Below are 144,179 nucleotides of genomic sequence, written 5' to 3' on the forward strand. Positions count from 1 at the left end.
CGTGTGGCCGGCGAAGTGGGTGGGCGTTGTGACGAGTTGCTTCAGTCCGAGGTTGGCGAGGTTATTGATCAGGGTTGGGGAGTTGTTGTCGTTGTTGTTCTCAAGGTGAAAGTTCAGGTCTCTGAGGAGGATGTAGTCGGTGGAGGTCAGGGCATGCGTGCTGATCAAGTCGGCGATGGAGTCGCTGAACTGGGGTTGGGTCCGGGGGGTCGATAGACGAGGGTGCTTCTGAGGGTGGAGTTAGGGTCTGTGTGGATCTGGAAATGCATGTTTTCGGTGGTGCTGAGTGCGTTGTCGGTGCTAGTCGAGACCCTGATGATGTTCTTGTGGACGATGGCGATTCCTCCTCCGACTCCATTGGGGGGTCTCTGTGGGTGATCTTGTAGGCGTCTGGGATGGCTATGCAATGTCGGATGAGTCGTTAAACCAGGTCTCTGTAAGGAAGGCTATGTCTGGGCATGTTGTGTCGAGCAGGTCCCAGAGCTTGACGGCATGCTTGCGTGCGGAGCAGGAGTTCAGTAGTATGCAGCGGAGGTGGTTAGGGTCTTTCTTGGCAGGTGGTTCGTCGGCTCTGAGGCTGGTGTAGCTGCAGTTCCGGCAGGTGAAGGGTGTGTGTGTGTGTGTTTTGCGGTGGCCTTGAAGCAGGTGGGGCTCCGTCCGGAGTTGAGAGCGTGCAGAGTGCTGGCGTCATAGTGGCAGCGGTCGTCGTGGCGAGTCCGGGGGGCAGGGGTTCTGGCGCTGGGCGCAATCCAGGCGCGGAAGGGCACAGACGGGCTTCCCTTAGGTGCACCTTAGGCGCGCCAGCGGCACAGCCGCGCAGCGGCTGGAATATATGGGGAGGTGGGAGGGAGGAGCAGCTGGGAGGCGGGAGACCGGGCAGAAAATGGGCAGTGGGCAGTCAGGTGGCGGGCCGCAGGGCACGCAGCGGCGAGGGTGGTGAGGGACAACAAAGGTAACAGAAGGAAAAAGGAGCACAGAAACGAGGGAAAAACGAGTGGCACAGAGGGTATGTCCAACCTTTCAATTACACAGCACCCTGCCCTATGGGCTATCCAGGGCCTACCCAACATAGAGGTGACTTACATGTAATAAAAGGGGAGTTTAAGGCTTGCAAAGGAGGCTTAAATGCCAAGTCAACATGGCAGTGGAACATTGCATTCAGGCTACAATGGCAGGCCTGGGACAGGTTTTGGAGGAGTGGCAGAATAAGTACTGCAGGCCCACTGGTAGCATTTCATTTAAAGCCTCGAGGTATATGGTATACCACTAAACAAGGAGCGTAAATGTAAATTAAATATGCAAATTAGGTATATGCCAATCACACCATGTTTAAGGGAGTGAGCACAAGTACTTTAGCACTGGTTAGCAGTGATAAAGTACATAGAATCGTAAAGCTAACAAGAGCAACAATCCAGCCAATATTGTAGGTAAGTAGGCAAAAGGTTTGGGAGATATCACCCTAAGGCTGACAGGTCCAACAATCTCTTTCTGTAATTTCTCCCACACTACTTCAGAGTGGGTGTTTGCTGACTGAACATTCCAATGTTTTAGCCGTATTTGGCGCACAAGCCTTTACCCATGTTGTGCGGTGGACTCCTTTCACCACCCATCAGGCTTAGCCATCCACTCTTCACCTGTCCAAAACATTGATGACCTAGATATTTTGCCCCTTATGTTACATATTCATGTTTGATCTTGCAACAATCCCTATTACAAAATACCTTAATATATTATCAAAATGCACCCATTGTTGGCCTCTGACTGATTCCTCTTCCCCCACTCCAGAATTGGTGGGCCACACAAGAAAGGGTCAGTATCACACTGACAGGCTAGTGGCTTTATAGGTTGTGGAGCCCAGTTATGTCAGTACCATCCTTTGCAACCAAAGATCAATGTCTAACTCTACCCATTTCCCTTCTAAATTACCATGTCTTCTAGGATAGTCCCATCATGTATACCCCATTTTTACATACATTGTCCCAACCACAAGGCAATAACGCTTCTAAACAGGTGACCCTTTACCTAGTAGCTTGCTCCTGTCTTATCAACACCAGGCTGTCAGTACTCGGTCACAATCCCTACACCTGATGCCCATAAAACATGTCCCCAGGCACTCCAGAGTTATTCTATATAAGAGTCACTACCTTTTTCATCCTTGGCCAACAGCCAGCTGTGCATGATCACACTTGTTTGGAAAGGCATCGATGATTGTTTTCAAAACATTTATGATTGTATTCATAACACCCATGATTGTTATTAAAACATATCAATTCTAGAAAAAACCCTGGAGTGCCCACTTTAGTATAAAAGACCCTCACTCCCCTGCCAAATTAGAGGAGAATTCCATCCAAGCTGAGACAGAGGTCCCGCATGCCGAATCTCTGGCACGCAGTGGTCTGACATCCCTTGCGGGCTGTCATCCTCGAAGCAGAGGCGGGGTCCTTCATTCCCAACCATCAGGTGAGGGCGCTGGTTCTTCCCTGAGGGTTTCTTGGCGATAGATACACATAGCTACACACACATACACCTACAAATCCAGGTTAGGCTATGTACGTTTTAGCAAAATTACTTAGGACTCGCACTTTAGGAATATGCAAGTGCTACTGTTTATTTTTCTGAGCTGCTTATGTTCATCTTATTAGCACTATGGTAGACATGTATCTACTATTTACTATATTGGTACTACGAATCTTTTTCGTATGCTTCTGTCTCCTAATTGTCACAGCACATATGTTTTACACAAGGCTGTCACTGGACTGTGCATTTTGGATAACCCGGCTGTCACTGGACTTATTAAAAAATTCTAATCCCCATCCCATGTATTTTCTGAGAGAAAGCAAGCACACGTTTCTGAGCGAAACATATTGTATTGTTTTCCATGATCCATGAGAAATAAGGGTTGTCATGTTCAGTGATTGTCAGAGACCTACACCACTGTAGAATACAGGGGGGGGGGTGGTAGTGGCACTTTAGAGTTAGCTGGTCTAATGGCTCACATATCCTGCAGGGGTGTCCGGAAGTGGCTGGGACACCAAGCCCTCAGTTTAGGTTATCCAAAATGCACAGGTCCTGGGACACTCCTAGGAAATTTACGACTTGGCGCCACCAATGCTGGTTTGGTTCTTATATTAACAGTTAAAATCTGAGTAGTTCAGTTGTGCTTTCTCAGAAAGCCCTACTCACAATTTTCTGAGATGTCTGAAGTGAGAAGGGAGATCAGCCTTAGCTGAGCAGATATACTCTGTGTATTGGCTTAAGGTTTAGCAAGCTTGTAAGGATAAAAGGTTCCCCACATTGTGGAAAACCCTAAGCTCTTAAATATTATCTTCTCTTTCAAAATGACTAACCCCCCCCCCCCCCCCGAGTAGCTCAGGGGAAGAAGAATTTGCAAATGCTCTTAACATCACAGAGAAATGCAGACATGAACTTACTATAAAACTGTTAGAACATGGCGTACCAGAAACAGGTGGCGGTGTTACCTTCATGATTGAGGCACACAAGGTGTTTGGATCAGAGGTATTCTATTCTTGGGTTCAGTTCTCACCTGCAGATCCGATGGCTAAAGTGTTCCACACATACATTGTAATTGAACCACCTGAAGAGTACATCCCATCCGAAGACATTGAAGTCCCGTTAACGTACCAGCAGCATAAAAACTGGTCTAAAGGCACGCTCCCACACACAACATCTGTCATGAGACTCGGTCCGCTCAGCATAGAAGGAGCAACATTGCAAATCTTAGAGACATACACTCCACATTCTGAGATAGATACACGACCAGTGGATGAGGTCTGTACAATATACAAAGACATAGTCAGGCTATACAGACACATTGTCCAGTTCGTCATGTGAACATTAACAGTCCAACCTGCGAGACATACTCCAGCCAGTCCACATCACGCAATACCCACAATTAACCTGCAGACACTAAAATCAGAGATAGGGACAATACCTCCCAAACTGGAGCAAATTCCATTCTGGATAGCACAAAAAAATATCTAGCTGGAAGCAGTGTTTCCCCATACCGGTCCGCAGGAAAAACACAGAATGCTAACCTTTTGCTTGCCCATGGGGATGGTTCCCTCAGTCGAGGATTGTACCACCTGGGGAACAATCTTTGCTGCTGTTTACTTCAGATTACATGGTATCTCTTCCTTAGCAGTTGTTCGTGAAGTAGTTAAAAACAGATACAGAACGAGTACAAGGCAGGACCTGCCCTGGACTTGGGAATTAAACTGATGGGTATTTTTGCCAAAGTCTCTACAATCATGCTGAGTAACATACAGGGGGAGGCAGCATCAATGGCAGTACATAGCTGCCTAAGAGAAACAGCTCCAATCAATAGGGAGCAAGAATTATCAAAAATTATTGAAGAAACCTATGCTGTATGAGGTACAGATAATTTGGGAACCAAAGCAGGGAAGCCATAAATGGCGGGTAGTCCCGGCAAGGACAACTTGAAGCAAGTACCCCCATCTTCTATTAGAAGTGGGATAAGAAATAATCTAAAAATAACAATTCAGAAAAGAATTCACGATCAAGGGGTGGGTCTCCCCAATGGGAGTCCTCTGAAAAAAGGTATAACCTTAGGAATCATGATACCATTAGTACACCTAATTGTTATCAGGACACTGATACACGTTCCTTTCGTTCCTTCCAGGGTTCATCAAAAAACTCGGAGCGGGTCGGGCGATCAGAACAAAAGACTGAAGATCGACCAAAGAAAAAAAAGGAAACACATCGCACTTCAGATTATAATATCAAAAAGGAAGAGCAACCTAAAGCAAAACCTCAATTCAAAAAGAAGAAAGTAGCTGGCTTAAAAACTAGACATGCCCAGGGTACTGAGAACTCAGCTTCTGAACGGGGAATGGACTCTGACAATGCTAGACATTGCGGCAGAAATAACAATAGCTTGCCAGAACCTGAAGAATTTTTTGGTGACAGCAGTTATGAATGAACATATCACGGTCCCGCATGCGATATTACACTACAAATAGAGGGGGACATCTCAAGAAAGGTTAAAGGTCTCTTTTGGGAGAGCTTAACACATGGATATGACATACTGTTAGCAAAAAGAGATCATTTGCCTGAATTTGTGATGGAGTGCCAAAAGGTGAAAGCAGATTTAGATTAAGACGCTCTGTCTTAGACAAAGTCTGCCCTAACCAAATACAGTCCACCTAGAGTGTGTGTGATTTCTTGCTACTCTATTGATACAATGATGTGGTAAGTACAATCACATATTCAATATAAACCAACATTTATTAACAAAATATAAACCAAATAAAGCAATGTGTTCATTCCATCCAACCTTGTTCAATGCTTCTTTTTATTCAAAGACATAATACGTGGAAGATCACACATTTCGTTGTGCGTTGTATCAAGCTCAAAAGTAACAGTTCCCAATGCATTTCGGGTGCTTCATACACACTTCTTCAGGGGAAATCTTCAACAAACATGTATATCATGAATCAACAACAGTTATTCATAAAGTTTTTCAGCCTCTATTTAACCGGGAAGAACAAACAATTACAGAAACATACAGTTAAATGTTGCGAAGAAAACCTATCACAATGTTCATTATCTATATCTGAATAATAATGGAATGCTAGTGTAGTGTGTCTGACAGAACAAGATTGGAAGTACACCCAGAACCTATGTTAAAAGAGAAACAACTTCACCTAATATTTCATAGAACCAGAAGAGCAGCCAGTGCATTAGTGAAGATGAAATCGCAACATGCAAATTAGAAGTGCGTGAATAAGTGTTATCTCGTTAAAAACTAAAATCAGAGTCAAATGTACCTTGTCACTCTCAACTGTGACTCATATGTAAATGTTCAGTCTCATATGTCGGGTAAAAAATCTGAAATAAAAAAGCCTAAGTATGAGAATCTAAATGAAACAATAAACTAAAAGGGAAGAGTCCTGTCAATCAAACCAAGGCTCACCTGCCAAATTGAAGACGTCTCATATGGCAAACTAAATAGCAATTCACTATCTTGCATCGGAAAACGGAAAATCTCTGGTCTGCTCTGTCAAAAAAATAATAATAATGCTGGGCTGTGCTACAATTCAACTCGTAGTCAAGTGCCACCCCTATCCCCTATCACCACTGTGATTCAGGTTCGTGCATCTCTCCTGAGAAAATCTGTAGTTTATGAGAACAGAGAATATTAAAAAAATTCCTGTCCCTTCTCTGTATCAAACAAAACAATATAAAAAGATGGCATTTTATTTAGAATTAAGTAAAAGAAACTACGGGTGATACGCCTAGTGGTGCACAAAATGACCTAATGCTAATCAAGACTCATGGAAAAGTAAATGGAGAATCCTCTGATCCCTGCCTCCGATGTAAACCTCGTTCAACGCCTCCTTAGCGTTGTATTCCCTATAAAATAAAGTCCCGCCACAACGTTGGCGTGTGATGTCGAAGTAAACTGAACATAAAGAAAGGACTCGCATACAAAATGAAACAGGCCGAGTACGGTGGCCATATTGGAGATTTAGTATCTTTACCGTGTGCAAATAGAAACCGTCCCACGAGTAGTAAGCTGGGCTTTAAGATATACTTATGTGCGAACTCTAAATGATTCAGCGAGTAACATAAAGTAATCTTAGAGCAACAACCTCACCTGACAGACACAGGCCAATTGTAATACACAGGATGTTATTTACATGATCCGTTGCCCTTCTTCACTCCATTATGTAGGAAAGACAGAGAGAGCATTGAGAACAAGAATAACTAAACAGAAGAGCAGGATAAGAACACGCACACTCAGTTGCCCGTTAGCTTGCCATTGGATTGAAACACATGTCTCTATAGCCCAACTCCGTTTCACCATTCTAAAGGTAGTGAAACATCGCAATGATAGAGACATGGCAGAGGTTATCACTCAGAGGGAAAAGTTCTGGATTAAACACTTGAATACCTTAACTCTTAATGGTCTCAACGATATATTAGAATTAGCGTGTTTTTTGTAAATTGACTTTGTGTACTGTACTAGCACTATCTATATTTTGATTCATGTTGGTCTATCACAAGCACACTTGGAGTTCTAATATATTTTTTGCTCACAACTTATTTGTTGACAGTAGTAAATGAGATTTTTAAGAATGGGAGTACACATAGGCATGTTTCATAATGTTTAGATTTCACTTTTTAATTTGATTGTACATTTGTCTGGTAACTGTACTTTGTAAATATGCGCATACATGCACAGTAGGGATGGTTCTGTCATGATTATCTGAATATTTAAACATTTGTCTAGTCAATAAGATAATATGTCAGCATCAGCTTGTTAGACATTATTTACAACTGGAATTTGTTAGAATTACAATACTGCACTATTGTTCATGGCGTATATCACTAGTTTAACCTTGTAAACGATACACACATCAAGAGTTTAAACTAAATTCAATCTTGTTCTGTCAGACACACTACACTAGGATTCCATTATTATTCAGATATAGATAATGAACATTGTGATAGGATTTCTTTGCAACATTTAACTGTATGTTTCTATAATTTTTTGCTCTTCCCGATTAAATAGAGGCTGAAAAACTTTATGAAAAACTGTTGTTGATTCATGATATACAAGTTTGTTGCAGATTTTCCCTGAAGAAGGGTGTATGAAACACCCAAAATGAATTGGGAACTGTTACTTTTGAGTTTGATACAACGTACAACGCAATTTGTGATCTTCCACATATTGTGTCTTTGAATAAAAAGAAGCATTGAACAACGTTGGATGGAATGAACACATTGCTTTATTTGGTTTATAGTTTGTTAATAAATATTGGTTGATATTGATTATGTGATTGTATTTATCACATCATTGTATTAATAGAGTAGCAAGAATTCACACACACTCTAGATTGAGTGTATTTGGGTAGTGCAGACTTTACAGAGCATCTAAGTCAAAATCTTCTTTCTGAATCAAAGGTGAGGTAGTACCACGTCAAAGTCAGCACACCGATTTAGATTAATGTTGAATATTTTGTTTCATTAGACCAACAGAGTGCACTACGGCTGTTATAGATCACAAAAGGTGAAAGCATCATTTTGCCTACTTTCTCTGACCTCATTCCAGAATCTTTAAAACATTCATACTCACAGGAGTGGGTGCTAGCGCTAGCTCTGGCATTAGACTGCAACCATGTAGGGTGGGACGTGGAGTCTACCCACCACAAAATCCTATTAAAATCTACTCCAAATCCACAGAGACAGTAAGTACCCTGTTAAAAATTATGCAAAGAACCAGGTCAAAGAAATCTTAGACCAACTTGAATACCAGGGTGTAATTGAAACTTGCACCTACCCGATGAAGAATCCTCTGTTTCAAGTAATGAAACCCAACAACACAAATCATCTAGTTTTAGATTACCGACATTTAAACACATGCAGGCGAACATTTGCGGTTCAAAATGCACCCAGTGCTGCATTAATAAATAGCATTATGTGGAAAAACAACATTATATATCTCAAATGGATTCTTCTGCCAGAACATTGCTCCAGAAAGCAGAGTTAAAAACAATTGATAAATATAAAATTAAGTAGGCAATCCCGTCAGCTAGTTAGAGGTCCACTTGTCTCCTTTTTTTCATGCATGCCCATAAGAAAGATGCCAAAGAGAAGCATACCAAATACTTTGAAGTGATTTAATAAGGTACAATGCTACACGACAAGACCTAAAATGATGAGCTTTACAAATTGGAACAATAAAATTCTGCCTTTCCTGATGATAGAACCCACAGAAAAATAGAACATGAAGATCACTTTGGGGTGAATGGCTATCAAACGGACACAATGAGAGTTCTGAGTGTTTATGTATCTTGCCAGGGTAACCTAACCTCAATGGGATAAAGTTAAGACGGAATCTCAGTAAAATACATTTATGGGGTGGGATAGTAACCTCCGCCAGATAGAGATAACCTCCCTTGTGCACAGATGGAATTAATTCATATACAAAGGCTGACCTGGATTGGAAATTTCTTTCCCTCCTCTGATAGCAAGCCCCTGATATATAGGTGTCAATCAGTCTACATCTCGATATGGTCATACAGGTAGGTGGGTCCTTAAAAAGTTGGTTCAAGACAATATCTGTCAATTCCCTCTCTACATATTGCAACCATCTGATACTGGTGAAGTTCCCTGAATTTAAGATGTTACTTATAGTATTATTATTATTATTAAGAATATTTTTAAAGCGCCTGGTTACACTAAGGCCAGTGTGTCCCCGCGCTATGATGCGACTAGCAACAGTTAAACCCAACAAATCCCTCTCTTTGTATCCTCACAGAGGACTCCCACCCCCCCTCTACCCTGAGGGGAAGAGGTACATTTTCAGTTGTTTCCGAAACACCAATTCTGAGGTCTCCAATCGCAAACTAGATGGGAGTCTATTCCAGTGTTGGGCTGCCTGAACACGGAAAGATCGCCCACCCATTCGAGCTCTTCTAATCTTGGGAACCTTAACCAGCCCTACACCACTGGATCTCAGTTGGAGCGAAGGAGTATAGGGGATCAACAGGTCAAGAAGGTAAGTGGGCCCTTTCCCTTGGATAATGCGATGGCTGATCGACAGGGTTTTAAACAACACCCGTTCCTTGATCGGTAGCCAGTGCAATGATTCTAGGGATTTCTTGGGTGATGCTCTTTTGGGCAGCATCAAGACCAGAAGGGCGGCTGCGTTTTGTATATGATGTAGCAGAGTTACACACCTAATGTTAGCTCCCAGATACAGGGCATTCCCATAGTCCAGCCTAGATGTAATGAGAGCATGGACCAGGGTTTTCCTAGCTGTCGTGGGAAGTAGATCAAGTGTCTTCCTCATGCTCTTCAAGATGCCAAAACACAAGCCGCCACTCGCCTTGTGTGGTACTCAGAGGACATTTTACTATCTAACCAGATTCCCAAGTTTCTGACTTGTGCGCTGGGAGTGGGTTGCAGCCCCAACACCTGCGGCCAACACGTCCATGTCCACGCTAAAGGTGCTTTCCCCACAATCAGCACCTACGTCTTGCTTCCGTTTAGTTTCAAACAATTATCAGCCATCCAGGCAGCTACTTCTTATAAACAAGCCGAAAAGTTACTGGCTGCTGTCTCATCTGATTGTACAAGAGACACGACAAGTTGGGTGTCATCGGCGTAAGACACAACTTGCACCCCAAATCTCTCAATGATCTCTGCTACTGGTGCCACGTAGAGATTAAAGAGGGTGGGGCTCAAGCTGGACCCTTGAGGCACTCCCTGTTTCAGCCTGATGTTTTCCGACTGATATGGCCCCTGACCTTCTTGAAAACTGCGATTCTGGAGGAATGACTCCAGCCACTCCAAGGCTTTACCTGCCACCCCCCCACCCCCCATTTTTCAGACACTGCAGCAAGGTGTGATGTGCTACAGTGTCAAAGGCAGCACTTAAATCCAAAAGGATAAGTGCTGCTGTCTGACCTTCGTCCACCAACTTACGTATGATCTCAGTTGATAGGAGCAAGGCTGATTCAGTAGAATAGGACGCCCGAAAGCCCGATTGGGTGGGGTGTAGCAGTTTATGAGTCTCAATATTGTCTGGCAGTTGTATATTGACGACTTTCCCCGCGATTTTAGCAAAGTAGGGGAGAAGGGAGATAGGACGCAAGTTATCAAGATGCTCTGCGCTGATATTAGGTTTTTTTTTAAGGGGGAGCACCACAGCCTCTTTCCAAGCTTTCGGAACCATGCCTGAGCCAAAAGAAAGTTCTAACAGATGGCGTATGTGGGGTTCCAGGGTCTCTACACTTTTCCTAAGTATTTTAGCAGGCGCAGGATCATTAGGGGAGCCCGATTTAATTTTAGCCGCTATTTTAATTAGGGCATCCTGAGGGGGAATGCTAAAGGATATGAGTGTCTCATTCCCTTTGTGTTTTATAGTGGCCTCTTCTGTCCTACTCCCCACTCTGGCTTCTGCCGGAAAGGAGGAATAGATTTTCTCCACTTTGTCTGCAAAAAACTGCGCTACACGATCACAGGATTCCACTGACCCCTCCACAGGTGCGGCGGAGCAGGATAAGGAGGAGATTTCTTTAAAAACAGAGAACAGCTCTGTAACTGAATTATCAGCTCACTCGATTCTGTCCCTGTAATAGGAAGTACGGTGTTTCCTTATTAGTGCATGATAGCTTTTAAGCTTAATTTTATAGTCCCTTCTAACTGTAACGGAAAAGCCTTTCCTCCAGCGTCTCTCGAGGTGCTTGCAAGCCGCCTTCTCCTTCATAAGTTCGGGCCCAAACCAAGGTACAGAATTAGTTTCCCTCAAGGGACCTTTATTTGACCAAGTGGTCATGTTATCTAGTGCCTGTGTAATGCGACTGTCAAGAGCGTTACACGTCGACTCAATCTCCCGACCATCCAGGGGCCCACCCTGACCAAGGATATTAATAAACTTGTCCAAGGAGAAGCCTGCCCATCTCCTATGATTATTTTTGCCATCCTGTATGTTGATGACTGTTGAGTCGTAATCGCACTCGAGATTGAATAATGTAGTTGTATGTTTATTTGTGTGGGTGGTGCTATCGAAGTACAGCCCACTGTGCTCTGGGCGTTTAATGATTCAAAAAGCGCCAATTCCCTCTGGAATGACGTCCCTTCAATGCACACAATAGTCAATTGTTCATCTCATTCATTGAATAAAGTTTCTTCAAAAGTGTATTAAATGCTTGATTCTGTTTTATTTTATTTTTCTTTGATGCGCGTTATTCCTCCATGAAGCTTTCAAAGCATTCATTGGGATTGTGCCCAATGCATTTCGGGCATGTGCCCTTCATCAGGGGACTTTATAGTCCTGTCAAATCATACAAGAGTGACATAGGTTCAATTAACTAGCAAGGCACTATAGTACTAATTACATGTCTTCACTTCATTGTCGTAATTAAATTAACATGCACAAGGGGGATTAGGAGGGCAGTATTTCAAGTAACCTGCATTCTCTACATCACCTGTGGATTCTTTTAACTGCTGGTGTCAAGTCGATTATAACTCGAGTGTTTAACCGTGTTTTATAATAATCACGAGTGCTTACATGCAGTTGGGGTGTGATGTATCTTCACGTGTGTTAGCAAATAAACAACCAGTCTGAAAGACGTTATTATTTTGTGCATTACTGGTGCCGTTAACAAGATGCATTCTTTGTGCAGTGATTAACCCTTTAGTGAGTAACAGGGCTAAGTGTGGCATGCTATTGTCACCCCGAGTGTTCAATAAGAAATCTGACCTGTGGCGTTCGCTTGGTATAACGCGTGTTTCTGCTAATCTCAATCGGTTTTCAATCTGAGTTTGAAACATTAATAACAGCGTTAGTTTATGTTTGTGTTCCATAGCTGGCGTGCTCGGTTAACCAAATATATTTTAAATGATGGCTTACCGTTCTGTGCGTTGCGTGCAAGCGTGTTCGTTTTCAAGTTCCGAGCGTGGTGTTTATCAGTGTGCGTGTGATTCCCTCTATATTACTGGAGGGGATTGGTGCCTACTGGGTCATGTGACTGATGTCAACGAGAACCTATTCCTGGTAGGAAGTTGCTAAGCAACGTGAACACGGGTTCGATGCGTTTTTTAGAAAACGGCAGTGTTGTCTAACTTTATTCTTCTGGCGTGTCTAACACCCATATGTATCCATGTGCGGGTTACATCTACTTTAGGTTGGTTACTGAAACGGATTTCCATGCAGGTGAAGATGCTAATGGTAATACAAACGTGAAATACATTTACATAACGGTATAAATGAACGAGTAAAAATAAAATAAAAATTAAAAAAATAAAATTAAAAAACAAAGTACTGTACTTAATATCTGATTTCATATATGGCTAGATAGCAATGTTTGACAGTTATATTTCAACGGTGATAACAGTATAAAGGTAACAGCTGTATTCCAGCTGCTCATTGAGTCCCTTAGGCTGTACCCTGGATAAGTGATGTATCCAATGTAATTCACGTCTTAACAGATGTTGTGTGTTGTCTCTTCCAGGTAATGTGGTCACCATTTCCAGGATACAAAACCTTAGTTGGCTGGGATTGTGGTTAAGTTCATTAAAGTGTGCCGAGACTGTTGACTTGACTGCTTTCAAATGTATGTTGTTTTTGTGCTCAACGAGTCTTGTTTTGATCTTTCTTGCTGTTTGCCCCACATATGAGAGGCCACATGGGCATTTCAACATATATATTAGCCTTTCCTCCAGCGTCTCTCGAGGGGCTTGCAAGCCGCCTTCTCCTTCATAAGTTCGGGCCCAAACCAAGGTGCAGAACTAGTTTGCCTCAAGGGACCTTTATTTGACCAAGGGGCCGTGTTATCTACTGCCTGTGTAATGAGTCTGTCGAGAGCGTTACACGATAACTCAATCTCCCGACCATCCGGGGCCCACCCTGACCGAGGATATTAATAAACTTGTCCAAGGAGAAGCCTGCCCATCTCCTATGATTATTTTTGCCATCCGCCTTGACCCATACCTTCACCAGCTGTGCCTCTATCTTAAAAGAAGTCTGAAAGTGATCCGACTAGACCATAGGTACTGGGGGATCAATTATCAGCGACTCCCAGTTAGAGAAAATCGGGTCGAGTAAGTGGCCATGACAATGGGTGGGTAATTCTGACTTGAGGGTCATTTGCAGCGCTGTAAGCTCATTACGTAGCTCAAGCGCCTCTGTGTTGGCGGGATCATCAAAATGGAAATTTAAATCCCCCCAAGAGTATCAGTTTATCATATCTTATAGCCGGTTGTACCAGGCAGTCAATCAGCCTCTCCGCAAACCTAGTCCCTAAGCCTGGAGGCCTGTAAATTAGGAACCCTTTTAGGACCTTTTATTCTGGGTAAGTGGGACAGTCCCATATATAGTCCAGTCCCCATACGCCCGCTCCATATAGGGCTGGACTATACATTCTAATAATAATAATGATAAGAAGAAGAAGAGAGATTTATAGAGCGCCTGGTTATACCCACTGGTGTGTCCCCGCACTATGGTGAGAGGCAGCCCCAAAGTGCTTGAGAACGATAGCAGAGGTTAAGAATGCCCTAAGTCTACACAAAAAAAAGTGAGTTTTCAAATCCTTCCTGAACTTGGTTTCCGCTGCCTCCAGCCTAAGACTCACTGGCAGTTTGTTCCAGTTTTGAGGGGCCAGGCGGCGGAATGATCTGCCACCCATCCTGGGCTTCAATATCTTAGGGACAGTAATCAGACCCGATCCACGAGATCTCAGTTGCCTAGTGGGCACATAATGAGAGACCAAGTCTGCCAAATATGCAGGGCCCTTACCTTGGGAAATGCTCACCCTATCTCTAACAGGAAGCCAATGAAGAGACACCAGAGCCTTCTTCATAGACGCCCTTCTAGGTAACATAAGAACCAGCCTAGCCGCGGCATTCTGCACACATTGGAGCCTATTTAGACACGCCCCGTTTCACCCAGGTACAGTAAATTGCCGTAGTCCAGGCGGGAAGTTACAAGTGCGTGCACCATAGACTTACTGACAGGTACCGGCAGCAGGTCCAAGGTCTTACGAAGGTTTTTTAGGACCCCAAAACAGGTACCTGCCACCCATCTAGATTGATACTCGAAAGAGAGCTTAGGATCCAACCACATGCCCAGGTTCTTCACCTGATTACTCGGTATGGGAGTGGGACCCAAGGTCTGGGGCCACCACGTCGACGACCAAGCTGATGGGGTGCAGCCTACAATCAGCACATCAGTCTTGTTGCCGTTCAGCTTCAGGCAGTTATTAGACACCCAAGATGCCAGTTCCTGTCAACATGCCATGAAGTTGACGGCTGCTGATTCCAAATCCTGCGTAAGGGACACCATCAGTTGTGTGTCGTCAGCGTAAGACACTTCCCTGATCCCAAATCTCTCAGCGATGTTAGCAAGGGGGGCCACATAAAGCTCAAAAGGGTCGGACTCAAGGCCGAGCCTTGGGGCACCCCTTGAAGTAGCTTGATGCTCTTAGAGTAGCAGGAGCCCTGTCTCACCTGGAAGCTGCGCTCTACCAGGAAAGAACCCAGCCACTTCAAGGCAAGACCAGAGACACCACTCGCCTTTAGACACTGTAGCAAGGTGTGATGAGCCACAGTGTCAAACACTACCAACTTGGTGATCAGGGTGGTCCTAGGTTTATCAGGATATACTTACCTCACGTTCAATGAAGGTGAGATAGTCTCAATTGGACACCAATCACATTTGTACACAAATGCTGAAATGCGATTTGCGGCAACAGAAAAAATATTGACCACAGTAAAGACTGCTGTAGTAAAAGAAAGAGCACTAGCACAAGGAAAACGCATAATCGCCATTACCACGGTACCAACTTTAGAAGCTGTTACCAAAGCGAGCATTGCAAATGCAAAAGTGATACATCCACGATGGATAGAATGGGCTAATTCTCTCACTACAACAGATGTAGATTACAGATACGATTCTACATTAAGAACACACACGTTCCTGCAGTACTAACAAGAATATCCTCTGCCGAATGAAATCTTGTCTTTGGAGAAACATGAATACATCATTTAGACTGATGAATCTGCTCAGCCTGCCATAGAAAGTAAACAGCAATATAGCGCTGCATATGCTATAGTGAAAGGACATATGTGGGATGGTAAGTTCCATCCCAGCAATTTGACTACACAATCTTTAGGAGAATGTACAGCGCAGTTGGCAGAGCTGAAAGACCTGATATTGGCACTACAGTACACACGTATCGGGAATTCCCCACACTGAAAGTGTGCAATTCGTTCTACTATGTGAAGTCTTACAATGAAAATCTTCATTACTGGGGCCAGAACGGGTTTAGAGATTCCAAGGGTTGCACAGCTAAACACAAATTGTTATGGGAACAAGTGGCAAAGCTGAAAGCATGCCTGCCAGGAGCTCAAGTTAATCACACCTTGAGTCACCAGCGTGTTGGCATTCACGTTGAAGGGAATTCACTGACTGATGAAACCACCAAGGCGACAGTGCGAACTGCTGCCGTTGCTGCAATCACTTGTTCTAGCATGAGGACAGGCAGAGACATACTGATAGCTATTAATGCCTCAAAGAAAGGCTCTGCCATTCCAAATGGCTTTCCACTCAAATATTCCTATAAATTAGATGTGCAAAACACACCGTATACTCAAATTTGAGGAGTGGGGGGGTAGAGGTATACCAGAAAATACACCCTACAGAGGGAGGGAATGAATGCCGCCTACCGAACAAAATAAGTAGAGCGCAAAATGTCTCTGGATAACTGTCAAATGTCTCAAGTGGGAATTGAAGCCAGTGTTGGAACTAACACCTGAAATTAGTGAATAATAGCAAAAACGAGTATACTCAATACAAAAATATATTTTATTCAAGTTTCAGTGTTAAATAAAGATTTTAGAGACTTTTTATAATATTTTAACTAAATGGTAGAACATATCAAATGACGTGATCATCAACATTTTCTTTTTAAACTTGCACCCACAAGAACAGTGATGAGATTCATAGTAAGTCCCCCAATCTAGATGAATCGCAGCAAGGGAACATCTAAAAAGTCATCCTATCAATTGTGCAAACGACATTCTTTCAAAAAGTCAGTCATTCCATACTCGCATCGATAGAGTTATACCAAACATGGATCGCAGATTAGGTTTGATTCTCGCTGCACACAAGGGTCTGGGCTCTGCATGTGCAGGAGTCACTGCTACAGTTTTGTTACTGAAGGGGGCGGTTCAGGTGGCCAAGTTTGTCTAAACAAACAAAGGCTTATGTCTTAAAGTGTGACATCTGTCAGCAGATGAAAGATTCCACCATAGATTGGCCACCACAAACACCATTACTCATCTCAGACAGACCTCTCGCATGTGTCTGTTAGGATCACTGCAGCTCCTTAAATTCAGACGGGGTCATAAGTACATCTGTGGATAGATGCTCTAGATTTCTAGGGGCTTGGCCTCAGGGTTAGGCTGACACTCAAACTGTTATAAAGGATTTGCGAGTCTTCATTGGGACATACGCAATTGGCAAGTTACATTCTGACCATGGCCCTGTGTTTAGCTCTCTGGCTTACAAGGGAGCCATGGAAAGTATGGGTGTGGCCTTGTGGTACTCCTCTCCCTACCAACCTGAGGGAAATTTGGTGGTGGAGAGGAAAAACTGGGATCTAAAGCAATTCTTAACAGCAAGGGTGATAGATGCCGGCCGTAGTTAGGTCAATCACCTATATGAGGTCCAGAGGGCACTGAATAATATGCCCAAAAAAGCCTTGGTAGGAGATACCCCCTATGAGATCCTGTTTGGGGCAAGAATGTGGGTACCTGACCCCGATTGTCCCAGTACAGTGGCAGGCGTAAAACAATTTGAATTGAATGATTGTTGGGGTGCCGCTTGCATAGGAGAATTGGACTCTGTGCTGCTGTTTTGCTTGTGGAGTGCTGCCGGGAACCTGCCCAGGGAGAAGAGTGTTTGTGACTAGGAGGACGGGACTGCGAGGCCCAACAGGCTGTGCGTGCAACATCAAGCACACCTGCCGCCTCTTCCCGTGTCTCCGCCTCCCGCCCAGCGCTTTCTAAAACTCCTCGCGGCCCCCGCTCCGCGGGTGCCGCTCACATAGGAGAATTGGACTCTGTGCTGCCGTTTTGCTTGTGGAGTGCTGCCGGGAACCTGCCCAGGGAGAAGAGTGTTTGTGACCAGGAGGACGGGACTGCGAGGCCCAACAGGCTGTGCGTGCAACATCAGGCACACCTGCCGCCTCTTCCCGTGTCTCCGCCTCCCGCCCAGCGCTTTCTAAAACTCCTCGCGGCCCCCGCTCCGCGGGAGCCGCTCGCATAGGAGAATTGGACTCTGTGCTGCCGTTTTGCTTGTGGAGTGCTGCTGGGTACCTGCCCAGGGAGAAGAGTGTTTGTGACCAGGAGGACGGGACTGCGAGGCCCAACAGGCTGTGCGTGCAACATCAAGCACACCTGCCGCCTCTTCACGTGTCTCCGCCCCCTCTTCCACAGCCTGTACAAGACCTGGTTTCACAACGCGTTAGCGGGACGCGTGTGCGGGACATCACCCGGGACAAAGCCCAGACTAAGGGCGGACCCTCTGAGACCCTCCGAGAACCGAGGAGACCGGACTGGACATATAACCCTGGTATTTATTCTGTGACTCTTTGCTTTTAATTAGTTGTGTCTTCGTGCTCTTGGAAAACATCGTTGTGGTTTAATAATTGTAGCTGGCATGTCTGAAAAACAGGGAGCATTGTTAAACAAAACTCTTGATGATTACTTCACCAAAGCTTCCCCAGACATGCCTTTGGAAACAGTCCTGGCAGAGCGTCGTGCCGAGCGCCGCCGCTCTGTGGAAAGTTTAAAAAATCGGCGCTTGTCGCCATTATCCATACCTCCCGTGAACACCAGTGTAAATTCCCAGCTAGCTGACGTCATTGTCCACACAATGGACAGTCAATACGTGGTATCAGTAGTTAGCACCCCCTGTATAACTAACTCTCCCCAACTGGACACGATTGGCCTTGATGTCATTACACACACAAGCACCCCTAATGCTCTAAGACCGCCCACTCCTATACCATCAAAAGTCGTGTGCAGTAGAGCAAAGAAACCCTCGTTAGTTTCAAGGGTACATGGGACACCTCCATGCAAAAAACGACGAAAAGGGGGGGTTCAAGCGCAATCAAAATTAAGTCACTCAGATTTTGGGAAAAAGGCTAAAGGTCCTGCAGTCAGCACTGTTACTACACCTGTTGACAACGAAGGGCCTATCACCATTGCTTCTCCGCCATCTACTGCTGTGGCCATAGACACGGAGGACATTATGGAAGTCTCTGTGCAGTCTAAGGCGCCTATTATAGCTTGTGATTCTGCTACTTTAGATTCTATAGAAAACTTAATCAAAACTACTCTGCATCGATCTTGGAGAGGTTGCTTGAAGTAGAATCAAGACTAAGCTCACTTGAACGTGCACTGGGAAATAAGGGCGAATTGGTTTCAAAAACATCAAACCTAATAACGCACAAAACATCTAGCGTGACCAAGCCCGGCCCAGTTGCCCCAGCTCCATCAGCTAGTTCTACACCGTTGGTGAACCCCTCTAATTTGGTGCCTAAAGGGAACATTACAACAACTGTTCAATTAATCCCACCCCCAAAAAACCCACAAAACAAATCTGCTTCTAAGCCAGCTACTGTCACAACTAAACCATCTAATGAAGTAGCTAGCATTCCGAATGGAAACCAACCGACGGAAGTGAGGGAACAAAAGCCAGGATGGGGAAGGCCCAAACCGATTCCAAATCCAGAATTACCACCAGAGGCAGTGCCCTTTGTGGTAGTTCTAACAGGGGTTCCGGTGTTACCAACTAGTAAGAGGGAGGGCTTTGCACAATTAAAAAATAAGATCATGCACTGGCTAAGTCTATACAGGCCAATAGCACCTCATATAAATGGAGAAATTGTCCATGTCCGACGCCTCCAATGGTTGGGAAGCAGACCAAAAAATATTGAGGGAGACGTGGTGGTTGTAAATTTCAGGGATCCCAATGCAGTACAATTTGTACTAAATTGGCCCCCGGGAATTACAAATAACTGCATAATACCAAGACCATTGACATATTTCTACCCTAGGTCCGTGGTTATTCCCTCCCAGCAACAACTAGCCTCTCATGTAACATCCCAAATCACATCTTGTGCCTATCCATCAGTTATGCAGAGGGCTGGTAATACACAACAAATGATGCAACCACTTACTAGACCTAATCCCATGGAGCCCTTTTTTCCCCTAAATCCTCTACCTGCACCTGAAACTTTTGGTTGGAATTGTGTCCCGTATAGGCAAAACAAACCCAACAGAAGAATGGACCACCTAAAGCCCTTCACCCCCTTAGAAACCATTAACAGATTTGACATTTTCAGCGGTCTAGATGACTGTGATTGATGCCAACAGTCTAAGGGGTTGGATGGAAACGAATTGTTGAATGTTAAATTGTTGGGGGGGGGAATAGGGAGTGAACCCTGTTTTCAAAGAGCTGGTGTTACCACTAACGAAACTACACTTTTGGAGGATGTAACCGTATTACCTGTGTTGGTCCCTATAATCGGGGACAGTCCAACAATAAGGGGAAGTGTTATACTCCAAAATGATTCGATGTTATTAGAATCTGAAGTAACTAGCCAAGAATGCCATATCATAGTGCCTGAGGTGGTGGGAGATGTACCGACGCAAAAAACTCAGGAACCATGGCAACCTATAAAACTGGTTTCCTGGAATATAGCTGGGGTTTCAAAAAACCTAAGGGACCCGGAATGGTCAAGCTTTATTGATACCTTTGATTTCTGCATGATGCAAGAGACCTGGTCAGTTGAAACTATTCACAGGCTAGGTTATAAATCTTATGGTATCAGTGCGATTCCCTCCAGGAGTGGAAGACCCTCGGGAGGGTTGTTGATTTGGGTAAAGGTTAATCTAAAAGTGAATATAGAAGTGGTGGATACCAACTCCCCTGACATACTGATCTTGAAAATTAATGTTTTCAAAGGGAAAAAACTTTATTTGGTGAACGTTTACAACAGACCAACACCTATTGCAAAGGAATCTTCTTTACTAACCCATCTAGATCTCCTATTGGGTAACTTGGACACTAGAGAGAACTATGTGATCATGGCAGGGGATTTTAATTGTAATTTTGAGCCCGTTGTGGGGTTCAGTGACATCTTCTTAGAAGAAGATGAGGCAAATGGTATCCCTGTTTTAGATAATATTAAAACAGTTAAATGCTGCCCCTTGGCCCTCCAAATGAACAGACTATGTGCCGAACATTGCACTAGAGCGTGCAATGGACGGTTTACCATCAGATGTTAAGAAAAAGCCTACCTTCTATAGAGGGAACTATAGAAGTAACATAGATTTCATTATTGCCTCAGTGCCATCTTGGGAATTCCTTCTTGACATGGAGGTAATAGAAAGATTAGAAAGCGATCATTTCCCTCTAGTCCTCCAGATCAAGGACTCCTTATTAGGAGATTCAGCTTCCCCTTTGACTGGAGAAGTAACCAACTGTGACCAAAATGAGATACATATTAGCAATAATAGACGTTCCCTCAAATGGCCACTAATACTGGATAATGGTGAAATTATAGTAGAAATCTATAAGCTTTTTGCTAGCATCTTTGGAGGATATTTAAATGACACCCCAAAGTAGGGGAGTGGTGGTCTTTTCATGAAATTACACCAACATTTTTTTGATGCCTTAAAACCCCTAGTCACTAAGATGCCGAAGAAAGGGCAGCAGAAAACACAAAATCTGCCCCATAGTAAACCCTGGTATAACAAGGACTGCAGGGAGTCCAAGAGGGCACTTTTAACCGCGATAAAATCGAAAGTTCGATTAGACATTTTGTCAGCCAGGAATAATTATAAACTGGTCCAAAAAACATGTAAAATGGCATGGGAGGAAGCAAAATGGGCAGATCTGCTGCACGCAGCAAAAACCAGAGATAATATAGCCTTCTGGAGGCTGATAGCGAATGGGAACCATCAAGGCAGAGTGGTCAAGGACGTCTACTTAGACGAACAGACATGGGTAAACCATTTTTCTAACCTCTATAAGGAATATGAGGCACCCATCTTAGATAGAACTCCAAGTAACGCTATTCCAGGGGATACCCTGGATTTTACTCTAGGTGAGAGAGAACTGGCAATAATCCAGATTAAGTCTGGTAAAGCCCCTGGGTTAGACAAGATTCCGGGAGACTTGTACAAGCATGAATCAAAAATTTGGGCTCCATACATTAACCATCTGTGTAACGAGTTATCCCGGAGTCTAGACTTCCCAGAGAGTTGGAAGGGGGCTGAATAGTTTTAATATATAAGAAAGGTGACAGGATGGACCCCTCAAACTATCGCCCAATAAGCCTTATGGATATTCTACAAAAAATCTATTCAAAACATATCCTATTTCGAGTTAATGATTGGTTGGAGGAAAAGGCAATTTGTCTAGATATCAAGCGGGATTCAGATCCAAAGTTAGTACCATTGATCAAATCTTCCGCTTTTGCTGCCTTTATTGGAAGCACATTAAGATCAAAAAGGGACAACTATATGTCGCGTTCGTCGACTTAAGGGCGGCGTTCGATTTAGTCCCACGTAATTTATTGTGGGAAACATTAAGCCTAGTAGGGATGCCACCCACCCTGATAACGCAAATAAAAGAACTCCATAGAGGCAACTTTGCCAGAGTACGATGGGGCCCTAAAGGTGAATTAACTCCAAAAATCCCAATCGAACGCGGTGTGCGCCAGGGGTGTGTACTGGCCCCCACATTGTTTTCGCTATTTGTGAATGACATCCCTACATACTTGGAGGGATGTAAAAATGACTCTCCTAAGTTGAATGGCGAAAAAGTTACTTCCCTATTGTTTGCGGACGATACTATTTTAATCTCCCAGACAAAAAAAGGTCTCCAAGCTCTTTTAAACTCCTTTAATGATTATTGCATTAAGAAAGGATTGGAAATAAATGGGAAAAAGACAAAATGTATGGTCCTAAATCCAACCAAGACTGACAAGGGCTGCTTAACTTTGAATGGACTAAAATTGGAATCTGTTCCACACTTTGGATATCTAGGTGTAACCCTGGATTCTAATTTTACCTGGAAAGCCCAACTGGAAAAATGCAAGATGATGTTTAACCAGAACACAAAACCCATTCTTAGAGAGCAGGGCCAAAGTACAAGTAAGGCCGTGTCTCCTGCAGTTGAACTTTTTAAATTTAAGGTCCAACCTGCAGTGCTATACGGCTCAGAAATTCGGGGCCCAGGGTCTAAAGATACCTTTAGGGTCTTGGACAATAACTTCTTGCGAAGTCTGGTCAGAGTCCCTAGAAGTACTCCGCTGGTCCCACTCCAGCTCGACCTAAATTTCCGTAGAACGGACCACCATATCATTCTACGTCCTTTATTGTTATGGATTAGGTTGTGGCGTGTACCCGAGCTGAAAGTATATAAGGATGGGTTAATAGAAATCATGGAGCTTGACATCTTTAAGGTGATACCCTGGTTTAAACATATTAAATTCTGGCTTACCCTACTAGGTTTGTCGCATTACTGGGAACATCCTGATTCACTTCCGTCCCAATCAAAAACTATGGTAAAAAAGTGCTTTTGGTCGTACATTATGGATATGATCAAAAACACTTCTTCTAGTGGGTCACTCGTAACAAGGTTTCTTACCTTTAAAGATGATCCATTCTTCGAGACCTTTCTTGATGAAATAGAACCACCCTTAGCAAAGACCCTATTTCTGAAATTCAGATACGGAAATCTTCAGATTGGTTCAACACTAGCTCGATGGTCTGGTGGTGCAAACTCGGAGAATTATGTAGAAGATGAACTGTGTACCATATGTGGATGTAATCAAAAAGAAAATGAATCACATATCCTCTTCTTCTGCCCAGCATATGTCCAGGCTAGAAAAAGATGGATCAAACCTATATGTTTAACATTAGGTGTAAGATCATGTTCCCAGGCCTTAAGGATTCTTTTGTCTAATACTAGTCAACCTATTGTATTTAGTGTAAGCAGATTTTTGCACAGTATCTTTTTCCAGAGAAGAAAGTTGGGTTATAAACTGTAAAATGTTGTTATGTCAAAACTACCGCTTAGTACTAATTGAGGGTTAATTAATGAAATTCTATCCTTGCTGCCTATAAGTGTTCTCACCAAGTATTATGTATGTTTTAAATATCTTGACTCAACTGCACGCAACTTTATAATCGACATGAAAATCGAATGTATTTATATAGCATGTTGTGCATTTTAAAAGGAATGTTTTATTGTATTAATGTATTTGTTCTTTTATGGTATTCATGCCGAAATAAAGATTGAAATGAATGAATGAATGAATGATTGTTTGGCTGTTTTACAGGAACTCAATGAATTCCGGGCATTTCAAAGTAATGTCCAAGTAAAACGTACCACCACTAGGGAAGTGAAACCGGTTCCGGCAAGACCTGTCTGGGTCCCAAACATTAGGGACATGGTCAGAGAAAAGGATCATGGACAAGAAGGAGTTTGGGCCATACTACAGAACACCTGTACCTGTCCTGGCAGTTCAAGGAATAAGAACAATACTTCTTCTGCCTCTTGCCGGCAAGAAAGAAAAAAGATTCCTCTTCATTGATCTGATCACACCACACTATGTGGCCGATTCTCAACAGCAGGCCATGTGGAATCCTGAGTAGCCGCTGATCTCCTCTCGCTACTATACGGGAAGTTCATATGGAAAGACTAATAACTTTTCAAGACTCCACTGTGCAAAATGAACGAGTATTAAATAACAGAGTACGAATTACACCTATTGAAATTGAACAACATCCAAATGAAAGTGAAATGCAAATTGCAATTCGGCCCAACAATGAACTTTACATCAACGTGCCTTCACAAGAAGCAACTGCCAGTTCAACAAACACTGTTGAGCTCCCAAAGATAGATCGAACTCCATCTGGCTACTTCATCAACTTTGATGAGTTTTCTTCAGATCCAAGTGAATCTGAGCAAATGCCACCCATCTCTAAAAAAAGAAAAACTTTGACAATTCAATCTCTGGCTAAAAAAGACTTACTTTATATCACCCTGGCTGCATCTTTGGTTTTGATTAGGGATCTTGTTTTTGTTAATTTGGATTGGTATAGTAACAGTCTTTTTCCTATTACTGAATAGACATTACATCCTACAATCGGTCTGCAGTACAACCTGTGAACTTGGTCCTGAAACTACATATGTCATCACACCGTGAACAAAGAGACGTGGCCCTAGTGAACATTTCAGCAATATCAGTACCGGATAGTATAGTTTGGGATAGAGTTTCATATGATGTATTTGGGCCTACTGAATAATTGAAAATTCTACACGTGTTCAACATTTCTATGAAGGACTTCATTACCCTGAGTACAGTCTCTGATGATTGGGACATTGAGACTGTAAGTACCATGCTTTCAGATTTAGAACAATCTGCTGCATCTTCTAACAGGGAATTGTATGAAGACATACCTGACTACGATAGCATGTTTTGTTACCAGCATTATGGTCAACACTTTTTGCACAGAGCTCGTGTTCCACAGTTGTAAACACTTACCATCAATGGGAACATTGCCCGACATCACCTAAAGGTAGTTCTGCCACATTCGCACAGACATTTGCATACTTTTCAGGGTTCAATACATCAGACCCAACGTCATACTATTATAAGTTAGTACAGACTAATGCAACGGTGAAGAAAATGATGCTGACAAACACCAAGCTCATATACGCAGCACCTTTCATCTCCCAACTGTCTATACAAGTTTTTGACTGTTGGAAGGACACAATAGACACAAAACCCATCTGGGGGACGAAAGATTGGCAGGTTCAGGGAACTGAGGCTTTATTTAGAGCTTGCTTCATATGCTACAAAATAATATTCCTGAACAGAACAGTGCAACAAACTACCTGTTACAGCTTTGCAAAAATAAAAGACCTAAAAACACCATGCATCCCCTTACGAACACCTATTGAAGGTCTGTTAAATGGCACACTGATAAGTGAGGAGATGCTGGGTGAAATGGTACAGAATGACACATACAATTCCTCAACTCCCAATTGGAAGGGATGGTTGGTTTGGCCTATTGACACAAATAGGTGTCAAGCAAGATTCAAGTGAACCACCAGATAGTTAAGTATCAATAGGCCCGACCCACTCTATGTACACACAGAAGACCCAGGGGTTAGTGACTTCATAGAGTGATGGGAGGTGGTACCTAAAGTGGCTAAAAAACTCCACACTACAACAGGTGAAGCAACACTTGTCCCTTCTAGCAGACAACAGGGATTTTAGAGATTTTTTGTTAGGTCATAAGAAACCGCGTAAGGAATGCTTCTTATATGCCGTCTACAATGAACTGTGGAAAGTGTCCTAATAGGATGCTTCTGCGAGATTACGTGAAATTGATAGAAAAGGCCCTGGCTGTGGTGGAAAATGGTATGACACTTTTTCTTCATGCATTTATTCATTAGGCAACGTTATGTCCTCGGCAATTGACATAATGGACCAAGATTTGTCTATTATACCACATGGGCAATCTCAATTGCGCTCCATTATGTTTTAAAGCCAGATGCTGCAATCAGTGCGCTCAAGCCACATGCCATGTAAATACATTAATAGCAAGTTTGTTTTCGGCTTACAATCTGACCAACAGACAGTTGACTACGGCATGCAAAGATGCAAAGTACACCATGCTGCTCATTGAAAAATTGGCAAAATTACCTTTCACTCTAGCAGAGTCGCCATCTACAGAATGCTTAACTCATGGCTATGTCACACTGCCAATCACCGCATTTCAGTTCCAATACTGCCTTAGATACATCCAAGCAGGCAGATGTGAAGCATTGGGTGAAGGGTTCATGCAGGAAAGCTGGGAGTTACTGTATAGATATAGGTGCAGAAATAAAGGACAAGGACGTTTTCTTAAGTTGTAAAGACTGCGGGAAGGCTTTAGGTGGGTCTTTGGTGGGCAAAGAAGTGTCTCTTTATGGAATGTGTAATGCGTTAAAGATAAACTTATCTCGCGACTTGAAAGGATCCCCAGCTGCTGTGATTCATCCGTTTTTTTAATTGCTTTTGAATGGAAGATACTTAGTGCTGAATGATCAAGGCTGTTGTGGAATGGTGCCGGACATCGCATATCTAGTCACAGTAAACTTCAGGGTTGTTTGATGTAAGCAAGTATTGTTTCGCCCGGCTTGTACAGTAAGGGAGGCACCACTGTGACCTTCAATGAATGTTTCCAGTATACTGTTTGATTCGCTGAGTAGACCTCCATTCCCAACCATTAGGTGATGGGGCTGGTTCTTCCCTGGGGATTATTGACTACAGATATACATTGCTATACATTCATACACCTACAAATCTAAGTTAGGCTAGGTAAATGTTAGCAAAATTACTTAGGGTGCGCATTTTAGGACTATGCAAGTGCTACTGTTTTATCTGAGCTGCTTTTGTTCTTCTTATTAGCAGTATGGTAGAAATGTATCTACTATTTACTATATTGTTACTAGCAAGGTCTCAAATGCTTTTGTCTCCTAATCGGCACAGCACATATGTTTTAACCCCTTCCCTGCTCATGACGAGCTCAGCTCGTCATGCAGTACACTGGTCGTGTGCTTATGACGAGCTGAGCTCGTCATAAACACACCCATTGCTGTTTGTGTCCAGCACAGGAGAAAAATCTCCCTAGCAGCCAAGGTGTTAAATTAGGCTGTCGCTGGACCAATAAATACTTATTGAAAAATCCTAATCTCCATCTTGTGTATTTTCTGAGAGAAAGCAAGCATGAGTGTCTGAGTGAAACGTACAGGGTTGCCATGTTCAGTGGTTGCCAGAGACTAATTACACCACTGTATAATACAGGAGGGTGGTAATGGCACTGTACATCTAGCTGGCCTAACAGCTGACATATCCTGTGGGGGGTCCGGAAGCGGTTGGGACACAAAGCCCTCAGTTTAGGTCATCCAAAATGTGCAGGTCCTAGAGGACTCCTCGGAACTACACAACAGAATCATCAGCTAAATGTGCCCTAAACTCCTCATTTCACCTCACCCATTCTAACTCTTATGCTCTAATTGTGTTTTCTGATTCACATCTAACTGTATGAACAAGCTCATGATCATTTCGATAATTTCTCACAACAAAAGCAGGCATAAATCAAAAATACCCTTGTCAGGTTTTCAATGGTCACCGGCACAGCAGGCCATATCACCAGTTTCATTATATCCTTTTGTGCTTTCCTTGGCACCTGCCTCCCTAAGCAATAACTTAAAAACCTCAAAGTATTCCCCTTTCCATATACACTCCTCAGTACTCATTATCAAATGCACCCTCAGTGGCTTGTTCCTCCACATGCAGGGCAATCTGGCTAGCTGGTGATACAAACTAAAGTACTGTTTCAAAGTGAACAAAAAACTTCACAAAATATTCATTTGACTTAATGAAACTGTTGATTGATCAAGCAAGAGAATATTTGGACAAAGTAATGATTGTGATTAGTGAAATTAAGAAACAAATAGATGAGTTGATAATGGAAGAATCAGCAAAAGAACAACCATGAGATTCTTACAGGAACATTAGACAAATTCCAAGAGGAACAGGAAAAGATCCAGGCTAAAGCCAGGAAATACATATTAATTAGGATATATGACACTTTGGAAATGCCACTGAAGGAAAATGAACAGAATTAGTATGTCTGGTAATGGTATCAGACAAAAGACCAGTGAGTAATGGAAGCAATGAAGATACGGAGGAGGCATGCATATCTGAGGCACCTGTAATTAGAAGATCTTTTTTAGACAAAGTATGAAAAATTAAACTTGTACAGAAGAATTCGAGTAACAGAATCAAATTAGACCTAAGGGAATAAAAGAGTGTAGGGTGATCTAAATGAAAATTAGGAAAGTGGAAAAAGAGGTATGGTGGTGAACCACTAGGCAAGGCACGAAAAGAAACCTTGTTCTACATTGTATCAAACTTAACTGCTAGATATTTAAGAGAGGCCTTTGTTCAATACTTTCAATTCAGACTACCATTCTGCCCAGAATCACACATGGACAGTTTTTACTTTAAGAGAAATCGGTTCAGGTTTGTATGAATATTGAAGTTGCTGGAGTTTTTTTTAAATAAAACCTAAGACCTAGTTTGGTTAGCAGAATATCAGGTAGGACCATAATACTGTTAGGCAACGTTTGGACACACATACAGTAATGAACCTGAGGAAAGAAGTGGTAGGAATAGAACAGCTGGCAATAGAACTTAAAATTGATGCGGCGTGGTCTCGGCGCCGGACTAAGATGGCCGCCTGTCTCCATCTGCGATGTACTAGGAGCTTTTTACGGACCATAAGTGCATTATTTTGCACTGTTCTCATGCGGTTTTCAATACTCCCACAATCGGAAGATGCAGTGAATGCAGTAATGATTTCTGCGGTTTGATGCGTGCCGCGCTTCATGCCGATTCCCGTGACCAGCAAGCTCTCCTCAGTAATGCGGCTGTCATCTTCTATGCCGCATCATCGCATCTGGGTCTCTCCACAGAGATTAAACAACTTAGACGGACTCTATGTTTTATAAAGGTAAACGTCTACTTATTACTGAAGGCATGTTTCTCTGCTGTGAGTTCCTGGAAATATAGCTTTCTTTTCTTCACTTTCAAGTGCTCACTCTTCACACCATGCTTGCTCAGCATATTTATTCCAGAACACCAGGTGGTACTGCCAGTTGGCATCGCTATGGGACATATACCGCTGTGCACTTATATTGGAATAAAATGTATCTTTACAAAGTGGCTTTAGGTATGGAATGTTCCTTTTTCTAGATGTCACATATCTCCTTCTGGAATGTTCTTCCTTACAGCCCTTCTGATTGAATGCCTCTAGCTCCAATTATGAGCCTCTGTATTATCAACTGCTTTCTACTGTCTGCACTGCTTTTGTAAATGTAATGCATCTGTTTTATTCTGGAGTGGTGTTTCATTCTAGAGTGGTGTCATTACCCCAGTCTACATCGGAATAGTTGCTTCTTCTGTGACATTTTCGGTCGACCCAGCAAATTTGTATGGTATGTATGTATGTATGTATGTATTGGCATACTTGTATAGCGCAATGTTTGTCACCCAACGGGTATCCTGGCGCTTTAGACTTTTGTAATCCATACACGGTGTTTCCAGCTACTGCAAAGTGGAAATTGCCTGCGCACTCCTTATTTTGTACTGAGTTATCCACAATTAAACTGTTTAAACTTGTGTGTGTGCTGTTTGGTCTAAGGCAGCCAGCCTATTGAAAGAACAACATCTGGTGGGATCCCCACTAGTATACCAAACGCACTACTATTTTAACGTATAACAATTGAAAACACTGTAATCCGTGCTTGAATTAGAGTATCTGAAATTCAATCCTATACTGAGAAAAACAAATTGACCTGTGTACACATTTTTTGTAAAGATATCAAATCATTTTATATATTCGTATTTTTTTAATATGATTCACAGTTGATAATGAATACAATGTTAGTTCATACAGAAAACAAAAACTGGGACATTTCTGTGAAAACTAATTAACACTGTCGCAATAAAACAAAATAGCCCAATGCATTTCGGGAAGATTCCCTTCTTCAGGGACACTGTGAAAAAGATAGAGATGAAGACATGTTAACAATCCGTATTCTGAGATTACCGATAATATTCATTTACAAGATGCTACACATAAACTAAAATATATGTAATGGAATTTACTCCAAGTACAGTTCACAATACAATAAAAAATTCACAACTGGGATTACAACTTGAAATATCATGATGGACTTATAAGTAGGTCAAGCCAAACCTCAGTGAATAACCAATGGATAGAGACCACCACCAAATAGGATTAATATCACAGAACAGTCGTGTGTGAATTAAAACTCTAGTTATAAGTATTTGTGTGATTGTACAAGTTAAGGTCCCAATTACCAAGGGTCACACTTACTTGCTTGTGAGAAAAGTTAAATCTCACATGGAAAAAAGATGTCCTGGTTAGTGTGTGTAAAACCACAGTCACAGACAGGTACAACCTGAAGAAATATAAGTACCTCTGATTAGGATAAAAAAACTCCTTTAGTGATGTATTGCATCCTAAACTTCTGTTCAGTCATAGTCGATATTGTGGTGTATTAGAGGGCTCTTGCTACACAATAATCACTGATACTGTCACAATATGTCATAATAATGTAAATGAATCGTCACTATGTTCCCAAACTAGGAAAGAAATTACTCTGTGTGTATACTATTCACAAAGTGACTGTAACGTGAGTCAGCCAATCTTACTCGGGCAGCGTGACAAAAGGGGAGATACTGGTAACTCAACTCACCCAAATACTGAGTGATGACTTCTATATTGATACTGCTGAGGTCACACCCGACCTTTGAAACGCCAGTCCATAGAAGATACTCGGGTGAGAGTCTTTGACAACGCTCTAAAAATAGAGAGCCACAGTCACTCGCTACAATGATATTCTGAAAACAGGTGGTGAAATGCTATGTCCACGCAGTGTTTGCACTCACCAATAGACGACCGTCAAGCCGACGAACAGCTACTGTCAAAGAACCGAAGAAACATGAACCCGTATGAATTCCACGCTCTGAAATAAAGAGACGCAGTGAATAGCTAAAATATATTGCTCAGAAATGACTAATAGCCCTGAACCTCCCAGCGGAGAGAGTACTCACCGATAATCATCCTTGACAATCCTAGCCTGCTACGTTCAACCAGCGAGATGAATACATGAAACGCCAGATCGACTTAAATCCGCGCGGGCTCCCGGTCGTCTTAATCGAAAGTAAAAGAGGACTGCATAGTGGCGCCATGTCAGAATAGTTTAGACAGCGTAAATGAATTCTTAAATCTCAAGGTGTTCTGTGTGTATACAGAACGCCGAAGAGGAGTGCATAGAGCTTATGTTGCCTGAAAGAATAAATGTCGTGGTGCTAAAAAAGTGTCACATAATTCTGATGGCAAAGACGGGAAAAAAACTGTGTACTGCTCACTCTCTAATATTCTGGTGAAAACGAGCTGATAGGTGCAACCTAAAGAACCTGACAAGAACGTCGCTCGCAAACATGAAATGTGGAAGTGGATGCCAGAGGACTACTTGAATGGCATGCTTAGTATGTGTAAATGTATGTGCTATTTGAAAATGGAAGCGTATAAAGCTTGTGTGCCAGCATGATTGAAAAATGTGGTGCAGACTGATATCAAATATTGCTCACTAACAGATGAATAGTAAAAATAGATTGTCTAAATTCTAAGACCTACAGATGTTCTGTAAGTGTACCAAGCTCCAGCACGGAGCGTATAGAGCTTGTGTGGCCAGCATGATCGAAAAATGTGGTGCAGACTAGTATCAACCATTGCTCACTAACCAGTTCTTATCATGAAAACGGGCTGTTAGGTGAAAATGAAGAACCTGTTGAGGACATGATCCACATGCTATTACTATGAAAAAAGGGGTGCTAGAGGACTACTTGGGTGGGATGCCTCGCTGGTACCTATAGTTGTTAATAAAGGATAGAATCAGACATGAACAATGAACAAGATGTAAAGAATGGAACAAAAGGAGAAACATGTAGAATGTCATACCTGGATGACAGAAGTACAGCAAAAACATTTTTGGGAGGACCGCAACCTGAAGGCTAAGAAGAAAATGTTTGTGATAAAATACTAGTGACACCCAGTGCTATGGTTGAATGTTGACCTAAAAATAACCCCATGTACAAAAAATGAGCATAACAAAGAATAAAATATCATTTCGTTCATAGAAAACATTGTAACTCAATTCTGTCATTGAGCCCATCAGGTACCAAAGTTTGCAAAAATTTAATCCACCAAGCTTCTCTTTGTGCTAGGCGTGTCAAGTGATCAAACCCTGGTTGGACTGTGACTACTTCTAGAATAGTGAACCGCAGTTGCGCAATGTTGTGTTGATTTTCCAACCAATGTGTTGTGAAATGGGATTTTGCTAGCTTGGTGCGAAATGTACTTTTGTGTTCCGTGATTCGAATTTTAATCTTCCTCGATGTTTTGCCAACATAGAGGGAACCACAAGGGCATTTGATGGTGAAAATGACATTTGTACTGTTACAGTCCCCATTGTATTTCAGTGTGATAGCTTTGCCTGTGTGCGGGTGGTGTATTATATTGCCTACCATTACATTATTGCAATGCACACAATTGTAGCATTTACTCATACCTCGATATTGTTCTTCTGCGATTATCTTCTTTGATGAGAGAATATCCTTGATGTTTCTACTGCGTGTATATGCAAATAGAGGTTCTTCATCAAATAAACCTTTGAAATCAGGCTCTTGTTTCAGTAGCTCCCATCTTGATTTTATTATTTTTTTGATCGCTTGTGATTTGGATGAATATTTAGAGACAAAAACATGTCGATTGGACTTTTCTTTTGACTTGGAAGACAGGAAAGTGTTGCAATCTTTGGATTCAGTCTTACTTAGTGCTGTTGCTAAAATCTCTGGTGGGTAACCACGCTCATCAAATATCATCTGTTGTTCTCCGAGAGCTATTTGTAGATTGTCACTGTTTGAAGTGATTAGTTTAACCCTCAACATCTGTGAATAAGGAAGGTTTCTTATCAGAGACGGAGGATGAAAACTTATATATAAAAGCAAGTTGTTTCTGTCTGTCGGTTTTGTGTATACTAGAGTCTCCAAATTATTGTTCTGTTGTCTTATCAGTACATCCAAGTAATGAATTTTTTCTTTGTTAATCTCATGTGTGAATTTGATTCTTTCATGTTTATGGTTCAGATCTTCAATTGCTTGTTCCAATACACTTTCTGAGTTCTTCCATACTAAAAAAAGGGCCAGGGAGGAGGCAGACCACCAGAAGTCTCAAAAAAACAAGGACGGCCAAAAGACAAGGAAAAGGAAGCAAAGGACAAGGAAGCCAAGGAACGCGAAGCGGAGGCCCGGAGTTTGAGGAGCAAAGGCAAACCCTCGTGATAAATATTTCATCTAAACAACTGTCACGTTCACAAGAGCTTGTTTTAAACAGAGGCACCTCTTTTGTTCCAACTTACCAACCACACCAATCAACTTGAATTAGAAGTCTCTGTGTTCCGGTTTCTGCGGAACTTGAGGCTGAAACATTTCTTTACAAATGTGGTACCGTCTTTGGATACAACTGCACTAGATGTTGAGCTAGATGACTTTGAGCTTAGGAAATTCAAAACTAAAAGTACCTTCATGCCACCAGTATCTTATAAAATTATAGATACCTTTGAGTCACTGGTACGTCATGACTTGTCTGAACTCAATCTACGATCACGGGTCAAACCCAATATAAGAAAGGATGAAATGGACATCTTAACAAGATTACAAATGGATGAACATATAACCATACAAATGGCAGATAAGGGTGGAGCAGTTGTCATCATGGACACAAGCTTCTATGTCAACAAAGTCAATGAACATCTTGAAGACATTACAACGTACATCAAACTGGATGAAGATCCAACCAACAACTTTGCATAGATCTTGAATCAGATTTTGGAAAAAGCAGAAAACATGTCGTGGATTACATCAACACTATGGAATTTCTTAACCAATCAGTATCCGAGAAGACCTAAACTTTACATGCTGCCAAAGGTACATAAAAATCTCAACAATCCGCCTTTCCGGCCGATTGTGTCTGGCTGCGATTCGATCTTTGCACCAGCTGGGCAACTTATAGACCATTTTTTACAAAAATGTGTCCAGTCTTGGCGAAGCTACGTGAAGGATACTACTCACTTCCTAAATTTATTGCAACAAGTACAAAAGGACTATAATCCAGATTGGCTAATGTGCACTATCGATGTCACCTCTTTATATACATCCATTCCTCTCAAAGAAGGAGTAGAGGCTTGTGAATGGGCTTTACTACAATTACCAGAACTATCGGTCAACAAAGTTTTCCTGCTGGAATTACTGATTTTTTGCCTTCAACATAGTTATCTGACATGGCAGGACAATTTTTATTTACAAGTCAGTGGACCTTCCATGGGCTTCTCCGGAGCCCCGGCGTACGCCAACACATTCATGGCGCAGTTTGAAGATAATCATATTTTCAGCAATGATCTTTGGTCCAACAATCTAGTGTTCCACACTAGGTTCATTGACGACCTTTTTTTTGTATGGAAGAACTCAGAAAGTCTATTGGAACAAGCAATTGAAGATCTGAACCATAAACATGAAAGAATCAAATTCACACGTGAGATTAACAAAGAAAAAATTCATTACTTGGATGTACTGATAAGACAACAGAACAATAATTTGGAGACTCTAGTATACACAAAACCGACAGACCGAAACAACTTGCTTTTATATACAAGTTTTCATCCTCCGTCTCTGATAAGAAACCTTCCTTATTCACAGATGTTGAGGGTTAAACGAATCACTTCAAACAGTGACAATCTACAAATAGCTCTCGGAGAACAACAGATGAAATTTGATGAGCGTGGTTACCCACCGGAGATTTTAGCAACAGCACTAAGTAAGACTGAATCCAAAGATCGCAACACGTTACTGTCTTCCAAGTCAAAAGAAAAGTCCAGTCGACATGTTTTTGTCTCTAAATATTCATCCAAATCACAAGCGATCAAAAAAATAATAAAATCAAGATGGGAGCTACTGAAACAAGAGCCTGATTTCAAAGTTTTATTTGATGAAGAACCTCTATTTGCATATACACGCAGTAGAAACATCAAGGATATTCTCTCATCAAAGAAGATAATCGCAGAAGAACAATATCGAGGTATGCGTAAATGCTACAATTGTGTGCATTGCAATAATGTAATGGTAGGCAATATAATACACCACCCGCACACAGGCAAAGCTATCACACTGAAATACAATGGGGACTGTAACAGTACAAATGTCATTTATACCATCAAATGCCCTTGTGGTTCCATCTATGTTGGTAAAACATCGAGGAAGATTAAAATTCGAATCACGGAACACAAAAGTACATTTCGCACCAAGCTAGCAAAATCCCATTTCACAACACATTGGTTGGAAAATCACCACAACATTGCGCAACTGCAGTTCACTATTCTAGAAGTAGTCACAGTCCAACCAGGGTTTGATCACTTGACACGTATAGCACAAAGAGAAGCTTGGTGGATTACATTTTTGCAAACTTTGGTACCTGATGGGCTCAATGACAGAATTGAGTTACAATGTTTTCTATGAACGGAATGGTATTTTATTCTTTGTTATGCTCATTTTTTGTGCATGGGGTTATTTTTAGGTCTGAAGAATGTGTGATCAAAGAAACTTTGATGACATCCCTTAGGCACTCTAATAGGTGTAATCCTCCGAATAATTCACTAGAAGGTGAGTATTTTCAACTGTATTTTTTTATTTGCTTCTTATTTGTACATCCATTGATGAAATCCAATTTCAAAAGATATATTCAACTCCGTAATGCATATTAATATTCATGCTCCATATTAATATTCCTGCTCCAATGCATTTCGGGCTAACAGCCCTTCATCGGGGAGCCTCTACAAACAAAGACGAGCATAATTGTAACTATAATGACGACTGTTTGTCAAGTCTGTTTAGATTAGGAATAGTCCCTTGACCCAGAGTGTTCACCGAATGGCTTGTGAGAATACAGAAAATCGTGTCATAAAGCCTGTTAGTTAGATCTAACTCAGAATAGCGTGAAGATTTAGGTAACAACTACCAAATAGCCGGTGTAGGTGGCAGAGCGCCGAGCGAAAACTCTAAAAGAATCTAAAAATAGTGACTGTGATGTAAGAATGCAGTACTATGTAAACGGTGGTGAAAAGCGTGCTGAAAAAGCAATGCTCGGCGGTCTAGAGTAGCAAATAACTTACTTGAGTCAGAGTTCACAGCGTTTCAGAAACGCCGACCGCAAACCGGCAAGGTTAACCCGGAAATGCGTATGTGTGTTTGATAAACAAGTCGTGAGGTTATATGAGTCACGTGATCGCGAGGTGTAGAAAACGAAAGAGGACTAAGGAAGGGAAATGTAGTACTGGTGTAGAGGGCATAAACCAAAATATACTTCGTAAATAAATACATCGTAAATAATTACAAATTAAACAAATAATGACATATAACATGACATGCAGACATAACTGAGGTAAAATTGACAAATGTCTATACATTAGTAGAAATCCACGGTGCGGAGATCAGTCCAGCAATAACTGCAACAATTGCCACAATGTAATTACAGGCAACAAACTATCACACCCCATGAAAGGTTACAACATCAATCTGAAAGTCACAGCCACATGTGATTCCAGCAACCTTATTTATTTACTCAAATGCCCTTGTGGGAAGGTATATGTTGGCAAAACGGAGCGCAAGTTGAAAACCCGTGTTAATGAACACAAATCAAACATCCGAACAAAGAATCTCAAATCATCTATAGCGGCACATTTTCTGGATATGAATCACACCATAGCCCAGCTCAAATTCATGACATTGGAAATTGTTCAAAAAACTGAAGGAAGAGACAATAATAGGATGTTACTACAAAGAGAGAATTTCTGGATTTACAAACTTAATTCGACCAAGCCTCATGGCTTAAATGAACGGATTGAGTTTTCATGCTATCTGTAACTTTATTGTAATTTTGAATGACAGCACTACCGGTGCTCACAGTTCTGGACTGATCTCCGCACCGTGGATTTCTACTAATGTATAGACATTTGTCAATTTTACCTCAGTTATGTCTGCATGTCATGTTATATGTCATTATTTGTTTCATATGTAATTATTTACAATGTATTTATTTACGAAGTATATTTTGGTTTATGCCCTCTACACCAGTACTACATTTCCCTTCCTTAGTCCTCTTTCGTTTCCTACACCTCGCGATCACGTGACTCATCTAACCTCACGACTTGTTTATCAAACACGCATCCGCATTTCCGGGTTAACCTTGCCGGTTTGCGGTCAGCGTTTCTGAAACGCTGTGAACTCTGACTCAAGTAAGTTATTTGCTACTCTAGGCCCCCGAGCATTGCTTTTTCAGCACGCTTTTCACCACCGTTTACATAGTACCGCATTCTTACATCACAGTCACTATTTTTAGATTCTTTTAGAGTTTTCGCTTGGCGCTCTGCCACCTACACCAACTATTTGGTAGTTGTTACCTAAATCTTCACGCTATTCTGAGTTAGATCTAACTAACAGGCTTTATGACACGATTTTCTGTATTCTCACAAGCCATTCGGTGAACACTCTGGGTCAAGGGACTATTCCTAATCTAAACAGACTTGACAAACAGTCGTCATTATAGTTACAATTATGCTCGTCTTTGTTTGTAGAGGCTCCCCGATGAAGGGCTGTTAGCCCGAAATGCATTGGAGCAGGAATATTAATATGGAGCATGAATATTAATATGCATTACAGAGTTGAATATATCTTTTGAAATTGGATTTCATCAATGGATGTACAAATAAGAAGCAAATAAAAAAAATACAGTTGAAAATACTCACCTTCTAGTGAATTATTCGGAGGATTACACCTATTAGAGTGCCTAAGGGATGTCATCAAAGTTTCTTTGATCACACATTCTTCAGATTGTTTAAACTATCGCCCCAGGGTGTTGGGCGACACCTTAGAGCACCTATCATTATTATAACCTTTTGGAGAACTACAATTAACAGCAGTGCACGGGTCTTTCACATTTTTCACACGTTATTTTTAGGTCAACATTCAACCATAGCACTGGGTGTCACTAGTATTTTATCACAAACATTTTCTTCTTAGCCTTCAGGTTGCGGTCCTCAAAAAAAAATGTTTGCTGTACTTCTGTCATCCAGGTATGACATTCTACATGTTTCTCCTTTTGTTCCATTCTTTACATCTTGTTCATTGTTCATGTCTGATTCTATCCTTTATTAACAACTATAGATACCAGCTAGGCATCCCACCCAAGTAGTCCTCTGGCACCCCTTTTTTCATAGTAATAGCATGTGGATCATGTCCTCAACAGGTTCTTCATTTTCACCTAACAGCCCGTTTTCATGATAAGAACTGGTTAGTGAGCAATTTTTGATACTAGTCTGCACCACATTTTTCGATCATGCTAGCCAAACAAGCTCTATACGCTCCGTGCTGGAGCTTGGTACACTTACAGAACATCTGTAGGTCTTAGAATTTAGACAATCTATTTTTACTATTCATCTCTTAGTGAGCAATATTTGATATCAGTCTGCACCACATTTTTCAATCATGCTGGAACACAAGCTTTATACGCTCCTTGCTGGAGCTTGGTACACTTACAGAATATCTGCAGGTCTTAGAATTTAGACAAACTATTTTACTATTCACTCTTACTGTCTAAGTTTGATTCCATTTTCAAATAGCACATACATTTACACATACTAAGCATGCCATTCAAGTAGTCCTCTGGCATCCACTTCCACATTTCATGTTCGCGAGCGACGTTCTTGTCAGGTTCTTTAGGTTGCACCTATCAGCTCGTTTTCACCAGAATATTAGAGAGTGAGCAGTACACAGTTTTTTTCCCGTCTTTGCCATCAGAATTATGTGACAATTTTTTAGCACCACAACATTTATTCTCTCAGGCAACTTAAGCTCTATGCACTCCTCTTCGGCGTTCTGTATACACACAGAACACCTTGAGATTTAAGAATTCATTTATGCTGTCTAAACTATTCTGACATGGCGCCACTATGCAGTCCTCTTTTACTTTCGATTAAGACGACCGGGAGCCTGCGCGGATGTAAGTCGATCTGGCATTTCATGTATTCATCTCGCTGGTTGAACGTAGCAGGCTAGGATTGTCACGGATGATTATTGGTGAGTACTCTCTCCGCTGGGAGGTTGTGGGCTATTAGTCGTTTCTGAGCAATATATTTTAGATATTCACTGCGTCTCTTTATTTCAGAGTGCGGAATTCATACGGGTTCGTGTTTCTTTGGTTCTTTGACAGTAGCTGTTCGTCAGCTTGACGGTCGTCTATTGGTGGGTGCAAACACTGCGTGGACATAGCATTTCCCCACCTGTTTTCAGAATATCATTGTAGCGAGTGACTGTGGCTCTCTATTTTTAGAGCGTTGTCAAAGACTCTCACCCGAGTATCTTCTATGGACTGGCGTTTCAAAGGTCGGGTGTGACCTCACTGGCGAAAGCAGCAGTATCAATATAGACGTCATCACTCAGTATTTGGGTGAGTTGAGTTACCAGTATCTCCCCTTTTGTCACGCTGCCCGAGTAAGATTGGCTGACTCACGTTAGAGTCACTTTGTGAATAGTATACACACAGAGTAATTTCTTTCCTAGTTTGGGAACATAGTGACGATTCATTTACATTATTATGACATATTGTGACAGTATCAGTGATTATTGTGTAGCAAGAGCCCTCTAATACACCACAATATCGACTATGACTGAACAGAAGTTTAGGATGCAATACATCACTAAAAGAGTTTTTTTTATCCTAATCAGAGGTACTTATATTTCTTCAGGTTGTACCTGTCTGTGACTGTGGTTTTACACACACTAACCAGGACATCTTTTTTCCATGTGAGATTTAACTTTTCTCACAAGCAAGTACGTGTGACCCTTGGTAATTGGGACCTTAACTTGTACAATCACACAAATACTTTTAACTAGAGTTTTAATTCACACACGACTGTTCTGTGATATTAATCCTTTTTGGTGGTGGTCTCTATCCATTGGTTATTCACTGAGGTTTGGCTTGACCTACTTATAAGTCCATCATGATATTTCACGTTGTAATCCCAGCTGTGAATTTTTTATTGTATTGAGAACTGTACTTGGAGTAAATTCCAGGACATATATTTGAGTTTATGTGTAGCATCTTGTAAATGAATATTATCGGTAATCTCAGAATACGGATTGTTAACATGTAGTCTTCATCTCTATCTTTTTCACAGTGCCCCTGAAGAAGGGAATCTTCCGGAAATGCATTGGGCTATTTTGTTTTATTGCGACAGTGTTAATTAGTTTTCACAGAAATGTCCCAGTGTTTGTTTTCTGTATGAACTAATATTGTCTTCATTATCAACTGTGAATCATATTAAAAAAAATACGAATATATAAAATGATTTGATATCTTTACAAAAAATGTGTACACAGGTCAATTTGTTTTTCTCAGTATAGGATTGAATTTCAGATACTCTGATTCAAGCACGGATTACAGTGTTTTCAATTGTTATACGTTAAAATAGTAGTGCGTTTGGTATACTAGTGGGGATCCCACCAGATGTTGTTCTTTCAATAGGCTGGCTGCCTTAGACCAAACAGCACACACACAATGTTAAACAGTTTAATTGTAGATAACTCAGTACAAAATAAGGAGTGCGCAGGCAATTTCCACTTTGTTTATACTTTGCCAACACATTTGCACGCGGCACCCCAGAAAGTAACACAGTTACAATCATGTCTTTTGATAGTATCTCTAACTTAACTGAAAATCGAGCAGATATTAGAACATATTCTGATTCACAATTCCAAGGGATTTATTCATTAATTGAGGAAACACCATTATTCAATGCACAAGGCAGTTCGATTTCGCAACAACTTAAACAACTGGAATTCACAGCAAAGAGGGCGTTAAGTCAACGCGGATATGCTTCAACACTCATACAGTACCACAAGGTACAAAGAATACCGCGTGGATTACGCTTACCCATCAAACCCTTACTTTACAAATTCCAATACAACAAGAGATTCATGGAGAAATGGCAAGCTGTACTTAATAAATGCTCCCTGGATTTAATCTTATTATTGATCGAAGAATTATCAAAAACAATAAAAGAACTGGAAGAAGAAATCAACATCATCAAGACTGATTTGTCAGCTCATTGTGAAGCTGATTTTTGGAGGATTACACTAGATGATCTCAACACAAAGCTAGATGCCTATGGCAAAGATATCCAGGAAAGGAAACTGCGTAAATTTCGCAGGGATACTATTGACTATAAATTGAATGAAGTGTACACCTGGGCAGAGGTGTACGCGAAATGTCGCCCTTTCCAGAAGCCAACCACTTCATCTCAAGAATCCATAGTTTCAGATACGGATTTGGATCCTTCTAGACAACCAGTTTCTATTGGACAAGAGATCACACCAACGGGTTCCAAAGATGGAGCAAGTACTTCTAACACTACACCGGCTTTTTTAGACAAGGGCCAGGGAGGAGGCAGACCACCAGAAGTCTCAAAAAAACAAGGAGGGCCAAAAGACAAGGAAAAGGAAGCAAAGGACAAGGAAGCCAAGGAACGCGAAGCGGAGGCCAGGAATTTGAGGAGCAAAGGCAAACCCTCGTGATAAATATTTAATCTAAACAACTGTCACGTTCACAAGAGCTTGTTTTAAACAGAGGCACCTCTTTTGTACCAACTTACCACACCAATCAACTTGAATTAGAAGTCTCTGTGTTCCGGTTTCTGCTGAACTTGAGGCTGAAACATTTCTTTACAAATGTGGTACCGTCTTTGGATACAACTGCACTAGATGTTGAGTTAGATGACTTTGAGCTTAGGAAATTCAAAACTAAAAGTACCTTCATGCCACCAGTATCTCATAAAATACTAGATTCCTTTGAGTCACTGGTACGTCATGACTTGTCTAAACTCAATCTACGATCACGGGTCAAACCCAATATAAGAAAGGATGAAATGGACATCTTAACAAGATTACAAATGGATGAACATATAACCATACAAATGGCAGATAAGGGAGGAGCAGTTGTCATCATGGACACAAGCTTCTATGTCAACAAAGTCAATGAACATCTTGAAGACATTACAACGTACATCAAACTGGATGAAGATCCAACCATTAACTTTGCAGAGATCTTGAATCAGATTTTGGAAAAAGCAGAAAACATGTCGTGGATTACATCAACACTACGGAATTTCTTAACCAATCAGTATCCGAGAAGACCTACACTTTACATGCTGCCAAAGGTACATAAAAATCTCAACAATCTGCCTTTCCGGCCGATTGTGTCTGGCTGCGATTCGATCTTTGCACCAGCTGGGCAACTTATAGACCATTTTTTACAAAAATGTGTCCAATCTTGGTGAAGCTACGTGAAGGATACTACTCACTTCCTAAATTTATTGCAACAAGTACAAAAGGACTATAATCCAGATTGGCTAATGTGCACTATCGATGTCACCTCTTTATATACATCCATTCCTCTCAAAGAAGGAGTAGAGGCTTGTGAATGGGCTTTACTACAATTACCAGAACTATCGGTCAACAAAGTTTTCCTGCTGGAATTACTGATTTTTTGCCTTCAACATAGTTATCTGACATGGCAGGACAATTTTTATTTACAAGTCAGTGGAACTTCCATGGGCTTCTCTGGAGCCCCGGCGTAGGCCAATACATTCATGGCGCAGTTTGAAGATAATCATATTTTCAGCAATGATCTTTGGTCCAACAATCTAGTGTTCCACACTAGGTTCATTGACGACATTTTTTTAGTATGGAAGAATTCAGAAAGTCTATTGGAACAAGCAATTGAAGATCTGAACCATAAACATGAAAGAATCAAATTCACACATGAGATTAACAAAGAAAAAATTCATTACTTGGATGTACTGATAAGACAACAGAACAATAATTTGGAGACTCTAGTATACACAAAACCGACAGACAGAAACAACTTGCTTTTATATACAAGTTTTCATCCTCCGTCTCTGATAAGAAACTTTCCTTATTCACAGATGTTGAGGGTTAAACGAATCACTTCAAACAGTGACAATCTACAAATAGCTCTCGGAGAACAACAGATGAAATTTGATGAGCGTGGTTACCCACCGGAGATTTTAGCAACAGCACTAAGTAAGACTGAATCCAAAGATGGCAACGCTTTACTGTCTTCCAAGTCAAAAGAAAAGTCCAATCGACATGTTTTTGTCTCTAAATATTCATCCAAATCGCAAGCGATCAAAAAAATAATAAAATCAAGATGGGAGCTACTGAAACAAGAGTCTGATTTCAAAGGTTTATTTGATGAAGAACCTCTATTTGCATATACACGCAGTAGAAACATCAAGGATATTCTCTCATCAAAGAAGATAATCGCAGAAGAACAATATCGAGGTATGCGTAAATGCTACAATTGTGTGCATTCCAATAATGTAATGGTAGGCAATATAATACACCACCCGCACACAGGCAAAGCTATCACACTGAAATACAATGGGGACTGTAACAGTACAAATGTCATTTATACCATCAAATGCCCTTGTGTAAATGTAAATGTAAATGTAAATGTAAGGTGTTTTGTAGCGCGCTCAATTACTACCGGAGTATCCTGGCGCGAATGACCGCTGGGGAACCCGTCCTGGCTTTCCCTGTGAGATGGTCCCATGCTGGGTATCTCCAAGGTGAAGCCAGGCATCCCCGGCGTCTGTGGGGGGCCGTTGTAGAGATGAGGCAAGCTTAATGCCCAGAGTTACCGAGTGTGATCACTGCCCAAAGTGGGCACCGAGGCGAGAATTATCAGTCCGCTGACCCTGGTCCTCGACCAGGGTCAGCGGTATGTTTTACCAACATAGTGGTTCCCTCTATGTTGGTAAAACATCGAGGAAGATTAAAATTCGAATCATGGAACACAAAAGTACATTTCGCACCAAGCTAGCAAAATCCCATTTCACAACACATTGGTTGGAAAATCACCACAACATTGCGCAACTGCGGTTCACTATTCTAGAAGTAGTCACAGTCCAACCAGGGTTTGATAACTTGACACACCTAGCACAAAGAGAAGCTTGGTGGATTAAATTTTTGCAAACTTTGGTACCTGATGGGCTCAATGACAGAAATGAGTTACAATGTTTTCTATGAACGGAATGGTATTTTATTCTTTGTTATGCTCATTTTTTGTACATGGGGTTATTTTTAGGTCAACATTCAACCATAGCACTGGGTGTCACTAGTATTTTATCACAAACATTTTCTTCTTAGCCTTCTGGTTGCGGTCCTCAAAAACATTTTTTGCTGTTCTTCTGTCATCCAGGTATGACATTCTACATGTTTCTCCTTTTGTTCCATTCTTTACATCTTGTTCATTGTTCATGTCTGATTCTATCCTTTATTAACAACTATAGGTACCAGCTAGGCATCCCACCCAAGTAGTCCTCTGGCACCCCTTTTTTCATAGTAATAGCATGTGGATCATGTCCTCAACAGGTTCTTCATTTTCACCTAACAGCCCGTTTTCATGATAAGAACTGGTTAGTGAGCAATTTTTGATACTAGTCTGCACCACATTTTTCGATAATGCTGGCCACACAAGCTCTATACGGTCCGTGCTGGAGCTTGGTACACTTACAGAACATCTGTAGGTCTTAGAATTTAGACAATCTATTTTTACTATTCATCTCTTAGTGAGCAATATTTGATATCAGTCTGCACCACATTTTTCAATCATGCTGGCACACAAGCTTTATACGCTCCTTGCTGGAGCTTGGTACACTTACAGAATATCTGCAGGCATTAAAATTTAGACAAACTATTTTACTATTCACTCTTACTGTCTAAGTTTGATTCCATTTTCAAATAGCACATACATTTACACATACTAAGCATGCCATTCAAGTAGTCCTCTGGCATCCACTTCCACATTTCATGTTCGCGAGCGACGTTCTTGTCAGGTTCTTTAGGTTGCACCTATCAGCTCGTTTTCACCAGAATATTAGAGAGTGAGCAGTACACAGTTTTTTTTCCCGTCTTTGCCATCAGAATTATGTGACACTTTTTTAGCACCACAATATTTATTCTCTCAGGCAACATAAGCTCTATGCACTCCTCTTCGGCGTTCTGTATACACACAGAACACCTTGAGATTTAAGAATTCATTTACGCTGTCTAAACTATTCTGACATGGCGCCACTATGCAGTCCTCTTTTACTTTCGATTAAGACGACCGGGAGCCAGCGCGGATTTAAGTCGATCTGGCGTTTCATGTATTCATCTCGCTGGTTGAACGTAGCAGGCTAGGATTGTCACGGATGATTATCGGTGAGTACTCTCTCCGCTGGGAGGTTGTGGGCTATTAGTCGTTTCTGAGCAATATATTTTAGATATTCACTGCGTCTCTTTATTTCAGAGCGTGGAATTCATACGGGTTCGTGTTTCTTCGGTTCTTTGACAGTAGCTGTTCGTGAGCTTGACGGTCGTCTATTGGTGAGTGAAAACACTGCGTGGACATAGCATTTCACCACCTGTTTTCAGAATATCATTGTAGCGAGTGACTGTGACTCTCTATTTTTAGAGCGTTGTCAAAGACTCTCGCCCGAGTATCTTCTATGGACTGGCGTTTCAAAGGTCGGGTGTGACCTCACTGGCAAAAACAGCAGTATCAATATAGAAGTCATCACTCAGTATTTGGGTGAGTTGAGTTACCAGTATCTCCCCTTTTGTCACGCTGCCCGAGTAAGATTGGCTGACTCACGTTACAGTCACTTTGTGAATAGTATACACACAGAGTATTTTCTTTCCTAGTTTGGGAACATAGTGACGATTCATCTACATTATTATAACATATTGTGACAGTATCAGTGATTATTGTGTAGCAAGAGCCATCTAATACACCACAATATCGACTATGACTGAACAGAAGTTTAGGATGCAATACATCACTAAAGGAGTTTTTTTATCCTAATCAGAGGTACTTATATTTCTTCAGGTTGTACCTGTCTGTGACTGTGGTTTTACACACACTAACCAGGACATCTTTTTTCCATGTGAGATTTAACTTTTCTCACAAGCAAGTAAGTGTGACCCTTGGTAATTGGGACCTTAACTTGTACAATCACACAAATACTTTTAACTAGAGTTTTAATTCACACACGACTGTTCTGTGATATTAATCCTTTTTGGTGGTGGTCTCTATCCATTGGTTATTCACTGAGGTTTGGCTTGACCTACGTATAAGTCCATCATGATATTTCACGTTGTAATCCCAGTTGTGAATTTTTTATTGTATTGAGAACTGTACTTGGAGTAAATTCCAGGACATATATTTGAGTTTATGTGTAGCATCTTGTAAATGAATATTATCGGTAATCACAGAATACGGATTGTTAACATGTAGTCTTCATCTCTATCTTTTTCACAGTGCCCCTGAAGAAGGGAATCTTCCCGAAATGCATTGGGCGATTTTGTTTTATTGCAACAGTGTTAATTAGTTTTCACAGAAATTTCCCAGTTTTTGTTTTCTGTATGAACTAACATTGTATTCATTATCAACTGTGAATCATATTAAAAAAAATACGAATATATAAAATGATTTGATATCTTTACAAAAAATGTGTACACAGGTCAATTTGTTTTTCTCAGTATAGGATTGAATTTCAGATACTCTGATTCAAGCACGGATTACAGTGTTTTCAATTGTTATACGTTAAAATAGTAGTGCGTTTGGTATACTAGTGGGGATCCCACCAGATGTTGTTGTTTCCAGCTACTGCCCAGCTTACATTGTACTAGATTGTCACTTGTTTATGGGCAAGCTACGCAAACCACAGTTTGTCTTTGTCCCCAAAGCTTCTTCCTCAAGGCTACCTGCACCTTCCTTGCCTTCTCCAGCGACTATTCCCTCTTCATCTGTAGATATGGCTAGTGTACCTTCTTCTTGTGCTCAATTGATGCATTCTACACCAAATAAAACTTCTCCGCCTACGTCCACTCCTAAACTTCTGAAGCAAGACCCTTCATCTCCTGTCCAGCCATCACCTGCTATCTCCATGAAACTGTTGCTGGAAGAAATTTGTGCTTTACGCCCATTTGTGGCGGAAACATATAACACAATGCAATTTTCTAGAGGGTAAATGGTTGACAATGGAGAATAGAGTCTCTCTTTCAACAGTTCTAAATGACTCCCACAGACTCTCCTCACTAGAGAAAGAGGTTCGAAAACTTCAACAGCACACTGAAGAAAATCGTAATAGACGGAGCAACCTACGCATCTACGGTTTACCGGAAAGTTTAGAAGGAGAGGATCCAGTCACTTTTAACCGAAACTGCTGGACATGCCTCCTTCAACTTCACTCAATATCCAAAGAGCTCACAGACTTGGTCCACGTCCTTCACTCTCTTCATTTCCGGTCAGACCCCGGGGAGTTATCATTCTTTTCTTCAAATTTAGCGATTTGCTCTCTGTTCTATCTTCTGCCAGAGCCAAACGTCAAATCTCTTGGCTAGGTCAAAGAATCTAACTCTCTCAAGATGTTTCTAATGTCACAGCAAGCAGACAGAAAGAATTTCTTAACCTTCGTCCACCTCTAAGTACAATGGGGGCTCGATATGGCCTCTTTCACCCCTGCATCTTCAAGGTTACCTTCCAAAATCGTACTCTGTCCTTTGATGATCCTGCAGAACTTAAGAAGTGTATCCATTCTCATACTTCAACTAATATGGACACTGCTGCTCCTCTTACGGGTTTGGATTGTTAAATGTTGATTTGTTGATTTCAGATTTCTTAGATTCTCATTGTTGCCTTGTTATTAATGCCTGAATTTCTTATGTTTGTCTTCTTATCTCCTTATATGAGCATACATGTATCAAATCATTTGTTTTTTAATCTCCTTTCTCTCAATATTGCTGTTCTTCTTCATCTCTTATGTTCTTCTCACATTATATTATCTGCGCTCTTCCTGCTTTCTTTATCTACTTCTCTTTGCCTATCTCTGCTTCTCTTCATTGTCTTCCTATTTGTCATCTTCATATCTCATGCTTAATTCTAAATTTGTCTCACAAACAACTTCTTGATACTATCTCTCAGGCACATCTCATTAACTCTTGGAGACTTTCTCACCCTGACACTCTTGATTATTATTTTTTCTCTCCTCCTCACTCATCTCTTACTCGTCTAGACTATATTTTTCTTACTCAGTCTTTGTCTCAAAATCTTCTGTCTTCCTCCATTGAACCCATAGTTATCTCTGCTCATGCCCCTTGTAACAAATCTTGATTTGCTCCCTCCACATCCGAAATCCTCTCAATGGTGGTTTAATAACTCTCTGTTTACTGACACTCTCTTCTCTTCCTCCTTTCACTCTTTTGATAATGAATTCTTTAAAATTAACTGCAACTCCAGCTCCTCCCCCATGTTATCTGGGACTCCTTAAAAGCCACTGCTAGAGGCTACATTATAGACTGTTTCAAAGAAAAATAAACTCTTTCTTCAACAATGGACAACTACCTTAGCACATATCAAACTTCTGGAACATGAATTCTTTACCTCTTCTAAAAATTCCATATCACCAGAACTGAATCGTGCAAAGATTGCTTTTAACAAAACCACTACTGACAATGCTTCATCAATCCTCCTTTGGACTAGCACCAGTAATTATGATGGTCGTAATAAAGCAGGGAAACTTTTAGCAAATTACCTCAAAACACGCAAGGAGCGCACTCTTATAGATTATGTTTACTCTTCTAATAATTCCCTTCTGCATAAAGATCAGGAGATACTTAACAAATTTAAGCTTTTTTATCAAAATCTCTAAACGACAGAATCTCCTCCCTCCCCTTCTCTCATCCAGTCTTATCCCTTCTCCCTCTACTTCCCATCTTAACCTTCTTGATCTTAATAATGACTTTTCCCTTAATGAACTCTCCACCGCTTTGAATACTCTCACTAAGGGGAAAAAGCCTGGTCCAGATTGATTTTCTGTTGAATTTTATTTGCATTTTTCTGATTTATTTCTCCCGAAACTTCTAACGCTTTTTCACTCATTTTATTTAGCTGGTAAAACAGACGGCACCTTCCAGGAGGCCACTATTTGCTTCATTCCTAAAGATGATCGTGATCCAAAATTTTGTAAAAATTATCGGCCGATCTCTCATGTCAATGTTGACTATAAATTGTTTACTAAGTTGCTAGCTTTACGTTTAGAGCCCCTCATGCCTCATCTTATCGGTACAGAGCAATGTGTTTTTGTAAAAGGAAGACTAACTTCCGATAACTCTCATCTCTTTCTCAATGTTTTAAATAAAGTTCCATCCTATTCTACATCTCTGGCTGCTATCTCTGTTGACGCAGAAAAAGCTTTTGATAACAATGGCTTCGCTACAATGGCCTGGTTTTGGTTCTAAATTCATATCTCTTATTTCCTTACTATATTCTGGTCCTAAAGCCTCGGTCTTAGTTAATGGTCGTGTCTCACCTTATTTTCCTCTCCAACATGGTGTTCGTCAAGGCTCTCCTTTATCCCCTCTTCTTTTTGTTTTAGCTCTTGAGCCCTTTTTATCTTCTATCTGTAATAATGATTCTTTTTCTGGGTTTTCTTATGATGATCATCTGTAGAAACTTTCAGCATATGCAGACGATATTCTTTTATTTATTTCTGCTCCTGAAACTTCTATTACTCCTTTACTACTTAAATTCAAATCCTTTTCGCAAGTCTCCGGTTATAAAATTAATTCGGACAAGACTGTAACTCTCCCCCTTACAAAGTTCTTTTGTCCCCACTCCTTCTCTTCCACTGGGTTTGCTTGGAATAGTTCAAAAACAAAAATACCTAGGCCTATGGTTCTCTAATTCTATTGCCTCTTCAATCAAATTGAATATGTCTGCATTCTTATCTCGTATTAACAAACTACTTTCTTCTTGGAACCCTCTTTTTCTTTCTTGGTAATGTCGGTGGGATTCGGTTAAAATGATGATCGCCCCAATAATTTACATACTCTTCATGCTTACTGTTCACATTCCTGCTGTCTATTTCAAATATATTGATTCATGTCTCGCTCGATTTCTTTGGAAGAATAAAAAAGCCAGAATTGCTCTGTCTTCCCTTCGCAAGCCAAAATCTAATGGTGGGGTAAACTTCCCAGATTTTTGCCTTTATCATAAGTCCTTCTACCTTCGCCAGGCCTCCAAATGGCAAATATCAGACCCCTCCCCCTTAACTCCCCTCTGGCTTTCCATTGAACAAATCTTTTTATTACCCTTCTCTTTCAAGGACGTTATGTGTTTTTCTGCCAAATCTTCTCATACTTCTCTTCCCCTATTTAGACACACCTTTGGTCCACCCTGCTACTATTTCTCGGGAATCTTTCTTAGACACCCCATTTGGCATAATTCGCTTATTCTCCTCAAGAGTAGTTCCATTTTTGGGAAAAGGTGGAGATTAAAGGGTATTATATGGGTAAACATCTTTTTAATGGAGTTTCACCCTGTTCCTTTCCTCAATTTCAATCCCTATTTCATTGTCCGCGCTCCTTTTTGCAGAAGTTTACTACTTTTATGTCAATTATGCTTGAAATTTACTTATCCCTCCCCTCTCAATCCTCATCTGATAACCAAAATGTCCTCATTAATATACTCCTCACTCTACCCAAGGCCTCTCTTATATATAAATTCTTTTTAGCCCCCAATCCTGATCGTGCTAAATCTAAATTGGAACTTTCTTGGGAGTCGGATCTGAGATGTGAATGGTCTACCATCTACTAGGATAAACTCTGGTCTAGATGCTTAAAAAATTCTCGTTCTGCCTCTCTTACTCAGTCTATGTTTTTCATCTATCATAGACTTTATCTCTCCCCAACATCTTTAGCTCGTTTTTCTTCCTCTGCTGACTCTAACTGTTGGAATTGTGGTTCCTCTCATGCTGCTCTTTTCCACCTTCTCTTTCTTTGCCCTACTGTTTCAGACTTTTAGGGAAAGGTTTGGTCATACATCTCTCAACTATTCACAATTTGCCTTCCTTATTATATTGCACTCCTCTTTGCTGGTAGCCTCTCTGATTCTTTTGATCTTCCCTCTCATGAGCATGGTATTTTTGATCTTATGCTTGCTCTAGCCTTTCAACACATCTCCTTTAACTGGAAATCTCTCACAAAACTTTCCATACAACATTGGTGGAATACCCTGTGTCATTTTTATAGACTGGATGTTGTTTTCGCCTCCTCTTGCAAACCAATGTTAAACAGAGATCTCTTCCGGATACCCTTACCACCTATTTAGATCGTAATGTTTTAAACAATATCTCGTATCGAACTGCTAAAAATGTTAAACCTCCTTGAATAACATTAGCTCTGTTCTTTTTGTTCTTACCCTGTTCACTTAATATATATACTTATACATTTGATAATTCATATTTACTTTTCTTCAATGATACAATCTAATATGCCTTTCTCTGTTATATTTCTTTATACCCTAATGTTGTTACTCCCTCCTCGCTCCTTATCCCTCCTTCTTCTGCCCCATCCCCCTCCTCCTCTCTTCCTCTTCATATAAAATCCCAAAATTGCTTTTACTCTTCTCTTTTAGATACCAGCCAATTCTGATGTTGTATTCCTGTTTTGAATTGTATTGCTGGAATGTTACATATGTCATTGTTTACTAGTAAAGCTTTTCAAACACAAAAAAAGAACTTAACGTTGGTATGGGACATACAGTGGATTCCTTTTGCAGTTAAAATCTCTGTTTGTCCCCAACTTCCCTTGTGGAGAAAGCATTGAGATACCTCGGAAATGTGTGATGCAGGATGACGAGTGGATTACAAGAAATAGATTATTTGAGTAGAAGAGGAAAGGATAGTTTTAGAAAGAAAGAAAAAAATATAATGAGGGCAGAAAATTAGCCTGTTGCACCCACAGCTACCTGCCTGTCAGCCCCATCTGTCTGAATCACCCCTACGCCTTCATTGCATCTTTTGGTTGATATTGTAAATATAGTGCACACATTCCCAATCCGTGAGACACACAAGGGGATGAATGCCGCAAAGTGATGGCCCCCCTGGGACTCAGAAAACAATGCATTAATACTTGCCTATCACTCAAAGCACTGCATTGTTTCTGGCAGGTGCTGAATAACTGCAAAGGGAAAGGTGTACCAGGTTGGCAGAGTCCACTGGACATGTGACATTAGTCAGCAATAGTGACGAGCAGACACCGTCATGCGGGTGCCTGCAGGTTACCACACCACTTACCTTTTCCGTTAATGTTTTAGCACGTCAATTCTATGCATGACAGCGTCAGTCCAGTTTCTTGACTCTTGCAATACCTGTACACCACAAAAATGAATGCAGGACTTGGCTCTGCTGCTTAATGCGATGTGTCATGCAGCTGAATCAAGCCTAATGCATGTTTTGAGGTGTATCATGTTTGCACATTGGGCACAACCCCCGTGACCTACTCCCAATTTTATGTTGGGAGCAGAACAAAAGACTATACCTCCAACATTGCTGGAACAGAGTAACATCTGACCCAATCGCAGTGCTTAATTTTCAAATTAAATAAGTGCCAGGGTACCTCGTCAGTCGTCCACTGCTGCTTGTGCCATCCATTGCCCCTACCAGCACAGCCAGTGAGGGTACCAACACAACTACTAGTCCTTACAAGTGTGACAATTCAGACTACTGATAGCCCCCGAAGCTATAAGAATAGCTTGGGTGGCAGGTATGAGTCATTTTGAAAGTATATTGAATTGATAAACAACTCTTTTTACGATGCTCTCTAAATTACATGAGCAGCGCCTCCATATGGCAGACTGTCATTAGAGCCTGTGATGCCAATTAAGTGCGTGTGCCAAGCACTGGAAACCACAGGCTCAAATTAAGCACTGGGATGAAAGGACCAGACTTGCCAAGGGGAACTGGGTTCAGATACAGAGATGAGATGGAGACTCAGAAGACCAAAGCGACGGAGCAGATGAGTAAATGGTCAGTGAAAAGGATTAGAGATATGGGAGGTTAAAATGAATCTGATTTGAAAAGTTAATAAAGCATTTGAGGGTCAGGAACACTTTGGAAGCCCATGTAAACAAAAATGAACAATGTAAGACAGATTTCATCTTGCACCTCACATAATTATTGACTTCCAAGATTTGTCATGGAAACCACTGCCGTCATGGATACCATGTAAGGGTAGAAACAGATCACAGCTGCTAATTCTGGCTTTTTCTTTGGTAACCAGCATTGCTGTTGCTACCTCTTGTAGGAGAGGTCATGAAGGCAGTAACAGGAGCTTCAGGTGAATATGGACCAAAGGATCCTTTTCATTTCTGTAGTTCCATTCGATGCAGTAAATAACATGCTGTTGTATGGCTGAGAGTGGGACAAGGGATTTGACCTAGGATACAAGTGAAAAAATGAGTTTGTGATGTTACTTACACTACAGCGGGTATCTTGTGAATTAGTGTCTATTATTTTTTTTCCAAAGTGTTGAGCATGGAATTATTCAGACTTCCAAACCATGGGATAGCTTTCAAATGTGGTTTTATGTACTGTGTGATGCCTGCAACAAATTCTACCTTTATAGTCAAAAGCACTTTGCATTTTGGGATTTATAGTTTCGCCTACCCTTCATGTGTGAATTTAAATGTAGCATTGTACTATATACTGTTAGTGAAAATTATGGGAATGGCTCAAGGTGTTCAAAATGAGTTAGGGTCACTTTGCAGCTGGTTGAATCCATAGATTTCAAGCATCCATGAATTATAAAATAATCTATTGTCTAAAACAATGATCTAATAATAGCACCTACATCTTGCCATTTAAAATGAACATATTACTGCAGTTTTGTCATTTTGTATTGTAAATAATACATATCACAAATCTTCAACTATTTGGCATTCATCAATTGACATAAGAGGGTAAACCTCTGAGTTAATGCAACTGTTTTTCAAATCTGTAACATGCAGGTAACACAGAAAACATCCATTACAATCTGTAATTACAATGCACTACCTTTACAACGCAGCTGTTACACCGCAACAGCCTTTACATCGCATTGCATTACAACGCAGCCATTACAATGCATGTCACTACAACACATGCCATTACAATGCATGTCACTACAATGCATGCCATTACAACGCATTATAAGGTAAGTAATGGGGCTTGTTCAAGTTTTAGGTTGGGTATGAATTTTGGGGTACATGGGAATAGTCATTTTTACCCTTACACTACCCAACAATTACCCTACTGTTGCCCTAAAAGTATTGTGCGTTGTAATGGTATGTGTTGTAATGGTATGCATTGTAATGGAATGCGTTGTAAATGTAGTTTCTAAAAATGTGTTGTGATAGCATGCGTTGTAAAAAAATGCATTGTAAAGGATGTTGCAATTATAAAAAGTGCGCTGTAAAAGCATGTGTTGTAAATGCATTGTAACATGTCCTATTTAGGTAACACAGACTCTCTTTATCGAGCAAAAACTCACTATTTTAATTTTATTGAATGCTTTCAACTCTTTTTGTGTCTTGTATGTAAAGAAATTATGTCCACCGAATAAATAAAAAAATGAGGGGTAAAAACAAAATTGAAATGTCTGCAATTAAAAGTGAATGTGAGTGGAGTATGAAATGCAGATAAACTGCCTTATCAATTTTCTCTCAAAACGTGCAGTAAAATGATCCTGCTGGGAAGAGAGCACCATTCTGCTTTTTGATTGTGGAGGCAACCACCTTCGTTCGTACAGGACAATATGTAGTGGTTGCCCTTAATCGTGATCAACGATTTGCATGAAAAGTAGATTCAAGAGTACAACAACCTGCACATCCAAATGAACTGTCCTGTGCAGTCATCTCTTTTAATTTGCTCTCTTGCTGACCTCTGATGGACGGAAAGTGAGGGGATTGTACTATACTGAGGTGATGGAGGATGATTGGCTGGCAAGGCTGGAGAATAGAAATGATCTATGTGTCATTTAAAGGATGATATATCGCTTCCTCGCCAGCTTGCACTTCCTCCATCAATCATCTGCCTGCCCCTTGTGTAAAGACTCATTGACAACGCCATAAGGTCATGTTTTGTGTCTTTTAGTGCATTTCTTTGTGGATTGAGTATGAAGATGTGTTTATGTCAACTTTTTAAGAGCATGTGTGGGAGCAGGACTTGTGTGCTTGAATATGAAACTGATTTGGTACCTGAACAAGAGAGGTTAGCTTTTTGCTATAATAAGAATAGCCGAAATGACAATACAGTAATTTCGTTTTCAGTTAATTTAACACAAAGAGGGATATTTACAATAAAATGTTGGAGAGCAGTGTTACTCCAAAATTGGTAACGCCGCGCACTGACATTTTTTAAACGCAGGGATGCACCGCATGTACAAAAAACAGCTCACCCCTGCTTTTAGACATCATTGTGCAATGTTGCAAGGGTGCCTGCTCGGCTGGGGTGATTGTTTATGTGCAGGAAGGAGCACCTTCCTGCACATAAACAACCTTTAATGCCGATTTTCTGTTTCTATGTGTGCTGCTGTGACACACATAGAAAGAGCAAAATACGAGAAAAAAATCATAATTTCACCTCGTGTTTGCCATCCTAAAACCTGGTATTACCTGCCCTTCATATTTGGCTCTGCCCCAGCCTTGTGAATATGGGGCAACGTAACAAAGCAGTGGTTGTTGCGGTGGAACACCCACTGCAGCACCCATTGCGTGCCCCTTTCATGCTAAGTGAAGCTTGAAAAGGGTCCTTATTTACAATGCGGCGTTAAGCCACGTTAAGTGAGGAGAAGGGGATATAGCCACCGGATCATCACTAAAAGTGGCGTTCTGGATGCCAATGTCCCCTTATAAATATCCCCCAAAATGCCTTGGAACTTGCCATCCTATTTTATCACATTCAGTCCATGTTTTATAGAAACAGTTGACTGTTACCAGGGCATTGGTATCTGCATTCGCAAGCGTGTGGAAAGGTTACCCCAGGAATTGCCATTCTAAAATTTTAGAGTATGGTGCTAGGCGCTCATGGAACAGCAACTAAAATGAGTTTAAAGATTGCGGGAAGTGGAGGGATGTGGCGACCATGGGCAATACCTGCTTCTATTGTTTGGGAAAGAAGCGCGGACAGAGGTGTCCTTATTTTTTAGAAGGGTGGAAGGATCTTATATCTTTGTTGTTGGAGTGGGTGTAGTGGGAGAGTGCACCTTTTTCTTTTTTACAATGGTCTGTCTGGAACAGTGGAGATTGCCTGTCAAGAATCTTAGAGTCTTATCCAATCATCTGGATGGCCATTTTCAGCGAGCATATGCTTCAGCACTAAATTGATAGTTTTGCACTGTTTCTTTGTTACTAGCAGAGGTAAAACCTATGTGTATTTATTCTAACCAGACAAATCAGGCATATGACTTAATTCCCAGGCAGTGGTGTTACCAGCAGCTAACTCTATGTTAAGGATAGTGAGGCCCACCAGCCTCAGCAGAAAAAAAGTTAGGAATGGTGCAAGCAAAGGAGGCAGAGGTTCACCCTTTCACCGCTTACTCCAAGGTCACTGGAAACAGTGACAGTCTACACTACTGGGAGTACAAGTTCAATCACCCTACACATAGGGGTGATGATTGTTAGTTTTGTTGTGTGCACATTTTTAAAACATCCCTTGACATTCATGTGCCTAACTCTGCTATTCATTTCGTTTCATAACCATACCATTATTCGGTTTTACAGTGTAAAAACCATAAAAGTTACAATATATACACATCTCAAAAAGAAGTACATTAAAAATGTACAATTCATAGCCATAAAAATGAGACATATATATAGTTTACAAGGGGAGAAACACATGGGCCGTACATTTGTGGCAAAAAAAAAATAACATCTCCCACTAAGATAGCGGAGGTTCAAAACGAGCCCATGTTCCCACCAAAGGTTACGAGTAAAATTAACAGATACAATAAATATATTTCTGTACTTAAAAAAAGAGAACACACATGAGTCAAACCTTAAATCTGTGAGTAGCCCCCCCCCCCCACTAAAATAGCTAATATTCCAGGCAAGCCCTGGTTCTCACCAAAAAAAGCTATCCCTTCTCTCAAAATAAACACCATAGACAAATATATCAACTTTCATTTGCCTATGCTCTGCTATGTCCTATGATTTCTACATGCCCAATTATGGTTGGAGCTGACTGGGGGAATAGCTTTCCAGACTAGGCAATAGTACCTAAATGTAAGCTGATCTCTGCAAAACAAACAGTGAAAGGCCACAAAGAATTGTAAATTCAAAAAATTCCATTGACTCTTGAATCAATAGAGGCTGGGAAGAGGTTACATGTTGTCAGTACAACGAAAAAGAACTTTTGGTGAAGCCTCAAAATTACCATCAGAATTTGCCCCCCACCTAACCTCTAAGAGTAGCAAAAGGTGGTGTGATCTAAACACAGGAGCCGAATCCATCTGTTTGCAGGACATCTGACTTTGGAACTCAATCCTTTGCTAAGAGCAACAGCTTCTTGTTGCCAGTCTTCCCCCTTTCCTCAACCACTGGGCAGACTCATCTGCACTAACTCACTGAATAGACCATTCTTGCACCACCTTACCACACAATTTTCCCTACTGGACTTGCAATCAGTGTTAATTTAGCAACAAGTATTTTTTTATGAAGTGAAAACAAATCCATAACTATAGGTATACATTTTGGTAAGATAAAGAGATTATGATCCGTGCTAGTTTCTTAGTTATGGGAGAAAAATGCAGTGATTATAAACAATAATATAGTACTGCTGCATTAGCATACCAAAACGAATATATTATAGGATCTATGAGTTGATGTCTCTGGCACTAGTCAAGTATTCATAGGCTCTATGTACAAAGACATTGTGCATTTGCAAATCCTTCAATTAGCAAAATCACAGGGGTTAGGACCGAAAAATCCCCTTTTTTATCTCCTAAACCCACTTTGAGGTTCTGTAAAGCTTTCCGAATTGCAATATGAGCTAACCAAATTGTTGTAAATGGCAATTAGAAAGGGGCGTAAAAGAGGAGTTCCCTACTAGTTGAGATTCACAATGAGATTCGGAAATTGTATTCAGCCAACAGAGGGGAATTAGGCAGTGGTTCGTGGGACAACTTCCTGCTCACCCCAATGTGTTACTAAACAGCAAAAAATTTTTTTACAACAGTGCATGTTGCTTTAAGGAACATGGACCTGGTTAATACATTGCTTCTCTTTTGGGATGCATCACAGGGATAGTGGCCTGCTGCTCCTGTCAATGCCTTCATCTCTTTGTTTGTAGCCAATAAAAGGGGTCATAAATAGCAAGTTACTTAATTAATATTCAATAGAAATGTTCTTCTGCAAACTCTGCAACTGGAGATTTTATTCCACGACTAAGTCATGTCACAAAGTCTGAGACAGATTGGAAAGAATCATATTATTTTTATTTATGTGACTATAAACTTCGTTTGACTTCATTTGTCTGTGCCTAAGAATGGCATACTTCCCTTTGACCATAACACACGTTTCTCATAATTTCTCTACTAAAAATTAGAACGGTGCCACTGATTGTCTGTTTCTCCAAGATCTTACTATACATTTATATTGCCAAAGTTGTGCTACAAGTAGTATAAGAGGAACTGTATATGATGGGCCCCTACTGTATATTCTGGACCACAGAGAGAACCAGATAGCTAACCCATGATTGGGGGATGGGGAGCATCATGCTACATGTTAATCCCAAAGTGAAGGGCAGATGTATACGATTCCATTTTGCGATTTCTAAATAGCGATTTTTAAGGAAACGCTATTTAGAAATAGCAAAATGGGATGTATGTAAAAAATTGCTATTTTTTTGCGATTTCTTAATCTTCCTTATTTGCGAATTCGCAATGTGCGAATTTGCAATTAAGGAATATTTTCCCATTCATTCCTATGGGCCAGGAGGCCCATAGGGATGATTGTGAAATGAATCTCAATTTGCGATTCGCAATTTGCTAGTCGCAAATGCCTATGGGCATGTGTGTGCGTCACATGCCACCTTCAAAAATGCCAAATTGTGCATTTTTAAAAGAATTCGCAAATTAACATCAACCACAAGTTGGTGTTAATTTGCGATTTCTTAACCAAAATTCGCAATTGAAAAATGCTACATACATAGCATTTAAGGAATCACAAAATTGCTATTCCTTAAATGCTATGGCAAAATAAGGAATCGCAAATTTTTGCGATTCCTTAATTTGTGATTTTTTGATGCATGCCAAAATATGCAAATAGACCGTTTGCGATTCGCAAATGGCTTGATACATCTAGGCCTGAATGTTTAGATGCTTTGAAGACAGGAAAGTGAAATAGCCCTTAAGCTTTCGGACCCGTAGCATATACACGATTAAAAACAGTTGCCACACGGGTGTGTGACTAATGAATACTATGGAAATCTTGCAGTGTTTTGCAGATTGTACCTTTGGTGCAGTCACTCACACTAATGAGTCATGCGTGCCTGGGACCCAAAACGTCAGGCCCTTCAGTTGTACCATGGTACCTGCAGGTACTTTGCAAACATAATTATACCACTCCCTACCTACAGTAATGTATGCCCTACTCTCCCCAGTTAGCAAAACGTCTCGCGAGATCTCTTAGATATTGAAATGCTCCCTTCTATTTCCCGATCCCTGTAGGCAAGTGGCAGTAAATAAGTTCAAAAGACACAATACATTCCCATAGTGTCAGAGTATAAATCACCAGAGAGAGTACATAGCAAGCAACAGAAAACGTTTTCATACGTTTCATACCCATCACGCCACAGAAAAGTCTGAACTTGTGACTAGACTGACTATACAGATGCATAGCCAAATGAGAAGCCTATTTTGACCTACAGATTACTGACTGAGGCTTATTGGTAATGGATATCCAAGACTCTATAATCCCTACCGTGTTAGTTACTTATACCTTCTAAAAAGAGGAAGCAGTCTCCCTAATCAAGGGGTCGATTAGGATTGTGGTGAATCCGCCTTCTGACAGTGGCGTAAAAGCTCTAATATGGTGGTAGTGTCCATCAGACACTGCCAGCCATATTAGGATGAGCTTCAGGACATGCCTTTGCGTGGCAGCAATGCCGCCACGGAAAGGCATTTAAGGCCACATGCATCATTGTAAGGTTTTGCGATTCCTTATTTGCGATTTATAGGGAATCGCAAATAAGGTATCGCAAAATGGGATGCATGATTTTAATTGCGTAATATTGGCGATTCAGTAAAAATCGCAATTTTTACCGAATCGCAAATATTATGCAAATTCTAAATTGCGATTTCGCAATTCCCATTGATTCCTATGAGCCAAAAGGCCCACAGGAATCAATGGGAAGGCATTGACATTTTGCGAATTGCAATTAGCGATTCGCAAAATGTTAATGCATTCCATGGGTGCGGGGGGGTTCAAAGGACCCCCCCCTGCACCCCTGCAATGTATTTTAAAGTGCATGTTTCACACACACATGTCCTAAGGACATGCGTGTCTGTAACATGACAGTGTTTAAAATGCTATTTTGAGCATTTTAATACTTTTTCGCAAATTACCACGAGGTTCACCCTCATGGTAATTTTCACCCCCTAATTGCGAATTCGCAATTTAAAAAACAATCATGCATTGCTTTTAAGGAATCGCAAATTTGTGATTCCTTAAAAGCAATCGCATTTTTGGAAATTCGCAAAACTAGCGAATTTCACAAAAATGCATGGTGCGCCCCAAATACTTAATTAGGAATCGCAAACGGCCGAATTTACCGATTCGCACCGTTTGCACTTCCTAAATAGGTTGATGCATGTGGCCGATGGTCTTTTCTTTGAGGGCCCGTTGTCGGGTGCACATGGGGGCACCTATGATACCCCCCTACATTTGCATGCACAATGCGGCAGGCACCGCGCGGCAGCATGCATATTTAACTTTGCAGCGGGTGCTGCTTAAAGCAGCACCAGCCGCAATGTTAAATATGCGGGATGTGACCGCCAGGGTGGCGGTCACATCCTAATTCCACCGGAGGGACCACCGCTGCCCCTGCGGATGGTCCCTCCACCTCGGGGGTGGCAGACGGACGCAGGTCCGTCCCCCATCCTACTAGGGGCCCAAGTTAGGTCTGAGCCCCACTGCCCAAACTACCCCCTTCTCATTGTTAATGTTTTACATTTGGTGTTTAGCAGGAACAGATAATTTATTTTGTCTCCTGCCTATCCATATTATTTTTCTAAAGCTATTTACCCTGGTAGCTATGCCCTTTTCCTTTATTTTTGCAGCTCTGTTCTGAATTATTTTTCTTGTATACTATTTTGCTCAACTGCATTTTTCTACTTCCGGACTTTCAATGATTTTGATTTATCACTTTAAAATTCAGAATGTTGTTTACACATTTCTTCTTTGATCCCTGTATTTTACTTTTTACTTTTAGCCCAAATTTATCTCAGTTTTGGCTTAATCTACCTGAGCCATATTCCCATTTTTTTATATTTTCCCTTTCTGCAAACTACACACTTGAGGAATATATGCGTTCACAGCTCACAATCCTTTATTCATCTTCTCAGCGAATTCTTCTGATTCGCTCATGCAATTCTTCATTCTATCCCTCTTTATCAAAGTCCTCTCTACTCTTTTCTATCCAGTTACACATGTTCCTTTTCTTTTCCCCTCCTAGTCCCTTATTCTCTCTTTCTTCCTGCACTCATTTATTTTTAATATTATAAATTCTTCAATCCTAGATCCTTTTCCATCGCAGTCGTTGCCAGTTTGTTTTTCTTTCTATCTTCCACAGCCTTATTCTTTAGACTTATAAAAATTGCCAAATGTCAAGTTTCAACAACTACTCTTTACCTAGGGTTTCAGGACTCTTGCTCTAATAAGTTTCGATCATCTAGTTGGGCTCATGTTGCAAGGAAGGCTGTCTTCAACACTTCAACAAAAATAACGTATTCCCTATCACCAGTTCGAGCAAAGGTACTGCAAGGCTACTTGCCTCTTTCTCTTACATCTACTCACACCCTAAAAGCGATCTAAGGCTTCCCCAGAGCAGGTAGCTCTAAATGAAGTTATTTATATTTGTCTTTTTCCTCTTTTCCACACACAAGTTTTCTCCCAACCTCACAATTATATTTGTCTTTTTCTACTGAGTTTTCAACCCTTTATTTCCCTTCCTTTTCGCAATACTTTTATCTCCTTCTAACTTCTTCTCTAGCCTCACTTGTTTCTGTCCCGTATAAGGCATCTGACCCAAGTACAGTGTCTACAGTTCACAGGGTTGGCAAACCTATGAATCAAAATCTCCTGTTTGCTGTGGTTGGTTAATAACCACGGGGCATATTATCAACAACTAGCGATATTTATCGCTAAATGAGCTTAGCGACATTTTGTTTATCGCCGCGCATCCCCAGATTTTATCGCAGAGATAATGTGCTATTAGCAACGTTTATCTCAAATGCGATAAAATATCCGGCGATAGCGGCTCAATGTGTGAATATCGCTGGAAAACCAGAGATATTCAGGCATTAACTCCAATAGGGTCTTAACCTGAATATCCAACTCCCATTGGATATACAGGTTAAGAAGTGGTCTGAGCAGGCGTACGTTTTTGGCGATATTCACGATTAGCGCACATTTTTTTAAATGCTGTGCCTGCGTGGATAATAGGAGGTAGTGATGTTAGCGACTGCTTTCAGTCGCTAACCGGTTGGGTACGCCCACTTTGCATGTCATTAGCGATAAATATTGCTGACATGTAAAGCGGGCCCCAAACCGCTCGCTATCGCCTAAAAGCTGTCGCTAACCGATGTTAGCGGCAGCTTGCTAATAGGGCGATGATTTCATATTGCCCGCCTTGCTAATATGCCCCCACATTCCCCGCTTTTACAGAGTTGATGCAATGCAGGGCTGCAAGCAAAGTTCCTGTGCAGTGCTGCATCAGCTTGAAAACTAGAACTGTGCCATAGCTACAAAGAAGTGATGCAGTTCTGCTCTCTCCCTGCACCCGATCACTTTCAACAGCTATGCGCCAATTCAGATATCCTTGTGCTACAGTGCCAGGGTGTCTACATTGTGGTCAGCATAATTTTGTGCAGGAAGGGGCCCCATATTTCACAAAGATATGCATTAAGGCAATTTACTCATGTATTAGGGCTACAGAATGCAGCACACACACAGAGGAAAAAACTAGGAGAAATAACTATATTTCCTCTCATTACGCCAGCCTCAGGGAGGTGCAGGATTTTGGCACAAGTCCATGTCTACAATTATTTGCATATATGGATTTGCAACAAAATCCATGGGTGGACGCATGGGAATGGTCATACATTACCCCTGGAACACCCTGGTGATGCAATGTAACGTAAGGCAGCATATGGTGCGGCGTTGCCTTACATTTGGTTACAAAGCAATTCAAGTTGCCAATTGTGCTGGTTTGTAAATAAATGCCAACTTGGATTTTGCGTCGTGTCTGCATCACTAAAGTAACGCAAACCAAATGCAAAAGCTCTGCAAATCTGGGCCCAGGCACCTCCAAAAAAGATGGAAAATACTTCTGTTCAGGTCAACAACTTTAAAACAAATCACATAAATGCTGTTTGGACCAGCGCTACCACCTGGGAGAGCCTCTGAAATACCTTTTCTATGAATCCTATGAAAGCCCTTAATTTTCCTCACTTCATCCCATCAAGTTAAGCCTGTCCATGCTAAGCACACCTTTTCACATGCCCAAAATAAGATGCAATTATGCCAGATCCCTAAAGGTCTCTGGGAGAACCGGCGACCTCTTATCTGCCTGAAAACGTCTTGATAAAGCAATAACCCACCACGGCAAATTAGAAGGGAAAAGCACACAGCAGCTAAGCAATAATCAGGGGGATAATTGAATACGGGGAGGGATTTAGGTCTTACGTGAAAGAAATCAATTGAGCTCCTGTCTTTTTCTCATTTCCTTTCTCTTTACTTTGCCACGTGAGGGCTGCTGAGACTGGGACACTGAGAGAAAAATGAATAGTTTGTGGAAGCAATTGGGTTCTGCATTGTATTCCAGCGTGCCCCCTCCACGCACTGCTCCAACGCGAGGCCCATTTAACATATATAATACCCTAGAAACTTCTGCAAGGAAAAGGTTGTTTGACACAGACAAAAAAATACATATTTGAATTCCTTTCAATGACCCGCAAAATGTGCTTGCCTTCATGAGTATTGCTGCCAATCACCACAGCAACAGCCTCTATGCTCCATAGAAATGGTAATAGAATTATACACTGGGAGTAGTACTGTTTTTTTTTCATCACCCCTAGGCTGAGAGGTCCTATGAGGTCCTATGCCTTAATAAAATTCTATTCAGTTAGTATTTTTTTATTTCACTTACATTGTATAGTAGTTGCTTTTATATAGTTCTTCATACTGCAGAGGAAGTACTGACGCCCATTGACAAACATGTAGCATGGTACTGCATAGGGGGTTTGGTGTGAAGCAAAAGGACTGAAAGCCAGGATGCTTTGGGTTATAAACTGTTGTTCAACAGTTGGAAAAAGATGGATGACATACATTAAGAGAACCTTTCCTATGTGTGAAAAGTGTTGATAATGTGGATGCATGCCACACTGATCCTGATTCAGGCAGGTATCTTCCTGGGTTTACTGTATTGTCTATCACCTCTTTGGTAAGGGGTTGGGGTGCTCTCGTTGTTGCGAGATCATCTTGGAAATTCCTTCCTGAGTTTTAGTTGGTCTATAAGACTTCATTCTCTCCTAGAAGAGGTTTCCAGGATTTGGCTGCTTGTATAGAGAAGGAGGATGCAGCTATGCACTTCTTCTTGTAGGGAGGGATAGTCAGCTGGGTGGACGTGAATATATGTCACAATAGTGAGGTTTTAGTATAGACTTGCCAACCTATTACGTCCATGTTCTCGTCTACCGAAATATTGTCACAGTAAGTATTTGTAGAGAAGTCTAGATTTACAATTCTTATCTTTGCAGTTACCAACCTATACAATATGCTGGCAGCTGATGTCATGCAGTCTAAATGTTGGCTAGTCATTCTTAACCCGTTGGCTGCTTCAAACGTTCTGCTCCAGTGCTGAACGTTTGAAAAACGGATGGGGCAGCGTCGGCCAACGGACGTGCGCAGCACTACCAAGGTAGTGCTCGCGACGACCGTTGGTTCCCGGCAGCAGCCAACGGGTTAAAAGAAGCATATTGTGGTATAACAACATGGTTGTTTATGAATGATAGTTGTTTATGCATGGTTTGTCTTGTGTGAATAGAAAGCTGCTTTATCAGTGCAGAAGAGGTGAGAATTCTGGTGTGAGTTGCCTTGTTCCCAAGAAGTTAAGGCCAGTCACGTTCAGTTTTCTGGACCACACTGTGGGCCAGGTTGGGGAAAATGTGCCTTTCTGTCTGACAATGTCTATATATTAGGTATATGTATCCTTCTCTGTTTCATAGCAGGAATTTTGTGTGTGGGGTAATTTTGAGGTTTCCTCTAATCACAAAACCTTAGTAGAAGTGTTTTAAAAAAAGGTTTAGTGTATCTTCTAGAATACAAATAAGGATAATAAGATTACACGAGATCTCTTTTGATATAAAATATATTCCTTTTTATTTATTTTTATAATTCTTTTATTGTCAGCAAGTAAATATCATTCCAAAATAGAAGAAGAAATCTTCCTAAATTGTGCATTGAAACATGTAAATACATATTTCTAAAAGAAATCAGTGTAGTACCATACAAATCCTATTATTACTCAATCCTCGTTTCTTCTTCCAGGGACCTTCCCTACAAATTGTGTATTAAGGGTTCGCACAATCAAATCAATTAACATTATATAGCCAATGCCAAGGGACCCCATATAGTATCCATCTTTATCAGAGAGCGAGTACCTGTTACTCGAGCTAGAGTTTTCTCCATCTCATAAGTTTCCCTTACAATAGCCCACCATTCACGTATGGTGGGGGGTGTGAAGATAGCCAAGCCCTGGCTACAGTAAGTCGGGCAGCAACCAATAAGATTGAAATAAGCCGCTGCAGACCTTGCCTCCCTTCTTTATAGCCCAATATAATTTCCATAACTGTAAGAGTGAAATCTACCCCTGTTTTTTGCCTTATCACTTGAGCTATCTTCTGCCAAAACACTTCTAACTCTGGGCAGGTAACAAACATATGTCCTATGCCCACAGCGTACATCCCACATTTGGGAAATTTTTTCCTATCCCCTCATTGAACCCTCGGAGTCCAACTAGCGATCTTCTCAGGGGTTTAATAGAGCATACAAACTGTCCGGAATTGCTGTAATCTTAAATTAATAGAATTAACTGATTTTTCTATAGTTCCTAATGCTAGCTTAATATTTTTTGGAGTGATCTTTATCCCCAAAGTCTTAGTCCATCTTGCTGCCAACTTTTGAACACCATTCTGTCTGAAATTGCTAAAACATTGATACATCCTACTAATTTTTAATTTTGCTTTTTCCTCATAACAACAATCCCATACTTCTGAGATAGGCACTGTCATTAAAGCCAAATGTTTCACTGAATAATCTCTGATTTGAAAATACTTAAAATACATCTGATCATGAAGATTGTAATGAAGTTGCAAGTCCTCAAATGCCCTAAAGCCAATACAGTCATACAGTTCACCCAAATGTTGGGATCCCATAGCTAGCCCATTGCCTACTGACAGTGTCATGGAACACTTCCCATAACAAAGGGTTGCCCCAAAGTAGGAGTTTTTCATGAGAAAATGACAAGCTAAACTTGGCAAAATTTCCCTCTGAACCCAAAGGCTATAAATATGGTCCAGAGGTACCTCCAGACCACTCTATCGCAAACCTTTTCGGCGTCTAAAAGTACCATACCTAAGTTCTTTGCCGATTTCCTGGCTAAATGAAAAGGCTCCGATTGCAGTGTTAATATGGGCAGTAGTATCCCTTCCCTGTATTAAGCCATGTTGTTGCTTGGATACTAGTCCGGGCAATAATGTGGCGAGGCTAGTAGCCAGGATTTTAGCAAACACTTTTGCGTCTGAGTTAATGAGTGAAATTGGTTGATAAGAACCTCGTTCCTCTGGAGGTTTATCTTTCTTTAAAAAGAAGACAATATTAGTCATATTCCAGTACTCTGGTATCTTATCGTAGGAACCAATGTGTTGTGTTGAATAACCGCCCACATAGGCATGACTATAAGTCTTTTAAAAATGTTATAGAACTCTGCTGGTATAGAATCCTCCCCCGCAGCTTTCCCAGAAGGGAGAGAGGATATTGCTATGAGTATTTCGTCATGCGAGATCTCTTAGGGTGGGTAGCCTACACCTGCGCAAATATTGCTGTATATCATCCTCCTCTGCTACTATAGGTTGTGCATATCATTTTTGATAAAACCTAGAGAATTGATCCAGTATTGCCTGTGATGTTGTATATACATTTCCGTTTGTCCCTTTAACAGACTTTATCCTCGTTTTAGCCCAACTTTCCACTATTTGATGAGCTAGAACTTTCCCAATTTGTTTCCCATATTCATATTGCGAGAACTTCATCTTATTGTAATTCACAGTGACTTTCTCCCTTAATGAACAGCTTATGGCTATCTTTGCATTTACCAATGAAATATATAATTGATCTCAATCACTGTGTCCCCCCCTGTTGAACCACTTCTGCATGTTGTACCTCAGCCGCTAGTAAATCTTAAATGGCTGTTCTATGTAAGCTTTCCCGCTCCTTATTCTGCTGCCAGATATACTGTTGGGTAACCCCTCTTATAAATGACTTCATAGCATCCTAGACCACTAATTGAGAAGCTGTCTTTATTATTATCTATTAAAAAATATCCTAACTGTTTATGAATAGTAGGCACATATTTGCTATCTGTAAGTAAGTAACGTGGAAATGAAAAACACCTGACTGTCTTTTGAACCATTTTGACCTTAAAAGACAATAAAAAAGGATTATGGTCAGAAGTGACTCTAGGGCTCACTTCTATGTCTACATAGTCCATGATTGTATCCAAGACCCACGCCATGTCAATTCTGGAGTATTGCTGGTGCGGGGCAGAGTAATATGTATAACCGGGGGTAGTTGGGTAAAGTTGCCGCCAAGTATCCCGTAAACCATGTAGCCACCCTATTTCTAATATTACAGATCTAACTTTCCCCATTATTGTGGTGGCTGGTCTGTTCGTTGAGTCAATAGAGTAGTCCATGACACAGTTAAAGTCCCCCATAATCAAACAGTCCCCCTGCCAATCCAACAGTTAAGTAAGTAAGTTTATTGTATATATAGTTAATTAAAACCTTTACAATATTGTTCATATAAAAAGAAGCAACTTGTACTTTAAAATTAAAGTATACCAACTAAAGATACATTGAAGTAGAAAAACTTTCTAAAATGTCTGTGTACATAATATTTTTGCAGTTGTGCTTGCACTTCACACAGTCGGATTCGGACATTTGCAGTCCTTTATCTCAGTGTTCATGATTAGCTGAAGTGCCTTTTGGCAAAATCTAGCGGCCCTACAAGCTGTCTGCAGTTGGTAGCTGTTCAGGGCCAGCATGACGGCCGGGCGACATGATCTAATTTGAAAAAGTTGAAAAACATGCAGTAGAAAATAACGTCTCAAATTTGTTAAACATGGGTAAATACACAATATGTGCATCAAGGATTCTTCCATTTCCCCACATAGTCTACAAACGGGAGTCGGCCATGTTTGCTTCCATGCAGGTGTATGATTTTTTAATAAGGTGGTTCCCAGCCGTAATTTTAAAAGTATTTTTTGGGCAGCTGGGGATATATGGTTGACTAAATATGGTTGTGGCTCCAGCTTCCCATACGTGGCCAACACAGTCCATCCATGTTTTTTGTTTGCTATGGCAGCTTTGTCTGCTGTCCATGATATTTGCTTTGCTGCTGCGTTAGTCTCTTTTTTGAACGCCACAAATGATTGATTTGTGTTCCATGCCTTTTCCATTTTAAGGCTCGAGACGGCGTTCTCCCATACCATTTTCCATGAATTTTTTGTCTTTTTCTGGTTGTTTATCTCAGTCCAGCAAAGGCCCATAAGGGTGTCCTCTTCAGCAGCTCTTAATTTCCAGCATGTTTTTAATATGGCTGCTTGTCTGATTTGGTGCTGGTTTAGTAGACCGAATTCCAATCGGATCTGGGATTGAGATACGAACCTCGGGATCTGAAAAATGTATTTGAACAATTCTGATTGTTGTGTGTTCAAAAAGTTAGCATCTTTTCCCTTGTACAACTCCGATCCATACGTAAGAGATGGGAGAAATTTTGCAGATATTATCTTCAACAAGTGCGAATTGGATGGACAATTTATTTTTCTTTTTAGCAAATTTAGGGCGAAGCGTAGTTTGATAGCTTGTGCCTTTCTGTTCCAACAGTTATATATATAGGAAATCAAAAATTGTGGGGTAATCAACATTAGGGCCATATACTATACAGAAAATATGTTTCATTCCCTTTATCTCCATCTGTGCTATTGCCCATCTCCCCCGTTGACCTGCTAAGGTCTTAATAATTCTATACTCAAGCTTCTTGTCCACCAAAATAACTGTGCCCCTAATAGAAGCACCATGTGTTGTACATTCATTTGTCAGATACCCCAAGTGTTTGAGGAGGCAGTGGTCCTCTTAAGCTAAGTGTGTCTCTGTAAGTAACATGATCTGAGGTCTGTATATTTTCAATTCTTCCCTTACAAGTTGTCTTTTAATTCCATTATTCAGCTCTGCGAGGTTCCAAACCATACATCTAATCTGTAGCATAGTAGGTATAATACATGCCTCCAAAGTTTGTACATATCAGAATCTTTCTCTTGCTATATCTATTCTCTCTACGTAATTTACTGTGTTCTCTGCTTCCATCTGATATCTCCCTTCCCCATGTTTCAACACACTCCTGCTGACATTTGTTTACCCACCCACTCCCTCTCCCCTTCCCACCCCCTCCAGTGCCCCTTACCCTCCCATCTCCACCCTGTATCGTACAGGAGGCATCAACCCCTTTATTCGTTGCTGATGAATAGGCTGCTGCTGGGATGCAGGGCACCACCATTAGACCCCGCACACCACCACACATTCATAACCCTGCACATTAAATATCTAAAAAAAAAAGAGGAAGAAATGGAAAAGTGGACAAAGTAAATCAAGAGAATTGATGAAACATTCAAAAGGCAATTAACTGCAATTTGCTCTAAGTCTGTGGATAGCTCCATGTTTTAAGAGTCCAGTCTTCTTAACGATTTGTAGCTGCTGCCTCTACCTGCTATTTATGTAATGCCTGCTTGGCTTCCTTCTCAGTGAGGAAAAAGTAAGATTGACCCTTTGATAACTTTTAAACGTGCAGGCTCTTGTAAAAAGACCTATGCGTCTTCAGCTTTCAGCTGTTCAATGAGCTACCTTAGTTCTTATCTTATCTTATCTTATCTTAAGAGGAACTTGTATAGTGCTCTGTCACCATAGGTTTCCTGGCGCTGGGTGGTACTGAGAGATGTAGAGAGGGGGAGCTAGCCAGACTGTGTAAAAAGATTGGTTTTAAGAAGTTTTCTGAATTCCAGCAGAGACATGGAGGATTTGAAAGATAGCGGCAACTGGTTCCAGAGTTTGGGAGCCAGATGAGCAAATCTGCAACCACCATATTTTTTGAGTTTGATTGGGACTGCGGTCAGAAGTTGATGGTGGGAGGACCGAAGGTTGCGTGCCGGACGGTAAGGAGTCACTAGGGACTTCAGAAAGACGGGGGACGTACCAGTCACAGCTTTATAGGTCAGGCAGACGATCTTAAATGCAGCTCTCTGTTCGACCGGCAACCAGTGGAGTTTACAGAGTAGTGGTTTTGCAGACTGCCACTTCGGGGTCTTAACCACTTGGCTGCTAATGACAAGGGTAACTCGTCATGCCCCTCCCATTCATTTCAATGGAAATCTCATTAAATGAGCTGAATTCCCTTAGCAGCCAAGTGGTTAAAGGCTAGTCGGGCCGCCTGATTCTGCACGACTTGCAGCCTATGTAGCAGGTATTTCGGTAGGCCATGATACAGGGAGTTGGAAAAATCCAGGCGGGAGAGCACAGGGGCGATTAAAACTTGTATCAGGGCTTCAGGTGAGAGTAGGTGGGAAACTTTCCTGATTCTCCGAAGCTGAAACATACACGAGGATACGACTGCACCAACCTGAGGCTTGAGGGAGAGCTCTGAGTCTATGATAACCCCCAGGCTCTTTGCCGATTTAGCCGGGATGGGCGGGGAGCCCAGCTCTGTAGGCCAAAACTGTGGGCCCCAGTGAGTGGAGCTACTGCCAGGGAGAATTAGCTCAGTCTTCCCTGGGTTCAGCTTGAGCTGATTAAGGTTCATCCATTGCTGGATATGTAACATGACCGCCTGACAGTCGAGAGCTGCGTTAGGGGTGTTAAGAGGGAAGATGATTTGCAGGTCGTCTGCATAATTGAAGACGGTAATGTCCCAGCTAAGCATGGGCGGAAAATCCGTTACGCTCGCGGATTTTGCGGATTTTTGGGAAATTCGCAATCCGCGAGATTTGCGAATTTCCCGCAAAATCCGCAAATTCGCACGCAGCGGATTTTTTTTGCGGCTCGCGTCGTTGGTGATACAATTTTTGCGGCGCGCGGCGTTTATCATCGTTTGCCGAGTTGTTTTTCTCGATATTTTGCGAGTGCTGCGCCATTTTGGATCTTGCTGTGTGATCCCGCGGGAATTTGGCGAGCGCGATTACGTCATCGCGGCTTGCCAACTTGCACAGCGAGACTTTGTCAACGCGAGTACGGCGAGATCACGTCTCGCGGTACTTCGTAATTGCGAGATTTGAGATGCGGCGAGCAGCAACAATCTCGCAGAAGCGAAAATATCAAATATGCAATTCTGCACAAGAAATCCACCAGCAAGCAGCATAAACCTTCTTGAAATGATGATTTTTATCTGAATAACTCCTTAGGTTGACATTTGCCTGCACTTTTTTAGCGAGTAGTCCATTTTGGGGAGGGGAGGAGGGGGGTGGGAGGAAGGAAGTCCCCCACAGTCTTCAACTTCCTGTTCCTGTCCAGCAGGCTCCTCCCAGTGCTTTGTCCATCTCCTGGTCACTTTTCATTTGGATCTGGAGCTGGAAGGATTACTTTTTGTGGATGCTGCTGGATATTTGGATTTGAGGCCTTTTGACTTTCTTTGGATCACTGTTGGATTAGAAATTTTACAAGTAAGTTTGTTTGGGGCATTACAGTTGCTGCAACTAAAATTTTGGAATTTTTGATTTTTGGGCTGTTTTGGGGCCTTTTGCCCAGGGGTACTCAGTGGTGGGTGGACTGAGTCTTTCTGTGGGTTGTCTTGAACTTAAACATCATGGAGGGCATGGATGGATTGGGATTGTGCTGATTTTTCAGTGATTTTCGTTGTTTGGGGCTGTACTTGTGGCCTTTTCACCAGGGGTATTTGAGTCTAGCATGGGCCTAGTCTTTCTCTGGGCTGTCTTGAACTTAAACATCATGGAGGCCATGGATGGAATGGGATTGTGCTGATTTTGCAGTGTTTTTCGATTTTTGGGGGTGTTCATGGGGAGGGACAGGCCATGTGGCTGGTGGCCATTTTGAGTGCTGCTACAGGCACTGGCCATGTGCTGAGAGAGGCAAGTGGCCATTTTGAATGCAGGCTTTGTTGTTAGGCCTGCAACCATTTTGCCTACTTTTCAACCTTTATGCCCAGGCCAGGGGTAGTGAGTCTTGCATGGGCCTAGTCTTTCTGTGGGTTGTCTTGAATTTAAACATCATGGAGGGCATGGATGGATTGGGATTGTGCTGATTTTTCAGTGATTTTCGTTTTTTGGGGCTGTACTTGTGGCCTTTTCACCAGGGGTATTTGAGTCTAGCATGGGCCTAGTCTTTCTGTGGGCTGTCTTGAACTTAAACATCATGGAGGGCATAGATGGATTGGGATTGGGCTGATTTTTCAGTGATTTTCGTTTTTTGGGGCTGTACTTGTGGCCTTTTCACCAGGGGTATTTGAGTCTAGCATGGGCCTAGTCTTTCTGTGGGCTGTCTTGAACTTAAACATCATGGAGGCCATGGATGGAATGGGATTGTGCTGATTTTGCAGTGTTTTTCGATTTTTGGGGGTGTTCATGGGGAGGGACAGGCCATGTGGCTGGTGGCCATTTTGAATGCTGCTACAGGCACTGGCCATGTGCTGGGAGAGGCAAGTGGCCATTTTGAATGCAGGCTTTGTTGTTAGGCCTGCAACCATTTTGCCTACTTTTCAACCTTTATGCCCAGGCCAGGGGTAGTGAGTCTTGCATGGGCCTAGTCTTTCTGTGGGTTGTCTTGAATTTAAACATCATGGAGGGCATGGATGGATTGGGATTGTGCTGATTTTTCAGTGATTTTCGTTTTTTGGGGCTGTACTTGTGGCCTTTTCACCAGGGGTATTTGAGTCTAGCATGGGCCTAGTCTTTCTGTGGGCTGTCTTGAACTTAAACATCATGGAGGCCATGGATGGAAAGGGATTCTGCTGATTTTGCAGTGTTTTTCGATTTTTGGGGGTGTTCATGGGGAGTGACAGGCCATGTGGCTGGTGGCCATTTTGAGTGCTGCTACAGGCACTGGCCATGTGCTGGGAGAGGCAAGTGGCCATTTTGAATGCATGCTTTGTTGTTAGGCCTGCAACCATTTTGCCTACTTTTCAACCTTTATGCCCAGGCCAGGGGTAGTGAGTCTTGCATGGGCCTAGTCTTTCTGTGGATTGTCTTGAATTTAAACATCATGGAGGGCATGGATGGATTGGGATTGTGCTGATTTTTCAGTGATTTTCGTTTTTTGGGGCTGTACTTGTGGCCTTTTTACCAGGGCAGGGTATTTGAGTCTAGCATGGGCCTAGTCTTTCTGTGGGCTGTCTTGAACTTAAACATCATGGAGGGCATGGATGGAATGGGATTGTGCTGATTTTGCAGTGTTTTTTGATTTTTTTTGTGGTGTATAACTGAACTGATGTTCCTCTGTCTTCCATTGTTTTTAGGTGCACAAGACTCAAGAGAACCACCAATGCCAGGAAGAAGTCCTGCAGCGGTGTGTGTGTGCAGCATAACGTCACGCGACGTCACGTCTGGCCTCAGACAACTCTACAATTCGTGCAACTGCGGCCTGCTGTCTGACCTGCTCTGAAGAAGATGGCCCCAAAAAAAGTTCTCCGTAGCTCCTCTAGCAAGAAAGTTGCTAGTAAGGAGCAGAAGAAGCAAGTTACCAAGGAGGCTGGTGTGCCAACCGCCACTTTTTTGGGAGCAAAAAAAAAAGTACGCCTGCAGCAGCAGCAGGATCTGCTGGGGACCAAGCTGGGAGCAGCACCCCTGCTCCATTGGGTTCAGTGCCTCCACCACCACGCCAACTTAAGTCAAAGCCCTTGAGTGCTTCAGAGGCAGTCAGTGTACTTCTCCAATCACCATCGACCAGTGATGTTGGCTCATCGCAAGAAAGTAGCAGCAATGTCCCTGAATCAACACAGGTTGTTGTAACTCATCTGACAAGTGTTGAACAACCACAGCCGCAACAACAACACCATGTGCAAGTACACGCCCAAGTACATGTGGAAGGAGAGGCAGCAAAAGGAGATGCGCAAGCAGAGGTGCATGGAGGGTCACAAGTGCCCACAATAGTTGTTCCTCCCGAAGTAAGGGCACATCAGGAAATCGACAATGAAGCCGAGGTATCATTGGAAGCCACTCCTCCTGATGATCATTCATTGTCTTCCACATCCCTAGCAAGGAAAAGATCAAAGGGGGTGTCTACATCTTCTTCAAGCCCACCTCCTTCTGATGCAAGTGATCCGTCTTGGGAACCACAACTGCGGTCTGACAGTGAGGCACACCATGATCTGATAAAGGTACCTAAGCGTAAAAGGAAGGTCGTCGAAAAACTCATAGCTATGGATTGTGATGAGGCTCAACAAGAAGTGACAGATACTGCTGGTGATGAAGCCTCTCACGATGACGACGAGCCAGTCATCACAAAGGTCACTGCAGCCCCACCGGGCATGCAGCAAAGAGACATTTTGACCCTATCCCGAGAAGCTGTCTAGCGTGATGATGATGTCGACGAGGAGGCAATGGAAATGGAATCATTAGATTTGGAGTTAAGTAGTACACCAACACCTACCGCTTCCATATTTCTTCCTCGCAAGAAGGTACCCACCTCGACCTCAATTCGTGGTGGTGAAAGTGCAAAACGTACTGAAGTTCGGCAATCCACATCCTCCACTTCATCTGGCATTAGCAGCAGAAGCACCACCACCAGTATCGCCGCCTCCTCCGGCCCCCAAAGACATTTCAAGTCTCCAGTTTGGGACTTCTTTAGTGTTTGCCCAAAAATGGAAAACGTAGCCATTTGTAGCATTTGTAAGCTTCGAGTTAGTCGTGGTAAGCTTGGTTCTAACTATGGTACCGGAGGCCAGAGAGGTCATCTAAAGAGAGCGCACCCTGTCCAATGGTTTCCGCACCTAGAGGCGTTTAAGGAAGCCGGAATTGCACGTAATGAAAACGTTGATTTTTCATCTGATGATGACGAGGAGGAAGAAGACGATTCAAACACTTCACTTACACCCAGTACCCCTGTCAGCAGCACACCCCATGTGAGGCACACTAAGAGTGTGGGAGAGAGTGAGACATCAATGCGGAAAAGTTCATCAGCGAGCGTAACTGGGTCGAAGATATCATCATCATCCCGTAAATCCTTGGTCCAGGGCAACATTAAAAAGATGTTGTTTACAGAAGCGCAATATGAACGCAACCACCCACTGACGCGTCTGTATAACACTAAGCTGGCTAAAATGCTAGCTCTGGACCTTCTCCCTTTTTCTTTTGTAGAAGGGGTTGGTTTTCTAGAATTAGTGGCAGCGCTCTGCCCTAAATGGAAGGTTCCTAGCCGGTTCTATTTTGCCCGAGTTGCGGTTCCAGCACTACATGAAGATGTTCTGAAGGTGATTGGGGCAGCTTTGCAGAAGAGTGCTGTTCACACTATACATATGACAACAGACATGTAGACCAGTGGCGCAGGCGCTGATTACATGTGCATCACTGCACACTGGGTCTCTTTTTCAGGGGCTAAAGCAAAGCTAAACACAGGTGTTGACACGGACATTGTTTTTAAAGCTGCTCGGAAACATGCAACACTAGCCATGTTTGGTTTGGAGAAACGTCACACAGCAGAAAACATTTTGGATGTCTTTAACACAAAGGTCCTTAACTGGCTGTCCCCACTAAAACGCCAGGTTGGTTATGTTTCCACGGACAATGGCGCCAATATAGTTAAGGCCATGAGGGACGGTAACTATTTCAGAGTGCCGTGTTTGGCGCACTGTATAAACCTGGTCGTCCAAAAATTCTTGGGTAATAAAGGCAGTGCAGCGTACAGCATATTGGACACCTGCCGAAAAATGTGCAAGCATTTCAGCCATTCTTTTAAGGCCCGGAAGCAGCTGAGGAGCCTGCTATATCAACGTAAAATGCCAGTGAAAGCACTCATCCAGGAGGTGGTACCACGTTGGAACTCAACCTTCTACATGCTTGAGCGTCTGTATGAGCAGTATACGGAACTCGATCAATATTTCCTTACAGAGGGTACAGAGGAGCTGAGGATGGGTGCGGCGCAATGGAACATAGTTCAAAGCCTGACACGCATGCTTCGTCCTTTTGAGTTCTTCACGCGTGCAGTCAGCAAGGAGGACTGTAATTTGGGAAAAGCTATCCCATTGTTGTACATGCTGGAGGACCAACTGAAGGAGGTGTGTTCTGTGTTTGCAAAAGATGTAAAAAACCAAGACTCTTTTCTTCTGGCTGAGAAATTATTAGAGCTCCTACAAGGTGATGAACGTCTTAAAAAGATCCACTCAGAAGAGCATTACATTTGTGCTACTATTCTGGATCCACGCTACAAAAAAGTGCTGGCAGGCCAAGCATTCTTTCCTTTTGATGATGAACATGTTCCAAAGTACAAACATTGGCTAGCCTTGTCAGCCAAGAGGTTTGAAAGAGAACGGCTGGAAATTGAAGGAAATGGCATTACATCAGCAGGCCATCCCCAGTCAAAACAATCCACTTCTGCACCTGTGGCTGTGGCACAAGTGACCTCTCAGCCGTTAAAGACACCGGCAACCGGATCATCTGCACGAGATACAACAGAAACATTGGAGGCTGAAGAGGATTGGCTAGCTCTGCTTGGGTTTGGTTCTCAAAAGGTCAGAGGCACAGCAAGAGCTAAGCAAAGTGGAGGAACCTTGGATGAGGAGGACCTTGAGTCGATGGTGAAGGACTATCTGAATGACTCAACAGAGGTCTATGTTAATTCTGACCCATTGGCGTATTGGCATGGGAAAAAAGAATTGTGGCCACAGCTCACCAACCTGGCTTTAAACTACTTGTCTTGCCCACTCGCAAGCGTGTCTTCTGAACGGGTTTTCAGTGCTGCTGGTGGCATTGTAACTCCCAAATGGAGCCGCCTCTCGCCCAAAAATGTGGAGAGGTTAACAATGATCAAGATGAATCAGCACCTCATACCACCAGATTTCAGAGTACGAGAAAGCGTGCCGGATGAAGAGGAGGTGGCCAGCAACATAGATGAGGGAATTTCTACTCTGTCAGGTGACACTGAGCTCACCCTGCCTGAATTCGCAGAGTATGATGACGAAGCCTTATTCTCATTCCTGGACCGTGATACCGAGCCCTGAAAATGAGACAACGAATCAATAACTTTCTTTTTCGTCCTTATTCACTTTTATTCCTGTGTGTCTGTCTTTCTTTGTTGTGCACAGTTAATATATTTCAAACTTTAATCAGATAATCACAAAAACAAGCCCATCAGCAGAACTGTCTTCACTGGTTTGCTAATTGATTTGAAGTTGCCGCAGTCTGCATTCCTCAGGTTCACAAGTTCAGAAGAACATGCTCCTCTATCCTCCTCCTCCAGACTCCTATTTCCATCAAACCAGAGGGCTGGTTTACGCCCAATGAAGAAAGACTCAGCACTTGTGGGGGTGTTGTTGTACCTCTTTGCAGGTGAGTTGACGGCTCTGGGACCATTGTTGGGAAGTCTAATACCGGATAAAAGTGGTTTGGACCAAATCCCAGGCGGAAAATGTTTTGTGTTTTTGATGACTTGCTTGCCTTTGAGGTGCTTTTAGGGGGGGTTCCGTCTGTTTGTGGGTGAGTTTCGTGGTCTGGGAGCACTGCTGGGACACTCTAATCTTGATTGCATTTGCTTTTCAGGAAATCCGTGGTGGCAACCCCGACTTATGGCCAAGCTACGCAGCGCGTTTGGACCGAAGGCCGAGAAATATTGCAAGTATGAGATTTTGCTTTTGGCCTGTTTGGGGGTGTTATGCTTCTTGGCGGGTGGGTTGGCGGGTCTTGTGGCATTCCTGGGAAGGTCTAATACCGGGTAGAAGTGGTTGGGACAAAATCCAGGCCGATTATTTTTTTGGCTATTTCTGACATTTTGTTCAATGTAGCATTTTCGGGGGCCTGTTTGGGGGGCTTCCTGGTGTTTGTGGGTGGGTTTCGGGGTCTGGGCGCACTGCGGGCTATATATACTTTACTTTGCAAGAAGTTTGAAGCAAATCCATGGTGGCAGAGGGGAGTTACGGCCTAGCTGCAGAGCGCGCGCGGAGTGATTTGGGAAATTGGCAAGAAAATGACTAAGTCCCCATTTTTGTACTTTTGCTCTTTGGCTGTTTGGGGGTCTTCTACTCGTTTTCTCCTGGGTTGAAGGCTCTGGGGCCATTGCTGGGAAGCTCTAATACCAGATAAAAGTGTTTTGGACCAAATCCCAGGTGGAACATTTTTTGTGTTTTTGATGACTTGCTTGCCTTTGAGGTGCTTTTAGGGGGGGTTCCGCCTGTTTGTGGGTGAGTTTCGTGGTCTGGGAGCACTGCTGGGACACTCTAATCTTGATTGCATTTGCTTTTCAGGAAATCCGTGGTGGCAACCCCGACTTATGGCCAAGCTACGCAGCGCGTTTGGACCGAAGGCCGAGAAATATTGCAAGTATGAGATTTTGCTTTTGGCCTGTTTGGGTGTGTTATGCTTCTTGGCGGGTGGGTTGGAGGGTCTTGTGGCATTCCTGGGAAGGTCTAATACCGGGTAGAAGTGGTTGGGACAAAATCCAGGCCGATTTTTTTTTTGGCTATTTCTGACATTTTGCTCAATGTAGCGTTTTTGGGGGCCTGTTTGGGGGGCTTCCTGGTGTTTGTGGGTGGGTTTCGGGGTCTGGGCGCACTGCTGGCTATATATACTTTAGTTTGCAAGAGGTTTGAAGCAAATCCATGGTGGCAGAGGGGAGTTACGGCCTAGCTGCAGAGCGCGCGCGGAGTGATTTGGGAAATTGGCAAGAAAATGACTAAGTCCCCATTTTTGTACTTTTGCTCTTTGGCTGTTTGGGGGTCTTCTACTCGTTTTCTCCTGGGTTGACGGCTCTGGGGCCATTGCTGGGAAGCTCAAATACCGGATAAAAGTGTTTTGGACCAAATCCCAGGCGGAGATTTTTTTGTGTTTTTGATGACTTGCTTGCCTTTGGGGTGCTTTTAGGGGGGGTTCCGTCCGTTTGTGGGTGAGTTTCGTGGTCTGGGAGCACTGCTGGGACACTCTAATCTTGATTGCATTTGCTTTTCAGGAAATCCGTGGTGGCAACCCCGACTTATGGCCAAGCTACGCAGAGCGTTTGGACCGAAGGCCGAGAAATATTGCAAGTATGAGATTTTGCTTTTGGCCTGTTTGGGGGTGTTATGCTTCTTGGCGGGTCTTGTGGCATTCCTGGGAAGGTCTAATACCGGGTAGAAGTGGTTGGGACAAAATCCTCGCGGAAAAGCCTTTTGGCACTTTTTGTAACTTAGGGTTCGTTAGGGTTAGCCCTAGCAGCAGGATTGCATGTGTTTCGGGGTGTTCTAGATTTTTGCAACTGAGTTCTGGGGTCTTAGAGCACTCGTGAGAATGTGTAATTTCGGTTGCAAGTCATTTGAAGAAAATCCATGGTGGGAAAGGGGGGATTTGGCATAGTTAAAGAAAGCCTTTGCCACTATTCTTAACTTAGGGTTCGTTAGGGTTAGCAGTATTTCTATTGCATGTGTTTGAGTGGGGGGGATTTCGAGTCTTGGAGCAATGCTGGCTATGGATACTTTTGCTTGGTTGCTTGCAAGTGGTTTGAATGCAATCCACGGTGGGTAAGGGGTAATTAGTAAGGGGGTACTTCGGCCTACTTTTACTTTCAAAGTAAGTTTTGTCACCAGTTTTCTGCTAGGCCTCGTTTTTTGAGATTTGATTGGGGGTCTTCTACATTTTTGCGACTGGCTTTAGTAAGGGTCTGGGTGGGAGCACTGCTAGGAAGATCTAATTTTGTTCAAAAACACAGTTTACAGTACACCTAGCTTGAGGGGAAAGATCCGCTACATTAATTTGCCCCTACTTATTTATCCTTCAAAAGGTGACTCAGACAGAGTACGCACTTTCAAAAATATTGTACTGTCTACTAGGAAAATCAAATTGTGACTTTTTGCACTCCACAGCCTACATACCTTATATTTATTTATCAGTGGTGTTGTAATATTATATCACTTCCTGTTTTTCGGTGAATAATTACAGGCCGGGTTTCAGTCTCTGCAATGGGGAAAAAAGGATGGAGTCAGGCTTCACATTAGCGAGCCACAATTCAGCATCAGGCAGGCAGTGGACAGGGTGTCTTCTGGTGACCAACATCGATGGACGAAGCGTCGGCTGCAATGGAGGAGTGCCGCTAATAAGAGGATTTTTTTCTGCAGGCAACTTACTTACCACTTCCAACAGGACAACTACAACAACATAGATACAGTATCCCTTGCCTTTTTCTCTGACTGTGACTGCATTTCTTGGAGCTCTCTCTGCTTCTAAATTGATCCCTTCCCTTAACACATCACTTAGTCCACTCCACTATCACATCTGCATCACACATAGTCATTTGTAAGTGCTCCTACGTAATTCGCAAGTCGCAGCACGCCCCAGCCCGTAGAGGACTGGGATGGCCCCAATGATGAAGCATGTCACCAAGGGGCAACCCTGGTGAGTGAGGGGACACCTAGAAAAAAAGCAATTTCTCCTTTTCTATCTACTATACCTTCCAGACCAACCCCATTGAGTGTTGTTGTGAATGGATTTATAGTGACCAGCAAGGCTCTCAGGTATCTGGCTACAGAGACCTTATGTTGAATATAGTTATCAATAATTCCACACACGCCCTGTACTGTTGCATTCTTTCTTCCACAGTTGTCGAAAGTACTACTTACTTCTCACTGACATGCATGCAGTAGCCAGTAGTGCATGCACTTTCAAAGATTGATGGATAGGTTTGTACCCAAAGAATTGTTTATGTTCAATTGTTTGTCTATGCTGTGCTTTTTTTACAGGGTGTCTTCTGGTGACCAACATCGATGGACGAAGCGTCGGCTGCAATGGAGGAGTGCCGCTAATAAGAGGATTTTTTTTCTGCAGACAACTTACTTACCACTTCCAACAGGACAACTACAACAACATAGATACAGTATCCCTTGCCTTTTTCTCTGACTGTGACTGCATTTCTTCGATCTCTCTCTGCTTCTAAATTGATCCCTTCCCATAACACATCACTTAGTCCACTCCACTATCACATCTGCACCACACATAGTCATTTGTAAGTGCTCCTACGTAATTTGCAAGTCGCAGCACGCCCCAGCCCGTAGAGGACTGGGATGGCCCCAATGATGAAGCATGTCACCAAGGGGCAACCCTGGTGAGTGAGGGGACACCTAGAAAAAAAGCAATTTCTCCTTTTCTATCTACTATACCTTCCAGACCAACTCCATTGAGTATTGTTGTGAATGGATTTATAGTGACCAGCAAGGCTCTCAGGTATCTGGCTACAGAGACCTTATGTTGAATATAGTTATCAATAATTCCACACACGCCCTGTACTGTCGCATTCTTTCTTCCACAGTTGTCGAAAGTACTACTTACTTCTCACTGACATGCATGCAGTAGCCAGTAGTGCATGCACTTTCAAAGATAGATGGATAGGTTTGTACCCAAAGAATTGTTTATGTTCACAATTGTTTGTCCAAGCTGTGCTATTTTTTCTTGTCTCCCAAAACCTTTCCCAAAAACCCCCGTACCCATCCATTTTTCAAACCCTAACCCTCTTCCCCCGGGCTGTGTGGTTTTGATTGATGTGTGACTAAATTACAGCAATAAAACCACACACTTGCTGGGGAGGATAAGGTGATAGCAACAGGCTGGTGAAGAAATCCGAGGATATATTCTTACTCTGCTTGACAAAGACCCATGGCTAATGTCAAAGAACTTCAACCGAATTAGTTATACTTTAACATTTGTTAGGCTACAATGTGGCACTGTTCTAGTGTACTTCTGTCACCTGCTATATTCTGTATTGTACCGTTGTATTGCTCAGGAGGACAAACCATATTTCATTTTCTTTTTTTTCATAGGCAAGCAACTGCCACTGTGTCACACCACTAGTACCACCGCTATGAGGAAATTTTATCCGCCCAGGATTGCCAACCTTATTTGCTGTTTCCCGTGGAGCCAGCCCTGGGCCTAGCCCTACTTGCAAACAGAAATTACAGGTAAGATAGGCGTTTGGTTGGAGGTAGTATAATGGAGTATTAGGAGAGACGAGAGATTTGATTGACGGTAGTACTACTAAAGTCCTAGGACTATTCAGGAAAACAAACTTACTGTTATGTTAAACCCCCACCCACCAGACTCAAAAGCAGTAAAAAACAGGTATGGTCAGATAAAGTTTCAAAAAGTATATTTTTATAGCCCTAACAAAAGAATCTCCCGCAAGACCCTCCCTAACCCCAACGATTGTCCTTCAAAAGTCCCCAAAAATCCCAACTCCCAATTCCCACCCTCCAAAAGTCTCTAAAAAAGGGGCAAGGGACACTATGGCAGGGTGCTGTTGGAATTAGCAGCCAGGGCATCATGCTCCTTGCGGAGGGTGGCAAGTTCGAAGCGGAGGCCCTCCACCACGTTCTTATAGATATGGACCTCCTGCTCCAGGTAGGACAGTCTGAGGGATAAGCGGCGCCGGTGTGCCTTGCAAATCCTGTGAGGGGCAGCTGCTTTCTTTGCTGCTGGGCGGTGGCGTTTGGCTTTGGTAGCCCGGCTCCGTACCGCTGGAGCACTGCGCTGGCTGGCACTGGCAGCCCGCACGGAGGAGGATGCAGCTGTCCCAGTGGACGTTGTTGTTGTACCAGACTGCGTCTCCTCCTCCTCCAGGGCCACCAGCCGCCGATATTCTGCGACAGTGGCATCCAGCCTCCGTTGCCGGGCCATTCGAGCCAGCTCCTTCCTCCTTGATGGTGTCTTGGATTTGGAAGGAGCAACTACATGAAAAAAGAAAGACATAGTCTGTAACCAATGCTCCTTAAGATTAACACAAAATGATTGAGCAGAAAGTTGTCACAGTACAAGTAGCAAATTGAAAGCACAGTACATAACTATTGAGGACAGTATCTATGTAACCTCCGACTTCTTCATCCTTGCTCTAACATTAGTGGGAGTTTAAGGAACAAATTCTACGAGCACTATGGACTTCTATTACAGTCGACTATGACAGTACACCAGTCTTATTCTTCTTCTTCTCTCTTGTTTAGGAAAATTGGTATGTTATCTTATGCAAGCCGGCATAATGCCAGCGCAGTGAACTTGCACCCGAGAAAAACAGACGCACACCATGGTGAGTGAGACAGACTTGCGATACTGTACCGGTCCAGTACATGCAGGTGGTGAAGCTCTTACTTTTCTATTATGGGTGGCACTGAGAATACTCTGTTAAAAGGGCTACTGCTTAATTAATTTAGCTTTCACCCTACAGTGCAAATGAGTATTAGAAAAGGAAAATGAAGAAGCTAAATTATCTGATTATCTATCACTTCACATGGGATGTATTTGATGACATATGGGATGACTTTAGGTGCTTTGCTTATTATTGAGTGAACAGTGATACCCCCACACATGAATGACGTACTACTACTAAACTAAAGTTATTAAGGGAGGTAGGGAGTGTCCACCGTAATAACCGGATATATGCTGTGCTTGCAGTTGCAATACAAACTACTGCTACTATTCATGGTAGTCTTTGGACAACGTTACAACTTCTTTTCCTTGCCTTTCCTACACTGGAACGGACGTGCGGGTGCGGTGTTACATGCTCTTCAAAGTAACACTTAGTTCATCCAGTGACCGTCTACTCTCTCTAGATACACATATGCTATCTAAGAGTCAGATAGTACCATGAATGATCCAGGCATCCATCCATTCAAAGTATATTGCACACATACAGTCTCACCCACCCAGGCTGTTCTCCTTCCACCCATCCTTGCTTCATCATTCACCCAGCCATGCACCATACCATTTTCTTACCTTCCCAGCCACCTCGGGGGCCAAGCAAACACATATCATTCTTCTTTGCCAGTCATCATTACATTTCTCGTGCTTCCACACTTACTTACACCCTTCTTTCGCTTTTCGTTCATCCCATCCATCAAGTTCACCTCAGATCTGATTGGGATTCTTCTCGCCAAAAACTTCACAGCTAAGTCGAAGTACATTTAGAGGAGGCTACTACCTGCTTTTTTTATAATACACCCGTGCAGAAAGCACACTCTGCAGTCTTCAATCTCAATGACTAAGGAATGTATAGCTTACCTCTGCCCACCACCACCGTGTGAACCCTCACAGGCATGTCCTTGTCCGGCACTTGCACCGCCTCCTCCCCAGAGTTGTCCTCCTCGTCCAATGGCACCACCACCTCCGCGCTGGCCCCGTCTCCAGATGTTCCACCTACAAAGTACATTTATTAATGTTAGAATACACCACTCACTACTATATAATATTTGGTCTAGGAGGAAGAAAGAAATGTGAAAAAAGTGTACAATTTAATAATTTATGACTGTGTACTCTAGAGTAAAAAAGTCCCTTTTTCCAGGGAAGGCTGTTGTCTTGCTGCACTTTTTGGCACAACTGATGAATGTTGGCTTTTTACTTTTTAACACGCACCACTTTTTCTCCTAACAGACAGAACCTTGACTTCTAAGAACACGAGCAGGATCAAGTTCAAACCAGGTGAGAGCTCGGCTCGACCACAAGAAATGTGTCCAATTAATCGTCAGCACTAAGCACTTTTCCATTTTCAGTTACACGTTCACTTTTATGACAAACTTGAATTTAATAAATGTGTTTACTTTTAATAAAGCGTTTTAAACTTAACTAGACTCTGTGGTTTTTGGTCCTCCAGACTAGAGTGGATGAGCTAAAGGTTTTCGAATTTTTGCAAGCATGAGTCCGTGCCTCTGCCATCAGTGACTTTGGGAGCTAAATGACTCTGTCACACTATCTAGTCAGTAAGGAGATTGGGGGTTCAACTACAAAGTCTGTTATCACTGAGGTATGTGGAAAGTCTAACAGTTACAGCACCTATTATAATTGATAAGGTAAGCGATGCATTATTTAGTGTCCATAGTTCTGTTTGTGCAGATTTGTCCCTGCAACAGTAGTAGAATGGGTTGTCCTCCTATCCAAACCAAAAGTAAAGTAGTATCTTATTCTTTCTTGGTGGTCATTCACCTTTTTATTGTTGGCAATGGTCAAAGCATAAACATTTAGAATACTTGAAAAGACATTATGGACAATCCCAGAGGACTGCACTCAGTGCATAGAGCTATTGCTGACTAGAATGGGAGTCCAATGGAAATGCCAAATGTGCAATCTTAGTTAGCTACACAGACAGACTAATGAGAATAATCTAGTAATACCACACGGAGTCATAGTCGAGGCAGGATAAGAATTTTGATCCTGTCTACAAGAGATCAAAGACGATTTACAAAAAAATCGAATGAGGAACGCTAGGAAAAAATAAGTACTCTATATTAAAATTAAAACTTACTGGGGCCAGCAAAGGAGCCCTCGCCTGCCCGGTCCTGGCCTGCATCGTCAACAGCACCCTCCTCCTCCTCCTGTGTCCTCCTCTTGCCCCTGGGGGAAGCTGATGTACAACATGAAAGAAAGAAAAACAGAAAACATGGATGATATTTCTCAACCAAATCAAACATTTCAAAAGAACTAACAAAGTAACAAAATATTTTTGCGAAATAGCAAATAGGGAACGACTCCACGGGATATATTATTGACCAATCTCATGTGGTCGACTACGTCATTACTTTAGTATTGCTTGATTTGCGGACCGTTGAATTGGAAACTACCCTATGTAACTCACTAAACAAAGTACTAAAAAGGTTTGCCTAAGATTGACAGGCGATACAGAAAAGGGGGTGGTGATGAACAGAGTGTCTGAATTGAGCAGACCACTCTTACCCAGTCCAAAGATCAGGGCTTGATCCATCACCGTTATTTATCTCACTGCCCCATCCCAGCTCAGAACCTGGCTATATGCAAATTAGTCTGTCCCTGGCCCAGTGCATCATGGGAACAGGGCAGACCAAACTACCAAGCCAATTCTTCACCAGAAAGGAGACAAGCTACCGGGGACCGGTTTCTGGCATTTCAGCCTCTTCCGCCCGGCTTGCTTGAATCCTGATGGAGCAGTGAGAAAGGGACTCATGTCTGAGTATACCCTGCCACACCTATAGTGGCCAAAAACGATACAGAAAAGGGGGTGGTGATGAACAGAGTGTCTGAATTGAGCAGACCACTCTTACCCAGTCCAAAGATCAGGGCTTGATCCATCACCGTTATTTATCTCACTGCATTGGCTTTTGTAGTTTGGTTTGCCCTGTTCCCATCATGCACTGGGACAGGAACAGACTAATTTGCATACAGCCAGGTTCTGAAACTAGGATGGTGCAGTGAGCTAAAAAACGGTGTTGGATCTAGCCCTGATCTCTTGACTGGGTGAGAGCTTTCTGCTTAATTCAGAGACTCTGTCCCTCACCACCCCTTGTTGTAAATATTTTTGTCCACCCTAAGCGTGGAAGGGTATTCTCAGATGTGAGACCCTTGCTCATTGCACCATCAGGATTCAAGCAAACCGGGCCGAAGACGGCTGTAATGCCAGAAACCGGTCCCCGGGAGCTTGTTTCCTTCCCAGTGTAAGAATTGGCTTTTGTAGTTTGGTTTGCCCTGTTCCCATCATGCACTGGGACAGGAACAGACTAATTTGCATACAGCCAGGTTCTGAAACTAGGATGGTGCAGTGAGCTAAAAAAACGGTGTTGGATCAAGCCCTGATCTCTTGACTGGGTGAGAGCTTTCTGCTTAATTCAGAGACTCTGTCCCTCACCACCCCTTGTTGTAAATATAAGATTGACAGGCAGTAGTCCGCAGCACGCAAAGTGACAGCCAAAGTCCATCGTGATTGAAGATCAGCGACAACACTAAAGTTTCCTACTACATTAACCAGTCATTAAAATACTCAAACTATTAATCCACCACCACTATTTCTTCTTATCGCCATGTGTACAAAGGAAGGACTGGACTTGAGTCTGTAGGGGCTGATTTAGAAGGCCCTTGCGGCTCTTTTGCTCCATTGCATGACTTTTGTGACGCAGCGACAGCACAAAAGAGGCGCAATGGTGCGGCGTATATTAACAACGTGACGCATATGGGAGATGCATCACGTTGTAAAGCCCTGCGCCAATAGGGGGCGTTCCGGCGCAAGGGAGGGCGTTCCTGCGCAGGAACGCATCCTAAAAGTGGCTGAGGGAAATCTACAAGATTTCTATCAGTCACTTTAAGGACAATGATGCGTGACTCAAACCCTGCGCCTGCTTGAAGCAGACGTACGGCTTGCCGCAGCATTGGGGAGATAGGGCACCCCAGAGCATTGATGGAGCTGCACCATCATTGCGACGCAACTCCAGCAATGCGCCGCCTTTACGGCACAGATGCGTAACGCTTTGGTGACGTTTTGGGCCCATGGCGCGCCGCATTGTAAATACGGCGCACCATGGGTGATGGTGGCATGACGCACAATTACTGGCGCATCCCTGCAACTTTGCAGGGATGCGCCGGTAATTAAAAATCTGAACCTTAGTGTGTAGCATTACGCAGTTCTTTCAACTACACTCATACATAATTTCACAGGCCAATGAAATGAACACAAAATCTAAAACAAATAAGCATAGTAGCAACACTACTGAGAAGAAGGAGAGCAGTGTACCTGAAATGCACAGAAGATTTTGAAATAAAATTTACCTACAATGTAATGAGCAGCATTATTGCTCTTGGTAAAAAACAAAAATTTGCAATATAATAACACAGCAGGAGAAAACATAGTAGTAAAGACATAGCTACTACTACTCACCAAGCCCGGGGATCTCAAGGCCAAGGAGGTCGAGCAGATCTCGCTCACGGGTCAAGACATCCGTCCAGCGGTGGGTGGCCTGGTTGTAGGTGCGCCAGACCCGAGAGTGGTGGTAAATGGCCTGGCACACCTTCTCCCACCGCTTCCGGCGCTCCCGGGCCCCGTACCCGGCAGTAGACAGTCAAAATATCGAGTTGGAAATATCGACCTACCATAATATCGAGTCTGAAATATCAAAGGAGCATAATATCGAAGGCAAGAATATCGTAGGACAGAATATCGACCCAAGGTAAGTAATATCGATATACTTAATATCGATGTAAGTAATATCAAAGTTAGTAATATCGATAGCATATATATCGATGTTAATAATTTCGATGACACTAATATCGATATTTGTATTATTTTATAGTTTTTTATTATGTATGTGTTATATGTTTAATTTAAGTATTTAAAATAATTACTATTATATGTGTATACATTTTCTATAATAATATATCAATTTACAAGGAAATTTGATGTTTTAGTACCGGAGCGGGTTGTGGGTTTATAGGGGAATAGGGTGGGAAGTAATTTAATTATGGTAAGTTGATTAATAATTAGTAGGATTAATTATTTATTTATAATTATTTGCTAATTAATATTGATTAATTGGGAAATAATTAATTGATTAATTGATATATATTTTCTGTAGCGGGATGTGGGTTTATAGGGGAATAGGGTGGGGAGTAATTTAATATTAATTAATTAATTAATATATGTTTTTAAATATTTATAACTAATTAATTGGCAAATAATTAATATTAATTAGTTAATTAATTAATACAATTTTGAACATATTTTAAATGAGTAATTAATTGGTAATTAAATAATATTAATTAGTTAATTACATTAATTAGAGTAATTTATTTATATATATAATTTTTAGTTACTGTTAATTAATTATTTGGGGAAAAATGATATTAATTATTAAATTATATTAATTACAGCTTATGTGCTAATATATTTACTTTATTGTTATTGTTAATTAATTATTAATTGCTAATTAAATAATATTATTTAACTTTGGGTTAAGGAGTATTTTTAGGGTTCAGGGTCATTTTTGGGTTTTTGGGTAAAGGGGTATTTTTAGTGTACAGGGTCAGTTTTCAGTTTTTGGGTAAAGGGGTATTTTTAGGGTTCAGGGTCAGTTTTCAGTTTTTGGGTAAAGGGGTATTTTTAGGGTTCAGGGTCAGTTTTCAGTTCATGGGTAAAGGGGTATTTTTAGGGTTCAGGGTCAGTTTTCAGTTCATGGGTAAAGGGGTATTTTTAGGGTTTAGGGTCAGTTTTCAGTTCTTGGGTAAAGGGGTATTTTTAGGGTTAAGGGTCTGTTTTCAGTTCATGGGTAAAGGGGTATTTTTAGAGTTCAGGGTCAGTTTTTAGTTCTTGGGTAAAGGGGTATTTTTAGAGTTCAGGGTCAGTTTTCAGTTTTTGGGTAAAGGGGTGTTTTTTGGGTTCAGGGTCAGTTTTCTCGACTGTTCCACTCTCTGGAGTGGGAATAGTAATTTTATCCCTACGCTATCAAACGCTTTCCCTACTGTTCCACTCTCTGCAGTAGGAATAGTAATTTTTACCCTTACGCTATCCAACGTTTTATATAATTAATTGTTAAAATATCACATGTTTATTTTATTTTTCATATTACTTACATTTTATTTATGTTATTGTTTTATGTTTGTAAATGTATTAGTAAATTAGAATATATTTCATTAATTTATACATTAGTAAATTAATTATTAATACTTATTGTTCAGTACATATATATTATATCTTTACTGTATATATTTAATTAATGTATTATTAATATATATGTATTATTTATTAATTTTAAACATTATTAGATACTTTTAAATATGTATATTTTATTTATTAGTGTTATATACTTACCTTTACATTTATATATATAAAAAAAAACGATATTTTTAACATCGATATTTTTTACATCGATATTATTTTTTCGATATTTTTGTACTTACCATGTTGTAGATAGGATGTCGATATTTTTGCACTCGATATTGTTGACTCGATATTCTTGTAGGTCGATATTTCTGAGGTCGAAATTCTGTCAGTGATCCGTACCCGGCACTGATCTTGCCGCCTCCCATGACGGTCCTGGGGAGACGGCGCTGAACATAAAAAACGAGTTGGGCCACCTCCTCCGGGGTAAAGATCTCCCGTGACATCACTAGCTCCCCCCTCAAACGCCCACACGGGAGCCGGACACGGGTGGGGGACCCTTCCCCTTCTCGGGATGCTTCCCGGCTCCCTTCACCATGGTCTGGGCGGAAAGGAATAAAGAAAATAGAATAGGGAAGAGAAGAAAAGAAAAGAAAAGAGTTTACAAAAGTAGTTTAAAATTAACCAAAAGTAGCAGTAAACACAAAAATATAGGGCTAGAAAAACAGAGGGATAGATAATTAGTAAAATAGATCAAAAAAAACTTCAAACAAGCAAAGGATGGCAGAGATTGACAGAGGATACAAAGACCATGCCCAGAACCATAGCAACGAATGAGAAACAAGATGGCCGCGCCCGTTCACAACCACGCGGGTAAGTTCGCGCGAGATTTTCCTTGCGAACACGCGTGAAACTGTACTGGCAAGCCGCGGACTTTGCGAGATTACACTTTGCGCCCGGAAACGGAAATACGTCAGGCAAACAAGATGGCTGCGCCCTTGAACGACCGCGAGGGTAACTTCGCGCCTTGCGCTACGAGCGGCTTGCAAAAACGCACAAAACCTTGCCAACTAACACGCCGCAAAAAAAACAAATTGCATATTCGCACGAATTTGCGGCTTCCGAATCCGATCTCGCGCGTGTTCGCGCCCCGCGAACCCCCCGAAATTGCAGAAAAACAAGTTTTTCAAAACTGAAAGCACTCGGCAGGGGCAAGAGTTCAAACTCATCATTAGTAACAATTCCCGGTAGTGCTTCCTGACTGGGGCCCCTCCAGAATTCAGTTGCTAGTTGCAACAATTGTATGACCCTGCTCTGACCCTCACAGCAGGCTCATAGAATAGCCACAAAGGACCTGGGGAAAAAAAATGCACTGCAACAGAAAGCAAAATTACAGATAAGGAAGCAGGTGCCAGACTGGAATTTTAAAACAGTGACACATTAATAAACTAACCCCAAATTAATTCATCTCAGTTGAAGCAGGGCTGGTGTGCTTGCTTTTTCCCCCCATAATCTACAGTAATGATGAACCAGAGGGTGGCATTGATGTAACAGAGGGTTGCAGTGGTGAAACAGAGGGTGCTGGGAACCTGTGATGATGAACCAGGCGTAGAAACAACATAATTCGCGACCGTTGCGCGCCGAAATGTAAGTTCGCAATTGCGAACTGGTACGAAACCCTCGCGAACTGGCAGAAATCCTTGCGAACACAAAAAAAAATAATCCGCAAATTCGCAAGAATTCGCGGATTTTGCGGGTTGCGAGTTCGCAAATCCGCAAAATTCGCGAACGCGAGATTCGCAAAATTCGCCCATACTTAGTCCCAGCTCTTCAGGGAATGGATGAGCGGGCGAAGATAAAGATTAAAAAGCAGGGGAGACAGAGAGGAACCCTGAGGCACTCCACAGATGAATGGTTCCCTAGTAGCCTTGAAAGGACCCAGGTGAACAGCCTGGGTTCTGCCTGTCAAGAAAGATTTAATCCAGACCAGAGCCGAGCCCCGGATACCAGCTTGCTCGACACGGTGGAGAAGGATGTTATGGTCCACCGTGTCGAACGCTGCCGACAAGTCCAGAAGGATCAGGGCCTGAGGAGACCCTTTGTCGGCGTTGCTCCTGAGAGAGTCCATAACCGCTAAGATCACAGCCTCAGTAGAGTGGGCAGGTCTGAAGCCAGCTTGGTTAGGCTCAAGGTAGCCGGAGGACTCGATGAACTGAGAGAGGCAGCAGGTGACATGTGCCTCCAAGATCTTAGAAAAATAAGGCAGGAGAGAAATAGGCCGATAGTTGGCAAGGTCCTCTGGGTCGGCTCCGGGTTTTTTCAGCAATGGTACCAAGGCAGCTTCCTTGAAGGAGTTGGGTACGATGCCGGCCTCAAGAGAGGTGTTTAGTAGAGGCAAGATGCAGTTGGGCAGAGCCAAGCAGATGTCCCTGAAGACAGAGGGAGGGCAGCAATCATTGGGGGAGCCAGATTTGACTCGGGAGGCAAGTTTGGCGAGGGAAGGAGAGTCGAGGAGGGGAAAGTGTGACAGTGAACATGGGTTACCAAGGGAGGGGACAAGTGGAGCAGCAGGGGGGGCGGGGGGGCTAGTGTTCTTGATCTTAATGATCTTTTCAGTGAAAAAGCTATTTAGAGCATCACAGGATTGTTGGGTGGGGACCTGGGAGGGGAGAGTTCTGGCATCAGACGTCAACTCGCCCATAATTCTGAATATTTCCTTGGACTTATTGGGGGCGACAGAGATTCTTTCGGAGAAGTATGAAGATTTCGCAGCTATAATTGCACTTTTGTATATTTTTCGTGCCTCAACGTAAGCCTCTCTGTCGAGTGGTAAGTAGAAACGCCTCCACCTGCGTTCCATCTGACGCAGTTTGAGCTGCTGGGATTTCAGGGAGGTATTGAACCACCTGTGTGAATTGCTGTGGCGAGAACGGGGAAATTTAGAGAGGGGGGCAAAAAGATCACTGGCTTTGGTGATCCAACTGGAAAGGTCATTTTCCAAGGCCTGGACTGTCGCATTGCTGCGCAATGGAGGTTGAGTGTCAGCCAAGGAAGATAGGAAACCTTGCGAATCAAGGGTGCCCCATTTGCGAGCGACCCCGCCTGCTACGGCAGGAGCTTTAACACGGCCCCTGACTGTAATCACCGTGTCGATTAGGTGATGGTCCGACCAAATACAGGGGGTAACCACAGGACAGGAGAGAGTGAGATTGTAGGTCCAGATGTGGTCTAATATGTGACCCCTGACGTGAGTGGGGGAAGAGACAAGTTGATTCATGTTGAAGCTAGAGAGGACTTCAAACAGCTCTGCAGCATGGGGGCCACCATCGCTGTAGTTGTACCAATAGTTAAAATCGCTGAAGATGGCGAGTCGGGCAGATGAGGTGATCAGATTGGATAATTGTTCGCTAAAAATGGCAGGAAACAAAGGCATAGGGGACGGGGGACGATAGAGGACAATGAGAGTAAGGGCTCCCTCTCCTGTTTCAAGACTGATGATAAGATTGTCTACATCGACAAGAGTGAAGGAGGATGTGGAGTTGCCAGCTTCTATCCATAGTAGCTCCGCATAAATCAGACCTCACAAAAATAGATAAAGAATCTACACTTACTGGAGAACTAGGGTGGGCTTTTAAAGAAATAGCTTGTCTCAGTAAGAAGTTACCCAAAAAAATCAGCAGTGGTCGAGCGTATTGAGACCCCTGCTTATACCCCCTCAGTGGGAGTCTATGCACACGTTGCAGCTGGAAGTCCCAATCCCAATCTACAAGGTCCGGGAAAGCGTTTTGAAAAAGCTGAACTACAAACGTGCATGGATGTGAGCCCTCTTCACCCTCCGGGACCCCAAATAGTCTTAGATTATTATGGCGTTGCCTATTCTCTATGCCTTCTATCTTTGACTGTAGGGCACTTATCTGGACGTCATGCGATTGCACTGAACTAGCTGTTGAATTAGCTACTTCCTCCGTTTCTGCCACCCTTTGTTGCAGTACCGATATGTAATTCGTTATTATCCCCATCTTATCTGTCACATCGCTAAGTGTTTGCTGTACACTAGCATTATCCACTCCGGCCTGTGCATAATGCTCTTGTGCTTCCAGCCTTTGATCCTGTAAGGACTGCAGAATTAGAGAAAGCACTGGTTCATTGCCGTCCTTTGTGTCTAAAAGATTTTGTTTTACCGGCGCCTCTTTGTTGCCCTTAATAAAAGCATCTGCAACCAGTGAACTTTGTGATCCAGGGCTTGGTGTCTGGACAGCAGGGATAATAGTTTCTGGGCAAGTCGCAGCTATGTAGCTTATACCAGCGTTAACTGTAAATCCTGTGCCTGAAAACTGCAACATTATTGATTTGACCCCCCCCCCCCCCATTGCTTGGACTCACTTCCAGAGGGGGCTACCCTCTGAGCTGGTTTTGCTGCATCCGATGCTGACATTATGACGTTGTGTACCAGAGATTTCCGGGGTTCTCTTTAAATTCTTTGCTGTTTTAAAGCTTCCTTTCTTTTTTACTGAGGACGAGTTCAGCAGTTTCTTGGTCTGGGTCTCGTCTGTATGTTTAATAATTGCAGCTGGCAAGACCTGCATAGGTTATTTCTGCATAGCCGTTGTGTTATTATTAACCCCCTGGGCGACCTGTCTCCCCTCAGGTAAATCTACCCTACTCAGGGACATCTGAGCTGCGGAATCGGCTCTGGGAGTATGTGCACCTTTGTTCAGATCCCCAACGCATTCATCTGATTCACTAGCTGGTGAGCTCATCCCCTCCAGATTATTAACTGTCTCTGTTGACCTATCCCTGACAGTTGGCTTCATTCTATCTGCTGCACTGTTTCCATTCTCAGTGGTTAGATCCGGAAGATTCAATGTATTCTCTGCCTGTTGCAACTTGTTATCATTGTTTATATCACCTTGACAAGCCAACCTTTGTTGATACCTGCCGAGCTCCACATTCTGGGGCCCTTTCTGACTCTCCCCAGTGCCCGTTGGAACAGATGGGATTGCCTCTAAAAGCGTGTCTGCTATTATATATTCCCTGCAGACCGCTCTGACAATTTGCTGGCTGATAATAAATCTGCAGCCTTGCCCGAGTGTACAAGCTTCAGCATGGGCTTACACACTTTCGAGGTCCCTCGTAGAGTAGCCGCTCCCCTAGCTGTCATAGATTTTTCCTCCATACCGGTACCCATACCAGCCGCAGGGCCTCCTCCTCCAGCATTTACCAGTGCTTGAGTGACTCGCGCTTCTCTCAGCACCATCTTCGGTGAGGCCATGTCAACTCTTAGTGAAAGCACCACCGCTACGGGTAGTCCAGAGCAGCTGCTGGTCGATTCACGCACCCTAGCCAACCAGCAGGCGGCCCAGGAAATGTGCAGCAGCCACAAGCGCTGTAGCCATTCGTCCTCAGGGAACGCACATTGAGATTCTTGTTTCTTTGTTTTTTACCACCATTTTCACTGTATTTCATTTAATTTTTCTGTCCTCCATCTGCTCAGAGTCGCCGCTAGTATCTACTCCTCCAATCTCTTATTATCTGGTGTGCGGGAGCCTACTGTGTGCCTGCTCTCTGCTACGCCATCAGTCTTCCATCTTCCTCCCTCTGCCCCCGATATAAAATATATCCCAAGCATAAGAAACAATTTGACAGATTGTCTTTCAAGGCTAGTAGAGAAGGTGGAAGATTGGATGGGTGCTAAGACCTTTTGGAAGGAGAAAAACTGGAATGCAAATAAATAGATGTAAGAGTGTTTGTACGCACTCAAAAGTGTAGTTTTGGAAGATGAATAAAAACATGATATAGAGAAATATGAAGTTCTAAAGTGGGTAATTCAACTTGTTTCTCTGGACGAGGATATTAACTCTTATATGCAGGAGCTGGGTAACTCCCGGTGGTTGATAAGAAATGAGTTAGCTGCTGATAAATGTTTGCTGTTACATGGAACCAGACTAGTATTTACTGAAGTTATTTGACCTAATCTTTTGAATCTTGGTCTGGAAGGTGATATGAATGTGATGAAAATGATCGAAAGACAGCGGTGTGACTTTTCATAACCAGTGTTAGACAGAAATGTTGAGCATATGGTCATAGATTGTATTGAATGCACTGTGAGCTTGTTAAAATAAGACAAATGCTGTTAGTGTATCAAAGATCACCTGAGCATCCCCAGAAAGAGATGGGATTGGATTTGGTGGTAGCCATCCATGGAGAAAATGCTGTCTCTTATTTAACAGTGTTATTTGGAGTTGTACTCTTGATGGGTGGATGGGTGGAGGTTTCTTATGTGAGGGACATAGCTACCACTGACGTTATCAAGAAAAACTTTCAATAAAAAGGTTATCTCAAGAGTCTGCTCGCAGATAATGTGCCTTGATTTTGCTTTAGTTAAATGGAAAAATATTTAAAAGATTGTGGTACTGAGCACAAGAACTCTTCTTTGAATCACCCTCAGACCAATAGTGCTATTGAGAGATTGAGCAAGACTTTAAAGGATGAGATACAATTATCTCAAGTTAATGGTTTGGACTGGTAGCTCGAATTTCAAAGTTGTATTACTCATTTAACTACAGGAAATTCTACTTTGAAAGTTGTCAAACTTTAGTTCCTAGGCCTATGTCTGGGGGGAAGAGAGAGCATACATCTGCCATTGTCTGGGCCATGCTGTCACAAGCTATACTGGTGGAAGAAGGAGATCAGTTGTTTGCTCAAGATTGCAGGAGAGGCATCAATCAGACAATGAGCTAGATGTTAGTGCCCTTCTATCAACCAGCATTAAAGAGAGTGGGTATCTCATGTGGGTATTTGAGAAATTGTGCCAGTGTGTGCGCTTTAAATAAAAGAAAAATAAAGCAACATGAAAAATTGCCTCAAAAGCCCCAGCAGCAGTCTTATGAAATTTGCATAAAGTTCTTAGTGGGACCTCAGTGGTACAAGGACACTGCTAAATGTGTGGGCATACATTGTGGGGCTATCACCCTAAGTTTCCTGGGGCACTGATAAAGTGACCCCTGGAGAGTTTATTCATGTTGCTAAGTATTTTTCTAGCTGAACTTTTAAATTTAAGCTCGTGGGATGTGTGGGTGTATATATTTAGGACCTGTAGTTGTCTTGAAATCCGGGTTAAAAAAAAGATGCATTCATTTGTATTTTGATAACTTTTTTAAATACACATTTTTTTACACGCAAGTCATAGTTTATGTTGTTTATCTCCATGAGAGGTGGTACTGTCATAAAAGGTTTGGGAATTTTGTGTTGTATTGTTCTTGACTCAATAGTTTGCCTCTACATATTGTGCTGACACCCTGACAAAGGCACTAAGTCCCGAATTTTAATTAATTCACCCCTCATGCTTTGTTAGGCTAATGTGGGCATTTTATTGTTATGGTTAAGGGCTTGCTAGAATGCAGAACATAAAAGGTGCATCTTGCACGGGGGGTCCTGGGTATAGTCAGGGGGTTACCTGACCTGTGGGACCTTCCTTTAGTATGCACACCCTATTGGATGTGAGGCCCTGGCCATAGGCATTTAATGCCATTACTGTGTATATTTGGAAATTTGTACATTGTATTCAACAGTGTATAACATAAAGTTAAGAAAGTACTTTTTTGCTTTTTATTGAAGAAAGCTCTGACTAAACAGTGTATTATTGAGTATTATTTGGTGGGTGATGATTTCTGAGCCTCCAGCTCAATGCAACCTCAATGAGTGAGCCTAGTACTGCTCTGCCTCGCTACGCCTGAGAATCAGTTACTAAAAAGCAGTACTTGGTTTCCAGGTATGTGGTCCGTAATATGAGGATCCCAAGACATCAGTGGTGAAAGACCCCACTCGTTACAGTTGAAGTCCAGTCCCCTCTGTCTGCCCACAGACCCTCAGACCCAGATTTCGTACAATAACTATAAGTGCTTTGGAAGCTATGGTCTTGTTTACTTTCGGGTGAATCAGTTTGACTAAATTGCGAGATGATTGTGCTTTGCAAAAGGAACCCCTCAGGAAAGGAAAAATATTTCCCAGGTGTCACGTGTCAGTTTGTAACTCTAAACCTGAGACTTCTATTTCAAGGTCTGGTTTAGTGCAATCTTAAAAGAGTGAATCTTAACTGATATGAACCAATGATAAACCATTCAGTGCTAATGAAACCTTAATATAGGAGATACTATTACACACCACTCGATTGTCTCCTTTATTTGAGTCCTTAAAATACTTACCAAGAACATCCAAAGAGATACTCTAATCAAGCTTGAGTAAGGGCTACCGAAGAACTAGTTCTGAAAGGCCTAGAAAAGAAACATTACTCCCAACAGAAGCAGAAAAGATTGAAAAGGTGCACCTATTGAAGTTTCAGGATTCAGTGGCAAAAAGTAGACAGACAGTTACAGTATCTTCAGAGTCCAAGCTGTACAGGTCAAAACCATGAGAAAGTGTAATAGGTTCTATGTACAAACAAGGGGTTGGTGTTAAGAGAGTTGGAACAAGTGTGTTCAAAGTGCAGGCATTGGGACAAAGTATGTTCAAATTAATCCTGAACATTGTTATACTAGAACAACAGCCTTTGCTCTGAGTCCAACTGCTCGCACTCATATCAGCTTGGGTCATGCAAAAACAGGTGGTTTGTGGGAAACAGCGGAAGCATAACTCAGCACTAAAAAAGAACACTTGACAGTTTGACTTTTTTCACATGATTACAAGCTAAAGATAAAGGGCCATATGTAGGTAATCTACATTTACCGATTCTAAAATACCGAATTTTACCGATTCAGTATTTTAGAATCAGTAAATGCTACGTAGGAAAAAAAATCAGTAAATTATACCGAATCATTAAGAATCGGTATTTAAAAGATTTGGTAATTCCCATTCATTCCTATGGGCCTGGAGGAATGAATGGGAAGCCATTCACTATTACCGATTCAGTAAATACCGAATCGGTAATAGGGGGCACATATTCAAGAGTGGCAGGGTGTCACATTGACACCCTGTTGCACCCCTGAATCAGACAGATTAAACATTTATTGTAGAATTTATCTAGTATTCCCATGATCTTTGATTATTGAGAATTCAAACCAAAACTATTCACGATATTGTGATGAGAAGGGGACAGCGGAAGGCATGGGGCACTCTGACTAAATGGTCCATGCGGCACAGGTGCCTCCTTTCAATGTGTAGATGCCACAGGCTACTTTTTGGTATGGGTTGTTGAGCGTCCAGTCAAGTGGCCCAGTGCTTACACGGTCCTCCTTCCCACACAATAGCCCCCCGCCGGGACAAGCCTGCTTCGGGGGTTGTCCTTTGATTGAAGGGATAAGCTGGAGTTCCATTGGTGTCCCTATACCCACCCACCACGCCCTCCGAAATGTTAAGCTTTTACCTGAAATTGTATTTATACTTACATTTCTAAAAAAATACACATTAAAATTATGAATTAATTTAATATTTCCCTAGAGATTAATTGAACTGGAGGAGTGACACCAATTACTGATCATAACATTATCTGGACAAATGCAGGCAATGGCCAGTCATACCAGTATTATTGTTATAATTAAAAGGGTGATGAAGTAGCATGGGGTGGCTTCCCCATTGGGGCCAAAAGGGCAGCAACCCACCCACATTTTTTTCATCGTATAGCCCCGATTGTGAATCAGACCAACAGTAACATGATAAATCATAAAATCCAATTGACAATTTTGTCAAGCTTATATATATTTCGCAAAAACAACAGTTGATGGACAGAATGCAGAACAATGTCATACATTCACCCAGGTACACAGATCTGGGCCTAAATCCATCATCTTTTTGCTCACCATGCCATTCCAGTTTGAGCCATATGCAAATCAGTCCTGACCCTGTGCCTCAAGGGAACAGTCCAGTCCGAACTGCCAAGCCAGGTCCTCCGTGGACTGGAAACAAGCATCCTAGGACTGGTTTCGGGGGGTTCGCCCTGGTTTCGGGGGTTTCACCCCTCTTCAGCCAGGATAGCTTGATTGCAGTGGCATGGAGAGCACGGGACCCACGTCTGGGCATACTCATCCCACTCGGGGTGACAAATGCAAAACAACAGTTGATGGACAGAATGCAGAACAATGTCATAAATTCACCCTAGTACAGAGATCTTGACCTAAATCCATAATTTTTTTTGCTCACCGTGCCATTCCAGTTTGAACCCAACCATATGCAAATCAGTCTTGACCCTGTGCCTCATGGGAACAGTCCTGCCCTACCTGCTCAAAGGCTCCGTCCATCATCCCCTTTGGTATAGATATATTTCACATCAGCACTGCAATGGCCAGTGCTGTGTGGGATCTGCGGGTTATTGTCTAGCAGGGCTATCGCTGATTGTGGGAGGAGAAAAAGGGACTGGCATTTCTTTTATTTTCTGCTACAATCGTTGTTGTAATGGAACAGCACCAACATTCGATGGACATGGTGACTGAACTGCTGAGCTAATCGAAAATTAACCTGCACTGGTAACCTCTGCAAACTCAAGGGCCATTTTTGACTGGGGTTACATTGTTCACACGCTGCCATTTAAATACACTCTCCTGTGGCACCGAGGCACGAAAACCCAAACTTATGTTCCATTAAATCGATATTGCACATTGTTGAAGGGTAGGCGTTGAAGCTCTGCTGGAAAGCCTGTGCCAGTAACAGATTCGTATAACCCTTACATGTTTTATTTTACTTCATACTCGTTTGTATAGGATGTTTAACACGAGAACACAGAATTAGGCATAACATTGCATCGTGTGCATTTCTTGACACGGGGTGATTTCACAGCACCAAGTGCAAAGCCTGCTTCTCCTCTAACAGAGCCGGAACATTTGCAAGTCTGCATTAAAGAACATGCCTGACAATGTTACAAAAGTTAACCGATCACACCTTGCACTAAACCAGACAAGTTGTGTCTTTTTAAGCACATTCACTCTGTAGCATTAGTCACAGCATATTAGGAGTAGAAAATATTGGCATAGCAACCACTTAAAATTAGATGGGAGCTGCTCTTAACAGAGTAGAGAGACACGCTAGTACTTATGCAACCCGTATTGCCCATGTTGGCAAAACCAAAATATCTTTAAACATGTCTGTACAAAAAGTACATGGTTTATGTATTAAAAATGGAAATGGAAAAATAAGTTGTGTAAAATAGAGAAAGTTCTCAACTATGCATGTGAGCACTAAGTAGGCAGTACAGGGGGAAGCAGTACCACGTGGTATATTTTTTGAGTTTAAGAGAGCTTTATTGAAGTAAATAAGAGCAAGGGGTACAACTTACATCAACAATTTGAAGAAAACTACAAAAATGGTGTAAAATATATATGTCCATAGTAAAATAAAAACCTGATACAATAACTATTATTAAACAAGAAAATAGGAACAGTAATAAAAGATTAGGTACCTTAGTGAAACAGCATTTTACGTTTTATAAATAAAGAGAGAAGAAAAGAAAGAAAGGAAAATCAACACCATATCAGATATAGTCAATATTGAAATCCGATAATCAGCACCATAAATGTTCAGACAACAAAGTGGTAATAGTGTAATATCCTGATATGAATAGTATACAAACAGTAAATCATAATACTCATGGTGGCTGAAAAGCAAAAGTAATGTTCTTGTTACTCATTTCAGGTGAGGATAAATAGTAAGTGGAGACCAAAAGGCCTCCTTTGAGGAAGAGGTTGGTGGGAGGTAGTGGCAGAAGCTCCATCCAGCCTGTGATGATAACAGAGAAGGTTCCACCAACTAGAAAAAGTGACCTTAGTGGCATCCTTCCAGTTAGAAGTAATAACCTGAAAGCCACTGGCAAGTAATAAATCCACAAACAGACCCAACTTATGTGTACCAAACCAATTTGAAGAGTTATTTCCCAAAAATATAGAGTTAATCAAAAAAGGAAAAGTAATAGAGCAAATGGAGGAGATTGATTTACAAACCTTTATCCAAAAAGAGGTAGTGTTAGCACAAAGAAAAAAGAAATGTAAGTATGTGCCAGGAATGTTTGTGCAGGTCCAGCAATCAGGTGATGAATCAGGACTGCATTTAGAGATAGACGATGGGGTTAAATATAACCTCTCCTAAGTAATGTAAAGTTTGAGTAGTGCTAGCATTACAAGATGTGCGTTGTATTCGGGTCCGGATAAAGTTCCAAGTGTGTATGGAAAAAGTGTGCTGCAAATCCAATTCCCATATAAGTTCAACCTCACTCTTGGGGCGATTAGGAAGAGAAAATGAAGATATTTGTAGAGATGGGAGGCCTGAACGGATGGGGAGTTAGACAGCGGCTCTAATAAGGGATCCAGTGAAGGAGAGGTAGATCGAGAAAGAAGAGAATACTGTTAAGTTAAGAGCGTTCATAAAGAATGTTACTTAAGAATGGAGGTAGCAGACCAGCCAAATTTGGAAGTTTAACTTGGACTATCCCTTTAGTAATCCAATCCTTCCAAGACATAGTACAATTTGAAAGTTTAATGGATTTATTATGCCATAAAGAAGAATCAAGGAACACTTGCAGAGATGAAAGGGATTTGGTAAGGACCGGGTAAATAATCAATATGGATTGTGAAATGGTGGGAGATCTAAATGAACGAGGATGATGTGGAAAATGAGCTAACGAAGAAAAGGTAAATGGGTGAATCATGGAGTCCTCCAGTTTATGCCAAACCAATATAGGAGTATCTTCAGAGGCAGAAAGATGTGGTAAAACTTGACATATTATAAAAGAAGAATGGTACTGTCGGAAGTTCGGAATATTAACACCACCCATATCCTTAAGTGCAGATAGAGAAGACAAAGAGATACAGGCTTTCCGATTATTCCATAGGAATATAATTAGGGTACTCTTAAGGGTTTTAAAAAATGCTAATGGAAGCTTCACTGGTAACATGGACAGATAAAAGTTAATAACAGGGAGCATCATCATTTTGATTGTGTCCAACCTACCCCACCAAGATACATATAAAGGTGACCATTTCCCTGACATATGAAGCACTTTCAGTAGGGCATCATCCAAATTAAGTTGAACCTTTTAAGCGATTGAGGAAGAGTATTTAACCCCCAAACAAGAAATCTAGTTGGCTTTCCATTTGAAACCCTCATCTGCAAACATGTTTTTAAGCAATATTTGCCTAGTGGGAGAACTTCAGTTTTTGTAAAGTTTAACTTATAACCCGATATGGTAGCGTAAAAAGATAAAAGGTCAGTAAAAGTAGATAAACTATGGGATCAGAGACGTATAACAAAATGTCACCAGCATAAGCTGTGCATTTGATATCAGTGGTTTTGTGAATAAAACCCCGGAATAGGGGTGAGTGTTGTAAAGAGTGAAGAAAAGGTTCAAGGGATAATATAAAAAGCAAAGGAAAAAGAGGACAACCTTGATATGTGCCACTTTGAAGAGTAAAGTATGAGGATTGGGATCCATTAGCAAAAACCGATGTAGTTGGGGAGGAATAAAGCAGACTTATAAAAGACAAAATAACAGGGCCAAAACCATGCCATTTAAGAGCCCGCATCTTAAAAAGCCAATGGAGGCGATCAAGGCTGTTTCGACATCTAGAGTAAAGGCTGCTAAAGGCGAGGAACTCTTATAGGAAAGATGTATAATATTCAGAAAAGTTCTGGAGTTATCAGCCAAAGTTCTACCCCTAACAACTCTGGTTTGTTCAAAATCGATCAGATCTGGAATCACCTGATCAAGGCGGAGGACCAACACTTTAGCAAAGATTTTGCAATCTAGATTTATTAGAGAAATAGGGTGATAATTAGCACAAGAGGAAAGGTCTTTGTTCTTCTTTGGAATTAAACAGATCATTGCTTCCAGAAAAGTGCCAAAGGCCTCGTTATGAGAAATGAAGTGCTGAAAGAGAAATACGAGATGTGGGAGAAGAGTCTGCAAAAAGCAAAAATAACATTTGGCAGTAAAGCCATCATGGCCAGGAGCGTTATCCTTAGTTAGGTAGCTGAGCTAAAGCTACCTTAATCTCAGAAAGAAATAAGTCTTGATCCAGAGAGGAACAATCAGGAGAGGGGGAAGAACAGTGAGGTAGAGAGTCAAAAATAGAATCCAAGGCAATGTATGAAGGAGAGGACTAGGGGTGTATACATTTTTATAGAAATCTGTGAAACACTGTAATATCTCTTCATCTTTAAAATGATTAATACCTTTATGATCTATGATATTAACTATTTTAGAGATTTGACTTTCAAGTAATTTGCTAGCAGTTTACCATCTCTATTGCGTCCACTGTACATTTTAGAATTGATCTTTAGTGACATCCTAGACCCAGAGGTTTCGTCGGTCGATTTCCTATTAAAATTCAATTTAGCCTGAACTAGTTGTTTAAAAGTATCATCATTATTAGAAGTATAGTAAGCATGCTCGAGTTGTTCAGTAGATGACAATTGGGATGAGGACTCCTTACGAAGTTTTTTCCTCTTGACAGCCACGTACTCAATGATAAAACCTCTGCAGTCGCTTTATAAGCACCCCATACAGTGTGGAATGGTATGTCTGGGCTAGTGTTATTGAGAAAGAGTTCGGATAGAAAACTTTTGAAGTGCTCTATAAAAATAGTATCTTTGAGTAGATTATTGTTAAAGCGCCATCTACGGGGTTCACAGGGTTCAAATGAGAGATCTAAATCAATAAAGACCGGTGTGTGATCAGATATAAGTATGTATCCAATTTTGGCATGAGTTAGGTTAGTGAGAAGATGAGGAGTCAAAAAAATGTCATTGATTCTAGATTTTGAATTGTGTGTGTGAGAGTAAAAGGTGAATTCCAAATTATCAGGGTTATATATCCTCCATGTATCTACCAATCTTTTTGAATGGATAGTGTTTGAGAAGGTTTTCTGCATTTTATTTTGGATATATCTAGAGGAAGATTTCTTGTCAATGAAAGGGTCCACAATCTGATTACAGCCTCCACCCACCAGGAGATTGGAATTTGGACAGAAATGTAGGGTATAAGACATGGACTGCCAAAACTGTGCATCGAAACCGGTGGGACCGTAAATGTTAAGGAGGGGAAGAGGGCTACCATTAATAACGAGGTGGAGAAGAAGCCATCTGTCATCATCATCTCTCTCCTCCTTTTCTACAATTAAAGAAAGAGACTTGTGAAATAATGTCACCACTCCATTCTTTCGCTCCCTAGCAGGAGAGCAATAAACATGTCCCACCGAATGCTTTTTAAGAGAGCTAATATCATTTTTAGTAAGATGGCATTCCTGTAGCATTGGGATCTTACATTGTAGTTTAGATGAATGAAAAAGCACTCTTTGTTTCTTGGTGGGATTGCGTAGACCCTTCACATTCAAAGATACAATACAAACATTACCAGTCATATTGAGAAGGAAAGAGCATTAGGCGCAACCATGAGCTTTCTAAAATTGATAACAATATGAATTCACCATGCAAAAATATTAAGCCAACATGGAAAAAAATGTGCAATAAAAATAAGTGCGAGAAACAGATGTTTAAAAGGTAAAAAACAAGGAAATAAAAATGAATATAAAAGACAAGAGAAACATAAAAAGGGGAGAGAAAAGAACTGCAATTCAAATTATAAAACAAGAGAAAAAAAGACCAAGGATTAAAAAGTAGAGTAAAAAAAGAAGGTATGAGTAGTAGAAAAAGAGAAGTTGACAAAAAGCCAGGAGACTTCAGTCAAAGTAGACAAAATACACTTCCAGTGCGAAGGAAATAACATGGCGAGGTGGGGATACGCGAGAAGGAAGACAGACAGCAGAGTCAGCAAAGTCAAAGAAAAATGACAGAGACCACTAAGAAAATCAATGAATATAAATAGAATAAGGCACAGCAGTTGAAAATAATAGTACGTGGAGTTAGGCCCAATAGACAAGTGGTGCAAAAAATAAAAATAAAAAATGTGCATATTTAATGAAAAGAGTAACACTTTCCAACAAATTAAGAGGAACTATAAACACACGGGACTAGAAAGGGAGGCACAGGGAGGAGGACACATCAAGGAAGGAAATCTGTGCTAGACATGAGACATCTGTAAAGGAGAAACCACAGAGATATTTAGCCAGAAACAGCCTGAGAAATGCAAACATGCAACAACCACCAAGTTAAACATGAGAATAAAAGCAGTATCTATCAGTTCCAGAAAATGAAAGATATGTTAAGAGAATAATAACTGAAACATTGAGAAAGTCCATATTCAGGATTTCCTGAAATTCATCTCTTCACCTTTCTGACGAAAAATAAACTGCCTTAAATCCTCTGGGCAGTCAAATGCGTAGGGGGTTTACTTGTAAGTGATTTTGAAAAAAAAGTATACACTAGACGATATCTAGCCTTCATGGTACAAAGAGCACGATGAAAGGAGAGGAACTCCTCATGAAGAGCGTCAGTAGCACGAGCCACATCCTTAGAGAAGAAACCCCTCTGGCCAGACCATAACATTTGCTTTCTCTGCTTAGCAGCGGACAGTTCCATTAACATTTCAGTATATTCAGAAAAAAGGACAATTATCCCTAGAGCGACTGGCTGATGATGCAGAAGATGACCCACCAGGTTTGGGGCCAATGCGGTGCGCACGCTACAAGTTAAGATTTGTACTTTCTTTAAGGTCAACTATTTTGGGAAAATGAATCCTAAGAAAGGCAAACATATATATATTTTAGGTTATTACGTCTGTTGCAGTTCTCTAAGTCCTCCTTTTGTTGTTTAAGAACTATTTCTTTGGACATAGCGTCAATCTTAGTGGTCACATCCTGAACATCACTAATCTTTTGCTGTACCACCAACACTTTAGATTCTAAACTCGACCATTTCTCCTCTACTCTATAAAGGGTAGAACTAGTGTTAATAACAAAAGGTTTCAAAAGCTTTATTTCCTCCATAAGGTCATCCAGAGTAAGAGGCAATGGAGATTTTGCAGGAGAACAAAGCTCCTTCTTTTGACGTTTTGAGGCAGTAATGATGGATTCTTTACGGACAGAAGACATGTTCATAGATGCAACCTTTTGACCAGATGAGGGGGAGCTCCAAGTAAAAAGGAAAGATAAGCCCCTTAATGCACCAAAGCCACAAATATTGCACAGATATCAGGAGCGAACCTATATTCAAATAGCACCAGAGAAAATCCATTGTCCGATGAAGAGGGCTAAAGAAAAAATTTCAATCTGAATTCAGCTGGGAACCAAGTTCAAGTTCAGGAATTTGTATAGCGCACTACTCACCCAGAGGGTCTCAAGGCGCTTGAGGGAGGGTGGGTGCGTTATTTATCGAATAGCCAGGTTTTTAGTTGCTTTCTGAAGGAGAGGTGGTTCTGTGTAAGTCGGAGGTGAGTAGGGAGAGAGTTCCAGGTTTTGGCCGCTAAGTAGGAGAAGGATCTTCCTCCCATGGTGGGTCTGTGGATGCGCGGAATTGCGGCGAGGGCTTGATTTGATGATCGCAGTTGGCGGATGGGTGTGTAGAAGGACAGTCGTGTGTTGAGGCATTCGGGTCCTAGGTCGTGGAGGGCCTTGTGTGCGTGGGTGAGGAGATGGAATGTTATTCTCTTGTTGACGGGGAGCCAGTGGAGATCCTTCAGGTGACCGGAAATGTGAGCATGACGGGGAATGTCCAGTATGAGTCTGGCTGAGGCGTTTTGGATGCATTGGAGTTTTTCTGTAGTTTGGCTGTGGTCCCGGCGTAAAGGGTATTTCCATAATCCAGTCGGCTGGTGACCAGTGCGTGGGTGATTGTCTTTCTTGATTCGGTGGGGATCCAGCGGAAGATTTTTTTGAGCATGCGTAGGATGTTGAAGCATGAAGATGAGACGGCGTTGACTTGTCTGGTCATCGAGAGGGAGGAGTCTAGTATGAAGCCCAGGTTACGTGCGTGATCTGTAGGTATGGGTGCTATACCCAGGGCCGGTGGCCACCATGAGTCGTCCCAGGCAGAGGGGGATGATCCTAAGATGAGGACTTCCGTTTTGTCCGAGTTTAGTTTTAAACGGCTGTTCTTCATCCATTCGGCTACTTCTTTCATTCCTTCGTGTAGATTGGTTTGGTGGTGTTTGGGTCTTTGGTGAGGGAGAGGATCAGCTGGGTGTTATCTGCGTAGGAGATGATGTTGAGGTTGTGTTGGCGCGCGATGGATGCTAGGGGACTCATGTATACGTTGAAGAGGGTGGGGCTGAGTGAAGATCCTTGTGGTACACCACAGATGACTTCGGTGGCTTCTGATTTGAATGGGGGGAGGCGGACTCTCTGGGTTCTTCCGGCGAGGAACGAGATGATCCAGTCCAAAGCTTTTCCTTGTAATCCGACGTTGTTGAGGCATTGTATGAGGGTGTTATGACATACTGTGTCGAAGGCGGTGGAGAGGTCGAGTAGGATGAGGGCAACTGTTTCTCCGTTGTCCAGCAGCGTTCGGATGTCGTCTGTAGCTGCGATGAGGGCGGTTTCGGTGCTGTGTTTGGCTCGGAAGCCGGACTGTGAAGGGTCGAGGGAATTGTTGGATTCAAGACAGGCGGCGAGCTGACTATTGACGGCTTTCTCAATGACTTTGGCAGGGAATGGGAGGAGTGAAATGGGGCGGTAGTTATAAAGTTCAGAGGGGTCTGCTGTGGGTTTCTTCAGAAGGGCGCTGAGTTCGGCATGTTTCCAGCTTTCCGGGAAGGTAGCGGAGATGAAGGAACAGTTGATAACATCGCGGAGATGGGGTGCGATGATGGAGTCTGCTTTGTTGAAGATGTGGTGGGGACATGGGTCTGTTGGCGATCCTGAGTGAATGGAGTTCATCAGGCGGATGGTGTCTTCCGTGGTGATTGAGTTCCAGGTGAAAAGGTTGTGAGAGTGCTGTTTTGGTTCGGAGGCGGGTGGAGTGGGCTGTGCATCGGACTGGTTTTCAAAGCTGTTATGTATGTCGACAATTTTGTTGTGGAAGAAAGAGGATAAAGAGTCGCAGAGGTCTTGAGAGGGAGTGATGTCGTTGGTGCCGGCGGTGGGGTTGGTGAATTCTTTGACGATGTTGAATAGTTCCTTGCTGTTGTGGGCGTTATTGTCGAGTCGGTCCTTGAATGCAGATTTCTTGGTGGATCGGATCAATTGGTGGTGTTTGCGGGTGGCATCCTTGAAGTAGGTCTGGTTGTCAGTGGTTGGGTTTTTTCTCCAGGTTTTCTCGAGGGTACGACATAACTTCTTGTATTTCTTAAGGTCATCGTTGAACCAGGGGGCCTTTTTGCTACCTTGTTTGATCTGGTGGTTTTTCAAGGGTGCTAATTCATCAGCGCTGTGGGTGATCCATTGTGTGGGTAGGAGGGTTTTGGTTAAGCGATGTGAAGAGTTGTTCGGTGGTGATTTTGTTCCAGTTTCTTCGAGGAATAGGTTGTGGGGGGTTGTGGGTCGAGGTCTTTTTGTAGCTGAAGTGAACGCAGCTGTGGTCCGTCCAATGGAGAGCTGTGGTGTGATCGAAGGAGATGTGTTTGCTGGAAGTGAAGATCGGGTCGAGCGTGTGTCCGGCAAGGTGGGTGGGGGTGTCAACAAGTTGTTTGAGTCCGAGATTGGTCAGGTTATCCAGAAGGGTGGTGGTGTTGCTGTCGTTTTTCCTTTCCAGGTGGAAGTTGAGGTCTCCCAGTAGAATGTAGTTCTTGGAGGTGAGGGCATATGGGCTTATGAAGTCGATGATGTCTTCGTTGAATTGTGTGCGGGTTCCTGGTGGTCTGTAGATGAGGGTGCCTCTAAGTGTTATCGTCGGAGCTGGTCGTGATTCGGATGGTGTTCTTATGGACGATGGCGATGCCTCCTCCTGTTTGGTTGGTGCGGTCTTTTCGGATGATCTTGTAAGCGTCTGGGATGGCTATGGCGATGTCGGGTGCTGATGAGGCGATCATCCAGGTTTCTGTAAGGAAGGCGATGTCCGGCGATTCAGTGTCGAGTAGGTCCCAGATTTCAGTGGTGTGTCTGTGGACTGAGCGGGTGTTCATCAGGATGCACTTCAGGTGGTTGGAGTTGGAGCTGTGTTTGGAGGAAGTAGATTTGGTGAGGGTCCTGGTGCAGGCGAACTTGCAGGAGTGGCAGGCGAATGGACCATGGGTGTGTCCTGGGGCCGCTTCGCAGCATTGTGTTGTACGTCCGGGGTTAAGGGCAAAGAGGGTAGCGGCATCATACGTTGTACGGGAGGAGTGGGGTTTGCGAGGACCATGGGATCTGGTGCTGGGCGCGGTCCAGGCGCGGACGGGTGTAGACCGGCTTACCTTTGGTGCACCTTCGGCACGCATGGGGCGCGTCCGCTGCGCGTTAACGCTGCCCGCAAAAGCATCTGTCATAAGTGGATGGTTGAGGGGGGTGGGGCGTGGGAGGAGCAGCTTGGAGGCGGTAGCGGGGTGGAGAGACGGGCTGTGAGGCAACAACAACAAAAATAGCAGCAACCAGAAGAAAGCAAAACAGGGCGAGACAGTGGCACAAACTAGGCTGACTGTATGGGCAGAAGCACAATCGGGCAAAGATTACTTCAAAAATAAAATTAATGCGAGCAGAGCAATGTGAGTAATGTGAGCGCTACAGTTACAATGCAGGCAATGGTGCATAAACACTCTGAGATAGCGCAATGGCAGCAGAGCAATCGGTGCTTTAAATTATCTTGAAAGCGCTACGATACCACGGAGCTTCGTCAGCAGATTGGAGCGCTACGGTGACACAGTGCCTTAGGAGCGTGGGGAGCGACCTCTTCTGAGCGGGTCAGGAGAGAACCAAGGAACAAACCTTGTGATTAAACAGTGAATTAAAACATATGACCCATGCAACCCATGCAACTGCTTACACACCAACTGACAGATTGATACAGACATTTAGATAGTTTAATGACTAACTCATTCATTCACTGAGACACGTTTAATTACTCAATTATACAGACAGTCATGCACTTACTAAATCACCCATTCAAACACTTATGCACCCACTCATTCTCATTCTTCAATACACCTTGGCATATATATAAATATAAAACATATTTTAAACTTTACATATTTAAACTTTACAGAAACACACAGTCACAAGATGATGTCATCAGTGATGTCATCAGTGTTGTCATTTGAGATGTCATCAGTGATGTCATCAGTGATGTCACTGGCCATGTCATGAATAATGTAATATGTGACGTCATCAGCAGTGCATTGCGGGGGCTTGAGTTACAGATAGCTCAACTAACTATAACGTACACATTTCTATGGTTTTGTATGAGTGAAATGTGCAACTAACTATAAGTCCTGAAACCTATGGTTTTTTTAGTGAATTTCAAAGCTTTTTTAAATGTTAATTTGTAACTATAACGTCCTTGAAACCTATGTTTTTTTCAGTGAATTTCAATGTTTTTTTAAATGCTAATTTTGAATTATATTGTTCATTAAACCTATGTTTTTTTCAGTGATTTTAAATTATCGTTCCATTCTTAACCTAGTGAAAACAGCCGCTATCCCCAGTTTTCCAGCAATAAGTTCAGCAAAAAAAAAATTGCCACAAATGACACCAACAACTAGCCGTAATAATATGCAGAGTAGGCGTTCCCATGTAAAAATAACACAAAAACACCACTTCCTGATATTTTCAACGAGCAGCCAAATCTGGGGTTCGATCCAAAAACAGGCAATACGCCTCGTTAGTAGTAGGAATCTAACATTTGCTTTTTACTGGTGTAAACCACGACCACTACCTACAGTGTGAAAGGGAGCCCAGTCCAGAATCACATCTGAAGAACAACACACGTCATAAAGTTAGTGATCATGCAGGTCCGACTCCCAAGAAGGCAACAACACCCACTTCCACCAACCTCAGGACGTCCCCCCGGACGACCCCCTCCCTACTACCACTGAGGCAGCGCAGAACAGGAGAGCGGACCTTCCAAAAACAGCATGGTCCCTCAGCCACACAATACTTGAATGTTGACAGATGTGGCAACTAAGTATGTGTGAAGGACGCAAGTCACCCATCAATAAAAATGCACATAATACCAAATGTAGCAGTGATGTGCTGGACAGACCTCACTATGCAGAGCACAAACCTCTCCACATGTACATATGTGGTATTGGGTTCCCAAGGCCTACATGCTCCGAAGATAACCCACTTACACCGAAAGAACTGTTGGCACGGAAACTGAAAAATGCAAAGGACAAGTTTATTAAAACCCCATGGGGTGGTCGTACATTCCTACAGCACCCTTCGGTAATGCAAGAAGTATCTCACCGAACATCGGTGTGACCCCCTCTTTTATACGTTTTACAGGTAATAAAAAAGGACAGGCGACACAAAGTTACAGAACATTATGTACATATATGGTCATGTTTTGGAACACTGCCAGCTCATTGGAGGGTTTCAAACCCACTGGTCAGTTTGCGGCACATTCCTGAGGGGTGACTGGTCAATGGGGTCTGCGCATGTACAGGCTTGACCGTTACTAAAAATAGCCTGTTGCTGGGCAAACTCAAGTGGTCAGTGGTACGGACAACGGACTAAAGGCCATGCTGGCCACGAGGCCGCTCATGATCTAAGATGGCCTCCGTAACACACAAAATGGCGTTTTCCGAGTATGGCCAATTTAGACAGAAAACGTGTAGCTACAGCTAAGCGCTAACTCGGTCATCGTCAAATTACGACAGACGACCCTTTTAGCGTTCAGCTGAAGCTACCTCATAGTGAACATAGTCTGGGTGTTCATCTTCGATATCGATCAACATTATCTGAGCTACTTCTTTATGAAGCATCATTTTGTCATGAGCAAGAGCTCGTCTCGATGGTATACAGGCCGATAGGCACATAGAACACAAAGCTGGACCACATTGAATACATAGACATATAAAAAACAGTATCCCCACAAGAATACATAGAATCGTTAGCAGTTTCCAACCCCAAGTGGTAAGCATTGACCAGAACCACCCTGAAAGAGTCCAAGTACCATTATCCGGATGTATTTCTGCAGCTATCTTATGCAGTTTCGAAATTGCATCATAAACGGATGGTGAGTTGTCAGGTACGTAAACACAGCAGCTACTTCCGATAATTCTACATGCCCCCCCCCACGATCGGCTAGAACTACGTCTAAAACCATCCTGTTCTGTAACGTAACAATTCTAGAAATCTGCAGTTCCTCAGTAATGTTTCCCAATGCGATAGCAGTGTCATTTGCTACAGCCTCAACTACACGAGTCAGTCTTCGTATCTTTCGACTATTCAGAGCAGCCCCAACAAAAGAAAACAGTCCGAAATTAAAATCCACATACTGTTGCAAAGCAGTGTCGGTCTGGTCAATGTCATCTAACACAATGGCACGTTTAACACGGTTCAGTATAAAATCGTGGTACAAAATATAATCATTATGGTACATCGGTGGGGCAATGAATACAGGAGGTAGTACAAAAGATACATAACAAGTACCTAACCATCCCAAAGGGAGTTGATGATACCCTTTCGTTCCACAAATAAAATACGTATTTCGTGATGCTACAAACGATATACCATTCGGGCTGTCAAACGTTATTGTGGTATTACATTCGCTTTTCCCAACCGAAATCGTGCCTTTATTACGTATACACAAATCAGCTTTTGTAGCAATGACATTTATAACATGTGAGCTGGAGACATTTATGTTACGTTGATTGCTGTAAACACGTGGGGCAGAGATATTGTCGGGCCGGTATTCTTCCCATTCAAATCGAGTACCCTCAGCTCGCGGATACCCATCTCGGTCATGGTAGCATACTTTATTTAAACGGAAAAGCACCCCCCCTTTTGTTGGCCATCTCAAAGTGAAGAGCAGAGTGTACCAGGCATTACAGGATCCATTATGTGAGAACGGGAGTGGAATGAGTGGAGTGCCCCCTTTCTTCTGGTGCCCAGGTAGCATCCCACACACCCAACAATTTGAAGTATTTGTCATATTATGCGTATGATGCAAGATCTGAATGAAACTATTGTTCAGATAAGTTTGTCGGTGCCGTTCTTCATGGTAGGGCAAGGTGAAGTAAAAATGTTCAGATGGAGCCGGGGTAGTCGGAAGCAAATGTTCACGTGCAGGTACCACAAGTTCAACTACCCAGGCTATTACTGCTATTACCACAATCGTTAGAACAAAAAGGATGGCACCAAGTATTCGTTTATCCCGTGATGCAGACGACGCCATAGTTCAATTGTAGTTCAAAGAGTCTTAGATGTTCAAAAGTTCAGAAAGTTCACAAGTTCTTAAATGTACATATGTGTATTATACCTAAAAAAAAAAGAAAAATACGGTGCTGAGCTCCGAGGTAGCCGTTGTTTTCTTCTCCGGGCCAAGACGGGTGTCGCTACACTTGACAGAACTGATCCCCCCCCCTTGGGATTCCCGGTTTCCGTTTCACAAACCTGGAGCTGTAACCAACCAGTTTCAAAAACAACCCAAAAATCTTCTCATCGTGGCCGTAGATTGTAGTGCTCTCGTCCAGAAACAGTGTGGTCCGGGAAGGCTCCCTCAGCTTCGGCCGATGTCACCGCTGGGCTCTTTTCTTTATCCAGAATCTCCTTGTAGTCGGTCAACACAGCAGGATTTACCAGGTCAGGAGAGACACGACGGCAGTGGGTTGAGTGTATCCACCGCTTCCTGTTGGTCACTCATACAGCCGTTCGAGTAGCCAGGAGGACCTGCTACGGGGCCACGCCACCTTGGTTCCAAGCTATTCGTCCTCTCAAACGACCTGATCATTACATGATCACCAGGGCGAAGATCATGGCCCTCTCCAGTAGAGTTGTCAGGGAGCGCTTCTCGAACCTGTTGATGAATAGAAAGCAAATCATTTGTTAATCGTGCCAAATAGTCGTTCATCATTATACAAGGCACATCATGTATCAATCGCGGCTTGGGCACCCCCCAGATATTCATAGGCCTTCCAAACACCACTTCATATGGTGTGAGGCCTGTTCGAGAGTGGGGCACTGATCTAAGAGAGAGTAATGCTAGCGGTAAGGCATCCGGCCATTTCAACGACGTGGACGCCACGATCTTAGCCAATTTTAGTTTCAACGTGGCATTATACCGCTCGACAAGACCTGCCGATTGAGGGTGGAACACAGCATGAAACTTCTGCTGAATCCCTAACCCCTTCAGCACGTATTCCACAATTTTCCCGACAAAATGAGGCCCATTGTCGCTCCACAAAAATTTGCAAATTCCGAATCGAGGGAAGTACTCCTTGAGCAACACCTTAGCTGTTGTCAGTGCTGTATTATCTTTCGTGGGGAAGGCCTCAACCCATTTGCTAAAAGCACATACCACCACTAAGACATACTTCAGGTTATTGCAGCGCTCAAGCTGGATATAATCCATTTGGAGTACCTCGAATGGTGCAGAAGGTGGAACGAACCCTCCTTTCGGAGTATGGGTCCCCTTAGCAGGATTGTGCTGCAAACATATCAGACAGGTCTGCACTACTCTCTTGGCTGTATTAGCAATCTCGGGATGCTCCCAAACTCGCGTTAACAATCGAGTAATTGCAAGAGCCCCCACGTGCGCTAACCCATGTGTCATTTGGACCATCGCTTGCAAGTAAGCTGCAGGCAACTTCCATTTCTCCATGTCCTTGCTTCTCCAACACCCTTCATCGTCTAGTACCCCATCAGTTGCCCATGCCGCAAGTTCTGATTCAGTAGCTGATTTCTGAATATCTAATATTTCCGCTCTAGCATCATTCCATCGCTCTGCTTGGGATTTTGTCACGTACATGGGGGAGTCAGCTCGGGACATAGCCGTTTGTCTCGCTATGCTGTCCGCAAAGGCATTTCCCTGACCTACTTCATCAGTGATCTTTTTATGGGCGCTACATTTGATTATCGCTACTTTCTTTGGACAAAGCAACGCATTGAGGAGATCACGCACTAACTCTCCGTGCATAATGTGTACTCCATGAGAAGTTAAAAACCCACGCTCTCTCCAGAGTAGACCAAAGTCATGTGCTACTCCGAAGGCGTACCGGCTGTCCGTGTATATGTTCACACATAGGCCAGCACTCAATTCGCAGGCTCTTGTCAGGGCTATCAGCTCAGCTGCTTGAGCCGATTTCTGTGGTATTCTAGCTGTTTCCACCACTGTCTTAAGTGTCGTTATTGCATAGGCTGCGGAAGTTGTGCCATCTGGCAGCCTCAGACATGATCCATCAACCCACAGTTCCCCATCCACATCTGGAAGTGGCACATCCTGTAGGTCAACACGACCCTTTGTCTGTTCCTCGGTCAGGAAAACACAATCATGGTGTTTGTCTTCCTGACCCTCCTCGACCGGATAGGGCAATAAAGTGGCAGGGTTCAGAGTAGCACATCTTTTTAGTGTGATATGTGGCGCCAGCAGGGTAAGCTCGTATCCTGTTAACCGTGCACTCGTGAGATATTGGGTCTTTGTTTGATTTAGCAGGGCATCTACTGCGTGAGGAACTAACACCAACAATTTGTGTGATAACACTATTCCCTCACTCTGCCGTATCGCTACTGCTGTTGCTGCGACTGCTCGAAAACACCCAGGTAACCCTCGCGCTACGGGATCAAGAATGGCAGAGAAGTATGCACATGGCCTCTGCTTGTCCCCGTGTGCCTGCACTAACACTGATAACGCGCACCCATCTTTCTCGTGCACGTACAATGTAAAAATCTTCGTATAATCTGGTGTACCTAATACGGGTGCAGAGCAAAGGGCTTGTCTCAGTTGATCAAAAGCATTTTGACATTCATCTGTCCATTCAAGGGGCATTGGTGTAGTTTTGGACAGTAATGCTAACAAAGGCTTGATAATGTGCGAAAACCCCATGATCCACTGTCTACAAAAGGACGTTAACCCTATGAAGGCGCGTACATCTCTCTGTGTGCGGGGGACTGGTGTATCTAAAATCGCCTGAATTCGATCTGATGTTAATGCACGCCCCTCCTTAGACAAAAGATGACCGAGATAGGTCACCTTGGGTCTACAGTATTGTAGTTTTTTCTTAGAAACCTTGTGATTATTCTGCGCCAGAAAAGAAAGCAAAGCAATCGTACTGTCCTCACATTGCGTGTAAGAATCTGCAGCAAGCAGAAGGTCGTCCACATATTGGATCAAAACAACCTCCGATTGCAACTCAAAGGAATCAAGCTGTCTTTTCAAAGCCTGGCTATAGATACTCGGGCTCTCAGTGTAACCTTGAGGAACACGACAAAATCTATACGATTTATTATTTAACGTGAAACCAAACAGATATCTGCTATCGGGATGGACAGGGATGGAAAAGAAAGCGTTTTTCAAGTCATTTACACTAAAGGTCGTGGCCGTTGGTGGTACCAGCGTAAGCAAGGTCGTAATATCAGACACCACCGGGAATTGGGGAACGACAATTTTGTTGATCTCTCTCAAGTCAATAATAAAGCGATAGACTTTGTCGTCAGTATCTCTTTTAAGAATCGGGAGAATAGGGCTGTTACAGACATTATAAGAAACCTCTTCCACCACCCCAGCAGCAATCAAGTCTTGGACAATATGAGTCAGGGCAATTTCACCTTCCTTCGAAATCTTATACTGTGGCACCCGTGGCAAAGATGCCCCCTCCTTAACAGTAATATGAATAGGTGGAATACGCATCTCCCCCACATCCGTGTCTGAGGTCGCCCATAACGTGTGCGGGAGAGAGGCCAAAGCGGGAATATCCGATATGGTATAGAACCTATTCGGATCAGGGTAATTGTCATTCAGGATAACCCGCACTCCTTCAGGAGCACACCGTATCGTCGCTCGACAATATTTAAGCAAATCAAGGCCCAAAATATTATCTGGGGTATAGGTAGATAGCAAAAATTGGCCAAAACTAAAAAATTTATCAAGACAGAGTGCAAGGGGTTTAGACAAAGGGCTAGGGGAGGGTGTGCCATCGAACCCTACACATGTTATCATTTCGCCAGACAGGGGAGCCCTCGGAACCAATTTCTTTGACAAGGCGCTACGAATAGCTCCGGTGTCGACTAAGAATTGATCAGTAGAACCCAAAATGCCCGCTGTTACGTATGGACCTTCCTGATCTACCGGCACTTCAATTGGCTCCGCACCCCATCCTACGCAGTCCTATGCATGCACATAATCCTGGTGCTCCACATTCTCACCCTCTGAAATCTGATATTGGTTCCGTCTATCAAAAGTATTTCGTTCATCCTGGCCACGGCCCCCTTGCTCAGCCCTTCCACGATCACCTCCTCCTCCTCTCGCCCCCGTATAACCGCCCCGCGACCTACCACCTCCTCGGCCACGCTGGCTACGTTGTTCCCGTAGTACCGGACAATCCTCAGCCCAATGACCAAACTCCTTACAATAAGCACATTGATCCTCCGCAATATCCATACGACCATACGACGTATTTCCTCCACCTCGTCTACCCCTATCGTTCCCTCTACCCTGTGTTCCACGAACCTGCGCCAACATCACCTTCGTTTTCAATTCTTTTGCTTTCTTATCAACACTTTCTTTAGCCTCCAACTCCTGCCGCTCATAATACTGAGCCATAGTTAACAAAGACGCAGGGGTCGCCGTGGCCCAGGAACTCTCACTCGACTTCAATCGTTTGGCAATCTCCGGCAGGAGTTTAGCCACGTACTTATCTACAAACAAATGCCGACCTGTATCATCCGTTAAAGATTGACCACTGTAATCATGAAACGCCTCTTCAAAGCGTGTAAAAAAGTCTGAAACCGTTTCATCTGGCTTTTGTTTACATGAAGCTAACATGGTCCAATCTATTTTTTTAGAAGGTACAAGCGTTTTTAATTTAACCAAAATGGCTGCCGGAAGATCTAAGATCAACTGACATGGCTTACATGCTGGTTCCCTATCTAAATCAGCTGCATTTATCTCTTTCCAAGTTCCCCCAAGTATCGTTTCATCATTATTTTTCCGAATTTGTCTCCACATGTCGGGCGGAAGGATTAACCCAAAAAACAGATCTATATCGACAAGAGTCATCACACAAGACGAAATAGCCCCTTCCACCCCTTCATAAAATGCTGCTGGGTTTTTACGAAGATCAGGTAAAGAATTTTTCAATGCCATAACATCCGCTCTATTCCAAGGCGTATACACCCAGTTATATATAAAATACCCCTTCGCATCCTTTGACATTTTATCGTCATCTGTACCTTCCCCTTTTGGTGGAACATACAAGGGTGCAGCTTCACGCATAGGCATAACATGCATTGCAGAACTCTTATCTGAACCCCGGAGAGAACACTCCTTAGACTGCCCGTCTGATTCCAGCCCGGACTCCTTAATCTTTTTCCGCTCGTCCCGCAATCTCGTAGTCTCATCTCGCAGCTGGATCAGTTGCTTGTAAAAGGCATCGACATCTGCAAGAGCAAATAAACCTTTATCCAAGTTCTCACGATGAACTGACACAACCTTAGGTTCTAACGTATCTGAAAATTGACGATATGCAACAACAACTTCTTCCGCCAAAGTAACCAAAAAATACAATAATTCCTGGTCTGTCCAATTACCCCTTTCAGTAACAATTTCAGACTGAGAAACAAAATTCGTATTCACTTTACGAGCCCAACTACGTAAATGTGCGGATCTCTCCGCCGAAAACCTGAGAGCAGATACCCCTTTCTTTCCCGACTTATCCTGTCCTTCATCATCCGATTCTGCAAGTGGAGCCGTAGGTGAAACGTACGGAGGCGGTGATCGATCTAGTAAAGAAAAATCATCAATTTCATTATTAAGGACAGGATAAAGCGGTCGACGAATAGGGAATTGACCCGTCGTTTGCAATTTACGTTCCCGTTCCTCCCTTTCTTTCTTTTCCTGCTCCTCTTTTTCCTCAAGCTGTAAAGCCTTATCCCGAGCAGCCTTGCGCTGCTCTTTGTCCGCCAAGGCAACTTCACGTTTCATTCGCTCACGCACCGCTTTCTCCCACATTCGCACACAGTCAAACATGTTCTGTCTAGACCTTCGCTGAAACAAACATTGCTCCACAAACTGTACTTTCCGCAAATCGAACGACCCATGTAGAGGCCATTGCAATTCAGGATCAGACTTGGTGTACTTATTCCATAATTTACTGTACATTATAGGGGGAAGGCCAAATTTAATGTACATTTCTCGATTCGGTGTTCCTTCTGGGGGAGCCGGCTGTGATTCCGCTAACCTAATTGTGGTACCATTTCCAAAACAGCACATTCCTCGGAGTGTGCTTAAAACAGGCATGTTCAAAAAGTATCACGATAGCGCGATACCACATAAAATGGCACTTACAGTACTTCACACAAATGTGCCGCTCAAAGGGAAAAAAAAAACAAAATTAGAGAAACATCTCTACATGCCCGCCTATGTGAAGTGCACTACACATACACTTTTTCAAAGATCACAAATTCACAAATTCACAAATGTTAGCTAACTCAAATCAAAATCATAGATCATAGGACTTCGGCAAGCGTCCGAGGACTACCTTACCGATCACAACTCATAGAACTTCAGTAAGCGTCCGCAGACTACCTTACCGATCACAAATCTTACCCAAAGCCTCAAAGGTCCAGTTTCCAACTGCCAAGATCTTGTAATCGAATCAGCCAAACGGCGCTTTATCCAGCAACACGGACAATCGAGGACTCAGTCGGAGACCGGCGCCACCTGGAAGGTCAGATCGGAAGGAAAGGAAAAAACACCGTGGGTGCCAAGACTCGGGTCACTCAGTGGCAGCGCGCGTCCATGGCGAGTATCCAGACCTTCGTCACGACCTCTCCTTCGGGCATCCGAGTCGCCGATGAGTCCCACCAGAGTCGCCAATTTGTGGTATTGGGTTCCCAAGGCCTACATGCTCCGAAGATAACCCACTTACACCGAAAGAACTGTTGGCACGAAAACTGAAAAATGCAAAGAACAAGTTTATTAAAACCCCATAGGGTGGTGGTACATTCCTACAGCACCCTTCGGTAATGCAAGAAGTATCACACCGAACATCGGTGTGACCCCCTCTTTTATACGTTTTACAGGTAATAAAAAAGGACAGGCGACACAAAGTTACAGAACATTATGTACATATATGGTCATGTTTTGGAACACTGCCAGCTCATTGGAGGGTTTCAAATCCACTGGTCAGTTTGCGGTACATTCCTAAGGGGTGACTGGTCAATGGGGTCTGCGCATGTACAGGCTTGACCGTTACTAAAAATAGCCTGTTGCTGGGCAAACTCAAGTGGTCAGTGGTACGGACAACGGACTAAAGGCCATGCTGGCCATGAGGCCGCTCATGATCTAAGATGGCCTCCGTAACACACAAAATGGCGTTTTCCGAGTATGGCCAATTTAGACAGAAAACGTGTAGCTACAGCTAAGCGCTAACTCGGTCATCGTCAAATTACGACACATATACTGCTGTTGCTTGTAGTGTTATGGACAATAGACGCAACCATGTTCCCTCAGGCAGTGGGGAAGATCTCGGTCATGTGGCTGTGTTGTCCCCCCCTTGAAGCAGAGTGGGCTGCTCCAACATACGCCACTCCAGCTTAATAAATAGGCTGGAGCTCTGGGTGTAGTTCACCTCAGGGAAGGCCAAAGCGTCTGCCAGACCGGCGGCCCTCACCCTGCCACGTGGCTGCTGCCATGACTGCGGGCCTCCTCGGCATAGGCCCTCTGTGAACCCAGCGGCACAGCACCACAGACTTATCTCTGTACAGACTACTGCCTTCAATCTACACTGCAGACAGAAGGGCTCACAATTTAGATGGAGTGGTGATTGCAGATGACGCAGTCCAGTAAGCAAGACACAATGCTCCCAGTGCGGGCCCCCAGACCACTCATCATCGCAGAGTGCACACACACTGAGTGCCAAAGCTATCACTAACTCAGTGCACCAAAAGTCAACGCCACTTGGCCTTATTAAGGCAGAATTCATTAGACAAAAGACATTGCTACCAGTGCAGCCCACCTGGACCACGCACCATCGCAGGGTGCGCACACGCTGAATGCTTCAGGTGTCACTAACACAATGCACCGAAAGTCATCGCCACATGGACTTATTAAGGCAGAATTCAGTAGACAAAAACATTGCTCCCAGTGCAGCCTGCCTGGACCAAGCATCATCGCAGGGTGTGCACACGCTGGTTGCTGCAGGTGCCACTAAATCAGTGTACCACTTATCATCGCTGGCTGCACACACATTGAATCGCCAATAACTGTGCAGCTCATCTCAATGCCACATGGCTGTAGGCCCTTCTTGACCGCTTCCTCCTGCCTACACTGCAGTCATCAGGGCTCACAATTAAAATTGAGTCTTCATTCATTAATTGCTGAGTGCAGTAGGCAACTAAGTATAACATCCCCCAAACCTACACAATATCCTTTTAGTATCCTTGCTTCAAGAACTTCTTTTACATTATTTATAGCTTTACTACAATGACCACATTCATCTTGCAAGTCCAAATAAACACTGAATGACAGTCTACACTGAAGACAGCAGAGCTCACAATTTGAATGCAGTTTTGATTTATTTATTGCAGAGTGAACTGTACTCTATGTTGTTGGATTTTCTCAAGAGGAAGTCACAAAAAGCATTCCTCGATGTCTATGCTGACTCCTGCCTTCGATCTACACTGCGGATAGCAGGGCTCACAATTCACATTGAGTCGCAATTGCAGATGACGCAGTCCAGTAGGCAAGAGACATTGCCCCCAGTGCAGCCCGCCTGGACCACGCAACATGGCTGGCTGCGCACAGGCTGAATGCTTCTATTGACCCTATCTCAGTACAGCACAACTCATAGATTCTTTATGATGCAATATTTTGTGTATAATTTCACATCTGGTGCCCCTACCTCAGTGTACCACAAGTCATGGACCCTTTACGATAGAATCTTTTGTGTATAATTTCACATTTGGTGCCCCTATCTTAGTGAGGCACAAATCATTGACCCTTTATGATTGAATCACTGTGTCTGATCCAATGATTACTGTTTCTCTCTTTCTCTCTCTCTTCCTCTTTCTCACACTCTTTCCCTCTCTCTCTCTTCCTCTCTCTCTTCGTCTCTCACTCTTTCTGTATCTCTCTTTCACTCTGTCTTCCTCTCACTCTTACTTTCTTTTTCTCTCTGTCTTCCTCTCACTCTTTCTCTCTCTTTCTCTCTCCTTTGATGGATGCATGACGCACAATCTTATCTTGCTTTTTATCTAACAGGCTGCGATTCACAAATTGAGGCCCCGACACTGAACTCCTGGCACTCAATGCCACCAGAGCTGAACTCGTGTGAAACCTGCGATGTTGCGTGGCCATCCTGACAATCAATACCAACTTTGAATTGTGCGCTCTGCTTTACCCCGAGAATGCAACGCCTGAGAAGGTTGCTTCCGCATGTGGTGGACCCTCTTACACACACGCCGATGGCGGAAGGTGAGCAGAGAGGCTTCTTTCCGCAGCAGAGGGTAAGTCACCTCTGGGCGATGGGAATGGATAGTGTGCTTAGAGTCATAAGTGTTTTTTTTTTGGGATCTTGTGGGACAGTCTCTTCTGCCACCCCCCCCCCCGCTTTTGGCAGCATATTTGACCCAGTTTTGTCCGCTTTAGGGTTTAAGCCCTTAATCTGTGACCCGGTTGAAAAAATGGGTGGCCTCATTACCTGTTTGGCTGCGCCGGTTGAAGGTTTCCTTTCCCCCGCTGAGGCAGAAGCTGAAGCAGGAGACTCGCTGTTTTCCGGTGAGGCGCCATTGATGTGTGTCTCAGAAGTTTGCAAGGGGGTGGCGGCTACCGTCGAAACTGCCGTTGAAGATGCAGTGGCGGTAGCAATTGAAGAGGGAGAAGAGGAAACTGCCGAGATCGGAGCTGCCACTACCACCTGTTTGCTATTCCGTGTCTGGCGTGGCGGCATTTGTGCAGGGTTCTTCGGAGACATCCTTCGGGTCCCGCTCACGCCGGCAGTCACTCGCCAGCCGATGATGAGACCAGAGCGGCCGATCCCAGAATTGCTGATCCGTGCTCCCAACAGTTGCCGTAGCAGCCAAGCAGCCTCAAAGAGCAGAAGCATCAGTTAGTCAGGACACAGAAGCCGTCGTTAGAGAGTCTATACGAGTCAGCTCTGGTGTAACCCCATCAATATTCCATCGAAGTCCCCCGTCCCACGTAGGTTCTAGGAAGGAGAGGTGAGTGGAGCACACAGGTGAGTCAGCAGGCACGGACCCTCACTCCGCCATTTTGGATCCGCCCCGGAAAAAAAAAACACTTATGACTCTAAGCAACCAAGATGCCGACTCTAACTCCAAAAAAATCTCTACTGATCCCCTGTGTGTACGAACTATGGCATCAGAGGTATCAGAGCCCAACATTGGCAAAACACCACAGACACTCCCTGAGCCACTACTCAATCCATTACCCAAGCTAGCCCCCAGCGATTTTACCACAAGTAACTTAGAGGTGATACCAGAAGACCAGGGTAATGAGCTCGGGGCACTAAACGAAAACATAGTACACACGCTGATTTCAGTGGATACTGAGATGGATTCCATTGAGGACTACGAGGTTGAATCAGAAAGCGAAGATGATATGTCAGCTGATCTATTAACGGGGGGGTGCACTTCTAAGAATAAAATTAAGGGCAAACCAAAAGCAAAGAAAAGCAGCAAGGCTGGCGCTATCTCCAAACGGCTAAAACAAAAGACAAGCAATAATCTAGCCCTGAAGAAGCATATTTCAGAGAAAAGCCCGCTCAGAAATTGGATTGTAGCAAAGGGTTTGGTTAAAACTATGACATTAAGGTTATCAGGTGGAAGCCCTACAGATTCTTTGCCAATAACGATCTCCCCGGAAAAAAGCATTTTGATCAGCCCTGATATTACATCCCTGGCGGATCAGATAGAAGAGTTACAACCTCAAGAGCAGGCCAACGGATCACCTAATAACTTGGAGCTAACCTCATTAGATGAAGCCAATACTTTGCCAGCTGGATGGTGCAGTGAGCTAAAAAACGGTGTTGGATCTAGCCCTGATCTCTTGACTGGGTGAGAGCTTTCTGCTTAATTCAGAGACTCTGTCCCTCACCACCCCTTGTTGTAAATATTTTTGTCCACCCTAAGCGTGGAAGGGTATTCTCAGATGTGAGACCCTTGCTCATTGCACCATCAGGATTCAAGCAAACCGGGCCGAAGACGGCTGTAATGCCAGAAACCGGTCCCCGGGAGCTTGTTTCCTTCCCAGTGTAAGAATTGGCTTTTGTAGTTTGGTTTGCCCTGTTCCCATCATGCACTGGGACAGGAACAGACTAATTTGCATACAGCCAGGTTCTGAAACTGGGATGGTGCAGTGAGCTAAAAAACGGTGTTGGATCTAGCCCTGATCTCTTGACTGGGTGAGAGCTTTCTGCTTAATTCAGAGACTCTGTCCCTCACCACCCCTTGTTGTAAATATTTTTGTCCACCCTAAGCGTGGAAGGGTATTCTCAGATGTGAGACCCTTGCTCATTGCACCATCAGGATTCAAGCAAACCGGGCCGAAGACGGCTGTAATGCCAGAAACCGGTCCCCGGGAGCTTGTTTCCTTCCCAGTGTAAGAATTGGCTTTTGTAGTTTGGTTTGCCCTGTTCCCATCATGCACTGGGACAGGAACAGACTAATTTGCATACAGCCAGGTTCTGAAACTGGGATGGTGCAGTGAGCTAAAAAACGGTGTTGGATCTAGCCCTGATCTCTTGACTGGGTGAGAGCTTTCTGCTTAATTCAGAGACTCTGTCCCTCACCACCCCTTGTTGTAAATAATACTTTGCCAGCAGCCACTCAACCGTCCTCCCATGCAACAGCAAGTTCCTCCTCTATAATGGAGACACCCTCGGGCCCTGCTCTAGCTTCTCCTACAACGGACTCAAGAAGCGCGGAAGTTGATATTCCCTCCCTGGATGAAATACTTACGATTTTGAGTAAACAATTAAGCAATCAACGGGCAGAAGCACAGGAATACTATCTCCAACTCAGGGAAGACAACAACAAGATGCAATCCTCGTTACAAGATCTTACCGCTAAAATTGGGGGGATTTCTCAAGAAACTATAGAACTACAGGAACGGGTGGTACAGGTGGAGGAGACAAACACCAAAATGGTAGGAACAGTGGAAAAACACGACGACCAGTTGAAAGTACTACAGCTAAAGGTTGAGGACCTGGAGAATCGCCAAAGGCGTTCCAACCTAAGACTTTTTGGTATTCCGGAGAGATCAGAGGGCTCGGACCCTAGAGCTTATATTGTAGGGGTCCTTCAGAAGGCCTTTCCGGACTTGGCAGATTGGGATTGGGACTCGCAAATCCAAAGGGCTCATCGCTTACCTCTGTTTCAGAGGAATAGAGAAAATCAATTCCCACGTCCCTTTCTAATTCATTTCGGCAATTTTCTTCTACGCCAAGCGGTTTGGCAGAGAGCCCGCCCTAACTCCCCAATAGCTGTAGGAGAGTTTTCGTTTTTTGCACGTTCTGATCTCAGTAGGGATACCATGGACAAGAGGTGGCAGTTTCGTAAATTGATGGATCCAATTAAGGCCCACGGCGGGCAAGTATTCCTCCAAGAACCTGCTCGCCTAAAGGTTATAAGAAATGGACGAACACATACCTTCAACGATGTTAAGGAAGCAGAGAATTATCTCTCCAGCATTATCTCTAGTCAGAGCTAGACATAGAAATAATTAACACCAGCATGAAGGCTGACGAATAAGTTATCTAATGGGAGTTTGGGGGGCACAAATTCACGAAATTAGAGGGGGGAAAATGTGAAAAGAAAAGAAAAGACTTATGTTACTTTTTTCTTAGCACGTACAACGAAGCTTGCTTTAGGAAGGTGGAGGGGGGTGGGAGTGACATAGGGTGCGTCACCACACGCGCTGCCTCACTAACGGCAGCATTCACTGGAGGGTGGTTCTTCCCCGGCCGGGGTGAGAGCCAGGGGGGTGGGAGGGGGGAGGGACCGTATCTCCGCAAGATGGGGGCAAGGGGAGCTAGGGGGGGAAATATAGTAAAATTTGTGTGCAGGATGACAAGGGGAAACAATCTGATAAAGTTCGCAAATGATTGTTTTTTGATGGCATTATTGTTCGCTTTAGAGGTTTGAGAGAACAAGCTTTATTATTTGGTTATCTGAAGAGGGGCGTAGCATCTCTTTTTTTTTTTTTTTTTTAAATATATTTTTATTGCAGGAATCAGTAAATTTTTACAAAGCGACCAGCATTATAAATTCAATCAAAATCAGTAGACTACATCCCTCAGTCCCCCAGCAGGATGAACCATTACACAGCCATTTAGCCCACAACCCAAGGGTCGGGCAGCGATATCCAATGGGGACTCAACAGGGAGTCAAAGCCGGTCCGGATGAGCCACTACCCGTCATCTGCTTTTCTAAACCATCCTACAAAGAAAGCCAAAAGAAAACCCCTCCCTCAAAACACAATGAACTAAACCCAAACCCCCCCCAACCCCGCCATCAGTGCACGGTAACAGCCGTAGTAGGATCTGTGAGAGGACCCATGAGGAAAGCAGCAGACATGTAAAGTGCAATCGTCTATCGGGACTCGGGGCGAGCTGCATCATCACTTTCGGAATCGCTGGGAACGCAATAATCTCTGAGGGCCTGCACTAATGTCTCCCGTTCTAGCGCTGCCTCCTGCGCCTTCTCGTTATGCTGTCTCCTAGCTAACTGGTACCGCAGCGTGCTTTCCCCCGCCGCCCATTTCAAGAGTTCACTGTGCCATCGGGCCCCCGTTGGACCAGCCCGTGCCTTCCAATTCCTGGTCACCTCCCGTTTAGCAAGGAGAAGCCCCAGATCAATGAATTTACTAGTGATTTTATTTTTGGGGGTATGTGGGAACCAGTGCAGGAGCCCCACTGCCGCATCAACTGATAAGGATCTCCCCGTTACCTCCTCTAGGGTATCCCCCACTTCCAGCCAGTAGGAGGATAGCCCCGGGCAGGACCACAACATATGAAGAAGGTCCGCATCGGGAGCCAGGCACCTGGGGCAGCTCGCGGAGTCCGTGGCAAAATATTGTTGGATCTTCGCCGGGGTCAGATATGCCCTATGGAGTACGTAGTAGTGGACCAATTGAAAGCGGGCGTGGCGCGTGCCCTTCCAGGCCCGCCTCATGAGTTGGGACCAGGTCGTCTCCGGGATCTCCTTCCCTATGTCTTCCTCCCAACGGGTCCTTAAGGTAGTGAGGGGGCCAACCCCTCATTGAGCAGTCTGCCGTATAGGCAAGTGACCGCCTTAACAGTTCCCGCAGACATCATAACGTACTGGCACACCGGAGAAGTAGGAGGTTCCTCCTGCCCGTGCTTCCAGTGCGCCTGAATCGCTCGGACCAGGGCCGAGTGCAAAAGAAAATCCCCGCGAGGAACCTCGAAGCGATCGATGAGCTCCTGAAAGGGCAAAAGCGCCCCGTCCTCGTAAAGGTCCCCCACCAACTGTAGGCCCCCGTCCTCCCAATCCGCCAATCGTGACCAATCACCGCCATGAGGCAGGGCCGTCAGCATGCCCAGAGGTATTTCGGGTGCATACGGTATCCGCAACTGGCCCAGGGCGTGGGCTCGGTTCCAACACGAGCGAATGGTCTTCTCTTCAAGCGTCAGGTCCTGCAAGGCCAAACGCTGTCGCAGTGCTATGAAGGAGAGAACATGCCTAGCTATCCCTGTGCCCCTCCTGTCTTCTGGGCCTCGGAATTCCCTGGCGACCTCCTGGGTGAAAGTCTGCAGCTGCGCTGCCAAGTAATACTTTTCAAAGTCCGGCACCGCCAGCCCACCCTCAGCCTTCGGCCTCGTCAGGGTCTTGAGGGCCACTCGTTGGCGGCCCGAACCCCAGAGGAATCCGACCACCATTGACCGTAACAGTCGAAATGTGGCTGGCGGGATCCAAATCGGCAGTGCCCGGAAATAATATAGCAACCTAGGGAGCGCCACCATTTTAAGCAAAGCGATCCGTCCAGCTACCGAGAGCGGTAGAGTAGCCCAGAAGTCCAGGCTACCACGCAGCGCACGAGTGCTGCGAGCTATGTTTCCATCCAAGAGGTCTGACAGTTCGTGGTAGACGTACACCCCCAGGTACTTAAAGCAGTCAGGTTCCCACCTAATCTCTCTACTGATATCAGGGCTAGGTGTACCCTTACGAACCGGGAAAAGACAGGTCTTAGTCCAATTCACCCGAAGGCCCGAGACCTCCCCAAACGCCGTGAGCGCCGTCGCAGCTCCATTCAGGGCAGCAATCGGGTCCTCAAGAAAGAGCAACAGGTCATCAGCGGACAGCGAGACGTAATATGGGCCCGAAGGCGTCCATAAGCCATTATAGTGGGCTCCCGACCGGAGCAGCAGCGCGAGAGGTTCCACTGCTAACGCGAAGAGAAGCAGGGATAATGAACAACCCTGTCTCGTGCCTCTCTCCACCGGATATTGTGAGGAGATCAGCGGGCCTGCCCGTACCCTGGCCGACGCCGAGGTATATAGTACCGTGGTCCATCTGACGAAACCCTCCCAGAGGCCGAATCGGAGTAATACTGTGCGCAGGTAGTCCCATTCCAGGCTGTCAAAAGCCTTCTCCAAATCTACCGAAAGGACTACCGGGCATGGGGCGTCCACGAGCGGTTCTCCCAGCAAGCGGAACAGCCTACGGATGTTCATGGTCGTGTTTCGCTTGGGGATGAATTGAGGTTCCGTGACAATTGTAAGTGATGTTTTCGACTCGCACGAATATGGTCGAGTCTGGTATCTATGAACCGCAAATGACGAGTTTAGTGGGTGTATGCAGTTTCGCTGTGCTAAACTAAACCGTTCGTCTATTACGTGGGGTATCCTATCTGTACCCACGGGTTCCATCTTAGATATGGCATCCATTTTGTCTCTTGCCCTCAAGTAGCCAGCGAACGGACGTTGTCCGCTTCGCGACCCTGGGATTCCCAAGGCATCTACGGAAGACACATGTCCTTTGAAAATGTCTTTATGACGAGGGGGATGATACTGTAAGGCAAATGGCCCCGCTCGAGGCTCATCTTGCCGTGCCGGTTTATTGTCTCAGCCGTGCATCTCATTAGGCACGTCCCTTTGATGCCAGGAGCTCATGTTTCCCGATACCTCCCCTTTTACGCCCTTTCCAATCTCCCCACTGTTTCCATCTTCCCCTGCACCTGTCCTTGTTCCTTCTTCGATCTGTTTTACTGCTGATTGGAATGTACTAATGGTGGGAAGATGGGTTTATACAGTTGGGAACCGCCAAATGTTTCCGCACTTATGTTCCGGACCTTGAATGTATCAAAGAGACCAAAGCGACCCCTCTGGGGGATAATCATGGGAACCGAGCCATAAAACCTTTGTGTACCATGTAAACCTATGGGTGAATTATGTATAAAAGGAGCGATCCACAGAACCAATTTGAAGCAGTCTCCACAAGTAGCACGCGTTGTACTTGCCGTGACTTCTGTGTTCCCTGCAGTAAATAAAGCTCGAATCTTTGACGCCGAAGGAAGTGTCCCGTGTCTCTGTCACTTGTACGCCGGAGCAGGTTACCCACGAAGGTTTCAGGTGTTGTTCCCTGGCACCGCTGGGTCTTAAATAACCCAGTCCTTCAGTTGGCGCCCAACGTGGGGCTGCATCAGTGGTACCGGTCCAAGCCCGACGATCGTGAGGAACTTCGTGTGAAATCTCCGAGGGAAGGTGCACTCCGCTTCATCGATCCTGTTGTCGAAATAAGTGGCCCGAAGACTTTTCCCGCGAAGATTCCCGCCTCCTGACGGCTGCGACGGACTGCTGCCCTGACTGTAGACCTGTTTTGGCGCCTGGCGTAGTCCTTGGTATAGCGAGACGATTGACGGGCCTTCCTGGTGACGCCATCGATCTTTGAGTTAAGTATTTGTGGGTCGCTCCCAGAGTTCTTGGTTGTGGTTACTTAGTTGTTGCATGGTTCCATTGCATTTGTGGTTCTTGGTACTTTGTTGTGATATTTGACGACTGCAGACGCCAAAAACCGAGGGTTTTTGCTCTTTGCTGGGACTTGGTAAATCCCGTAACCCTTGAAGTTTGTGAAACACGGCTAGTGTGCAAGATGCCTGGTCGCTGTACTTTGTTTAGTTGTTTCAGACGTTGTGGTACGGATTCCCGACTGGAGGACTCGTGTCCGATACCTCCAGTTGGAACTCCCACTTATGAGCTCTACAGTAAGCATGGGCTAGGCCCGATTACTTTTAATGACTATTGGATTCGGTATACTAAGAAGGATGGTGTCCTTAGTTGGCCACCTCATGGTAGCTTTGAGACTCCAATCTTAGATAATCTAGAGGCTAAATTATTTGCGAAGAAGTCAAGGCCGGCCATGTTTGATGCCTTTCGGTTGTGGCGTAAAGAAGCCCGACAGAAGGAGATCAGTCAGACTAAACGTAATCAGAGAGATGGTGTTGCTACCATTGTAAAGAAAGCAGAGCAGTTTCAGCGTAATAAGGAGGATAAGGAAAAGGAAGTGTTTGATAGGCTACAGCGTATGTCCATAGATAAATGCTATCCTGCTTTGCCTACGGAGTCGGATAAGAAGGAAGAACCAGTTGAGGATCCTCTAATGTCTTATCTTCTGAAATCGCCACCTCCGTATGTACAGGGTACCGCCGCTCCAGTGGTTCCCCCTGTACCTGTTCCTCCACCTGTTCTTCAGCCTGTTCCTCAACCTGCACCCGTTCTTCCGACTGTTCCTGCTCCTTTGCCTACTGCTATTCCCACTGCTCCTCCACTTCCGCATACTCCTGCTCCCGCTACTGTTCCTGCTCTATTGACTCCTGTTGTTGCTTCTGTTTCTACTCCTTCTCTTGTTAGTCCCTTGTGCTATACTTCTTCAGCTACTCGTAGTCGTACTTCTCCTGTTGCGGCTAACTTCTTTCATTCTCTTGGACCTGTTCTTGGGTCCGCCGGTTCAGATGGTCCTCAGAGACGTAGTCAGCTTCCCGGTGGTAGGGAACGCGCTTCGCTATATAACATGGCGATGGGTTGGATGACGCATCCTCTTAGAAATCCTCCACGTGTTGTACTTGATACGTTTTGTCAATTCAATGTACCGACCCAAAGATTTGTTTTCGAAGAAATGTGCAAAGTTTTGCGCGATCAGATATCGGCCGATGCACCTGACGAGGTGTTGACCGCTTTGTCTGATCTACAACTTCAGTTCTCGAACGGACTGATAGTGGATACCAACGTTCGACGTGCTGTTGAGCGGTTGTTATCTTTCCGTCCCACTCCTATACCTCAAGCCTTGTTTGTTGAGGACGTTGAGAGGCAGTTCGATGCGTCTGGTCAGTTTCCCATGCGGGAAGTTCCACCAGTGTGGATGCCAGGCGATCCTAATGCTAACCCCATTGTTCCACCCTATTTCCAGAGAGTATGGATACATCTCCCATGGAAACGATCGGAAGTGTTACAGGTGAAGCAATCTTTGCCTGACCCTCGCAAAAATCCTGCAGGGTACTATAAGGAATTGTCACAGCTTGTAGATGCTACGATAATGAATCTTGCCGATATCGATATGCTTTTTGGCAATGTTGTGCCGCAACCGGTATGGGCTAAGATTCGTCAGGAAAATCACGCAAACGAACTGGGTGGTGATTGGGCGGCCATTATAGCGGCGGATGGGTTGCAAACTGGTGGTGCCAAACCCGAACAGTTGATTGCTGCTCTCCCTCAGAGAATAATTACATTAATGAAAACTCTTATGCCGGCTATGAGGGTGAATTGGGACAAATTGTCAGCTTGTAAGCAGAAAAAGGATGAGAGTGTCTCCGACTTCTTTACGAGATTTGAGGAGGCATTCATCGATCATAGTGGGCAGGATATGGGCACTGAAGGTGGTCAACGGTTGTTCGTGGATAAATTTGTCTCTAACTTATTGCCTGATTTGGGCAGTAAGTTGAAAAACTCTGAAAGTGCGTGGGCCGTTTCTACCTCGGCTCAAATATTGGCTACAGCACAGTATTATGAGAATAGAGAGAAAGAGGAGAACGACCGCGCTGATAAAAAGACGAAAGAACTTAAAACTAAAGTGTTGTTACAGCAAGCGTATCCTCCGCGTTCGAATCAGAATGCTTCACAGCAAAATAGATCGCAGTCGCAATCTAATCGATCACAATCTAGAAATGACTCCTCATCTCAAAGATCTTCGTTAGGGTACAATCAGTGTGCCTATTGTAGACAGGAGGGTCATATAAAATTCAATTGTCCTGTTTTGAACGATCGTAATAGTGGTAACTCATCTAGAGGTGGTCGTGGTGGTTCTCAGCAGACATCACGTGGTAGAGGTCGTGGTGCTCAAAACGACCGATCAGATAACCAATCAAATTCTAATAACTGTTTCGATCAACGTGGATCATCGCAAGGACGATCTGCGCAGTACAATGTAGACGATTATTACGTCGATCAGGGAACTGACGACAGTAATTACTAGGACAGCCATAGACAAGGAGAGGGAGTGGTATCAGTTCCGGTTGATCAGAGAGGGCCTTACGTCGCAGTTGCTACATTGGGCGTCGTTGAGCCTTTTCTGTTGGACACTGGTGCGGCGAAAAGTTCCATTATGTATTCGAAACTCCCTGGCGCACCTTTGTCTGGCTTAACAAATGTTTCCATTGGATTCTCTGGCGCCCCCGTTAGCAATCCAGTTTCACACCCTTTGCCTCTTACAATTGGACCACGTGAGCTTAAAGCTCCGTTGATTTTGACTACTGGTTGTGGTGAAAATCTCTTGGGTCTGGATTTGCTAAAACGTTTGTACGCAACTCTGTATTGTTCTCCTGCGGGTGTAAAGCTTACGTTAGGAGAGAGGGTTGTCTCTCCTATGTACTTGTCTCTCGATAAGCTTCCACCGGAATTGAGTTCTCTTCCTGCATCTCTATGGGCAACAGGTCCCAATGATGTGGGCCTGCTTGACATCTCCCCTTATGTTGTTCAGTTGAAATCTAATGTGCGATTGCCACGTATTCCCCAGTACCGTATCTCTCTTGATGGTGAACGAGCACTGTTAGCGATCATCTATGATTTGATCGACAAAGACGTTATTGAAGAGACTCGGGGAAACGTGTGCAACAGCCCTGTACTGCCTATTTTAAAACGTACTGATCCTTCGAAACCACCTGTTTATCGTTTTGTTATCGATTTACGGGAGGTAAATAAAATTGTGATTCCTCAGTTCCCCGTTGTGCCTGACATCACGGCACTACTGACTCTGATTCCAGCATCTGCATCTTGGTTTTCGGTGATTGATTTGAAGAATGCATTCTTCAGCATCCCGATCGCAGAAGAAAGTAGAGACCTTTTCGGTTTCTCTCTTGGTGGACGCAGCTTCCGGTTTAAACGCGCTCCTCAAGGCTACTGTGAGAGTCCATCGATTTACAGTCAAGCCTTGAAGGGTCAACTGGATGCGTTTACGTTGCCGGCTGGTGCGGCCTTAATCCAATATGTCGATGACTTATTGGTAGCTGCGGATACTCAGGACATTTGCAAAATTGCTACGGTGTTGTTGCTGCAACATCTCTGTGACTTACATCACAAGGTGTCACCTTCTAACCTCCAATATTGTTGTCAAGAAGTAACCTATCTAGGTCACTTATTGTCAAAGGAGGGAAGGCGGTTGACCCCAGAGAGAATTGCAGCAATTGCGCGAATCACTGTGCCAACAACACAAAGAGATGTGCGTGCCTTTCTAGGTATCACGTCGTATTGCAGACAGTGGATCACGAATTTTTCATTGCTAGCAAAACCATTGGTGGCTCTTACGTGCAAGGATGTTTCAACTCCTTTACCATGGACGGAGGAATGTCAGAAGAGTTTTTCTGAACTACGTGGTTCATTGTGTTCTGCTCCTGTGTTAGGTACCCCTGACTACAGTAAGCCGTTCACATTATATGTTCACGAGAAGGAAGGTTGTGCTTTGAGCGTCTTAACGCAACCTTTTGGTGATAAGCAACGTCCATGTGCATATTTTTCCTCGACCTTGGACCCGGTAGCTAGAGCATTGCCGAGTTGTTTGAGAGCAACAGCGGCAGCTGCGGTGTCCATCCGACAATCAGCAGGATTGGTCATGGATAATATGCTTACGGTGATGGTTCCGCACGCAGTCGACACTCTTTTAAATCGTACGAAAACTCAGCACTTGACAAGTGCGAGGTTGTCCGGATACGAGTTGACGCTGCTGGCAAGTCATATTCAGATAAAACGTTGCAATGTTCTGAATCCGGCAACTTTGTTACCCATTAGTACAGAGTCAGATGAAATAGCAGCCCATGACTGCTATTTGCGAACAGAAGAGGAAACAAAAGGTCGAGTGGACCTTAAAAACACTCCTTTAGAAGATCCAGATGGAACGTTGTATGTAGATGGCTCGTGTTTTGAATTGCCGAATGGTGATGTGACCACTGCCTATGCTGTTGTAACTTTGAGTACTGTTGTGGAAGCTGCGAGATTGAATCAGAATTCTGCCCAGGCTGCAGAGCTGATTGCCTTAACTAGAGCGTGTGTGTTAGCGAAAGATAAACGTGTGAATGTGTATACTGACAGTCAGTATGCATTTGGTGTTGCGCATAGCTTTGGACGGTTGTGGAGAGAGAGAGGTTTTATGACGTCGCATGGTACGAAGATTCAGCATGGCCAACTTGTGAACGATCTTTTGGATGCACTTACGTTGCCTAAACAGGTAGCGATTGTTAAATGTAGTGCACATCGTAAGGTGACGGATGATGTTGGACGTGGTAATGCATTTGCGGATGAGACTGCTAAGGAGACTGCCCGGAACCTTAGCACTCGGATGTATGTGGCAAGTTCGGTTAGGTGGCCTGCGGAGACTAGTATGTGTGAGGACACTATCGAGAGTGTGAAGGCGATACAAAATGAGGCCACCGAGACTGAAAAGAAGAAGTGGAATGAAAGTACGGGAAAGTTGGATGCGAATGGTTGTTGGGTAGACTTGTCGGAACATAAGAGATGGATGTTGCCAGATGCATATGTGCTGGCTATTGTGACAATGGCACATGGGTTAGAACATATTAGCATGAAAGGTATTTGCAAGTTGCTGTCTCCTGTGTGGAAGAATGATGGTATCACGAAATGTGCTGAACGATTGGTTAAGAATTGTATGGTATGTATGTTGTACAATCCTGGTAAGGGAACCCCAACTCCTCCTGGTAGTTTTGCTCCCCCTTCGTGTCCCTTTGAGGTGATTCAATTAGACTTCATCCATATGGAGCGATGCAATAACCTGAAATATGTTTTAGTTGTGGTTTGTGCATTCTCCCGATGGATCGAAGCCTATCCTCTCAAGGACAACACTGCTTTGTCAACGGCAAAAATCCTACTGAAGGAATACTTTCCTCGGTACGGAATGCCTCGGGTTGTGTGGTCTGATAACGGAAGTGAGTTTGTGGGGAGTGTGATGAAGAGTGTGTGCAAAGGCCTTGGAATTAATCAAAAATTCCACAGTGCCAATCATCCCCAGTCAGCTGGTTTGGTTGAAGGGTATAACGGCACCCTTAAACTAAAACTAGCGAAGATTCAGGCTACGACTGGTTTTTCGTGGCCTGACGCTTTACCCTTAGCCTTACTGTCAACAAGGGCAACCGTACACTCCCGAGTAGGGCTTAGTCCCTATGAAATAGTGTTCGGTCGCCCTGCAAATGTGTGGGGGGTCCCTAGACCAGGTGTGTTCCGTGATCTTGAGTACCCAATGTTGATTGACTATCTTCATGATCTGACTGCTAAACTGAGGTTAATTCACCAACAGGTTTACGAAGCATTGCCGACGCAGACGGAGGGTCCAGGCCACCAGCTCCAGCCCGGAGACTGGGTGGTCACCAGAAATTTTTCTCGGAAGAAGAACTTGGAGCCCAGGTTCACCGGACCCTACCAGGTCCTCCTTGCCACGAGAACTGCCGTTCGTTTAGAGGGCCGGAAAAATTGGGTGCATGCCACCCATACGAAGAAAGTTCCTATTCCGTTACCGGCAGACTCGTGGGTAAGGAAGGGCATTGCTTCAACTGAGTCCGAAGGATTGCCGGCGTTTGTACCTTTCAGCGACGCACAACCTGTTGGAGAATCCCCAGTGCAGCAGAAAGATACTGTTGAACAATTGTCATCAAAAGACTCGAGACCAGAACATTCGACTGATCAACAGAACTCTGTTTCTTCAACGGATCCTTTGTTCGATGAACAGGCACGTCCTGGGAAAACTCAATACTTTTTGCGATCCAGTACTAAGGACAAATAGAGTTTTGTTTTGCCCCTTGGCAATTGCATTATCCCGTTTTCCACGATCAGTCTGACACCTGTATCATTGCAATTATTCTTGTATATATTGAAGGTTCTTTTTCTATGTATTTTTGCTTCCACAGCTGAGAGACATTGCATATATATTGTAAATAAAGGCCGTAGGGCCGCGCGCGTACTTCTTTCTGGTTAGTAGGTCTTGACGCTGGGTTAAAGACCGTCGGTTCCTGGGAACTCCTAGGGATTGACTATTGCTACACAGAACGAAGTGCGTCAAGAAACGTTGCGGACGGTCATAGGGGATGGCGTTTTCAAAGCTGATGGACGTGGAAAGAGCACAGGCACAAAGATTTGAGCTACAGCAACTTAGCCGTACGAAATGTTTTATGTTTCAGATATTTGTATTGCTTTTGATTGTTTCTGCATTATTGGCGGGTGGGGTGTACTATATGATGTCGTACTTCTTACCTTCTGCCATACCTACACCTACTCCTACTTCTGACTCTAAACTTACCTCTACTGCATCTCCTCATTCTTTCCATATCTTACCCGAACACGAGCAGGCTAGACGTGCAGAATTTCGCAATAATTCCTTTATTCAGCTCCTTCACCAGCACCAGTTAGTGGTTAACACTACTAATTGTTGGGTGTGTGGGTTGATGCCACAACCCACAGATAAGGGAATTCCATATTTGGTTTTACCGTACAGTTCCCAGGGTTCTGCTCGAGCATTTCAAACAATGTTTCGAAGCGCACTAGGTTCCCACCCCAATCGAGAGCCACGATCCCCCTACTCTGGCCCTGGCTCGTATCAGAAGCCTTTGTCTATAGCGATAGAGGATTTAGATAGAGATATCTATGAACCCTCGCTTATTCCAGAAGAAGAGGTACAAACCTATAGGGTCCTGAGTAGAGGCTAGTATAGTGTGTTTGCTAGTGAAAAACAGCTTAAAAGCTCGCCTCCGATATGGGTCGTACCCCACATTGGTAATTTTTGTCTAATAGGTCGTGGCCGAAGATCGAAAGCCCGACTTGGAGAGAGTGCTTGCACCGAGAATTACATTTTGCCGATGGTCTCGTCCCCTGTGTTTCTGGCTGCCAAGGGTACATACTTTATCTGTCATGATCGTGCGTATGCATGGTTGCCCTTCGACTTTGTGGGCTCATGTTTTATCGCAAATTTGTTGCCTCTGACGTTCACTGTAGATGCAGACTATCACAAGACTAGAGTTGTGAGAGGCGTAATTAGCGAAGAGGATACTGCCGGTCAAGAGGCAGGAGACTTTTTCAAGGGTTTCCTCCCGTTTTGGGGGCCTATGGTTAATAGTAGGAACCTGAGACAGTTGACTCGAGTGGTGGAATCGACAGCTAATATTACTGCCAGTGCCCTTGGTAATATCACCACAGAACTTCAGGCGGATAGACTTATGACGTTACAAAACCGTATGGTTTTAGACGTGATCTTAGCAGATCGAGGTGGGGTATGCAAGGTGATCCATTCGAGCTGCTGTATTTTCATTCCAGATAACGCTCCGACTGTTTATCAAGCCATCTCAAAGTTGCATAAGATCTCTGAGTCCATACACGTGGACGTAGGGGATTGGACGCTAATTGGGTGGTTTTGGGGCCTAATGTCGACTTGGGGTTGGAAGATTCTGATGATTATCGGAGTTGTTGTGGCATTCCTGTTCACGTGTTGCCTTTGTGTGCAGTGTGGTCCTGCCTTATGTGGCCTCTGTGCTACAACGTGTATAAGACAGCCGCCTGTTACCAAAGAAGCTCGATTGGACAGAGCTATGTTACAGCAACATCTAGATGGTCTGATGAATATCGAGTATGATTCCGACTAGTGCTTGCCTACATGAGGGCAAAAGGAGCGTCTGAGGTTCCGTGACAATTGTAAGTGATGTTTTCGACTCGCACGAATATGGTCGAGTCTGGTATCTATGAACCGCAAATGACGAGTTTAGTGGGTGTATGCAGTTTCGCGGTGCTAAACTAAACCGTTCGTCTATTACGTGGGGTATCCTATCTGTACCCACGGGTTCCATCTTAGATATGGCATCCATTTTGTCTCTTGCCCTCAAGTAGCCAGCGAACAGACGTTGTCCGCTTCGCGACCCTGGGATTCCCAAGGCATCTACGGAAGACACATGTCCTTTGAAAATGTCTTTATGACGAGGGGGATGATACTGTAAGGCAAATGGCCCTGCTCGAGGCTCATCTTGCCGTGCCGGTTTATTGTCTCAGCCGTGCATCTCATTAGGCACGTCCCTTTGATGCCAGGAGCTCATGTTTCCCGATACCTCCCCTTTTACGCCCTTTCCAATCTCCCCACTGTTTCCATCTTCCCCTGCACCTGTCCTTGTTCCTTCTTCGATCTGTTTTACTGCTGATTGGAATGTACTAATGGTGGGAAGATGGGTTTATACAGTTGGGAACCGCCAAATGTTTCCGCACTTATGTTCCGGACCTTGAATGTATCAAAGAGACCAAAGCGACCCCTCTGGGGGATAATCATGGGAACCGAGCCATAAAACCTTTGTGTACCATGTAAACCTATGGGTGAATTATGTATAAAAGGAGCGATCCACAGAACCAATTTGAAGCAGTCTCCACAAGTAGCACGCGTTGTACTTGCCGTGACTTCTGTGTTCCCTGCAGTAAATAAAGCTCGAATCTTTGACGCCGAAGGAAGTGTCCCGTGTCTCTGTCACTTGTACGCCGGAGCAGGTTACCCACGAAGGTTTCAGGTGTTGTTCCCTGGCACCGCTGGGTCTTAAATAACCCAGTCCTTCAGAATCCAGCCTGGTCCTCATGCACCAGAGAGCTCATGTGACCCAGCAATCTCGATGCCAAGATGCTGCTCAGTATTTTATAGTCGACCGTCAACATCGATAAAGGACGGTAGGATGCCGGATCGGACGAGTCCCTTCCCGGCTTGAGGAGGGGAACCACTAGGGCCTCGCACATCGAGCCGGGGAGCCGACCAAGCCGCCTAGCCTCCCTGTAAACGATCAGCAACCTCGGTGCATAAAATTCAACCGGAAGGCCGTCCAGACCCGGGGTCTTGTTCCTCGCCATCTTTTTAATGGCGCTGCGAATCTCCCCCAGTTCAATGTCGGAACCCAGGGCTTTCGCTACGTCAGGTTCCACCATTGGGAGCTCCAGGGGTCGTAGGTAGTCATCAAGCCGGTCGGGGTCTCTGGCAGAGCGACTGCGGTACAAGCGTTCATAGTAGTGCAGGTGGCAGCTCAGGATCTCGGGCTGAGTGTGCACTTCGGTCCCATCCGCCGTACGCATGGCCGTCGTCAGAGAGGTCTGGCGCGTAGGATTAGCTAGCCACGCCAGCAATGCGCTCGATCTGTCCCCCTCTGCGAGGGACCTAACAGTATAGGCCTTATAGTCGAAACAGCGTAGCCGTTCGGCCTCCGCCGCTACCGCCTCCTTCGCCGCTGCCGTGCGTTCCTGGAGTTCCGGGCGCCCGGGGCGGCGGAGTTCCAACTCACGGAGTTTCCGGTCTGCCATTTCTAAATCATCCAGGATGATGCGCCTCATGCCCACCTTCTTGGAAATGCAGAAGCCCCTGACCACCACCTTAAAAGCATCCCATTCTATCGCCCTCGAACCCGCAGTGCCCCCGTTGGACGAGAAGTACTCCGAGATCTTGTCTTCTAGGTCCGCTTTGAATACAATGTCCTCTAAGATCTCGGGATGCAACTTCCAGGTGGGCACAGCAGGCACCCCCGGAAACCAGCGAAGGTCCAGAAGGAGAGGGTTATGATCCGAGATGGTCCTGGTCAAATATTCAGACCGGACGGCCGCTGAAACCAATTCCGCCGAGCCCAGAAACCCGTCCAGTCGGACGTGTAACTCGTGCAAGCCTGAGAAGTAGGAATAGTCCCTAATGTCGGGATGCTGTGCCCTCCAGATATCCGTCAGACCCCAGTGCGTCTGCCAGTCCCTCCTACCTTTAGCCACACGGCGAACCGGAGAGTCAGGGAGAGGGGGATGTGAGCGGTCATTCTCCACATCTACCACTGAATTGAAATCCCCGCCGAGCAAGAGGGGCCCGGAGAAGAAGTGGGCCAACGAGCCCGATAACCCGGAAAGGAAGGCAAGCTGGTCCACATTGGGTGCATAGACACAGCAAACGTTTAGGTCCCTCCCCCCCAGGGTGCCCGAAATGGCCACATATCGACCCTCCGGATCCACCACTGATTTCGTAACCTGAAAAGGAACCCCAGCTCTGATCCACATTTGCGCCCCCCTGGCATACGCGGAGTACGAAGTGCAAAAGACCTGCCCCCTCCACCTATGCTGTAGCGCCGCCCCTTCCGCCTTAGTAAGATGGGTTTCCTGCAGCAGCGCCATTTGCACCCCTCTACGCACTAAATAAGCGTGGACTTTGTGACGCCTAGACATAGTGTGAAGCCCTCGTACATTCCAAGTAATGCATTTCACATTAGCAACATCAGCCATTGTCCCATATTGTTCGTGCAAAGTCTCTCCATCCGGGCCCCAACAAAAAACGGGCAACAATCAACCCAGCACTGATGGCGGCCATTTTCCCCAACCAAAACCCAACAACCCCAGTTCGACCCAAACCCTTGCCCACCCTCCCCAGAACAGGACCCAAATAGTACCATCTAGCTCCCATCCAAACCATACCCCCAGCAAACCCTCTGTCCCCGACTAATCCTGCAGTCGCCACCGCAGGAAGGCCTTAAGGGCCAGGTACGGGCTGGGCGTCGGCAATGGGCCCTCGATGCTCGGTCTACCGAGACTAAAGTGAGCCCAAAACAGTAAGAGAGTACCCTCAAGGCACTAGCAGGGCACCCCATCCCCACTTCCCCGGGGATTATGAGCAATCGCCCACTCCCGCCGCCCCCGCTGCGGGCCCCCACCCAAACGGATGTATCTCACCCCGTCAACCCTGTCCATCCAGAAGGTCCTCAACCGATTTCGGAGTGATCACTGGCGTGTGGACACTGTCGGTCACCGATTCCTCCGAGTCCGTTGGTGCCCCCTCGTCACCAGGGTCCGCTTCCTCTTCTATGGTACCATCCCGTGAGTCAGACAGCGCAGATAACACCTCCAACACTCCCTTCCGCTCCGTCGACGTCTCCGCAGTCGAGGGCCCGCCCGACCGGCCACGGCGACTCCGAATTCTTTTGGATCGCCGTCGCTGTCCAGGTTCCACTGCTAATTGAGATGAGGAGCCAAAGCCATCCTTTCCGGCTCTATAGAGTTCGAGCCAGTTACAGACATCCTCCGGGGAATCAAAGAACTGAGTCTTATCATCGACAATTATGCGGAGCCTTGCCGGAAACAGGAGCGAGTACTGGATGCCCTCGCTCCGGAGTTCTCGCTTGACCGCCAGGAATGAGAACCGCCTGCGCTGGGTCTCATAGGTGTAGTCCGGGAAGATATTCACCTGGCTGTTCGCCACCTTGAAGGGGCCATTATGTCTGGCGGCATTAAGGATGAGATCTCTATCCCGAAAGTGCAATAACCGTGCCACCACCGGTCGGGGGGCACGGCCCTGTTGCGGCGGCCTGGCTGGGACTCTGTGTGCTCGCTCCAGGGTGTAGAAGGAGGATAGACCCTCCGGGGCCACCGTGTCCCGTAGCCAGGCTTCCAAGTAGGCCACCATGTCGCCATCTTCAATCTTTTCCGGCAGGCCCACCACTCGAATGTTATTTCGCCTGTTGCGACCTTCCGCGTCCTCCGCTCGCCGCTCCAGGGCATCAATCCGGGATAGGGCATCCTTCATCGTCGCGGCCAGGGTTCTCTGTGCCGGCTCCAAGGTTTTAATCGAGCCCTCCACTTCCTTGACCCTGTCTGAAAGCTTGCCGTGGTCAGCTCTAAGGAGGCCCAGACTCGTCGCCACCTGGGCAATGTCCTGTTGGAGGGCCGAGCGTGTGGACCCGGTCAAATTGTTGCTGCAATGGCGCACCACCAGAACTCTCCGGGTCCCCACGTTCTTCTTTGTCCGGGGCCTCCGAGTCCGAGGCGGCTGGGGTGGTCCCCTTGGCTCCCCTCGGTTTCCCCATGGCGCAGGAGTCACACGGTGGAGAGCCAGTCAGAGGCGCCACCGAGCGCGGGCGTCGACAATGTCTCTCTCGGCTAGTGGCCTTCTGGCCGAGGACGGGCGATCTCCGTCTCCAGGGCCTGTTGGACCTCCACAACTTCGGACCGCGCCACCACCGCGTTGTCGGAGGGCACTGAGGAGGAGGCGGGGACAATCGGCGCCAGGTCGGGCAGGCCCGTCTGGCCGATGAGGATCTGGAACAAGGGTCTCCAACACCACCGGAGACTTTGTGGCGCCAAGGCGCCGTGCTGCCCATGGAAGTCAGTCACTCGGGGGGATGCAGCCAGGCACGGCTCAGGGGGTCGGCACCTTAGCCAGGGCCGCCAGGCGTCTGTGGGTCGAGGTCCACTGTAGTGTGGGCATCCATCATCTAGGAGCGATCACCGTGTTCAAAGTCCGATCAGAGCGACATCCAGACCAGCATATCACAGGGAGATGAAAAGATGGAGGGTGCGCTGTAGCTAACGACGCCCCTCCAGACTAAAGGTCCCGACCAAGGGGACAAAGAGGTCCGGGCGCCATGTTGGGCCGCACTCCGCGGGACCACAAACTACGACTTTCCGTCGGATCA

Source organism: Lissotriton vulgaris, chromosome 11 (genome assembly GCF_964263255.1).
Source record: "Lissotriton vulgaris chromosome 11, aLisVul1.2, whole genome shotgun sequence".
NCBI classification, from domain to species: domain Eukaryota; kingdom Metazoa; phylum Chordata; class Amphibia; order Caudata; family Salamandridae; genus Lissotriton; species Lissotriton vulgaris.